Raw genomic sequence first — 142307 nt, forward strand, 5'->3', positions numbered from 1 at the left:
ACTGTTTCTGGCCCGTGGTATACCTACCTATTTCAGAGCTGCTTTCTGCTTGTAACGCATTTCAAGAAAGCTACTTTGTGCTTGTCACCCATATCCTGGTTTTATGTATCAGCCCCTTGAGTGGAGACTTCCCAGACAGTCTAATCTGAGGAAACCACCTGGAAGCTCTTCCATGTGTCCACCTACCAGCCTGCTTTCTCCCTTTATTTTTTTTTTTAAGTTGGAGGTAGTAGTGCATGCCTTTAATCCCTCAGGAAGCAGAGGCAGGGGGAATCTCTGAGTTCAAGGCCAACCTGGTCTATAGGGTGAGTTCCAGGACAGCCAGGGCTATACAGAGAAACCCTTTCTTGAAAACCCAGAAAAAAATGTTTTCTTAAGTCTATAGGTACTTTGTCTGCATGTCTTTTTACTCTGTGTGTGTGTGTGTTACCCTCAGAAGCCAAAAGAGGGCGCCAGATCCCCTAGAATTGGAGTTACATGTGGTTATGAACTGTAGTGTGGATGTTGAGAATTGAGCCAGGGTCCTCTGGAAAAGCAGCCAGTCTCGTAATCACTGAGCCGTGTCTCCAGCTCCCCCCTTCCTTTTTTATATATATTTCTTCATTTGTTGAAGGTCACCTTCCTGTTTGGATGTGAGCCTTGTAAGAGTAGGGCTTTGTTTGACTTAATCTCCGCTTTGTATTCAGTCCAGAAAATAATAATTGGCAGGCAGTACCCAATAAAAAAATTTTTCAATTAGTGAGTGAAGAAATAAAACAACTTCAAGCTGTTTGTCCTAGAAAACTCAGATGTTCAGTGCAGCTTACTGGACCTGGAGGTGGGGGTGATTAAAGGAAAACCAAAATATTTCCTGCAGAGGTGGCAGCAGTGACTAAGCTGTTGGGAGGGGAAAGATCAAAACAAAACCAAAGGCAGAAGGACTGGGACTTGGCTTGCTCGGATTCATTTGCCTCCGAACTCCTGTTTGAGTTTTTAAGTTGTGGAACGAGCGAGGATCCTCATCCTGCATGCCTCTTCCTCATCAGCATCCACAGGGTTGGTGCTGACAGCAACCAACAGCACCATCTCCACCCTCAGGCGGGGGATTAAAAGGAGAGAGGCCAGCGAGGGAAACTGGTGCTGATGGCCTGAGACAGAAGCCTCCACTGGTAGTAGCAGGAGACCAGTGCTGGTCGAAACCAGCTTAGGATGCTACTGATAGTAGCCCGTGGGAGCTGCCACCGATAATGACCACAATTAGAGAAAAGAAAGAAAGAGAAAAAAAATGATTGCACACACAAACTGGATAAAGCAAAGAGGGTCCAGCAAGCAGGTCCCAACAAACAATTCCCAACAATTTCACACATACATATGTACATACATACATACATACAGTGGACATACATAGGTACATACATACACACGGTGGATGGAAACTCCAACAACTTTATTTTTTCTCTTAGCCTTTTATATTACCTATACTCTACATTAAAAAATAATTAAGCTGAGCATGGTGGCACACGCCTTTAATTCTAGCACTTGGGAGGCAGAGGCAGGCAGATTTCTGAGTTTGAGGCCAGCCTGGTCTACAGAGTGAGTTCCAGGACAGCCATGGCTATACAGAGAAACCCTGTCTTGAAAAACCAAATAATAATAACTATTATTATATTATTATTATTATCTCATTCAAAAGCAAATAAGATGTTACATAAAGGGAGTTACAGCAGGTCCAAAGCAGTAGCTATATGTCTCTTTTATTCCATAAGTTCATTATAAGTTCTAACACACAAACTCTGCGTGCGTGTGCACATATGTACAACGTGCTAATAAGGAGACAGCGGTCTCCGTATCTTGACTCAGTTATCAATATTAATTCTTGAATTCTCAGGTAGCAGACTAAATTCCCATTTGTTTTGAAGGCAGGATGACTCTCTAAATATCTTCTCCCTTCCAAAAAACAATAGATGGGCCTGGGTATGGTAGTGTACACTTTAATCCCAGCACTCAGTGGAGACACGTGGATCTCTTTGGGTTCCTGAGTAGCCAGCCAACCCTGGGGGAGGGGGGAGGAGAAGCAGGTGGACCTCTATGAGTTCAAAGCCCACCTAATCTACATATTTCAGACCAAGCAGAGCTACATAATGAGAACCCGTCTCAAGGAAAAAAAAAAAAAAGTGAAAAGAAACCAAAAAGGCAACAAGTCCTTTTCAAAGAGGTTATGGGATTATGGGAGACGGGTAAAATGTCAGCTAAAGAAGATCACTATTTTTACAGATAGATTTTATAACCTCTGTCTTTTTTTTTTTAATTTATGAGTGCTCTGCTGCATATACATCTGCCTGCCTGAAGAGAGCATCAGATCTCATTACAGATGGTTGTGAGCTACCATGTGGTTGCTGGGAATTGAACTCAGAACCTCTGGAAGAGCAGCCAGTGCTCTTAACCCCTGAGCCATCTCTCCAGCCCTGATAAATCTTTTATTAATTTATTTTATGTATATGAGTACACTGTAGCTGTACTGATGATTGTGAGCCATCCTTTGGTTGCTGGGAATTGAATTCAGGACCTCTGCTCGCTCTGGTTGACCCCGCTTGCTCCGACCCAAAGATTTATTATTATATCGAAATACACTGTAGCTGTCTTCAGACACACCAGAAGAGGGCATCAGATCTTATTACGGATGGAATGGTGGTAAGTCACCATGTGGTTGCTGGGATTTGAACTCAAGACCTTCAGAAGAGCAATCAGTGTTCTTAACCACTGAGCCATCTCTCCAGCCTCAGATAGATTATTTGAAGTCCTGTGCTCTGGAGAAATAGAAGCCCAGCTGACAGTGCCCAGGGAGGGTCTCTGCAGTGCTTCAATCACTGACCTAAGGTGTCACCTTTTGGCTAAGTGCCTTTGATATCCTAAGCTGAAGGTACAGCTTAGGATGCTATGGGCTTGCAGGACAAGAACGTGCTAGCACGACCCGGAAGAGTCTGAGGTCCTGGGCATGGGGAGACAATATGCTTGGCTCCTGCCCAGAACAAGATGGGAAAATACTTAGAAGCATCTGAACTTACTAGGTTTCCAATCTTCAGTCCCCAAACCCCTCCACAAAGCCTGGAAGGAGACCAACCCGGCTTCCGAGTCTCCACTCATCTCTCAGGACCTGACAATTACAGCCCTATGGACAGCTTGACCTTAGGGGAAGTCGTTGGCCTGTAAACGCCTCACATCACCCGGAATGCAGCCAGTGCAGTTTTGATTGAACTAAGAAATCCCTTTTTAGGGATTTGTTCTTCCAGCTTTCGTCTTCCTTTTCTTGTTCTCCCTATTTCTAGATTTCTGAGAACTGTACTGTTCATTGTTTCTACCCATCATTAAGAGAAAAGATATGGAAACATTCCCATGGTAACAGCTTCATCTCAAAATATCTGAATGCTCTCAGCTGCCCTCCTACTCCAGGGAAAAGATGAGCTAGCTGCTCCCTCCCCATCCTCTCAGAGTACAGCCGACTGCTCCATCCCATACTGCAGTGAGGCTGCAGACCAGGAGCAGAGAGAATCCCAGGGAGCTAGATTAGTTTCTTAGCTGGCAGAAGCAGCAAGAACATTTCAAAATTTCAGTATTGCACATCTGACACTGGGCCTGAGAACAGCTGGTGAATAGGCACAGGGAGATCAGATGTACATAATACAGGCAGCACAGACTTGCTTCAAAGACCCACAGGTGCCACACTGAGTAATGGCAGAGAAACGGGTTTGCAAAAGTTCAGAAGTGTGTGCTGACCATCATTAGAGATGGAGAGAGAAAATGGAATGAGACATCATCGATCGCGTTCAATTTTCATGGCTAACTTTATGGCTGGCAAAGAGTCTTCTGTATAAGATTGGATAATGGTGGAGATGAGATATGTCTTTCTTTCTTCTTTTTTTTTTTTTTTTTTTTTTTTTTTCGAGACAGGGTTTCTCTGGCTGTCCTGGAACTTACTTTGTAGACCAGGCTGGCCTCGAACTCAGAAATCCGCCTGCCTCTGCCTCCCAAGTGCTGAGATTAAAGGCGTGCGCCACCACTGCCCAGCTGAGATATGTCTTTCTTAAACTTGTATTAGTTACCCCATTGCATGTATGCTTACCCATCACAAACTACCCCCAAACATAGTAGTTTAAATAATAAATATTTAAGCCTGACATAATGGTGAACACTTAATCTCAGCCTTCAGGAGGCATAGGCGGGTAGACTTCTGAGTTCAAGGCCAGCCTTGTCTACAGAGCAAGTTCCAGGGTTAAAAATTCTGTCTTGGGAATTTTTTTTTAAAGGAAGGTTTGCTGGGAGAAGTGCTGGAGATCAAACCAAGGACTTGGTGTGTGCTAGGCAAACCATTTACCACTGAGCAATACCTCGAACCCTGGCAGCAGTTTAGCTGGTGGCTCTCAGGGTCTCTGATTAGTTTGTCAGCTGTTTTTCTTTTCCATGATGTTCCTTCACTAGTGTTGAAGGAGCCTGTTTCAAAGAGACTCAGTCACATGGTTATTGACAGAAGGCCCCAGATAACAAGCTTTACAAATACAGTCTCCAAATATTTAAGTTGTCAGTGCTCTTAGCCACTAAGCCATCTCTGTAGCTGCATGAGTTGCCTTTTGAACATGTAAGATTTCACAGCCAGGTGTGGTGGTGCACGCCTTTAATCCCAACTGGAAGCAGGTGCATCTCTCCTGAGTTTGAGGCCAGTCTGGTCTACACACTACATAGGGAATCCCAGGACTGCCAGGGCTGTTACACAGAGAAGCCCTGTCTTCACGCGCACACATGCGTGTACACAAGTGCTCTTTCCTGTTCTTTTCTTCCATTCTGATTTTTACTTTTTTTTTTTAAGTTTTTTTTAAAGATTTATTTATTTATTTATTATATTATATGTAAGTACACTGTAGCTGTCTTCAGACGCACCAGAAGGGGGCATCAGATCTCTGTTACAGGTGGTTGTGAGCCACCATGTGGTTGCTGGGATTTGAACTTCGGACCTTTGGAAGAGCAGTCGGGTGCTCTTACCCCCTGAGCCATCTCACCAGCCCCTGTTTTGCTGTTTCTTGATATAGGAATTAGGCTCAGAACCTCCCCCAGGGTGGTCAGTAGACACTACCACTGAGCAGCACTCCCCGCCCTCAGTTATTTTATTTTACTCTGAGGTGTAATGTCAGTGTGTAGGTTGTAGCTCAGGCTGGCCTAGAACTTAGGATCTCCCCCCATCAGCCCCCAAAGTGCTGAAACTTGACAGATCAAAATAGAAAAAATCTTGTGAATTTTGTGTGTGTGTGTATGTGTTGTGTGTGTATGTGTGTGTGTGTATGTGTGTGTATGTTGTGTGTGTGTATGTGTGTGCGTGTGTGTTGTGTGTGTGTTGTGTGTGTGTGTGTATGTGTGTGTGTGTTGTGTGTGTATGTGTGTGTGTATGTGTGTGTATGTTGTGCATGTGTGTATATGTGTGCGTGTGTGTTGTGTGTGTGTTTGTGTGTGTGTGCGCGCGCGCATGTATGGATGTGTATATAGTATAGGTATGTGTATGTGTTTGAGTATATGTTAATGCATGAGTGTGGAAGCCTGAGGGCCATGTGGGCTCTCTTCCTTGACCAGACACTGTCCCTTGATAAGCCTGGAGTTTACTGGCTCCCTAAGCCAGTGAGCGCCAGAGTTCCACCTGTCTCTGCCCCTGACCTTCCTCCCCAGCACTGAAGTTACAGATGTGCATTTCTGTGCCCAGCTTTTTCCTGGGGTGCCAGGAATCTGCACGCAGATGTGTCAAATGCCTTCAAAGCCATCAGGATCTCCTGGTTATTTCCATGTATTATCCTCATTGCTAACACGAAGCAGGCAGGTCATCCTTTAGTTGTATCAGGAGTGGAGTTTTAAGAGTTGAGGTTCTGGGGCTGGAGAGATGGCTTAGTGGATTAAGAGCACTGACTGCTCTTCCAAAGATCCTGAGTTCAAATCCTAGCAACCACATGATGGCTCACAACTAACAAGATCTGAGTTCCTCTTCTGGAGTGTCTGAAGGCAGCTACAGTGTACTTACATATAATATAGTAAATAAATAAATCTTTAAAAAAATAAAATAGAGAGTTGAGGTTCTGGCCAAGTCTGGTGAGAATAATCCCAGCACTTGGGGCAGAGGCAGGTGGATTTCTGAGTCCCGGGACAGCCAGAGATACACAGAGAAACCCTGTCTCAAAAACAAAACAAAAAAGCGGGGCTGGAGAGATGGCTTCGTAGTTAAGAGCACTGACTGCTCTTCTCAGAGGTCCTCACATACATACAATAAAGAAAAAAAAATTTTTTTTTTGGTTTTTCGAGACAGGGTTTCTCTGTGTAGCCCTGGCTGTCCTGGAACTCACTCTGTGGACCAGGTTGGCCTCGAACTCAGAAATCTGCCTGCCTCTGCCTCCCAAGTGCTGGGCTTAAAGGTGAGCACCACCGCTGCTGGCAATGAATAAATAAATAAATCTTTTTTATCTTTTTTATTTTATTAAGATGTATTTATTTATTATATGTGAGTACACTGTAGCTGTCTTCGGACACTCCAGAAAAGGGCATCAGATCTCATTACAGATGGCTGTGAGCCACCATGTGATTGCTGGGATTTGAACTCAGTACTTTTGCAAGAGCAGTCAGTGCTCTTAACAGCTGAACTATCTCACCAGCCCGAAAATAAATCTTTAACGAAAAGAGAAGAGTAAGCCGGATGTGGTGGCGCACGCCTTTAGTCCCAGCACTCGGAAGGCAGAGACAGGTGGATTTCTGAGTTCGAGACCAGCCTGGTCTACAAAGTGAGTTCCAGGACTGCCAGGGCTATACAGAGAAACCCTGTCTCAAAAAGCAAAGCAAAACAAAACAAAACGAGAGAGAGAAGAATAGCATCTTTGGGTATTGGACATTTGGTGTGATCCCCTTGCCTGGGCTGGAATATGGGAGGGGAGTGAGAGCTGAGGGACATGCAGTGACTCAGTCCTCATGTTTCTCTCTCTCTCTCTCTCTCTCTCTCTCTCACACACACACACACACACACACACACACACACACACACACACATGTGTATTGTGCTTTGCTTGCATGTATTTGTGTATAGCATGTGTTTCCTACACCCAGGGAGCTAGGAGTTAAGGATGGTTATAAGGCATGGTGTGAGTGCTGGGAACTGAGCCCAGGTCATCTGAGAGAATTCCAAGGACTCTTAACCACTAATCTCTCAGTCTCTCTCTCTCTGAACACATACACACACACACATACACACACACAGATCTCTCTCTCTCTCTCTCTCTCTCTCTCTCTCTCTCTCTCTCTCTCAAAAAGCATAACCCTATATAACCCCACTCACCTCCACTTTTGAAATTTAGTCTTTTCTAAGTAAGTTAAGAAATCCAGGGCAAGGTTTTATTTTTCAACTTTTAAAGATGTTGTTTATCTATGTTAGGTGGGGTTTTTCTGGGAGGGAGGGTATTTTTTTGGTTTGATTTTGGTTTTTCGAGACAAGGTTTCTTTGTGTATCCTTGGCTTGTCCTGGAACTCACTCTGTAGACCAGGCTGGCCTCGAACTCAGAAATCCACCTGCCTCTGCCTCCCAAGTGCTGGGATTAAAAGTGTGTGTGTGTGTGGGGGGGGCTGGTGAAATGGCTCAGTTGGTAAGAGCACTGACTGCTCTTCCAAAGGTCCTGAGTTCAAATCCCAGCAACCACATGGTGGCTCACAACCATCTGTAATGAGATCTGATGCCCTCTTCTGGAGTGTCTGAATAAATAAATAAATAAATAAATAAATAAATAAATAAATAAATGTGTGTGTGCACCACCAATATCTGGCTGATATTGTTTTTTCCAAGACAGGATCTCACTATGTAGCTATGGCTGTCCTAGAATTTAGACCTAGCTGGTCTTAACCTCACAGAGATCTACTTGCCCCACCTCTGAGATTACAGGTGTGCAGCATTGCACCCAGCTTCTTGGGATCACACCCAGCTTCTCCGCATTACACCCGTTTCTCGGGATTGAGCGCGGTCATCATTAGACTTGGTGGTGAGCACAGATACGGGCTGAGCTACCTCACCTGCCTTGCATTTATACATTTTTAAGAAATATTTATTTATTGTATATAAGTACACTGTAGTTGTCTTCAGACACACCAGAAAAGGGCACCAGATCTTATTACTGATGGTTATGAGCCACCATGTGATTGCTGGGAATCAAACTCAGGACCTCTTAACCTCTGAGCCATCTCTCCAGTCCACATTTATACATATTTTAGGTGTATTTTTCATTTAGGTGTATGAATATTTTGCCTGCATCTGTGTATGTGCACCATTTGTGTGCAGTGACCATGGAGGTCAGAAGAGGGCATCAACTCCCCTTGAACTAGCGTTACACATGGTTGTGAGTCACTGTGTGAGTGCTGGGAACAGAACCCAGATCCTCTGGAAGAGTCGACAGGGCTCTAACTGCTGAGCTGTCCCAGCCCTAACAAGTCATTTATCTTCTTAAATTATGTGTGAGTATGAGCCAGGCACAGAGTCCAGAAGAGGACACTGGCTCTCTCGGAGCTGGAGTCATCTGCCAGAACAGTAGGTCCTCCTAAGCACTGAGCCATCACTCCAGCTGCCCCTCCCCAGGCCACACACAGCTGCTCTGTGTCCCACTGCTGGCTGCTCAGTGATACTCTTATTAGTTTTAATTTTTTTCTCTTTTATTTTACATAGTGTCTGTTACTGTGTCCATGAGCTGACTGACTTTCTCCCACACCCCCACCCCACCATGGTTTCCAGCATCTTTCCCTTTTAGACATTGTGTCTTACATGTTCAAAAATTCAGTTTGGGTTTTGTTTGTTTTTTAACATCTCTGAGCCCCATAATGATACTCTGTTACAAACAAGCAACAACAGATAGACAAGGCAGAGGCACTGATCTTTCAGTGGCTTCTCTCCTTAGATACAAAGTCACTGTTTGATGGCCAGTAAGGCCTCTCAGCACAGCTTTCCCTGACCATCCTGTACTTTCACACACACACACACACACACACACACACACACAGGCACACACACTAACAAAACTCTCTCTGTAAAAGCCAAAGCTGGGTGCTGGCGAGATGGCTGAGTGGGTGGGAGCACTGACTGCTCTTACGAAGGCCATGGATTCTGGTCCCAGCAACCTTGGCTCACAATGAGATCTGACACCCTCTTCTGGTGCATCTGGGGTCAGCTACAGTGTACTTATGTATAATAATAAATAAATCTTTGGGCTGGAGCAAGCAGGGACTGAATGAGCAAGGCTGACCTGAGTGAGCGGGGTTGACTGGAGCTGGCAGAGGTCCTGGGAATTTGATTCCTAGCAACCACATGGTGGCTCACAACCACCAGAGTATCAGATCTGTAACAAGATCTGATACCCTCTTCTGGTGTGTCTGAAGACAGTGACAGTGTACTCACATATATAAGATAAATAAATCTTAATTTAAAAAATAGAAAAATAAATAGCCAGACATGGTGGTATACACCTATAGTCATACAAGTCAAACACTCAGAAGCCAGGAGCAGGAGGATTGCTTGGCCTACATAGCAAGCTCTTGCCTATTGTTACTGAAGTAGACCCAGACTTAAAAAAAAGAAAAAAGAAATTAGCACATTTTATAAAAAGTGATTTCTAAAGTTCTCACATGTCATTTAATTATAGTAACCAGGCATCATAATTAATATCACCCCCACCCCCATTACAAACACGATGATTCGGAAACGGAAGGAGTTTGATTCTCCTGCTATAGATCCAGCCTTGCAGCATAACTGGGCTTAGCCCCCTGCCCTGTGTCTACAGACGCCTCACTGGTCTTTAGAGGCAGCAGAAAAGCTCTTCTCAGAGTTGACTTTCGCTTGTGAGCCTTTCCCAAGGGACCAAGCAGAACTTCCCTTAAGGACGTGATATAAGCAGTCCCACATTTCTGAGTCACACTACCCTGAGAAAAGCCCAGCATAGCAGAGCGCATACCACCTGCAAATGCCCAGGAGAGCCCAGGGCTTATTTTTAGCCAGATAGGGAAAGTGCCGAATATCTTCCAGGAGAGCTGGCACCTGGCAGGCTGCTGATACAGCTGTGCTTTATGTAAGCCAGGGCCAGAAGGGAGGCTGAGGTTACAGAGAGACAGGAGCTTGGCCCACCTCTACTTGCCGAGGCTCTGTCAGCCAGCACATTCTGTCGGGTCATAGGTCAGGAGTTGTTGCTGGAGAGAGGGTGATTTGGAGTATGCGGAGAACACAGGAGCGGCTGGCTCCCAGAACTGAGGAGATGTCAAAGCAGATGTCAGAGCTCTGTCCACCTGCCCTGTTATCCAGGGTAAATAAAAGAACAGAAGTGCTTTCAGACGGCGCAGTTTTAAAGCAGAAAGAACCATTCCGTTCACTTTGACCACACATCTCTGGTGTGCCAGAGGAAAGAGATCTCCAACACCTCGTCCTGGAGCTACCAAGACCCCGCACCGGCTCGATCCTGCAAGCAGCAAGTGCAGACTTTTGCAGGAGCGATCCAAGTGCCTGTTGGTTTTTCTTTTTTCTTTTTTTGGTTTTTCGAGACAGGGTTTCTCTGTATAGCCCAAAGAATTATTTACCTATTTTGAGTATATAAGTATACTGTAGCTGTCTTCAGACACACCAGAAGAGGGCATCTGATCCCATTACATGGTTGTGAGCCACCATGTGGTTGCTGGGAATTGAACTCAGGACCCTGGAAGAGGAGTCAGTGCTCTTAACATCTGAGCCATCTCTCCAGCTCCTATCAACGGTTTCTTAAGATCAAATATTGGTATTCATATTCTTTCAGTTGTGTAAGCAAGATTTCTTTTTATTCCTACCTTGGTCTGTTTAAGCATATTAATTTATGGAATGGCTTGATTTATTGCTGAAGAACCAGGTCATTTGTCCTGTAGAAGCCATGTTATATCCCTATGATGTCATTTACTATATCTCTGTACATTTAAAAAATATACTTATTTATATTTTATGACTATGAGTGTTTGCCTGCTTGTATGTATGTGGACCACAGAGGCCAGAAGAGGGCATCAGATTCCTGGGTTGGGAGTTACAGAGAGTCATGAGCGGGTGCTGGGAACTGAACCCAGGTCCTCCACAGGAGTAGCAGGTGCTCTTAACCGCTGAGCCATCTTTCTAGCTCCTATACATTTATTTAACTTTTATTGCTTTAGTTCTTGTGATTTGATAGTTCCATCTGGATCCAGGCAATTTTGTAGGAAGCATTCCGTAGGTCATGAGCTTCAATCCAAAGCAACACAAGTCTGATTTCTCTTTGTGGAGTCATTATCTAGACCCTCTGTTTGACTCTGCATGACTTGTTTTGGTTTTTTTTGTTGTTGTTGTTCTTATTGTTGTTTGTTTCTTTTTAAAAAAGATTTATTTATTTATTATATATAAGTACACTGTAGATGTCTTCAGACACACCAGAAGAGGGCATCAGATCTCATGTGAGCCACCATGTGGTTGCAGGGATTTGAACTCAGGACCTTTGGAAGAGCAGTCAGTGCCTTAACCACTGAGACATCTCTCCAGCCCCCTGGTTTTCTGTTTCTTTCTTTTTTTTTTCTTCTCTTTCCTTTTTTAAGATTTTATTTATTTATTATATGTAAGTACACTGTAGCTGTCTTCAGACACTCCAGAAGAGGGCTTCCAATCTCATTACAGATGGTTGTGAGCCACCATGTGGTTGCTGGGTATCAAACTCTGGACCTAAGGAAGAACAGTCGGTGCTCTTAACTGCTGAGCCATCTCTCCAGCCCCCGGTTTTCTGTTTCTTGAGACAGGGTTTCTCTGTGTAGCCCTGGCTGCCCTGGAACTCACCACATAGACCAGGCTTGGTCTTAAACTCTGAGATGTGCCTGCACCAGCTTCCCCAGTACTAGGACAAAAAGTGCTCACACAACTACCTGGCAACTCCTAGTGTAATTTACACAACAAATGTGACTGAAATGTCTGTCCCTGATTAATAGACTCAGAAAAGAACTTATCAGAGAGTGTGTTTATTTTTACTCTCTGAAGTAAGCCCCGGTGCCTGCATACTGGCTGGTTTGTGTGTCAACTTGACACAGGCTGGAGTTATCACAGAGAAAGGAGCTTCAGTTGAGAAAATGCCTCCATGAGATCCAGCTGTAAGGCATTTTCTCAATTAGTGATCAAGGAGGGAGGGCCCATTGTGGGTGGTGCCATCCCTGGGCTGGAAGTCCTAGGTGCTACAAGAAAACAAGCTGAACAAGCCAGGGGAAGCAAGCCAGTAAAGAACACCCCTCCATGGCCTCTGAATCAGCTCCTGCTTTCTGACCTGCTTGAGTTTCAGTCCTGACTTCATTTGGTGATGAACGGCAATGTGGAAATGTTAGCTGAATGAATCCTTTCCTCCCCAACTTGCTTCTTGGTCATGATGTTTGTGCAGGAATAGAAACCCTGACTAAGACACTGCACTGTATAGCAGCATTAAGGAATTGCCCAGGCTAGCTCCCAGGTAACTTGTTGGCCCTGAGGGGTGCTAGGGGCTGTTCTTTCCACTAGAGGGCACTGTGGCTCCAGGACTTCACGTGGCTACTAGCCAGCTTTGCAACTCCAAGGCTTCTCAGGAGGCAATATTTAGAGCATATTCGATATTAGGCACCAATTGGTTGCTTCCTGTATCAAGGATGGAGCTAGAAAAGGTCAAACACGATGTCCTGTGGCTCTGTATTGGGAAATGGTTTCTTCGTATTTCCCTTTTAAAACATCAGCTATGTCATCTTGTAGAATCTATTTTAGCCCTCCAACGGGGTGCTGCCTCCTGCTGTAAACTGAAATTTTGGTTACCTGGTTAGATTTTCTAACTGCCATATATGGTCTTTTTTTGGAATGAGAACGTATCCAAGTAAGATGCCAATGTGTGTTCATGTCTGAGGCACTTTATTTTTTGTTTTTGACACCATGTGTTGAATGTGCTGCAGAGAAGGAGGAGTCTGATGCTTACTGAGAGCTGCCTGAGCCATACATACCTCTTTCCCTTTTCTCCTTTCTTATTGGTGTTGCTTTTTTTTTTTTTTTTTTTTTTTTTAAATTCAGGCACGGTCTCTCTGTATGTCCTTGGCTGTCCGTGGAACTCACTCTGTAGATCAGGATGGCCTTGAACTCAGAGACCTGTCTGTCTTTGGCTCCTGAGTGCTGAGATTAGAAGTGTGAACCACCATCACCCAGCTCCCTTTTCTTATTTTATTATTCAGATTTATTTATTTATTTAGTGTACTTGAGTACTCTGTCACTCTCTTCAGACACACCAGAAGAGGGCATCAGATCCCATTACAGATGGTTGTGAGCCACCATGTGGTTGCTGAGAATTGCACTCAGGACCTCTGGAAGAGCAGTCCGTGCTCTTAACCACTGAGCCATCTCTCCAGCCCTCCTTTTTCTCATTTTTATCTGCACCCAGCAAGATGGATGATAATAACCCAATTTAAATCCTGAAGAAGAAAGCCAGGTAGGGGTGGTGCATACTTTCAGTCCCAGCACTTGGGCAGAGGCAGGCAAATACCTGAATTCACGACCTGCCTGGTCCCCAGACTGAGTTCCAGGACACCAGGACACCCAGAACTACACTGAGAAACCCTGTCCTGAAACAAAAACAAAAGCAAAAACAAACAAACGTCCCAAAGAAACTGGAGGCTGGAAGCAGCTCAGCGCAGGGCACCTGCCAGGGTTAACCCTGCATTTGGTCTTCAGCACCACCACAACAAAACCCTACAAACTAAAAAGAAAGGGGCCTGCCAGGTATACTTGTGGTCCCTGTACTTGAAAGGCAGGGTAGGAAGATCACTGCAAGTTCAGGGACAGCCCGGTCTGGTAGTTAGGTCCAGGTCAGCCATAGCCATAGGAAGAGACTCTGTCCCCCCCCCCCCCAAAAAAAAGCACCAAGCTGAATAAATAAATAAAACCAAGGAAATGGTTTCATTGAGCATAAGCTGAAGGTCACGGGAGGACATCTAGATGAATAATTTTTTTTTCCCCCACCAAACCTGTCGTGCCACACTGACTGCCATGGTTCCAGGCTGTAGAAAACAATGGCCGTTGTAATAAAACCTTGACACTCAGGAGGTCTTTTGATAGCACTACAACACAGAAGTGATAGTAAACAGGTATCTGATCATAGGGTCCTAAGAAGTGTTCTCATAGTGGCAGCTTATATGTTGGTCTCCAAAACCCTCTTGGGAGCTACGACGATGGCTTCTGCTGAGGGAAGCACCGTCCTCAGACGCATGACATCATCACTGGGGCTCTGCTCACAGAGATTCCTTTGTGCTGACGGCTACTCACCCCTCCCCATCTCCAGGACCTTTGGGGGTACTGGCATCATGCCCCCGATACCCCGGAAGCAGGTGGCAAAGCCAAGACCCACCAAGTCTCTATTTAAATCCTTTTTTTTTTTTTTTTTTTTGGTTTCTCAAGACAGGGTTTCTCTGTGTAGTCCTGGCTGTCCTGGGACTCACTTTGTAGACCAGGCTGGCCTCGAACTCAGAAATCCGCCTGCCTCTGCCTCCCCAGTGCTGGGATTAAAGGCGTCTGCCACCACGCTCGGTTTAGCAATGAACTCTTGAATGTCCTGCATTAGTGCAGTGAATACATTTGAATACCTTTCCAGATATTTATTTATAAACCCACTTACACACTCCCAGCCTCACCCTTACTGTCTCTTGCCCCCATGACACAACCAAATCGGTCATCAGAGTCCCAGCTGTGCTGGTCCCCTGAACCTCCTCCATTACATTAAGGAGAGGATGCCTGCTGGCGGTAGGGAGCATGGATTTACTGGTTTAAGTTGAGGAAAAAGATACAGGTGGCGGGCGTCAAAAGCAGCAGAACCAGGAGGCATTCAGAGAAACCTAGTCCTGAAATTCTCAGCTTTAGGCAGTCACAGCATTGAGGTTTGGGGAAGCAAGGACAAGCGTGGGTGTGTTCCAAGCCACCAACCTCTCGCTAACAACCCTGGGATAATGAATGAGCCTTCAGCAGACGCCTTTGCTCTCCGGTGAAGGGAGCGCCCACTGCAGACCGTCCCTCTGCAAATACCATTGTGCTCCAAGAACCATCTGGCAAACGTGCTCCATCCTTCATTCCTCCAGTGTTCCTGGTAATTCCCGGACTTGTGCCCCCGCCCCCTTCTTGGATATAAATTGCTGCAGCAAACCAAAGCCAGTTGAATGTTTTCCGGAGCTTCCTAGGCTTCCCCTAGCCTGGTTAACCCCATAGCTCACTGCCTACGGAGCTGCTCACGGCTAATGAGCTCTCGGAAGCGAGCACCTCCCTCCTCTACTGTTCTCGGTGCGGTTTTGGAGTGTGCAGAGCCGGTAGAGGAGATCCAGACAGAACAGAGCGATAGCAACCAGATGGAGAAGCTGGGCAAAGCACATGCGTTCTCACTGTAGGACGTCCTTTATGGAGAAGGGACAGGTTAACTCCAGCTCTGCAGAGGACTTGGACAGCTCCCTGAGGAGGCACAGCCGGCTGCCACAGCTGTAGGGCTGATCACGTGCTCCATGCTTCCTGCTGCACAGGGGCGAAAGCCTAGGAAACTGAACCTGCCCACTGCAGCCTCTGGGTCCTGTCTTACACAAACCCAGTTTCCTCTCCTGACCTAGCTTGGTGGTTTACAAGGCTGGAAAGGCGGAGGTCATCAGGGACCATCAGAGCAAGCTTCCTGCTTCCAGCCTGTCTCACTGATTGCATTCAGAGAACAGACGAAAGCATAGATTTGTTCCTTAGTCCTTAGTTGGTGGCGCCCTTCACAGACAGGATGGACACACTGAATTATCAGCCATAGCTCTTCTCATCCACACCTCCTATGGTCTCTGGATTATCCTAAAGGGATTGGGAGATAAAACCTAGACTCCCAGAGTGTCATGACCACCCTAAGGACACCGAACAGTTCTTATGAAGTCCCACTTTCTGATCTTAGTACATGCAGTTCCTACTGTCTTGGACACCTCAAGAACCACCCACTTGTAGGTGCCTCGCTAACCTCGGTGTCTGGATGCAGCACTAGGAAAGAAGTTTGTCAGTGGTGCTTTGGAAGGAAAGCCATGGATGGGGATGCCTATCCAAAATGCACGAGGCGCAGAACTCCAGCCCCAGCACCACAGAAACCATCCATGTGACTCGTGTTAGCAATCCCAGGAGGGTCAGAAGTTCAAGGTCATTCTCAACTACACAGTGAGCCTAGAGGTGGGGTGGAGAAAGAAAGTCATGAGCAGGTAACAGGATTGAGAGATACAGCCTCCCAGAGCTGCAGAGAAGTGGTTAAGAGCAGTCGCTGCTCTTTTCCAGAGACCTGACATTGTTTCCTAGTGCTCGAGTTGGACAGCTCCCAACCACCTGTAACAACAGCTCTAGGCAATCCAGTGCCCTCTTGTGGCTTCTGTGGGTACCAACACACATCTTGCATATACTTGCACAGCCACAATCACATAAATAAAGATACATATTTTAAACTATTTTAGTACTAGGCAAGGTGACACATACTTTTAATAGCAGCACTTGGAAGGCAAAGGTAGACTGTGAGTTCAAGGCCAGCCTGGTCTACAGCTTTAGGCAGTTCCAGGCTAGTCAGACTTACATGGTGAGACCATGTCTCAAAAAATAAGGCTTAGAGTAATAGCTCAGCAGTTGAAAGCACTGGCTGCTCTTCCAGAAGACCTGAGTTCAATTTCCAGCAACCATATGGTACCTAGCAACTATCTGTAACTGCAGTTCCAGGGGATCCAGTGCCCTCTTTTGATCTCCAAAGGCACTGCAAGCATATATAGAGATTCAGGCAAAACACCCATATATGTGAAATAATTAAATTTGTTTTGTTTTTTCGAGACAGGGTTTCTATGTGTAGCCCTGGCTGTCCTGGAACTCACTCTGTAGACCAGGCTGGCCTCGAACTCAGAAATCTGCCTGCCTCTGCCTCCCGAGTGCTGGGATTAAAGGCGTGAGCCACCACCGCCCGGCGAAATAATTAAATTTAAATTAAATATATAGACACAAAAGTCTGCCTCCCAAGTGCTGGGGTTAACATGTGTGTTTTGGCTTGGCTTTTATCTTTGTAGATAAAATAATTTTGACCTTCGGTAAAATTCTCCAGGTCTTTTCTCTGGTTCCACAAAAGATGAGATAAGGAACCTCGCCTTCCCAGGAGTCCTGGGGCTCAATAATGACAGAGCTTGAACAAGAACCCAGCTCTACTGACCTGTTTTCCTGATATCAGACACTAAGGAATCCTATCCTGAGCTGTAGCTTCTCTGTTCTGCCTGGGAAAGAAGGCTGATGGGTAAAGATTAGGCTTCTGGGCCAGAAGGAGACAGGGGAGGGTCAGAGAGACAGCAAGAACTGGGAGGCAGGCCATAGCTCCCCTAGTCCAACCTCCGCCTTTGCAGAGGAAATGGAGGCTGGTGGGAACGAGGAGATTGTCCAAGGTAATGGAGCAAGCTGAAGATAGAGCCGAGCTGAAGATACAAGCCTCGTGGTCTCTGAGGCCAAATCCTGGCCCAACTGCTATGCTCTCAGGAGTTAAGAGTTAACATCCCATCCCTGGAAGGTGGTGAACCCAACCAGCTGCTCTCCAAGGGGCAGGTCCCCAGAGTCCTGGGCTCTTCTAGGCTTTTTCTTTCCCTCTCTTGGTGACACCAAGTAGGGTGCATACTGCATAAGTAATAATGAACACTCTCCTTTCAGGGAGGAAGGCCACCACATCCAGACAGGCAATGTGACAGATGGTATTTACAACAGGCACTGAGGAGTTCCCCCAGAGCCTCACTTGGGCTGTGTGCGTGAGACAAAGGAAGCAGAGTTAATGCCCACTGCCTCTGCCTATCTCAGGCAGCTGCTGCTGCACTGCACCGCCGTCTGCAGAGCCTCCCCGGGGCTAGCTAGCTCCGATGTGACTGAACATGACGGTTCAGGCTGTTTTTCCTCAGCTGCCACTGCTGCTTTCTGGTCATAAAGCCTGCCTTGTGCACCCCGAGACACTCTTCACAGAAACCTGGACTGGCACTCTCCCTGAAAGGAGGCTGGTGAAATCCTGTTAGGCCATCCATACTGACTCTGAGAGGCTGCCCTAAGGCCTGTGGAGCAAATATCGGTCTACTTGTCTGGAAAATGGGAAACAGATGGACTACTTCACTGAGCATGTACTGTACAGAGGTGTGTGTGTGTGTGTGTGTGTGTGTGTGTGTGTGTGTGTGTTGATGCTATTGTTGGCAATCGAATTCAAGACCTTGTGCATGCTAGGCAAGCACCCTACCACTGAGCTACACCCCTAGTCCAGGATATCACTATAACTTAGAACTGCCTTTGAGCTCACTCTGTAGCCCCAGCTAGCAATGGAGTTGGGGATCATTCTGCCTCCAGACCGTTGGGGTTGCCATTTGTAGACTTTCTATGTGCCAGGAACCAATCAGGGCACTATAAACAGTACCACATCCTTGCCCTTATGAACAATGTTTTCTTATGTAAAACTTGACCGCAGGCCGGGCTTGGTGGCACACGCCTTTAATCCCAGCACTCAGGAGGCAGAGGCAGACAGATTTCTGAGTTCGAGGTCAGCCTGGTCTACAGAATGAGTTCCAGGACAGCCAGAGCTACACAGAGAAACCCTGTCTCAAAAAAAAAAAAAAAAAAAAAAAAATTGACCGCAGACCTTGTAGCTAACTGTCCTTGGCCCTCCAAAGTTTCCTCGGTTCTTTCCCTCTGGACTCCAGAGTCTAGAGTCTGTTGGGCGACTGGTAACTGGATTTGAGCAGTGAATGCTAAATCAAGGCAAACCTCCCCCCCCTCCCCCCGGTCATTCCACACAGAGCATCTAAGAGAAACCAAACAGAGGCTGAGGCAAGAAGAGCATGAGGTCAAGGCTAGCCTAGGCTACACAGAGAGACTTTGCGAGAGATGGTGAGAAAGTACAATCCGATGTAGGGTGGTCTGCACGGATAGTCCCGATCATTACGGACGCTGAAGCAGGAGGGCGTGGAGTTTGAGGCCAGTCTGTACTATGTAGTGAGATGCCACAGCCTTTTCCTTTCTTCCTTTCTCTTCCTTCAAGAAGCAGACAAGTAGACCGATATTTGCTCCACAGGCTGGGGCAGCTCCCTAAGTATCTGACTTCTGCAAGCCTGCACCTAGATCTTCCATCCCTATTGGGTTACTCTGGGCCTTGCTGGGTTGCTCTGGAAGAGCCCTGTAGCTGGTTAAGGCCAAGGGTATTCATGTCATCACGGACAGAAGGTTGTACTGTTTGTTTATTGATTAGGTTGTTTGCTTGTTTTTGTTGTTGTGTTAAGAGTTGAGTCTTCCGTGCTAGGACAGAGCTCGGCCATTGAACCCTATACTTTATCTCTCACGACGAGCAATTGAATGTGCTGACTGGGTATTCAAACCTCCTCCAGGCCTAGGGATCTTAGTGTGCCCTCAAGTAGAGGCCGTTGTATCTGTTCTTTGGGCCTTTCTGAGGATGGCTTGAAATGACAAATGAGGAAATACGTTGAAGTCAAGGCGCACGTGTGCGAGTGTATCAGTATTATTATGCAGAGCCATCTTTTCTCCATAACATAAAACTTGTCTTTTGTTGGAGGCTGAGAGTAATAACTATGTAATTAGACTTTGTGTCACATCAAGCGAGGCAAGCTCTGTTTTTCATTAAGCAGACATTTGTTTGGCTTCTACCGTGTGTAGCCCCGTGTGTTGTGATGGATGAAAATTGAGTAAGCCGTAATTTTCTTCAAAGAATGCACATGCTGGTATCAGGAAGATAAAACTTAGATTAGTGAAATGCAAGGTCAAAGGAAGGAAGGAAGGAAGGAAGCGCTTCAGAGGGGTGAGGAAGGGCCTGGCCTGCCTTGATGGGACGATTGAGGAACAGGGTTTCCACCAGAGAGACAGGCAGCGTGGCAGGACCTTCGTCTAACAGTGTTGCCTAACCACTGTGCAACCAGACGTCCAGGCCCAGAAGTGGGACCTGGGGACCAGCCGAGTCCCAAGGAGATGGCAGGGAAGGGAGGTGAGTTGAGGCAAAGAAGCTGGCAGGGGCTCTGAATGCCTGATTAGATCCATCTTGGGACTGGCAGTTTCCTCTGGGCCTTTTTGAACTAAACCACTGGGTGCCCAAACCTCTCTATGAAAGGCTTTGGTGTCTGCGAACCTAGACATCTTTCAATAATGATTTAAGTTGCTCAAAAAAGTGAGGGCCCTGGGGTGAAGAGACGAAAGGAAAAAAAAAAAAAAAAAAAAACTCCGCTTGGCAGCCTTGTCCTGCTTGATCTCACAGACAGCGGGCAATGAGGAGGAATGCGGGAGCTGGGGATGGAGGAGGTTGGATTCCAAGTGACCGCCTCCTCCTGGAGCTAGGTCTGCTGTTTGGGCTTGCAGACTTCAAACATGACTCGGGGATTCCTGGAAGACAAAAGAATTCAGGGCTGAGCCTTGGATCTCAGTCAAAAATATCTCATGTCTTCATTTCAGGCAGTTGAAGGAGGCAGCAGCCCAGGGCTTGGCTTGCTGGCTTCTCAGAAGACTGGTGCTACAGTTGCGCTGATTGGTCAGTTTAGATTTGCTGAGGGAGGGGCGTGGCTCTGGGTGCAGAAGGTGGGGAAACCCACCTGTAAAATGTTCGGATGACGAAAGGCTGCCCGTTTTACCTTGCTTCTGGGTGCTGCCTGCCATTTGCTTTGAGTGTTAATTATAGCCCTTAATGTTCTTTCCCTGGCTTCTCATTAGCTTTAGGTATCCACAAACAAACAACTTGCTTCCTGCCTTTTCCTGCCCCCCTTCTCTTGGCTCCCCCACGCCTTCCGTTTGGGGGTTGGAGGCCAGGGTCTTATGCATGCATGCTAGGCCTGTACTCAGCTGATGAGCCCCACTCTGAGCCCCGTCTGATTTTTCAGCCAGGTTGTTCTAGCTCTGAGGCCCAGCTTTTCATCCCTTGGAGGGTAGGTTTAAGAGACAGCCCGCTGACACTCTCCCTGCCATATCATGTCACTGGGCTATCATTAGAGGCTTATCTAATATTCTTCCAGGAGGCCGGGCTTGTCTCGTTTTCTAACAGTTTGTAATCTCAGCACCTTGGCCAGGGTCTGGCAAATAACGGACATTCACCACGCGTTAGTTGAAAGGTGCTGTTGAGCGGCTGCCAGCTTAATCCTCCTAAAGTGCTGCTTGGGTTAGAAGCTGACCGCTTCTTCATCCACGGTTGGGCAAGGGCCAGCCTCCCCAGACCGCATTCAAGGACTTTCTCAATGCGGTTCTCCTCGCTGGCTGTATCAACCATACGCTGTGCCCATCCACTAAGCTCTTTTCTGTCAAGGTCTGCCTCTTGCTTTACCACAGCCGTTCCCTCCATGCAGGAACCCTCTACCCTCGATCCCAAAGCTGCCCCGTTCCCAGGTTCATCTCTACAGTACTCCCCGTCAAGTTTGAGCCGTTCTCCCCAGTGCCGTGACTTGGATAATTAAATCCCTCAAAGGTCCATGGATTCAAGGCTTGATCCCAGCTTGGAGCTTCCCTGGAACTTTAGGCAGGTCGGTACGTCCTTGGGGCTTGGTCTCTGATGGCAGGAGCCCATTCTTCCTTTCTTGTTCTTCAGGCATTAGGGATGCAGTTTTATGCCACATACCCTGCAACATCAGGCTGCCTTACCACACAGCCCCAAAGCAATCGATCGGATCAATCATGGGCCTCCACACATGTGGGCCAGCAAACCTTCCCCACCTGCCTGCTTTCGAAGACAGTCACTGTCTCACTAAGCTTTGGCTTGCCTGGAATTTACTACGTAGACCAGGCTGGCCTTAAACTCATAGAGATCTGCCTGCTTCTGACTCTGGGATCAAAGGTATGTGCACCACCACACCAGCTAAACTTTTGTTCTTTATGAGGTATTTGTGTCAGATAATTTGTTACACTGGCAGAAAGTTGATTTTGTTCTTGGTTATTTTATTTTTTTGTTGGGAACTTCAAAGAGGTCATGGAGCTATGGGTACAGCGTAGTAATCAAGGACTTGCCTAGCATGGATAAACTCCAGGGCTTGACCACACACACACACACACACACACACACACACACACACACACACCACACTACACACACATAAACATGCATACACACATACATGTATACACACATATATATTATGTATATATATATACACACACCATACACACATATGTACACATAAATATATACACATACATGCATACACATATACACACACATATACATATACCACACACATACACATGGAGACATATGCATGCACACACATGTGTGTGCACACACACACAAAGATAATAAAGGTCAATGAGACTAGACTCATGCATGATCTCGACTTATGTACAGTATGCTCCCAGGACCTCTGGCATGACTGAAAGTGACCATTCTTTCTGTCTTTATCAGAATGTTTGAGTGCTCTGGGTGCCTTGTGTTGGAATGAGACTAAAGCTACTAAAGCTACCAAATAGTCAGATCTTTTTTGGTCTTGTTTTTTGAGAGAATTTCTCCGTGTAGCCCTGGCTGACCTAGAACTTACTCTGTAGACCAGGCTAGCTTTGGATTCACAGAGATATGCCTGCCTCTGCCTCCAGAAGGCTGGGATTAAAGGCTTGGGCCACCACCACCAGATCATTATCTCTTGAAGGTTCTAGGTTTGGCTGCAGGCTACAGGTCCCATGTGCTGGGGGACATGCTCCGTAGCTGCAGATTCCCCGGGGGTTAAGAGATGAATCAGGTTGTCTGGTGAAGCTGGGCATTCCTGAGGATACGGGACAGAGGGTAGACTCCGGAATGCAGAGATTGGGTGCTACTGATGCTCTTAATGGTTGCCAAGTCTAAGTGGTCACTTCCTGAAGGGCTGACTCCTAGGGAGAGCCCAGGATCCTTTCCCAGTAGGTTTGGGAGAACAGTGATGATGTTGAGCGCCTGTGCCTAGGGCAGGAAACAGCTCTCTGAGGTCCTTCTTCCTTTTGTTCTAACTGCTGATACTCATGCGACCTCTGGACCTCAGTCAGAAGGACTTATTTATTTATTATCGTATGTGTGTGGATGTTTTGCCTGCATGTGTGTCTGTGTATCATGTGTGTGCAGAGCCCATGGAGGCCAGAAGAGGGTGTGAGATCATCTGAGACTGGAGTTGCAGATTTGACTAGGAGTCAAATCTTAGTCCCCTGGGAGCGCAGCCAGTGTTGCAGAACCATCTCTCTCCAGACCTTTTTTATTTAGATATGAATGAGATGAAGTCTTTTTTTTAAGATTTTTTCAAAATTTATTTAATGTGAGTGCTCTGCTGCTTATACATCCGCCTGCTTGAAGGGGGCATCAGATCTCCCTATAGATGGTTGCTGGGAACTGAACTCAGGCCCTCTGGAAGAACAGCCAGTGAGTCAGGCTCTTAACTGCTGAGCCATCTCACCAACCCAGAGATGAAGTCTTACATCCAGGCCTGGTGGGCAAATCTATTATCCCAACTCCTTGGGAGAATGAGATAGGAAGACTCACAAGTTCAAGGCCAACCTTAGCAACTTAATTTGACATACTCTCAAAATAAAAGTGAAGAGAGGGGGGCTGGTGAGATGGCTCAGTGAGTAAGAGCACCCCACCCGACTGCTCTTCTCTTCCGAAGGTCCAGAGTTCAAATCCCAGCAACCACATGGTGGCTCACAACCATCTGTAACAAGACGCCCTCTTCTGGTGTGTCTGAAGACAGCTACAGTGTACTTACATATAATAAATAAATAAATCTTTAAAAAAAAAGTGAAGAGAGAAAAGGAAGAGGAAAGAGAGGGAATATGGGGGTTGTATTGCCCTGGCCTCTAATACAGGACATCATAAGGATTCAAATAATCCCCCTGTTTCAGCCTCCCAAGTGGCTGGGTCTAAAGGCTCCTGCTGCTGCATCAGTCTAGGAGGGATCTTTTCAAGTGTTACTGTCTTCTGTAACAGTATCAGTGTTCTTCTGTGTCTCCTGCTGCCCTTAGGATGGAATCCAAACTCCATTCTCAGGAAACTAGCAGCCCTCTCTCTCACGCCTCCCCTCAGGCTGGACTCTTCTATTGATGCTGGTGTAGTTTGATTTCCAACCATGCCAAATCCCTTGCAGTTCCCCTTCCACTCTGCACGCTGTCCCCTCTGCCTGAATTGCTGTGTCTCCTGCTACAGGGCTATGGAAGTGCTTCCTTTGGGAAGACCTCCTGGATCCACCAGGGCCCCTCCTCTTCCTTTCAGGCTGTAGGACTCCTGAGTTTCTGTGGAACCCAAGATTTGTTGAACATGGCTGTGTGCCCCACCCCACCTCCACACACACACCAAGATAAACCACTTATAGAGGACAGGGCTTGTCTTTCGCTCATCCATGTACCCTCAGAGATCTCCCCTAGTGTTTAATAAGAGCTCAACAAATGTTCAGCAATGGGAAGGTAACTTCCCCATGAGGGGGTGACTGAGTTGGATCTGTTGCTAAGAGCTGTCCCTGGGCTAGAGAAGAGAAAGCTTGTGAGGACTAGCTGGGGGGGAGGGGGGTGTGTCAGTGGATGCTGGACATCTCTGCAGAGTGGCCTTCTCTTCCACGCACCTGTCTCTTTCCAATCCCCCTGTAACCAGGCTTTCAGAACCAGCTCTTTCCCAAAGGTCTGAATGTAACAGAGCCAGCACTGCTCATGTTATGTCCAGCCAACGGTAGCAGGGGAGGTAGAGACAGGGTCCCTGGCCCTCAGGGCCCCAGCAGTTGCTTATCCTAATAGGCTTTTTTATCAGAAAGAATTCAGCCTCTCTTCTGTCCCCTGAAGGCAGTTTTCAAAAAAATCACACCCCCATGCAGACAGTTTTATTTACAAGGAAATCTTGGCAGGATCTTGACTTGTTAGTAGAGTAGAGATGGGGGAGGGGTGGCAAGAAACAAAAATAGTTGGAATGATCACACTTTCTGAAACCGAGATGAAAATTGGTGTCTGTTGCAAACTCACCTAATTAGGATGGAACTGATTTCCTTCTGGGTTTAAGAGGAGTAGTCAGTGCTGGGCGAGATGGTCACAGGTTGGATCCTGGGTTTGCACGATGTGGTTACATTTGCGTTATGAAAATGAAGGTGTTAATTGCAACTTCTGATAATAATAATAATCCTTTGGACGTCGAGAGGGGTAATGATGATGCGGAGAGGTTGAAGGGCTTTGGTTCTGTATGTAGGCTGCCGGAGGAGCGGGGGTGGGGGTGTGTGTGGGTGTGGGGAGTGTGGGAGGGGGAGGGGCGGCTGAACCAGGACTGAGCCCCTGAGCCTCCCTTGAGGAGCATCTACCCCAGCCCGGGCACTGGCACAAATTATAGTTAGGTGGGAAGATCGCTTTTCCCACAGGTACTCTGTCTCCCATTTTTCTTCTTTAAACATCCTTTAGTACTTTGCTAACTTCATTCCTGGTTTTTAGTTTTAGTTTTTTGTTTTTGTTCCCCACCACCCCCACCCCCACCCCCGGCCAGCTCTCCCCCCACCCCGCAATCCCTCCCCGGCACTCCACCCCTCCGCTCCTGTCTGGCAGGGCACTACTTTCCTGGATTTAACATGGTCGAGAAACCTGAAGATAGCATACAGCTCTAGATGGAGAGGTAGGGCAAAGGTTAGGATTTAGGGTCCCAAACCACCTGACCTTTCTCTCATCTCTAGGCTTTCCCAGACCTCCCAGAATCCAAGACCACAGCGAACAGAGAGAGGTCTTAAGGGTGGCTGGTGGAATCCAATTTTCACATCTCACTCTCAATTCAGTCCTATTTAACCCTGACATGGCCAACTTCGTGAGAACCTCGCTTCTGCCTCCGTCACACAATCTGCTGCTTCCAAGTGATGGTTAACCCGGTGCTGAGCTGAGCAGGCTGAGGGCAACGCAGTCCCCATCTCCGGGCGGGAGGAGCGGCGGCTTGTCGCTCGCCTCCCGGCAGCCAGCCCTCCCTCTTTCCCTCCCTCCCTCCCCGCGGGCGGCCTGGGGGGGCGGGGGCCCCGCGAGCAGCCCCGCCCCCGCCGCGCGCCACCCCGGAGGAGTCCGTGGGGAGGAGGAGGCTCGCGCGCAGAGCGGGGGCCGCGCGGAGCGGGAAGGAGCGCGGGGAGCGGTAGGGCCCGGCTGGCCCAAGGGCGCCCTGCCTCGGGCCCGCGACAGAGGCCAAGAAGTTTGGCGGCTAGGGGCCCAGCGCCCCGGGTCGCGGGGGCCGCAGTGAGGGCGGTGGGGAGAGCAGAACCATGGGAGCGAGCGCGGAGGCGGCGAGGGGCGCAGCTAGCTCCTGGAGCAGCACGGCCGCGGCGGCGCAAAGTTAGCCCGGCGCCCCGGGACGAGCGCCGCAGTCTGGGCCATGGGCGAGCACCCCAGCCCCGGCCCCGCAGTGGCCGCCTGCGCGGAGGCTGAGCGCATCGAGGAGCTGGAGCCCGAGGCCGAGGAGCGACTGCCCGCCGCGCCAGAAGACGTGAGTGCCCCCTCCTGTGTCCCTCAAACTTTCTGGGGGGCGCCACGCGGGGAGACGCCACTGCCTCAGCTCCCTACCCCGCAGACAACTTAGAGGCTTCAAGGTTATGTCACCGGAGCGTCCGGGATGAGTCGGGGGTCCCCGAGGGTAGGAGAGATAGGTCTCCCCCAAATGCAAGCGCGCGCTCCCCACCCCGCTCGGGTTCCCGCGGCTTCACTGCGGGACACAGCCCGGGCCACTGCGCCGGGAACCTGTCGGCTGCCGAGCCCCCTCCCCGCGGCTGGTGCAGTGCCCGGGACACGGCGTTTTCCTGCAGAGGCGGCCGCGTCACTGTAGTGACTTCCCCTCCCCTCCCCTCAGCGACCTGCGGACTCTGCAAGCCCGGGGAAGGAACCGGCGCCGCAGATGCCCAGTCTCTGATCAGCGCAGACCGCTCTGGAGACCCCTTCTCGGCTGCCAGATTAGCTCCCGCCGGCGTCAGTCCGGTCGCGACACTGATTGAAATTCAAACTGATCTCAGTCCCTGAACCCAGCCAGAGCTAGCTGGGTCGAAATGCTCCCAGCAGGGGGCTCAGGAGTCCCTGACCACCTCGGTGCCAGGAACGGTCCCCTGGGGCAGGGTAGGGAGGGGTTACTCCAGAGGGCTTTCCTGCCATCTGCCGCTTAGATCTCTTGTCTGCTGTCCTGGGAGGCGAGGCAGGATCTGGAAAGCCCCGGGTGCTTGAGTTGATGAAACTACTCCCTCTCGGCACCCTGCCTCGGACCTGTCCCTCCTTCAGAGTAAAATTAAACCAGAAACCCCAGCCTACGAAACCACAGCCAGCAAATCTGAATGGGCCGGGAGTCTAACATCTCTCGGGTTTGCGTAACTAAACCTGTCACTTTGTCCTGGCCCTAACTCCTGAGAGAGTCTTCTGTATTCAGTACTTGCACTCAGTCTTGGAAGCATATTGGGGAACACACACACACACACACACACACACACACACACACAGAGTGCTCAAGCAGGGGCGAGTCTCCTGAGCAGAGTCCTCCAACAGACAAGGTCTGAAGGTGTACTCCGGGAGTAGATGTGGACGTGACCTTTCCGTAGCAGAAGTTATCAGAAACCCGGAGACACGGTTGGGAATCGTCCTTGTTCTCATTCCAGCATCTGACTGTGTTCCCCCCCCCCAAAAAAAAACACCCCATTCCCACACCGTACTGTGCGAGTTCTGCCTTCGCTCACACGGGGACTTTTCAGGTTTCATCTGGGGGGCCCCTGAACCTGATTCTGACTGCTGGGCAACAGCTGGGAGGTGATGTCAGAAACCTCAGGGGTCTACAGAAACCTTGGTGATAAGTGCCTTTCTTTCTCTTCTTCCTCTCCCGCATGGCCTCCCTCTCTACCAGCACTGGAAAGTCCTGTTTGAAAAGGTATGTGAGCAGTTAAATACCTTTCTTCTTCCCAGCCCTGCCTGAAACCGGTCTCAGTCTTCCTGCTTGACTGCGTGGGCTTTCCTAGCTCAGTGCTCCGGAGATGGTGACGTGCTATGGAGGCGTGGCTTAATACATCTAGGGCGGAGCCACACGGTGCTCTGGGTATCCGGAGACAGCAGTAGGCTCCCTAGAGAGAAATCGTTCATCCCTACAAATTCTTCTTGCACCATGGCTGGGCTTACGCCACCCAGAGATTGGACAACTTGTATTAAAGTTTTCGCTATGCAAGAGGAGAGGATTGCAGTGGGAGGCTGGGGGGAGGTGGGGGAAGGGGCATAAAAGAATCATTTGGCTCCTTTTCTGCTCCTATTATAAAAAATGCTTTGCCCCAGTAACATGAAATCTCTGTCTTCCTTGGGGAGGAGGATCTACTCACAAAATGGGCTCTTCCGAAGGCTGATCTTGTGTCTCGTTCTGCAGTGGGGATGGGCCAGTGCTGGGCAGTTACAAATGAAAAGTAGGATGTGGTCATTTGCAGCGCCTGGAGGAGAGGGGTGAGGAGTTGGTGAGGTTAGAAATGCCAAGTGTTGGGTTCTTTTCAGCTTGGTACTTGGGTTCTGCTAGATTGCCTCTCCATGCTTGAATATAGTCCAGGAGAAGTGACAGGAAGGTGCCAGTGTTGGTGGATTCTGAACACTTAAGTCACAAGCCAGAGTAGCTGTGACATGAAGTTGTGCAACTTTAAGAGATGTTTAAGCCAGGCATGCTGGCACACATCTGCAGTGCCTGCATTTGGGAGCTAAATTAAGCAGGACAGTCAGGAACTCGAGGCCATCCTTGGCTATCCTTGCCTCTGAGGCTTGCCTGGAATAGTGAATGGGGGTGGGGGGGGGTCCACAGTTGAAAAGGCATCTTGATCAAGACCTTTGTTTTAGGTGGGAACATTTTCAAGAGCTTTTGCTTGTGTGTGTGTGTGTGTGTGTGTGTGTGTGTGTGTGTGTGTGTGTGTTGTTGGTTCCCCCCCCCCCTTTGGTTTTCCGAGACAGGGTTTCTCTGTGTAGCCCTGGCTGTCCTGGCACTCACTCTGTAGACCAGGCTGGCCTTGAACGCAGAAATCCACCTGCCTCTGCCTCCCAAGTGCTGGGATTAAAGGCGTATGCCACCACTGCCTGACTTGCTTGTGTTTTAATGTGTATGGGTGTTTTGATTGTCTGTGCACAATATTATCGCAGTGCCTTCAGAGGCCAGAAGAGGGCATCAGATCCCTGAGACTGGAGTTACTGGTGGTTGTGAGCTGCCCTGGGGGTACTGGAAACAGAACCTGGATCCTCTAGAAGAGCAAACATTTCTTTTAATCAGTAAACCATCTCTCCAGCCCCCTCCCATCCTTTAAAGCAAGGTTGTTGTAGGACCCAGGAGATACTTAGATGCTGTAATAGTGGGAGAGGTGATGTGGGATAAGTCAAGCAGCTCCTATGACCAGCTTTCCAGTCAGTATATAGAAAGAAGAGATCTCTTTTGGCTTGTGGTTTTGGATATTCTTAGGGGAGCAGGGTTCGAGACAGGAGACAGGGTTTCTCTGTGTAGCCCTGGCTGTCCTGGAACTCACTTTGTAGACCAGGCTGGCCTCAAACTCAGATCTACCTACCTCTATTTCCCCAGTGCTGGGATTAAAGGCACTCGCCACTGCCCAGATGGTTTTAGATATTCTAACCTATCATTGGATGCCCCTCCCCCAGCAAGGAAGCAAACCAAAGCAGTGAAAGCCGTTAGCCTCATGACTATGGGGCAAAGAGAGGGAAGAGACTGGAACCCCATGGCCCCCTTCCAGACATCCACAGTCACCTAGAGGCTTCTTATCAGACCCAAACTCACATTTCTCCCACTTCCCAATAGCTCCAAGTTAGGGATCAAACCTTTAACAAGTGTCCCTTTGAAGGTGACAATGAGGTTGGAAAGGAGATACAGTTATAGGAAAATAGGAAGATATTAATAGACCCAGTTAGCTGAGGGGAACCACATTCCCAAATGAGATTCTAAACTTGAGGGGAGAAGAAAAGGTTGAGTTGGGGGTTGGCAAAAAAACAGCAGCTTTGGTTACACACAAGTTTAATGTGGGGACCCGGCCAAACGCGCTTGCCCCATGGGACTGAACATGTGGGCTCATGGGGAAAGAGCCTGGGTGAGGATCTTAGGGGATGTCATCCTTGATGCCTGGCTCCCATCCTGAGGGCCACCTACTCTCCGTCTGGTGCTTAGGAATCCCAGCTGCCGGGCTGACACCTCGAAGCAGGAGGGACCCATGGTCTGCCACCGTTACTCTTGTTACCAGGCTGCCAGCCCTTCGCACCTCCTGCCAGATTTAGAATAAGAAGCTAGAACAGCGTGTGCCGTGTTTGTGTTTCCCTTCCTTGGTGCCTGCCTTCACATTTCCTTCGCCGGTTTCTCTGTGTGTTCGTGTGTGTGTGTGTGTGTGTGTGTGTGTGTGTGTGATTACATCTTTAAAAACAAGCCATTTGGGTGAATGGAGGAGGACTTCCAGTGGGAGGCACAAGCGGCTGAAGGGCAGCTCCAAGCAGAGGGTGTGTGCCAGCCGCCAGCCGCAACATCCAACTGGAGGCGAGTCTTGGGCATTCCATGGAGAGGCCCACACAGAGATCATCCCAGGCTGGGGAATGCAGCTCAGTGGGAGAGCGCTCGCCGAGCAAGTGCGCACAAGGCCCTGGGCTAAGTTCTCAGCATTGAAGAAATAGAAATAAATAAAAAAATAAAAGAGAAACCCATCAATCACTCCGACAGGCAAAATGAGTTCTAGGAAAGCAGCCACCAGGTCGCACTCTGGGCCATTTTTTTTTCCTCTTAAAGTAAGTTCTGTCTGATTTGTTTCTTTACTTAAGATTTATTTTATTTTAATACACATGGTTGCTTTGCATGCATGTCTGTGTGCAGTGCCCATAGAGTCCAGAAGAGGGTATTGGATCCCCTGGAACTGGAGTTACAGACAATTTGAGCTGCTGTGTGGGTGCTGGGAGTTGGACCCAGGTCCTCTATAAGAGCAGCCAGTTCTCTTAACAGCTGGTGAATCATGGGAAAGGAAGCTTGGCTGGAAATGGCAGGTAGGCTTATCAGGTGGACAACCCTGATAGGCTAAACTAGATAGTAAGTTAGTGAGATGTGACGCCTGTCACAGCCCGTGTGATCCATGAATTCATCTTCCAAGGGCTGTCAGTGGAGATGCTAGGGTCAGAGCCTGGACCATGACAACCCTAGCAAGCTAGACTTGACCATGCATCCTCTTTAGGTCAATTAAGCAGACACAATACAAAAGCAGAGAAGGGGATTTATTCAATGTGGCCACCGTGGGAAGAGCAGTAAAGAGATCTAGTGACCCCCCCAGAGTCCATCTTCTGTGCAGACATGGCATTTGGGTTTCAGAGTTAACAGCACAAGAACTACTCACAGCTAAGCCATCGTGGTTGAGATGTGTGTGGCCCCTGCTTCTGCACCATCTTTGTCCCACTGTAGTCTCCCCAACAAGTGTTCTGACTAGCTGTGAGAACTGTCTTCCTCACTGTTCTATTGCTGTGAAGAGACACCATGGCCACAGCAACTCTTATGAAGGAAAGCATTTAACTGGGGCTGGCTCACAGTTTCAGAGGGTCTGTCCATTAGTTGTCATGTGAGAAGCATGTGCCACATGCTGGCAGACTTGATGCTGGAGCGGTAGCTGAGAGTTCCAGATGTGGATCCACAGGCAGGAGGAAGAGAGACGCTAGGCCTGGCTTGAGCATTTGAAACCCTAAAGCCCATCCCCCAGTTACACACTTCCTCCAGTAAGGTCACATCTCCTAATAGTGCCACTCCCTGGTGACCAAGCATTCAAATCTATGAGCCTATAGGGTCATTTTCATTCAAACCACTATTTAGTAAGTTCCCTATCTCGCTGGCACCGGGCTTCAGCCTTTTCCTTCTCCCAGTGAGACTCCTGGGGAAAACTGACCTAGTTAGAGTTACTATTGCTGTGATGAAACACCATGACCCAACATAACTTGGGGAGGAAAGGGTTTATTTGGCTTGCACATCCATATCGCTGTTCATCATTGTAGGAAGTCAGGACAGGTGGAAACCTGGAGGCAGGAGCTGATGTAGAGGCCGTGGAGGGGTGCAGGCTTGCTCTCTCTAGCTTGCTCAGCCTGCTTTCTTATAGAACCCAGGACCACATGCCCATAGGTGGCCCCACCTGCAATGGGCTGGGCCCTCCCCCGTCAATCATGAATTAAGAAAGTCCCCTATAGGCTTGCCCACAGCCCAGTCTTATGGAGGCATTTTCTCAATTGAGGCTCCCTCCTCTCTGATGACTCTAGCTTGTGTCAAGTTGACATCAGACCAGCCAGCACAGGAACGATTGTTTCGGTAGATATTCAAAGGGAAGGGTACAGAGTTCTTTTTAGAAGAGCTTCGTGCCTGCTAGGATAGTTACAGAGGCATTGGAACCTGGAGCCACCGGGGCAGGGCGTGCCTTCTTTCCCATTCCTGGGTCAGGGGGACACCAGTGGTCCTCTGTCTCCAGGGTGTTGGAGGTGGAATTAGCTCTGCTCTTCATGCCCTGCCGTTCTTTAATATACAGGGAAGCCTTGACCAGTGTGAAGCTAACTGACCCCCAAGGGTGAGAAGTCACCATGTTAGCCTTGGCAGTTAGTGGCTACCCTTCAAGTAAATGACCAGATGTCTTCTGGGATTGGTGGTGAGGAGATCAGGTGACCCTGGTCTTTTGGAAGCTTCTCTGTCCCCACTGTCCTGGCTTTTGTCTGGTGTGCTCACAGTGATATAGCAGATTCATTCTGCCACTCCTGCCTCACACAAAAATCACCACAGGGAGGAAGCTGGCAGGCTGTTAGCTTGTGTTCCGCACGTCCTGGTTCATTTTCTACTTGGACTTCCCTGTAAGGGAATTGTCTTTTTATTTTAGAGGCCGATCTTGATGTTTTTTCCTAAATATTTAAATAGGTTTTTAAGTTATCGGGCCAGTGAGATGGCTCAGCTGGAAAAGGCACTGGTGTTCAAGACTAAGGTCCTGAGTTCAAATCTTAGGACCCATGTTGTAAAAAGGAGTGAAGTGACTGCCAACACTGTCCTCTGACGCCACGTGTGCACTGTGTGCGCATGCCCTCTCACAAAGGATAAATGTAATCTAGTTAGCATAGGTCTAGGGGTATAGTTAGAGGCCAAGTGTGACATGACCTGTGTGAAACCTTGAGGTCAATCCCTTGTGTTGCAAACAAACAATATGTCAGTAATAGTAATAACTGTAAGAACTAGGTATTGTTATGATGCAAATTCATGGCAAAAATACGGTACTGTTTATTGCTAAATCCTTTAATCTTTTCTGTCATGATTCCCTCTAGAGTTCTGATCTGAGGCAGTTTCTGTCTCTTTCCAGGCCTCTTAATCCACTCTTCCATTTTCTACTGGTGTTACAGAGAGATGCTTGTACGATGCCGTGTGGGTACTGAGACTTGAACTTGGGTCCTCTAGAAGAACGGCGAGCACTTTCAACCGCTGACTCATCTCTCCAGCCCCCAAAGCCACTTTATTTTTAAAAGTTGAATTTAAAACTTATAGATTTATATATTTATTTATCTGTGGATGGCACACACATACCACGCTATACTGGTGGAGGTCAGAGGACATCGTGTAGGAATTGCTTTTCTGTTCTGTGGGTCCTATGGACTGAACTCAGCTCTCGGGAGTGGCAGCAAGTGCCTTTACCTACTGAGTGAACTACTTCCTAGGTCCCCCAAAACCACTCTGAGCCCAGAGGAACTTTCTGCTTTCTCTTCTGCTGTTTTGTGAGCCTGTGGGTCTTCTCTAGCCCTGACTCAATCCCTTGCCTCATTTGTAGTTTCCCTGCAAACTGGCTGGCGGTGTGGGGGTGGTCATGGTGTATCTGTGGCTGAAAGGAAGCTCTGAGGAGATGATACTGCTGAGTGGATTATGGGTGAGCCACAGAGAAAAATGCCTTCCCGGGAGACAGCCACATTGGCCATGGCCCCGGAACACACGATTAACTAACAGAGCAGGGCTCCCAGAGAACAACAAAGCTGTGGTTTAACTGGGTCCCACCCTGGGCTCTGTGTCTCAGCCCCTTATCAAGTCGCCTCCAGGACCACATGCCTACCGGTGCTCCTACTCAGGTGACCTGGGAGATCACAAGTCTATTAACTCTTTGATCCCTGACCATTCACAAAAATGCACTATGATAGAAGTTGAGCAAAGGAACCAAGAGCGCCTAGCTCACACACTGTCTGGTGTTTAATAGGCCCTTAGAAGTTTTTGTTTGTTTGCTTAAATATTTGTTTGTTTGTTTGTTTCATGTATGTGAGAACACTGTCACTGTCTTCAGACACACCAGAAGAGGGCATTGGATCCGCATTACAGATGGCTATGAGCCACCATGTGGTTGCTGGGAATTGAACTCAGTACCTCTGAAAGAGCAGTCAGTGTTCTTACCAACTGAGTGAACTACTGAGCCATCTCTCCAGCCCTAGAAGTTTGAATGAATGACAGCTCAACCTAGTGTTCCACAGGCTAGATAGATGGCTCATTTGTTATAAATCTTTTTGTTTGTTTGTTTGTTTATGTTTTGTTTTGTTTTGTTTTGAGACAGGGTTTCTCTGTGTAGCCCTGGCTATCCTGGAACTCACTTTGTAGACCAGGCTGGCCTCGAACTCAGAAATCTGCCTGCCTCTGCCTCCCATGTGCTAGGATTAAAGGCGTGTGCCACCACCGCCAGTCTATTTGTTATAAATCTTAAACACAAACAGAACTATAGCTCTGTGTGCATCGTTTGGGGCTAAGGTATTCTCTCCAGGAGCCCCTGACCATGGGGCTCCATAACCACGGCTCACTCTCATTGTGCAGCTCCTGCCCCAGCAGGGCCATAGGTTACTGGATAGTCGATGGAAGTGTCTGGTCCAGTCTTCTCATTCTGCAAGTGAGGAAAGGAGGTCACGTGATGTGATGGCCCCCAAGCTCCTGTGTGCTTACCAGCACACTCCTTTGCTAACTTGGTACCCTGCATGATGGTGGAGACAGGTGGGGAAAGGACACCCCACCAGCCTGGCAGCAGTGGGAAGGGCAGGCATCCTCCCCAAGCCATAGAATTTCCATGGAAACCATAGCTGACCCAGCTTTGTTGGGAGGAAGGGTGAGTGTGCATAGCTCTCAGCATAGATGGTAGAAGCGCCAGGTAAATACTGTATGTTGCTGGCATGTAAGGAAGCGAGTCCTGCTTCCCAGATGGGCATGGACATGTAATGGGTCTGGGACTTGAAGCTAAGTGTCCAGAGTCCTAGTCCAGCCAGGCTGCTGCTTTCCTACACTCCTTACTGAACTTTCCAGAAAGAGTCTTTGGACAGGGCTGTCTGGTGCATGTCAATGCCCAAGCACTCTCTGCTCACCTGGCTTGTCTGCTCAGGGTGAAAAGTGACGGGCCAGGACAAGGTGTCCAGCCACCAGGGGGTGGGCCAAGCCTCCTCTCTTCCCTTTTCTTGCTGGACCTTCCATTGGTGCCTTAGTGACACCGGGCCCAGGGTACTGTCTCACATTGCAGGAATGGAGTCAGTGTGCCTTGAACTGTAAATAGACAGAACCCCAAACCCCTTTAGGGGATTCTATTTTAAAAGTGTGTCTTTACATGCCCTATCCCCACTCCCTTTGAGATAAGATCTTTCTCTATCACCCCTGCTAGGTCTCAAACTTAATCCTGCTTCAACCTCCTGACTGCCCAGAGTACAGGAATGTACCAGGCCCCTCCCCACCTCCAGACTTTTCTGAGGCAAGCTGAGGTCTATGTTGGTAAAATTCCTTTGATGGAGCACACACAATGTCTGGTGTGTGCATGTCTGTCATCTCTTCTCTTCTCAGTAAATACATGAGGGAGGCTGTGGTGTTCTTTTTTTGTGGTGGTGGTGGTGGCTTTTCATAGCCCTGGCTGTCCTGGACTTGCTTTGCAGACCAGGCTGGCCTCAAACTCACAGGTCCACCTGCCTCTGCCTCCCAAGTGCTGGGACTAAAAATGTGCGCCACCACACCTGGCTCCATGTCCTCTTTATAGAGGAGGAAACTAAGAATGGAGGAGACGGGCTTTCCCAGAGATACGGGAAAAAATTGGGAGCTCTGCAGTGGGTCTGCTTGTCTGCAGGGCTCTGGGTGGCTTCCACAGTAGGACACGAGGTAGAGCGACTGTTCAGGGCTTCTTCATTCCTTCTGCCTGTGCCTGCCCTGCCTCCATCTTCCATCCTTCTCCTGGACTGCTCAGCTTTCTCTGTTTTGGGGACTAGATGGATTCTAAGAAAGGTATCAGGGAGCAAGGATTAAAAAGAGGAGACACAGACAGGTGTCAGATCCATTCCTGACCTCACCTCCGACACCCTGACTGCTGCTCCCTGGACAGTTCTGGGTTATGGCTATGACTCGAGCTTTGGTTCCTGGGCAGTCCTGATAAGCTGAGCCAGATGAGTCAGTCCAGGTACTACATCTATTCCTCATTCCCAAGGCACAGCTGCCATTGCCCCCTCAGAGCCTGGGACATGGCCAAGCAAGAGGAGGGAGGGCTGTCCGTGGGGTCTTCTGGGGCAGGCGCTCAAGTGGAGAGGGCTGGCGTCTGGTAGAAGGAGGCTGCTCTCATCCACCAATGCTCACCAGACAGTTTCCCACATTCTGGGACAGGCCAGTCTTTTCCCTTTTCCAGCTGCTGCTGGCAGAACAGATGGTTTTCTGGAGATGCTGTTTGTCCAGCCACTCAGCCAGCCTGGATTCAGGCCAGGGTGCCTGTTCTGCCTCCCTGACCAGCCTGCTACCCGCAGCTATGGAGCTTTGGCTCTGAGACCCCATGAAGGGAGCAGAAGGGTGTTCAGGAGCCTGGCATCAGGACTGGTGCCTGGTGAGGCCTGAGCTGTCTCCCCTGGCTACCTGCAGTGGCAACGGAAAGAGGGGTGCACACTGGGACCTCCCTCATGGCTCCAGATGGGGAGGCTGGAGGGCAAGAAGGGGTCAGAACTTGTTGTCAGCACCAGTTCTCATCCTCTGTGACTGAAGCTTGAGGTCTGGGGAAACCTATTTCCTTGCTTATCTTGGGGCAGGTCTGAAGATGCCTGGACTCACATGGAGAGCCTCGGTCAGGTGGCACATATCTGAGGGCTTGCTTCAGTTTCTCTATCTGTTAAATGGGACTAGTCACACTTAAATTGTGTTCTGAAAGTTGGTGTTTTGAAGAATTAGAGGGGAAAGGTCATGGGAAGGACAAGGGGTGGGCTCTCTCTCTCTCTCTCTCTCTCTCTCTCTGTGTGTGTGTGTGTGTGTGTGTGTGTGTGTGTGGTTAGATTAGCATCCTCATTTGCAAGGAAAAAGTGGAAAAGAAAGCCCCCACTCTCCCATCACTGGCCTACTGACCTCACCAGCTGCAGCCTGGACTTTTTAACTTATGGGGCTGTAAATATCCATGAATGGGCCAGAGTTCCCCAGTGGGCTGTGGCATGCTGGGTAGGGACAGCTCGGCTGAGCCAGAAGCTCCAGGAAAGTCTCATTAATTTGCTCTGTTTAGAGGCTTGGGAATGAAATAAGGAGCTGACAGATGGGGCTACCCCACCCATAAGAGGGCAGCTGCCTGCACCTTACCCTGTCCCAGCACACATGCCATGTGGTCATTTCCTTTTGGACAGACGGGAGACAGTTGCAGATAAAAATGAGAACTTACCCAGATTCCAGGTTCTGGACCTGAGCGGTCTTAATGGGATGGCAGCTAGGCTTGTCAGCTCCACATGCTGCCTTTGGGATCATTTTGTGTACTTGAACCTTTTGTTCATGAGCTTCTATAGATGTAAGAGGAAAGGTCTTCCCAGGAGTGAGAATTCCAGGCCTGGGAGCAGGAACCCAGACTGGAGGTTGTATGGAAATGCAGCCTGTGCAAGTCACAAATGCATAAGAGATAGAAACTAGATGTGTTCCCACCTCCTGTCGCGCTTTGAGAACGCAGGGGGCATTCTGAAGCCTGGGGCAGCTTTCCGGCTCACAGGGAAAGCTAGGCCGCTGTCCTGGGTGCTGAGCAGGCAAACCCCTTGCTCTGGCGTGGTTTGTTCCCAGAGAGCTCAGCTCTGTGGCCCCATTAGGCCAATCACTGATTTCTCAGCCTCTCTTGGGACCTGGTATCCCCAGTTAACCTTCTGTGGGACTGGATTCCACAGAATTCTAGTTTTGCTGCTTCTGGTATCAGCTGCCTGATACCAGACGCCTGCAATGCTTAAGAGCTGGAGGCAGAGGGCTGGGTGCTCAGCCCTGACAAAGGGGCCTGGGTTTCATGAAGAGGAACATGACTGTACTGTGGAGTTGTGATTGTTCCTAAAGGTCCTACACAGTGTTATGGTCAAAAAAAAAAAAATGCTCTGGTCAAATAAGGCCAAGTTAGACAAATGGAAAGCTGAACCCAATCAGATTTCTCCCCTGCTGGGCCTGGAGAGCCCTTTTTGTGGGCATTTGCTTCATGCTTTCCACGAGGACTTGCTAACTGGGGGAAAGAGGGTGTTTTTGTGGTGTTTGTTTGTTTGTTTGTTTAATGCCAGATTTCCACCTGCACTTCCGTCTACCACAGCCTTCCACAGCCTTCCAGGAAGTCCCACCAAACTCTCACAGACTGCCTTGGGTCCAGAGTTTCATGAAACACACATTGGGAAGATCCAATATCATGACTCATATTCTGTACAATGGAGGAAAGCAAGGGAGGGCAAGGCTGGGGTCAGTGAGCCCCATGGAGGAACCTGAAATTATTTCTATCTAGACCATTTGCTCACTCTTTAACTGTGAGATAGTCTCTCTTAGTATTTTTACTCTCTTCTTGTTTCCCCAACCATGTAATAGGGGTGATGCCTCAGCCACAGTAGATCCTTAGCAAGCATGTGAGATGTATTATATGTATGTATGTATGTATGAATGGTTAGGGGGGACTGGCCAATTTTTTAGAACTCTTTAGCCACATTATCCTAGTGATTGAAGGGAGCCCAAGCTCTTTGTTCTGCCTGGGTAGGAATATATCTAAGCAAATTACCATCTGTTCAAACTTGAGTAGCTTGGCCCCTGGTGCCCTGGTTTCCCACCCCACCCCCGCCCTGAGAAGGGGCTTTTATAATAGTAAGTACCTTGCAGATGCTTGTGAGGTCTAAATGGACGGAGGGGAAGACCATGGAATTTTCCAGCCAAGTTGGGACACTGTAGAGTAAAAGAGGAGGAGTCGTGTTTGGAGAATAGGTGTGAAGCAGTGTGGCCCAAAGAGCGACCATTGTGGATGGAGACCTGAGGGTTCTGTGAAGTTGGTACCTGGTACATAGCAAAGGCCTCCCCACACATCAGCTTGGTGGATCGTGTTGTTTGACTGAGAAGGAGACAGGAGGTCAGCACATTAAACAGGTTCAGAGTGGAGCTGTGTGGCCCAAGGAGGGGGCTTCCATTGTCCCCTCCCTACTGCCTCAGAGGCCTCAGCCTCAAAGCATTCTGCAGTGCCTTTGCCCTTCAGCCTCTGAGACACTTTCCAGACACTTGGGGGTTTAGTTCTTGTTTTGACTTGTGCGTGCTTGTGTTCAAAAGTGTGTGTGTGAGTGTGTGTGTGTGTGTGTGTGAGAGAGAGAGAGAGAGAGAGAGAGAGAGAGAGAGAGAGAGACAGAGACAGAGAGAGACAGAGAGAGAAAGAGAGAGAGAGAGACAGAGTTTGATTGGTTGGTTTGGTTTGCTTTTTGAGGCAGTAGTCTCCTATAACAGTGGCTGGCTTCAGTTTGATATATAGCAGAGAATGACATTGAACTCATGAACTGCCTGTCTTCTAAGTTCCACTATTACAGGCCTGCACCATTTTACCTGGCTCCCCGTCCAGCTATTTGGACCCAGAGTTATGAGTTCCTAACCTTCTAACTTGCTAAATGGCACCAGTACCACCTCACTTCCCATTTATTCTTTGAAGGGTCTGTGACTCAGATCAGCTGTTTTCTCTACCCTATTCTTGTTTCTATGTAGCCCCATCTATCCCCACAAGAAGCCAGAACTCCTACCTATTCTTTCATGGAGAAACTGAGGCACTGTAGTTGATGAATTACCCTTAGCACAGCAGCTGTGGGTGGACTCCTACCTAACTACATGGAAGATTTGGTGAGTCATTTTCATAGACCCAGTGGCCCAGGAATCAGCACAGGGTAGGAGGAGAGAGATGGGTGTGTGTGTGTGTGTGTGTGTGTGTGTGTGTGTGTGTGGCCTCAGGCTGGGAAGAACAGCAGCCACCTAGGGGATTAGCAGCTGTGAGCAGGTCACTGGTGGGATTAAAAGTCCCTTTGGAGCCTCTTGAAGCTCTTTTCAAGGCTGAGGCAAGAGGACTGTGTGTGGGCTGTGTGGTCTCCTCTGTGCTCAGTCTCCTATGCTTGGGTTGAATGTGAGTTTCTCCCAACAGTGCATCCTTGTCCAACCCTGGGCCATCTCCTGCAGCTCGAGACCCACTCTGGCTATTGCCTTCTTGCCAGGCTCCTGCCCCACTCCCTGATATAATCATCCCTCCTGAAGCACTGGCAATCCACTCTAGACTAGCCCTGTCAGGCTGTCTCCAACCCATGCCATCCCCAGGTCATCCTGCAAGCAGCCTGCTGCCCCAAAAAGTGATTCCAGGGCAAGGACCTTGGAAGGGCTGCTTCAGGGGCTCTAGCATGTCCTTAACAAGGAAGTTGCATTTAAAGGATTTGCTCTGCCCCTCTCCCACTAAGTAGCACTGCACTCCCAGTGTGACCTTACTTCTTATAGGCCTGAGGGTATTTAGCAGGTAGGCAGACCAAGGACACAGAGCCCATTTGAATAAAGTGATGAGAAGAGCCCCTGGCTAGTTGCTGCCTTAGGTTGGCATCAACCCACTCAACAGATGGGCCAATTGAGGCTGAGCTTTATAAAGTCAGGAGTGTGATTTTTGCCTTGCTTCATGTCATCTTGCTTGAGAGACACAGACTCAGTTAGAAATCCTCAGCTTCCTTGTGTATGGAGGGACCTTCTTCTTATTTCTGAGCATGTTGTTTCCTGTCCCAACCCCTCCACGCCTCTCCCTCCCCAATTCTTTTTGTCCTCTCCTGTCTCCTCTAACCAACACCCCACTGGGTGCCCCATGCCCACTGCCAGCTCTGCCCTTGCTCTCATTGTCTGAGGCATTAGAACCCCAGCAGCCAGCCTGGCCCTGTCTCTCCCCCATCTCCAGTCATCCTCCAGTCCCTAAGGCCTCATTATTAGGGTAGTGGTGACCCCCCATTGTCTGGCCTGTCTGGCCCTGGCATGAAAGGTAGAGTTTTGGCAGAGAATAGAGGCTCGGCCTGATTCCAGCATGTTTTCTGCAGTGTAGACAGAGCCTGTAATATGCTTGGGGGAGGGGGAGGACTGGGGAGCCACAGGGCAACCCTTGTCACTAGGACAACAGCAGGGAGCCCTGGAGGGGGAAGGGGAGAAGGAGAGCAGGTGGCTCTTTGTCTGGTGCCCTATTCCAGCCCCCTGCCTCGTCTTCCTCTGTAGGCAGCCCTGAGAAGGCCCCTGGGAAGAGATCGTAGTCTGTGCTCCCAGCACATGCCAAACCACTAGGCTTCCCCCTCTAGAGAGGGAGAGGAGGTTCCCTGATGTGAAGGGGACCTTTGACCCCCCGCAGGACCCAACAGTCATGTTCCCAGGACCTATAACACAGCCCTGAGGTAACACGGACCGGTCGGTGCCAGGCTAAAGGGTCCCGTATGGTAGAGTCAGGGTTGGTCCCTGTAGCTTAGGATAGTGGTCTCCTATAACAAAACTCTGTCAACTGCTGGCATTTTTAACTATCAACCATCTTTCTCTCTATTCCCCTCCCCTTCTCTCTGCTTTCCACGTCTGAGCAGCTAGATCTGTTTGGGCCTCTTTCCTACTGCAGGAAGCCTGTTTAGGGGAACAGTGGGTCCTGGAGCCCTGCCCCTCCCGAGCCCAGCACCATGCTCAGCTCTTTAGTCCTCGGGTTTTAACGCTGGCCTATGGTGTCCAGCTGTGCCGAACTGAGCTGGCCGGATGCTGAATCTGCTGCTTGCAGACAGGCTGCTCTGCTAGCCCGTCTTGGCTAGTGTTTTCTCACCTCTGTGCCCCCTTCTGTAGCATGGGGATCATAATGTGTTCTCTTCCGTCTGTTATAAGAGGAGTCAGATAAATTCTGTACAAAGGGGCTGGAGAGATGGCTCAGCGGTAAAGAGCACTTGATGCTCTTCCAAGGGACCCAGGTTCAATTCCCAGCACCCATATGGCAGCTCACAATCACCCGTAACTCAAGTTTCAGAGGATCCAACTCCCTCTTCTGGCCTCCATAGAGACCAGGCACACACGTAGTACATAGATGAACATGCAGGCAGAAACCCATCCATATAAAACAAAAGATAAATAAATCTTTACGAAAGAAAAAATTTTGTCCATTAAAGTACACAAAACGATGTTTGGCCCCATAAAACCAAGGCAGACATTAGGAGATATCACTCTTTTTTTTTTTTTTTCAAAATTACATTTAGAGTGTGAGTTTAATGTCTGTCCGTCTGTCTGTCCGTCCGTCTGTCGGCCTGCCTGTCACAGTCCAGGAGTTGTGAAGGTCAAGGATAACTTGTGGGAGTCAGTTCTCGCCTTCCACTATGTTGATGTTGGGGCTGAACTCAGGTCATCAGGCCTGCAAGGGCCTTTACCTGCTGAGCTTGTCAGGTGTGGTGTCACACTCCTTTAGTCCCAGTACTTGGGAAGCAGAGACAGGCAACTCTCTGGGAGCTTCAATGCCAACCTGGTCTACACAGTGAGTTCCAGAGCAGCCAGGGCTATAGAGAGCTTGTCTCAAAACAAACAAACAAACAAACAAACAAACAAAGAATCTATTATTATGGGCCGGGCGTGGTGGTGCACGCCTTTTATCCCAGCACTTGGGAGGCAGGTGGATGTCTGAGTTCGAGGCCAGCCTGATCTACAAAGTGAGTTCCAGGACAGCCAGGGCTATACAGAGAAACCCTGTCTCAAAAAACAAAAAAACCCAAACAACAAAAAAAGAACCTATTATTACTGTTGTTGTTGTTATTAGTGGGGGGGCAGCTATCAGAGGATGGTTTTGGGGGTCAGCTCATTCCTTCTTCCCCTTCATGAGTTTCAGGGATGGAACTCAAGTTGTCAGGCTTGCTTAGCAAAGGGCTTTTATCTACTGAGCCATTTCGTCAGCCCTACCTAACATTTTTAGTCTTGCAGATCCTTTTGAGTTTCCTGACATACTTGATAGTAATAAGCAGATAAATGCCATGCCTGATGCCTGGTGCTGGGTGGAGGGTGTGATCGGAACATGGTCTCCTTGGAGTTATCCCTTCCTAAAGAGTTCTGGGGGACAGATGAAGGTCCCTGACCATGACTTCTGGCTATCAGGCTTAGATTGTCTAGACACATTGTACACAGAACCTGCATTCCCAAAGCAACCTCTCTTAACTATATCCAGGGAAGGAACAACATGGCTTTGACTTCCAGCTTCACCCCGCCCTGCCCCTATCCTTTCCCAAGGTCCGTGGCGACTCAGTGCCTCCCATTCCTGTATCAGACCCAGGCACTCTTCTGTGCTAGCAAGCACTCTGCCTCTGAGCTGTATCCCCTGCCTTCCATTGCCTTTAAAAACCCAAGCTACCCACTGCATTTAAAAACCCAAGCAACCCACTGCAGCTTTTCCAGGTACACACTGAAGTCCTGTGTGTGATGGAGTGTCATTCTCTGGCAGGGTATAGAGGGCAGGCTCTGTGAACTCTGTGGGGAAGGAACAAAAAGGGATAAAGGCTTTTTCTAACTGAACCAAAGAGGCTTCTCGTGGAAAATTAGCACCTGTCTGTCCATTGAACCTCCCATTTATTCATCAACAAAACTTGATTGATGTAAGGCAGATGCCATGACAGGAGGCCCTGGCCTGGGAGGAACTGCGGCCCAGTGATGAGGCACATGTAGCTTGTGATGGGTTCCCTGGGAAGCCCGGCCCCTGACCAGCGTGCAGGGGAGTTTCAGGAAGTTAGAATAGTGTAAATGAACAAGTGCAGCAGGAGCAGACGGTGGTGGCGCACGCCTTTAATCCCAGCACTAAGGAGACAGAGGCAGACAGAGCTCTGTGAGTTCAAGGCCAGCCTGGTCTATAGAGTTCCAGGACAGCCAGGGCTACAAAGATACCCTGTCCCAAAAAAACAAAAAGCACTGTGCTCATGGGAATGCAGAGCCCCCCCCCCCCGAAAAAACAAACAAACAAACAAACAACAACAACAAAAACCACACCAGAACAAGAGAGAGCTTGTCTTCGGTGAGTCTGCCAGCAGTCATGTGTGAGTCAGACGGTGGGACCGGCCATGGGGAAGCTGGTGTACCTTCTGTGTGGGGGAGACTCAGCTCCTTCTTTCCCTATCCCGGAAGCCTTTTGTCTCCTCTACTTACTGAACTCCATTCTTGCTTTCCTTTCTGCAGTTAGAGTAAGTGGAGGGAGGGGTCTGGGGGGAGCTGTAGCTGGGTAGTAGAGGGCCAGTTCCACTGAAGAGAAAATCAACCTGGCACTCTGCAGGCAGAGACAGGTAGATCTCTGTGAGTTCAAGGCCAGCCTGGTCTACAGAGTGAGGTCCAGGACAACTAGGGCTGCACAAAGGAAAAAAAAAATTAAACTAAACTAAACTAAACTAAATTAAAAAGAAAGAAAAAAAAAGGGAAAGGGAAATGACTTTCAAGTGAGGGGGATCTGGGTCCCCCAGGAGCACTGGGAGGGGTGGTGCTCCACTGACTCAGCTCTCTGCTTCACCCTCAGTTTGACCCTGGAAGCACCGGCTACATCAGCACAGGAAAGTTCCGGAGCCTCCTGGAGAGCCACAGCTCTAAGCTGGACCCACACAAAAAGGAGGTGCTCCTGGCTCTCGCAGACAGCCATGCAGATGGGCAGATCTGCTACCAGGACTTTGTCAACCTGGTGAGCATTCTGGGAAGGGGGCGGACTTAGAGACACAGGAAGTAGTGTTAGACAAATGGGTTGTTTTTGTTTTTGTTTTTTTTTTTGTTTTTTGTTTTTGTTCTTGTTTTTGTTTTTTACTGACTGTGTTTGAATGGCCTCAGCTTCAACAGGTGAGAAGATACCACCATCACTGAAAGAAACAGCTCCCAGCTAGATAGAGTAAGACTGGTTGGCCTGGGAACATATGCTTAGGTCTCCTCAGATATGCATCTGCAAGGACACTGTTTCATGAAGTTTTTTATAGTAATAGAATAAAGAAAGTTATAAATCAAGGCATTTTAGAAACACATCGGTGAAAACATCAGAGAGACAGGTTAAGCAAAGATGGGTGCCTTAGTTCGGGTTTCGTCGCTGTGTAGAGGCACCATGACCAAGGCCACTCCTATAAAGGGTAACATTTCACTGGGGCTGGCTTACAGTTTCAGAGGTTCATCCATCATCGTCATGGCAGAAAGCATGGCCGAAAAAGGCAGGCATAGTGGGCGAGGAGCTGAGAGTTACGTGCTCATTCAGAAACAGCAGAAGGAGACTAAGACACCCTAGCCAGACTAGACTTGAGCTTCTTAGACCTCAAAGCCTGCCTCCACAGTGACACACTTCCTCCAGCAAGGTCACACCTACTCCAACAACACACCTCCTAATAGTGTCATTCCCTATAGCCCAGCATTCAAACCCAGGTCTATGGAAGCCATGCCTGTTCAAACCACCACACAGGGGGAGTCTTTCCCATAGGCCTCAGAGACTGACTGACAAACAAAAAAACAAACAACAGTAAGACACTCAGATGTTGTCTGGTGACATTCTTAGCCTTTGGATTGATGGGATCTAGTGGTCAGTTAAGTTAATAAATTCCAAAAGGGCTGGGTGTGGTGGTACATGACAGACAGAGGCAGAAAGATCTCCGTGAGTTTGAAGCCAGCCTTGTCTGCATATCACGAGTTCCAGGTCAGCCAGGGAATTTATGGTGAGATCCAGTCTCAAAACAAAAACAAAAACAAACAACTAAAAAGAAATTCCAGAAAGGTTTTTACTTGCTACTCATAGGACGTCGGGTCTGGTGCAGAGGTGGGCAAGGAATGGTAATTTAGGAAGCTGAAGACAACCAAGGATCATTACGCTCTGAACCTCCAACATCACTGCCATGCAAAGACAGACTCAGTCTGTCTTTACAGACACAGCTCATTTCCTGGAACTCCCCTTCGCACCACTAAGGTCTTGACATCCCTGAAAACTCCTGGCAATTTGAGTCCTTCCCATTGGGATAACGAGGTGGCTACACTACCCCAGCCCTTTCATCCTTGGTCCCCAACATTTTTGTACAGAGTCTCTTTTTGCGTCAGGTCCTCGATAAGGCCTCAGAGTTCTTTCTGTGCACTGGCCTGGATTGGGTTGGTGGGATGTATTCGTGAGCTCAGCTAGTGTTCTTCCCAGGAGCTGGGAGTGGGGAAGTTCTGGCAGGAGAAAAGGTAGATCAAGCCAGACTTCCTAGGAATGCAGCATAACTCGAGGCTTAGATCTGTGGGCGACTTCTGGAGGGGCCTTGGCTCATGAGTCCTGCCCATCGTCTGTTATCTTTGGTGGAGAAGCACCCACTTCCTGGGGATTGATGCTATGTTCTTTCAGAGGCTTCTGTGGCAGGGTTACAATGGGCTTCAGGTGTCTTAGGCAAGCTGCGTTCCCCACCTTGGATGGGCGGGACATCAGTAGACGCTCTATGAACTAGCAAGGTGAATACAAGGCTGGATTCTTGTTTTTCTATCGATGAGATGGTCTGCTCTCTTCGTGTCGCCCATGGAGAAGAAAACTCTGTGAAGTTCCCTGTATTCTTGGACATCAAAGCCTCGATCAGGGCAGCCTGCTGTCACTGTCCCACCTTAGCTCTCTATGACGTGACTGCCCAGACAATGGCAGGCAGCTTCAATAGCTTTCAGTTGCTGCCTTCTGTGGATGTAATGGCCTGGAGGGAACTGCTGTAGACATTGGAGATCGAAGAGAACCCACTCTTCTGAATAGACTCGGCCCAAGCTGAGCTCAGTCAAAGGCTCTCAGACTGGGCCACAAGGGTGTCGTCAACATAGAAGCAGACTACAAGCCTGGCTCTGGCTTGTGCCTAGCGCAGCCCATAGGCGACAGGTGCCTACCCAATCTCAAGGCCCAGGCAAGGCGATTCTCTCCAGGCTGGCTCCATTCCAGGGGAGCCCTCTGTGGGAGCTCATGGTGAGAAGTGACGTGATATTGTCACATTTTTCTGTTCAGACTCTGAGCTGGAGCAGCCAATCCCAGCCTGCACCCTGGAGCCTTCCTTGGCCCTTGCTCTGCCCACTCTTTGCCTCTCTTTCCCCATTTTCTGTTGGCTGTCAACGTTCTTCTGCCAGGAAACCTCCCTGCGTGATATCCGTGGCCCTTCCTGCACCAACCCAGACAAAACTAACCACTCTTATCCAGAGGGGTGGGAGTGGCTAGAAAGGCTCACTGAGGACAGCTAGCCAGAGGAGGCTGACTTGAAACTACACAGGGACCAGTGAGAAGCAGGACTCAGGGGTGAAGAGAGGACTCTGCACTACCACCTGGTCCAGTCTGAGCCTCTATTCTTTCAGGTGCCCTCCAGAAGGAGCTGTGGACTCCCATGCCTTGGTGGTCCCATTCATCTTGCTAGCCTTGCCTACATCTTGCCTTCAGGTCTGGTTAGATTATCTCTTGCTGGGCCTATGGTCCAAAGAGTACATCAGTAACTATGTGCCAGTGGCTATGAAGCGGCTGGGCCCGTGGGCCAGCAGATCTGGGTGATTTGGGCTTCTCCACCTTGGGAATACTTCACAGTATGATCCTGGAGAGAAAGTCAAGGATAGCACACGTTTCTAAAAGCGGGAAGTTAGGCTAACTGCTGGGTGAAGCAGATAGAGTTCCATGGGGGCTAGGCCAGGGCTGCTGGGAGCAGGACCTGGTTTTGGTGAGGCCGGAGGCTTGTCATACGTCCTGGGAGACACTAAGGTGTCACAGTTTCTGTGGCAGGGTATTGAGTTCTGATTCTGGCAGATTCTAACCGTAGGTACAGACCTATTGTATCTTCCCAAGCTGGTATATCTGAGGATGCTTACCCTTCCTCAGCTCTGGCCCTCGCCTGAGCGTCTCCTCCTCCAGGAAAGCCCTTGCTGGCCACCTTGGCACACACTGGCCTGGATCCTGTGTATTCTCTCAGCAGCTGTCACTCTGAACTGTGACTGCTGGTTACTTCTCTGTTCTGAGCACCACCGACTCCCCTGTATCTGGTGCTGGCTCTAACACTTGGATGGGACAATGAGGAATGAGTGGATTGGAGGAATGTATGAGTGTGGGGCTGGGTTTGAACCTGTGTCACCTTAGGACTCTCTGAACCTCGGTTTCCTATTAGACGGAGGGGCTATTCGGAGTCCTCATCTAATGGAGACACTTTGTGGGTATCAGAGGGCAACACTGTGGTATTGGGGGTGGGGGGTTGCTGCTTAGAGCTCAGAGAAGAGGAGTTTGGCTTGCTCTACAGAACATGCAGGCTGAGGTGTGGGTGCAGGGTTTCCCTGAGGCCCCGGCTCTGACCCTCTCCCCACTCCATTTCCTGCGCAGATGAGCAACAAACGTTCCAACAGCTTCCGCCAGGCCATCCTTCAGGGAAACCGCAGGCTGAGCAGCAAGGCCCTGCTGGAGGAGAAGGGGCTGAGCCTCTCTCAGCGGCTCATCCGCCACGTGGCCTACGAGACTCTGCCCCGGGAGATTGACCGCAAGTGGTACTATGACAGCTACACCTGCTGCCCTCCGCCCTGGTTCATGATCACAATCACGCTGCTGGAGGCAAGGACCAGGGTGAAAGCAGGGGCTTTCTAGACTTGGGGTTGTGTGGGGAGATGAGTTTCTGAGGGGAGGGGGAAGGGTGCAGATTCTGCTTGGTGTAGTGCTTGTCCTGCATGGAGGAGCGTTGCTAGGGAACCCATGGGTTATTGTAACCCTAGGCTGCAAAGAGAGTCCTAAGTTTTGGAGAGTTGATTTTTTTTTATATTTTATTATTTTTGTGTCTGTGTGTATACAAATAAACATGGGAGTGTCCACTGAGGCCAGAAAGAGTGTCAGGTTCTCTTGGATGTGTCAGGGTTACCTCCTGTGGAGACTAGCAACCCAACTCCTGTTCTCTGGAAGAGCAGCAATCACCCTTAACTGATAGCTATTTCTCCAACCTCTTACTTTGCTTTCTGGTTTTTGAGACAAGGTCTCACTATTCCCTGGTTGGCTGGGACTCACTGTGTATCCCAAGCAGGCCTCCAATCTTTGATTGCTTGGCCTTGACCTTCAGCTCCCAAGCTGGGCTATGTCAGTTGCCTAGGCTAAGCGATTTTAGTGAGCACTCCTGGCAAAGGTTAGTGAAGTTTTTTTTTTTTCCCCTGCAGCGAAGTCCCATATTTCTATACTTTTCTACACAGCAAAACAATATGACAAGCTCACAGATTTGGGGACGTAGCCAGACAAACTCAATAAAGCCAATTTATGTAATTCCTCCCCTGGAGGACTGGCCCCTTGGGACTTCATTTCCAAACTGTAATGCAGGAGTCACAAGAGCTTCCCCATGCTGTCCCTGGAAGGACAGATGCCTCCATAGACTGAGAGGATGGACACAGAAGGAGCACGCACTGACCTCTGAAAGGAAGTGTTTGTGAACAAGGAAATGAAGTTTTTAAAGAACATCTCTCTTTAGGGGAATCTGCCATACCTCTCCAAAACCAATCATTTCAACCCAAAACCATTTCTTCCTTGTGTTTGTTTGTTGTATTGTTTGTGTGTGTGTGTGTGTGCACACACACACACAGCTTGTCAGTGGAAAGAAAGCCTCAGATCTCCTGGAGCTGGGGATTGAACTGGGGTCCTCTGAAAGAGCAGCCCCAAGCCATATTTACTATCCTGCAAAAATGAGCCCTGCACACACAAGGGACTCCCCAGGTACTCCTGTCTGTGACTTGTCCCTGTGTGATGAAACTCAGTTCTCAGCTTGACACAGGAACTCCAGTAGCCCAGCCCACTTCTGGCTCCTGCAGTGATGTCTGGCTTCCGTTTGCCATTTTCATGTCTCTGGCCATTTCTCCTCTAACGCCATGGACTTGATTACCACCTCTACAGGAGGTCTCAAGGTGCCCCTCCTTTTTATTTAATCTGGCTGGGCTTGGAGACTCATATTTGCAATCACATGAACGGTCGCCAAGAATTCAAGGACATAGTGGGTGTGGCACCGCACGCCTTTAATCCCAGCACTTGGGAGGCAGAGGCAGGCGGATTTCTGAGTTCGAGGCCAGCCTGGTCTACAAAGTGAGCTCCAGGACAGCCAGGGCTATACAGAGAAACCCTGTCTCGAAAAACCAAAAAAAAAAAAAAAAAAAAGGACAGGCTGGGCTGTCCAACACCCCAGAAGAGGCATCAGATTACATTGTAGATGGTTGTGAGCCACCATGTGGTTGCTGGGAATTGAACTCTGTAAGTGCAGTCAGTGCTCTTAACCACTGAGCCATCTCTCCAGCCCTAGAGAATGAGATCTTGTCTCCATAAACGAAAACAGGAATGGGCCGGAGCAGTGCCTTAGTAGTTTAGAGCAATGGCTGCGCCTTCAGAGACCTGAGTTTGAGTCCCAAGAGTCCACATGGCAGCTCACAGCCATCTGTGGCTCCAGTTCCAAGCATCCAGTTCCAACATCCTCTTTGGACCTCTGATGGCACCAGGCATGAGTGTGCTGCACTGATATATATGCAGGCAAAATATCCACAGAAATAAAAAAGAAAAATAGTTTGAAGGAACTATAAGGCAAAGGCAGGTGGATCCCTGAGTTTGAGGCCAGCATGGTCTACAAATGGAGTTCCAGGACAGCCAGAGCTATACAGAAAATCCTGACTTGAAAGAAAAGAAAACATCTAAAACAAACTAACAAAACAAACAAAAAGCTCTCCCTCTGCTCTGTAGAAAGAGAGCTGTGTGTTGTTATGGTTTCATCCAAGCAAATGTTGCAGTGGTGTTTTTCTGAGATTTTCTTAGCCGCGTTCTTCCAACGCTTACTGTGTGGGGCTGTTTATTAACGTCTATTTGAGGACCAACAATAACGAGATACCTTGGAAGCTTTGCTTGTTGCCAGGACACCTGAATGACATTAGGTGGAGAGAACAGCTTTGCGCGTGCGCATGCACATCAAACCTAGGCTGCAGACAAGCACATTATTACCACTGGCCTCTCTTCCCAGCTGCCTGAGCCCCATCTTGGAGAACAGGGCATATGGTCTCCCTTGGTCTAAGCTATGCCCAGGCTTAGTCCAGAAAGTCCAGTGTGGCCTGAATTATAGCTTCCTCCCCTAAGTGTGTCCTGGGCCTTGAGCTGCCTCTTTGTGTTAAACTTGATGTTTGCTATTGTTGTTGTTTTGTCGATTTTAAAATTTAAAAGACATTTATTTCTTCATTGACTTGCTTTGCGTGTGGGGAGAGTGGGTGCATGGTGCCCGTGTCTAGGGGGGAGGGCGGCTTGTCCATTCTCTCCTTCTCAGATTCCAGCCCTGAGCTTAGGTTACCAGGCTCGGGGGCTCGTGCCTTTACCCACTGCGCCATCTGGTGCCCTCAACCCCAATTTTAAAAACATCTTTTTGAATTAAAAAAAATGTTTGTTAGATGTATTTGCTTCGCGTGAATGAATATGCGTGTGTGCACCACGTGCATGCAGTATCCGCAGAGGTCAGAAGAGGGTGTTAGAGCCCCTGGAACTGTAGTTGCAGATAATCATGAGCTGCTGTGTTGGTGTTAGGGACCAAACCCAAGTCCCTTGCAAGAGCAACAAGTGCTCTCAACTGCTGGGTCATCTCTCCAGCCCCTTGCTTTGTTTAACTTATTTATTTTATTAGTTCTGTGAGTGTGTGTGCCTGAGAGTATATATGTGCTTTTGGCTCATTTTGTTGTTCTGTTAAGAAAGGCTGTCTTCCTTACAGTGGTTAGGAGTGCATGCTTTTAATCCTAGCACCAGGGAGGCAGAGACAGGTATATCTCTATGAATTTGAGGCCAGCCTGGCCTCACATACACACATGATCATTCAGCCAGAGTGAGTTTCAGGACAGCCAGGGCTACATAGAGAAGCCCTGTCTCGAAAATCCAAAAAGTAAAATGAAATATTAAAAAAAAAAAAAAACAGTAAAAAAAAAAGAAAAGAAAGGGTCTTACTCTTTCTCTAGCTGCCCTCAGACTAGCAATCCTCCTGTCTCTGTCTCCGGAGTGCTTGAAGTAGAGATGAACGCTGTCACCATCAGCAGCCATACCACCATTAAACTTGTGACCACAAGGCAGGGCAGTCTAATTATTAGTACCCATTTTCAAATATGGAAAGTAGCCGGGCGTGGTGGCGCACGCCTTTAATCCCAGCACTCGGGAGGCAGAGGCAGGCGGATTTCTGAGTTCGAGGCCAGCCTGGTCTACAAAGTGAGCTCCAGGACAGCCAGGGCTATACAGAAAAACCCTGTCTCGAAAAAAACAAAAAAACAGAAACAAATATGGAAAGTAAGGTCCAAATAACTCAGACAATTTGCCTAAAGGTTTGTCCAAAGGAACCAATGTTTGTGTTCAGATTGGTTCATATTTTAAAACTCTTCAGCTGTATGGATTTTGAATCCTCAATATGGAAAAAAGGAAGCTACTTAAATAGCTGCTTTAACTCTCTCAGAGCCCAAGGCTTCTGTTTCCACAGAACTGTAGTAACCCGAGTCTCTGGTTTCATAACAGAAAATGAGGGAACACGAAACTGCCGGCTGAGTCCAACACCAGCAATACAATGGAATGATGGTACCCACAGCTGACATTGAGAGAGGAAACACAAAAGAGTTTACAGTTCTCCTGTCTTAAAGAAATTAAGGGCAGGCTGGAGAGATGACTCAGGGGTTAAGAGTACTGACTGCTCTTCCAGAGGTCCTGAGTTCAATTCCCAGCAACCACATGGTGGTTTGGATCGCAGCCATCTCTAATGGGATTCAACGCCCCCTTCTAGTGTGTCTGAAGACACCAACAGTATACATATACATAAGATAAATAAATCTTTTTTAAGAAAAGATTTACTTATTTATTTATTATATGTAAATACATTGTAGCTGTCTTCAGATACTCCAGAAGAGGGCATCAGATCTTGTTATAGGTGGTTGTGAGCCACCATGTGATTGCTAGGATTTGAACTCAAGACCTTCAGAAGAGCAGTCAGTGCTCTTAACCACTGAGTCATCTCTCTAGCCGTAAATAAATCTTTAAAAAAAAAGAAAGAAAGGAAGGAAGGAAGGAAGGAAGGAAGGAAGAGAGAGAGAGAGAGAGAGAGAGAGAGAGAGAGAGAGAGAGAGAGAGAGAGAAAGAAAGAAAGAAAGAAAGAAAGAAAGAAAGAAAGAAAGAAAGAAAGAAAGAAAGAAAGAAAGAAGGAAATTCAGGGCCATTGTCTCTGGGAGGGAAAACCCCCACCCTTCTAGATTTCTGTGCTGTGGTAGCCCAGCTTGGAACCCAAAACATCCTTAAATGGCTCTGCACATGCTCTAATTATGAACCCAGGGACACAGTGATACATTTTACAGTGAGCTCCAGAGAAATCACCAAAGGAAATACCCTTCTGGGGCCTAAATGAATATACTCAGTCAACTGAAAAACCAATATGTGTGGTACATCCATGAAGACAAGGAGAAAACAGAGACCTCGTATGCTGTTGGGGATGCCAAGTGGAGCAGCCATCAGGGAAACTGGGATTTCTTCAGAAAATGAGGCACGGAGCTGGAGAGACAGCTGAGAAAGGGCACTGGAACCTGGCTTTGATTCCCATACCTATGACATGATGGCTCACAACCATCTGTAACTCCAGTTCTAAAGGATCTGGGCACCAGACATACATGTGTACACAGACACCAATGCAGACAATACACTGATACATATAAAATAATAAAAACTTGTTTTGTTTTTGAGACAGGGTTCCTTTATGTAGCCCTGGCTGTCCTGAAACTCGCTCTGTAGACCAGGCTGTCCCCAAAAAGAGATCTGCTTGCCTCTGCCTCCTGAGTGCCAGAACTAAAGGTGTGCATCACATTGCCCGGCTTCAAATAAAAACCTTTAAAAAAAATGAAACTTAAGACTACCATCTATGTAGCAATTCCACTTCAGAGTTAAAAGCAGTGACTGGAGAAGCTACCTGTCCACGTGTCCACAGAGACATTCACAATAGACAACAGGTGGCAGAGCGCAAGTTCCCACTGACCAATGGATGAGTTACCAAAGTGCAGCAGATACATACAACAGAATATTATTCAACCTTTAAGGCAACTGCCTGATTCTGCTCAGCATGGTAGGGTATTCCTGTGTTTCCAGCACTTGCGATGCTGAGGCAGGAGGATCATGAATTAAGCCAGGCTGTTAAGCCAGACTGGGCTGTAGAGTAAGTCTAGGCTAACCTGAGCTATCTAGCAAGACTCTGTCATAAAAAGAAAAGAAAGTGAGGAAAATGACATGTGGCAGTGTGCAGGTCAGCCTGGAAAATAGACACCGTAACATAAGCTTGTCCCAGAGGGAGGGATGCTGTGCAATCCTGCCTGTGTGTGCTGCAACCCCGGCTGCACGGAGCACCAGGATGGGCAAGCTGTTGGTAGAGGTGTGTGTGGGGATGCAGGGAGGGACAGCAGGGAGTTCTTGATCGTAGGTACAGAGTTTCAGTTCTGAAAGATGAAATGAGTTTTGTGCACACACAGGGAATAGTGAGGGTAGCTTAGTGAGAATGTACTTGGTGCTGTTCAACCGTACGGTGAAAACTGGCTACGATACTAGGTAGGCTGGCAAGATGACACACAGATGTAGGGACACACACACACACACACACACACACACACACTTATACTAAAAAAGTATAAATAATTTATAGATTCTAAATTTATGTCTATTTTACCACCATGTTTTTATTTTTATCTTTTTTAAAGATCTTTATTTATTTTATGTATATGGTGCTCTATCTGCTTGTACACCTGCATGCTAGAAGAGGGCATCAGACCCCATTTTAGATGGTTGTGAGCCACCATGTGGTTTCTGGGAATCGAACTTAGGACTTTTGGAAGAGCAGCCAGTGCTCTTAACCACTGAGCCATCTCTCCAGCCCTTATTTTTATCTTTATTTTGTCTAGTTTAGTTTTACTTTTAAGAAGCCAACCTTTGCCAGGCAGTGATGGCACACCTTTAATCCCAGCACTCTGGAGGCAGAGGCAGGGGTGCTCTCTGGGAGTTAGAGGCCAGCTTTTTCTGCAAAGTGAGATCTAGGATGGCTAGGGCTACATAGAGAAACCCTGTCTTGGAAAAGAAAAGAAGAAAAAAAGAAACCAACCTATACAAAATGAGAGAATGAGCTTTTACTGGAGTTAAGACTTAAACCCTCAGCCAGGCAGTGGGAGAGGGGGGGGCACACCTTTAATCCCAGCACTTGGGAGGCAGAGGCAGGTGGATTTCTGAGTTTGAGGCCAGCCTGGTCTACAGAGTGAGTTCCAGGACAGCCAGGGCTACACAAAGAAACCCTGTCTTGAAAAACCACACCCACCAAGGAAGCATAGACAGGGAGATCCAGGAACCCCATTACATTCAGACAGAAGTACAGTGAGAGACGTTCTCTGATAAGGGTATGCTGGCTGTGGGCTCCTTTCATTCTCTGGGAGGGTGAGGTGACAGCCTCCTGTCATGACCTCAGTGCCATCAGCACAAGGGACATCCTGGGCTGTCATGTGTCTAGTGACTGGCCTCTCCACTGCTCTTCTTCCAGGTTGCCCTTTTCCTGTACAACGGGGTCCTACTAGATCAGTTTGTGCTGCAGGTGACGCACCCTCGATACCTGAAGAACTCTCTGGTTTACCACCCGCAGCTCCGTGCGCAGGCTTGGCGCTATGTGACGTACATCTTCATGCATGCAGGGTGAGTATCTCTCCGTAGTCCCTGCAGAAGAGTGAGTGGAGCCGAAATATATCTCAACATATTATATACACATTTACACACTCGTGCTTTAAAATTAATTTTTTACAGTGTTGAGGATTGGACCTAGGGTCTCTGCAGTGCTAGGCAAGGACCCTCTCACTCTGGAATTAGGTTATCAATTTATTTTAATGACTTGGATGCAGATCTGAGATAGCTTCTTGCAGCACCTCCAATACCAAACACACCAGTTGTTAAGTGTGTGTGGAAAAGGAGACAGAGAGAGAATGCTGAGAGCCAGCAATGGGATTGCTACACACATGTAATGGTGCGGCTCTGTGCACTTGGCAAAGGTAGGCTGAAATGTTCTGTGCCTTCCTAGTGGCCAAAGCAAAGAGGGTCATGTGACCAGCTGCCAGCATTGTTCATCAGTGTGTGTGACGAGCAAAGAAAAGGACTAATTTCTTGCAACAACCTATTCCCCATCATAGTTTGTCCAGGGAAAGAAAGCCTGGGGCCCCTCTCCCAGACCTGAGTTTGGAGCCAGTCAAGAAGGCCCCTTCTCATGCCAGGAAAGAGAACCTCCCTTTGTAAGACTTTAAGAGAAAATGATGCATTGCTAAGTTCCAAGAGGTCGCTAATGCGTTGAGATGTTTTGAGACCATCTCTGTTCTTGGGCTCAGTAGTGCTTGTAGATACGGTTAAAAAAAAAAAAAAAAAAAGCCAGAGTGAGCCCAGAGCTAGGGAATGAGGCAGGTCAAACTGACCAGACACCTGGGCTGTGACTAAGCCACTCACTGTCACTCTCTGAGTCTTGGCTTCTTGCAAGTTAACCCCTGGAGCAGCTAGGTCCTGGGCATGGCTAGTCCCTGTCACAGCCGCATATACAGACTACCTGCCTGTCACTACCAGGTCCCTTACGTGTATTCTGTCCCAGCAGAGAAGAATTTTTTTCCCCATGAGAGTCAAGTCCCCTCCACAGCCCATGAGCTGCTCAAAGGCAAAGAATGGGGCCTCGCACCAACCTGCTGGCTCCCAGTATCTCGGCACAGAGCATTTGCCAGGTGAATTAATGACCGTGGTCTGTCACAGGGTGGAACAGCTGGGACTCAATGTGGCACTGCAGCTGCTGGTAGGGGTACCCCTGGAGATGGTGCATGGAGCCACCCGAATTGGGCTTGTCTACGTGGCCGGTGTTGTGGCAGGTAGGCAGGTGGGCCCTGCGGTGCTCCTCCCCAGGGAATGTCAGAGGAGATCCCATGGGTGGTACAAGCCCAGGCTTCCTGGGCACACACAGATCCTCATCTCCAGGGTCCCTGACTCAGAATTGTCTGCTAGGCATATTTCCCACAGCTACCCAGACAGGGAGGTATGTTCTGGAAAGAGGGCAGAGCATATGATTGGAACAGGCCTACTGACAGAGTTCCTGCCACCAGACTCCCATGTTCCAGCTGTGTAAGCCTGGGGAAATTCCTTGGTCCCTTTTGGTCCCATCAAGCTTGTAGGCAGAGCTAATGAGAGCTGCCTGCTGTTGTTGGGAGACTCCCCACGTAACGAGAGGCTCCTCTCACTGTGCAGTGTGCACAACACCCAGGGCATCAGTGGTGTGAATGAAGCCAGGCAGCTTTCTGGCCAAGGCACATCTAAACCCATAGGAAGCTTTTTCTTCTACCCAGACCTGCCATGGATCCCTCGATTGACCCTCCGAGGATAAGACAGTCTGGCCTAGGAGGTAGTGGATACCCCTGTCTGAAGAAGTCTGTGTGTCTGACCTGGGGGTGGGGTGTGAGTGAATTCTCCAGAGAGCTTTTCAGACCACTGAGTCTCCACTGTGATACCTCCAACTGAAGATGTAAAAGCCCCCCTCAATATCTCTCTCTCTCTCTCTCTTTCGCACTCTCTCTCTCTCTCTCTCTCTCTGTGTGTGTGTGTGTGTGTGTGTGTGTGTGTGTGTGTAAGATCTTAATCCTTTCTGAGTGGTATTAGTGTTGTCCTCAAGAGAGCTCGGCAGCCTTGGCCTTGTAAACAAGAGACAGTTGGTGATGAAAGTAAGAGACTTCAGAGCAGGAAGACTCCCACTCTACCTCCAACACTAGTTTGTAGACCCTGTGCAGGAGTCAGGGGTGGGAGTGGGGAGGGAGGGGACAGGACAGGACACAACACCCTCCCAGCACTGTCCCTGGCATCTGTACCCAGCTCCTTGCACCATGGACAGCGCCCTCAAAACTTTTCCCTGAATGCAGCACTTTCTATGTCCTTAACAGAGGTCGAGTGAGCACCTCCAGGTTCCAGACTTCTCTCTCAGCCACCTACACACCTTCTAGTCACGCCACCTGGGGATTTATGGCTGCTGTGCACTCCCTACCTAATTTCTCAGAGTCCCAGATGTTAAATGGCAAGGAACGGGAGAGGCACTCGTAACACTTGCAGTTAGTAGTCAATTAGACTCGGGGTGCCAATAACTTGGGAGACAGAAGTGAGATTCAAAAATGACTCAGCCCTCACCCGGAACAGATGACACGGTGGGGAGACAGCACAAACATCCCTCCGCAGTGATGTCACTGCAGACTGGGAAGGTGCAGACAAAAGTAAGGCACGTCACCAAGATAGGAGGCTGTGGGGGCTGCAGCGTGGAGCCAGGGGCACACAGTGCTCTGGCGGAGCCATTGATTCAGGCCACTACAAATCATGTTATTGACCCCCAACGAGATTGTGGGTTGATCTTCCTACACTGCTCCCCCTCTGTATCCCCAAAAAGAAACCCTTAGAGACAGATAGACCTTGACTAGAGAGTTAATTCTTACCCATGGTCCACATGCACAGAGTCCTCACCACCACCCCATGTGGCCACCCCGTTCTACCTGCTGTGGGTCCAGAGCCCAAGGCTGGGGTTTGGTGTGGCACATTCCTGTAATACCAGTGTGTCCGAGACTAAACCAAAAGGATCCGAAGTTCAAGGACAGCTTGGGTTACACAGTGAGAGAGAGAAAAACAATAACACAAACAAAAACAAAAAAACTGAAGCCAGGGTTTAGAGGAACAAGTGACTTGCCCAGGAAGACACGGCTTCTGTGTAAGTGGTGAAGCTGGTCACCCACATGGGCTCTGTGACCCCAAAGATTGCCCTGTAGATACAACCTCAGTATGATGAAAGCCGGAAGGCAGGCCTTTGCTTTTGTGCAGATAATCAGAAACCAAGGGAGCGTCTTGACCGGTATCTGACCCGGCTTTACTCCCTGCCAGTGAAGCTATTTCAAACCCAAAGCCATCCTATTTATCATTGATGGCTGACCCACAGGACATCTACAGTACTCAGGTGTGTGAGTCAGGTCTTGTGAGTCATCACCAGTATACGTCACAATTTTGTAAGGTTCACAAGGTGGCCATGGTCACGTCCATGAATAGGTTATTCAGAAAGGTGAGATAAACTCTTCTAAGTAAACAAGTTAGAGTAGAGCCCTGTGCACTGTATCCTGTCCTGTGAACGACACTAAAGATGAACAGTTACATCACTAACAATCTTTTAGAGCCCATATCTTAGCAGGGCATGCGGGAGCCCTGCTAAGATACACCTTAGCGCACAGCTGCAATCCCAACACGTGGGAGGTAGAAGTAGGAAGACCCAGAGCTCAGGGTCATCCTTGGCTACATAATGATTTTGAGACCAGCTTGAGCTATGTGAGTTACTGTGTCAAATGCAAACAAACAGGGCACCAAAGTGTATCAGCAACATTTCGTTACAGAGTTTGTGGAAACCAGTATGCATCCCTAGAGCTCAGCACCTGTTAGGTAATAAATATTTGTAGAGTAGATGAAAGAATACATGAATAAATAAAGTAACATTGCTAAGAGGTAAATGTTCTGCCAGTGTTAATTTGAGTTTTTCCTAGTGGCCAAGGGAGATGTGGGAGAACACCTGCCTTCAAACTTTGCAGGGTAAAACCACTGCAGCTGTGCCTTAATGGCAAGGCCACCAACTCACCTGCATGATGGCACGGACCCAGAAAATGTTTTGGAGACCAGCCCCTTCGTTTGTGCTGTGCAGAGGTGAGGCGTGGCACTCCATCTTGCCCCACCTCCATGGGATTTGTCCTGACCTTAAAGGTCCTGTTAGCCGTGAGTTTCCTAACAAGTTAGGAAGGGATCCTGCCTGGTCCACAGTCTCCCTGGGTGTCTTTTACTACTCTGTATGCGTAGATCCGTCCAGCCCCAACTGATGCAGAGACCTTAGAAAAGTCTTGGAAAATGCCGGGCGTGGTGGCACACGCCTTTGATCCCAGCACTCGGGAGGCAGAGGCAGGCGGATTTCTGAGTTCGAGGCCAGCCTGGTCTACAAAGTGAGTTCCAGGACAGCCAAGGCTACACAAAGAAATCCTGTCTAGAAAAAAAACAAAACAAAACAAAAGAAAGAAAGAAAGAAAGAAAGAAAGAAAGAAAAGTCTTGGAAGGTAATAAATATTATAAAATGAGACATTTGTGCAAGTTCGTTATCTCAGCACTCAGGAGGCAATGCAGGAGGGTCTCGGCAAGTTCAAGGCCAGCATAGTCTACATAAAACCTTTAAATATGTCTTTAAAAGATACATGTATTTCAGTTCAAAATCAAAGCCCAAAGCCTCTGGATCTTCAACCAAATTCAATGATGTGGGGCCCTTGAATTCCTGATCTGGGAAGGACTGAGGAGCCCCCTCCCCTTGTGTGGACAGACAGCCTTGCTCCTAAGGCCCCACCCAGTAAATTAGGAAACCCAGGAATCCTTGAAAACTAGGTTTCACTGTTCAGGATGTAAAAAGCTTTATACCTTCACATCTCATACATGTGAATACTAAAGCCAAAAGAATTTAGGAGCAATGCCTACGGTCGCACAACTGGTCAGTTTCATCCCCATTCCACACTCCCGCCATGATTCCTAGCTGGTCCCTGGCCCAAGGGTCAAGACTCTAAACACAGGGAAGGGTGAGGGACAGGTCAATGCTGTGTTTGCTTGGCCCTGGCAGGGCACTTCTGTCCCTGGAGGCTGCGGTGATGCATCTCTGACCCTGACTGCTCTGGGGCACAGAGAAGGAGCCAATTTGCATGCATCCATCAGAGAGGAAAGAGAGCAGCTGGGTGAAGCCGGGCTTGCTTGCTGCAAACAGTAATTAATGAGGAGCTGGCTTAGGCAGCTGGCCCCGCGCTGTCCTGCAATGCAGCCCTCACACAGTAGCCAGGAGAGTGTGGGAATCTTTTGTCATGCAGATCATGCTGCCCGTTTGTTTGCTACCCTGGGATTCCCCCTACCCAACCCCCCTGCTTTGGGATATTTATGGCTGAACCCCGTGGCTAGGCCAATAAAAGGGAGAAGTAGTCTGACAACAGTTAGATACCAAATTAAAGCCCAAAGAAAGATAGGACAGAGGTAAAGATCTCTAGCTGCCTCGGGCTGAGAGAAGGATTTGGGAGTCCTTGAGTCATGATAGCTTGGGGTTTGCCTGCTTAATTTTTCCAGAGAAATGACATCTCCTTTGCTAGCAAGAATTGGTCATAGGGACTTGGAAAGCAGGTGTCTAGAGACAGGTGGTCTGGGTGCTCCCATGGGGATCTCTTTCCACATATCCATGTAGATGGTCTTAGGTCCTGGTTCAGGAAGCCCCTCCACCTTAGGAGGGGCTTCCTGAACCAGGACCCGTGTGAAACTTGCAACTTTGGGCTCTAGGCCTGCTCCTCCTCTCCTGTGGCTAATTGACTCCTGAGCCTGCGGGCACTTTCCAACCGTGGTTTTCTGCTTGCTCACCCAGGCCAGCCGCCACTCACCCTCTGTGCCCTGGGCTCTGCCTCCTAGTTATTTTTAGTCTCCTGTGTCCTTCCCTGGAAGCCAAAGCATTGATCACACTTAAATGCGACCAGAACAATAAATTTCCCATCTCCTCTCTGCCCAGCTTCACTCCAAGGAGCAAAGTTTATCATCCCGCACACCCAACAGCCACAGAACTGCCCTCTCCCCAGGGTGTGATGTCATCACTCTCCCCAGAGTGTGATGTCACCCTTCTCTGGACTTTCAAGGACATTCTCCCTACAGAGAAGCCCCACTTGGGAGATTCTCTTGTGCTTTCGCTTGGCTGGCAGGAGGTGGGAGGTGATGCTAAGCGAGTTTCTAGATTCCGCTGAGCAAAGAGACAGTGGAAAGAGCAGAAGCCACCTCGGAGCTAGTGTGATGAGGCTGCCACTCCAGGGCTGAGAGCACAGGTCTGATCCACATGGCTTTCAGGCTGGGGAACTGCTCTGTGGCTGAGGGCTTACCCAGCCTTTTGTAAGGCACAAGGTTCAATTCCTGGCCTTAGGAGGAAGGAAAAGGATTTCTGTGTCAGGCAGAGCAGCAGACTCTTAGCACTTCTTCAAAGGCTTTCAGGGTGGAAATGAGCCTTGGGTAGGAGGGACAGATATATGTACCCTGCCTGCCCGTGTGGGACACCTTCTGTTCTCTGGGGCAGCTTTGTGACACCACCAGATGAGGCTGAAGCAGGTGACTTGGTTTGGGATCAGTCCCAGTTGGAGCCAGTCAGGCTTGTCCTTTGAATCTTGGTTTCCCATCATTAAAATGAGAAACTTGAACACGGGTTTGTCCCACCATACACAGATCTTCTGAACAGTCCAGAGGAAGCCGCAAGGCAGCATGGTATCGAAAGGGGAGGAGATGGAGCCTGCTGCTGCGGAGTTGCTCTGCTCCCGTGGCGGAAGGCGAGGGTCAGGGCTGGGCTGCACAGCGAGTCCAACACTCTTGATGGTTTTCACTCTCTCTGTCCCAGGCTCCTTGGCGGTGTCTGTGGCTGACATGACTGCACCTGTTGTGGGCTCTTCCGGAGGGGTGTATGCGCTCGTCTCTGCCCACCTAGCCAACATTGTCATGGTGAGCAGCCCCTGTTCCCTGTGGGTCTTCCTATCTCTCCTCTGTCATCACTGGGCTTGGACATCCATCCACCCTCTATAGTTCTCTCAGCCCAGGCCTGCCGCGTGCCAGGCTAGCCTGCTGTAGCATGGCTCATAATTTGCATCTCCCTCTGCAGACCCATTTCACCTGAGTCCTTCCCAGATGAGGTCATATTTTCTCAGGCCAGGCTTGGCCTGCAAATATGCCTGTCTCCCTAGTCCACCTGTTTCCTCAAAATTTGTTTTAAAGTCTGGCTACTAGTGTTTTAGTTAGGGTCACCATTGCTGTGATGAAACCCCATGACTGGGCTGGAGAGATGGCTCAGCGATTATGAGCACTGACTGCTCTTCCAGAGGTCCTGAGTTCAGTTCCCAGCACCCACATGGTGACTCACAACCATCTGTAATGGGATCCGATGTCTTCTTCTGGTGTGTCAGAAGACAGCTACAGTGCGCTCATATAAAACAAACAAACAAATAAACAAACAAATAAATAAGAGAGCCTTAATGATCATGTCAGCAGGCTTCTTGTATAGAAAAGCAGACCTTATAAGAGCAAGTAACCTAGCCGGGAGTGGTGGCGCACGCCTTTGATCCCAGCACTTGGGAGGCAGAGGCAGGCAGATTTCTGAGTTCGAGGCTAGCCTGGTTTACAAAGTGAGTTCCAGGACAGCCAGGGCTATCCAGAGAAACCCTGTCTCGAAAAACCGAAAAAAAAAAAAAAAGAAAGAAAGAAAGAAAAAAAGAGTAAGTAACCTGCTGAGCGGTGGTGGCGCTCACCTTTGATCCCAGCACTTGGGAGGCCAAGGCAGGTGGATTTCTGAGTTCGAGGCCAGCCTGGTCTTCAGAGTGAGTTCCAGGACAGCCGGAGCTACACAGATAAACCCTGTATCAAAACAAAACAAAACAAAATACAAACAAACAAAAAAGAATAAGCAACCTGCCCAAGGTCATGACCCACGCCACACTTCCTGACAGCAGCCCCTCACACAGTCAGATCCCGTTCTTTTTCCCTCTTTGTTATACAATTTTAGGGAGACAGGCACCTAGGCCTGAATCCCTGATGCCCACTCCTAAAAGGTGACCTGGTGATCACTCACTCACTCACTCATTCACTTCACGGCTTTGTCCCTTGGGTTCTCACCTCTGAAATGAGGTGATGTGTAATGGTTGAGAAAGAAAATGAAAGTAAACACTTGAATATTAACTTAACTCCTCATTCTTTACAAAAGAACCCAGGCAGACTCAGACTAAGCAGAGCCTTCAAATTGGTATGTTGAAGACCCTGTGGTGGGGAGCTTGTCTAGTTTAGAGGCAGTGGAGGCCTCTTGAATGGGACTCGGCTGTCCTCACACCCATATTAGCCTAAGGAGCCTCTCTTCTTTATACACTTATTCCCCTGTGCCTGACTTACTCACCCTGCCTACAAGATTTGGGAGGGCGGGGGGAGGGGGGGCGACGGGGGGGGGAGAGTCCAGGGAGGTAACAGATTCCTGGGAGCCCCTCCTGTTCCTGGCCCTGTTGTCACTTTTTTCCCCCACAAGGCACTTGTGATGCTTGGGTGTCACAGTTTTTTGGAATCTCTACGTTCTCCCATGGTTTCATCTGGGTTTTTGTTTTTTGGGTGAGCAAGCCATCGCCACATTATCTAGGATGTCCTGGAACTCATAATCCTAACTCAGCCTTCCAAGTGTGGCGTCTGACTTCCCTCCCTCTTTCTTTCCCTCCTTCTCTCCTTCCCTTCTCTTCCTCTTCTCCCTCCTTCATCTCCTCCTCTCCCTCCTCCTTCTCCTCCTCTCCCTCCTGCTCTTGTTTTCTTTTCCGTGGTGGCTAGGGTTATCCCACGCCAGCCTGGGACTCACTGTGTAGTCCAAGCTGACCTCAAACTTGTGGCAATCCTCCTGCTTCAGCCTCAAGTGCTGGCAGCCCAGCACAGCCTCCTGGACTCCCTGCTTTCCAGGTCCATGCTCACTGTGCTCACTGCCTCGCTCTGTGCCTTCTTCTCCTCCCCTCTGCACCTTTGTGAGCTGAGAGGGAGAGCAGGAGAGGGAGAGAGAGACGCTGGGTGACTACATTTGCTACTGGACTAAATTCTGGCAACTTCCAGTGTGTGCTAGCAGAGAGACTGTGGGTGGGTGTGGGAGAGCAGGCCTGAGTGTGAGACTAGGGTGGGTGTGGGAGAGCAGGCCTGAGTGTGAGACTAGGGTGGGTGTGGGAGAACAGGCCTGAGTGTGAGGGTTTGGGGTGTGTTCCCCTTTACACACACAGCTCAGTCTGCTGGGGGCTGGAGTGCTGGGGGCTGCCTCACATGGCCCTTCTAAGTGGGTCATCCTCTATCAATTCTGTCTTTCCTCAGACACAGCTATTCCTCTGAAATCTGCCTCCTCCCCCTCCTCCCCCTGCCCCAATTCCTCTCAGCTGGAGAAGGAAATACTGACCTTCTCCCTCCCATTCCTGCAAGAAAGGGATGGGGACAGGGGTGGTGGGGGGTGGTGAGCGAGCACAGTAGAAAAAGAAGAAGGCAGGAGTTTATGATGGTCTGCCCACTCCTGCCTCGTGGGAAGCAGCTGTGGTACCCCAGAAGGTCTGGTGATGAGGACAGTCCACTCAGCACTGAAGGGTAGGCCACAGGCACCCAAGGACCTGAGAAACAGTTCTGGTCAGTTTACACTTCTGTCTGGTGAGCAGCCCCTGGACATGGAGATAGCAGTTCCATTGGAGACCTTCATGCCTTTCCAGAAGAAAGCAGCTCCCTGCCTGCCTCCTGGGAGCTGATAGTCCTTGGAGCTTAATATAATGTACTTCCAAATCCCCCTAATAATCTAGGGACTGCTTTTACCTTTAGCTCAATGTTGAGAAATGGCACACAAGGCCAGACTGGTCTATACATTGAGTTCTAGGACAGCCAGGGCTACATAGAGAGACCCTGTTTTTAAAAAGTACCATATCTGTGACTGAGGAGTGGTTAAATATTAGCAATTTCATATCCCTTAACCTAATAGATACACTGTTGATTTACTTTCAAAATGAGGGTGGAGTGTTCATTCACTAGACAGTATCTCATCAGAGTAAACGGTAGAAAAACTATGGATTTGACAGTCAGGAAGTCTGGATCTGAGAGCCATTTGATGGCTGGGCCTGTCACTCTGAGCTCCTGGGGCTCCCATTGCTGTCATAAGGTAGTTGTTAGATAGATGTGAACAAACAAGCCAGAGCGTGCTTTCCATGGCGGTGAGAACCTGCGTGCACATATGCATGCATACTGTACATGGAACTTATCACACTTATGTTTTATTTTGTGGGGAAAGACGAGGGTGCATATGCGCCCTGGTGCAATGTGAATATCAAAGGACGACTTTTGAGAGACAACTCCTTCTTCCTCATGCTTCCCCAGGATTGAGCTCAGGCTTGCTGACAGATGCCATTTCCTACTGAGCCATCTTGCCAGCGTTGTATGTGATTATTTAACGTATGAATTACACTTCATATCTACAGACAGAGATCAAAAAAATGTGTGATTAAAGCTTCTGCTATATCCCAGAAAAATGTGTAGCCCTTCTGTTCTCAGGACTAGCTGTTAAATTTGAGATATTTTTTTGCCCTACATAAAAGTATGTCTTATGGTTGTGGTAGTACACACCTGTAATCCTCCCATTTGGAAGGCTTAGGCAGGAGGATCAAGAGTTCAAGGCCAGCCTGGGCTACATAGAAAAAACATGTCTCAAAAGCAAAACCAGGATCTGAGAAGGTGGCTCGGTAGGTAAGGGGTTGACTGCACCAGCCTGAGAATCTGAATCCAGGCGCTAGGACCACGCAGAGCTGGGTGTGGTAGCGTACCCAGCATCCCTTTAAGGAGATGGACTATGAGACAAGTCAATCGCCAGAAGCTCATGAACCAGCTAGTCTGGAAAATGCAGTAGCAAACAGTAAAGACCCTGTCTAAGCAATGTGGAAGAGGTTGTCCTTGACCGTCACATCTGCACCTTGGCACACCTGTCTTCACTCACACTCAGACATACAGAATCACACACATAGATACACACATACACATGGGCACACAAACAATTAGTTTAATAGACCCTGAATGTGTGTGTGTGTGTGTGTGTGTGTGTGTGTGTGTGTGTGTGTGTGTGAGAGAGAGAGAGAGAGAGAGAGAGAGATTTTTAAAAACTTCCAATTGACACCAAAGAATTAAAGTCAGAAACCATTCCAGCCAAAGATGTGGCTCACAAAAAGGCTTTCAATCAAGACTTCTTATTTTAAACACTGAAAATAGAAAGATCCACCTGATGGAATAATTTATTAATTGCCTGCTGGGCCCATAACCCACAGTTCCATTTCTAAATATGCAAGCTATTTACTTATACGTTGCTGTGTGTTCCATGTTTTCCAAAAATATTTGAGAAGCAAATCTTTGCAAACTGAATTTCATTGTCAAAGCTCAAGAAAGATAGCTGCTAAAACAAAGAAAAAACCTCTGCCCTAAGGTTTATGTAATTAAGTGAATAGCCTCTTGTAGGAGAGATAAACCATGCCTGGTTTATGTGCCATGCTTTCATGGTGTGTGTGATTGTGTATGTGTGTATTTGTGTGTGTGTGTGTGTGTGTGTGTGTGTGTGTGATTATGTGTGTATGATTGTGTTTGTGTGTGTGATTGTCTGAGTGTGTGATATTGTATGTGTGTGATTGTGTGTGATAGTGTGTGTGTGATTGTGTTTGTGTGTATGTGATTATGTGTGTATATGTATGATTTTGTGTGTTTATGTGCGAGTAATTTTGTGTGTGTGTGTGTGTGTGTGTGTGTGTGTGTGTGTGCGTTGTACTGAGCATTGAACCCAGGGCCTCACACACGCTAGGCAAGTGCTTTTAATTGGGTGAACATGATATGAGGGAGACTGGTACCCTACTTGTTCTGTGGCTGTGAGAGAGACTGGAATTGGAGGGCCTGTGAGAGGTCTGGTTTCCCAGGGGCCTGAGCTCTTCCACACTTAGAGCAGAGGCAGCGCCTGCTGTGTGAGACTCCTCTCCTGGTGTTCCAAGGCACTCATTTCCTGGAGGGAATAATGGGTCTGTAAAAATAAGAAGCTGAAGGGCAGCGAAGACTGTAATTTAACCCCTTCACTGCTGGGAGATTGGAATTCCCTCAGCTCCCTGAGCAGCTGGGTAGAGAAGAAAGGCAGACAAAATGTTTCACAATCTCTTAGAGAGTGGCTGTGAACTGGGAGAGGGAGGGAGTAACATATGGAATTGATATGGAAGGGTGAACTCATCATGTTTTTCCAGGGTCTGGATTAGACTGAGATTTTACATTATACTAAGATTAGACTTTGATAGGATGCCCATAACATATAATTACTATTTTATGCTTGTTAATTCATTTCATTCTTTACAATCATCTGATAAAGTTGGTGATTGACATAGGGACTGTTTGTGTCAAATTCACAAACAAGGACACTGGAGAAAAGGGAGTTAAGAGCTGGCAAGATGGCTCAGCGGGTAAGAGCACCAACTGTGCTTTTGAAGGTCTTGAGTTCAAGTCCCAGCAACCACATGGTGGTTCACAATCACCCATAATAATGAGATCTGACGCCCTCTTTTGGTGTGCCTGAAGACAGTTACAGTGTACTTATATATAATAATAAATAAATCTTTGGGCAGAGCAAGCAGGGACTGACCGAGCAGAGTTGACTGGAGTTAGCAGAGGTCCTAAAAATTCAATCCCCAACAACTACATGACGGCTCACAACCATCTGTACAGCTACAGTGTGCTCACATACATAAAATAAATAAATAAATCTTTAAAAAATGGGGGGGAGTTAGGAGCCTCCCCAGTGATGTCTATTCTTGATCTGACACAGCCATTATTACTTTCTGTGTGCCTCCACCTCTGCTTTATGTAGTGCCCAGGGCTTTGTGCATGCGAGGGAAGCACTCTACAACTGAGCTATATGCTCAGCCCCGAATAGTGTTCTTTAAGGCTGATCCCAGATGAAGAACAGAAGGAGCATAGAGGCAGAAGACCTCCGCAAGGGAAGACAGCTGAGATATTCTAACTCACTCTACCTGACTATGTCTCAAGACCCAGTGGAAGAGACCACGTCTTCATATGCAACATTGAGACCATGCACATACCTGAAATCCAAGCAGTTGCAGGGCCAAAGCACGAGAATCACAGTTAGAAGCCAGCCTGGCTATATAGCAAGAACGTATCTCAGCCTGGGCTGTCCTGGGACTTACTCTGTAGACCAAGCTGGCCTCAAACTCACAGAAATCCGCCTACTTCTTCCTCATGAGTGCTGGGATTAAAGACATGTGCCAGCCGGGCATGGTGGCGCACACCTTTAATCCCAGCACTCGGGAGGCAGAGGCAGGTGGATTTCTGAGTTTGAGGCCAGCCTGGTCTACAAAGTGAGCTCCAGGACAGCCAGGGCTATACAGAGAAACCCTGTCTCGAAAAACCAAAAAAAAAAAAAAAAAAAAAGACATGTGCCACCACTACCCAGTCAGAATTTACTTTTTAATAAATCATTTTCCTTTCTTCCATCCCTGCCTCCTTCTTTCTTCTTTTTCCTGGGACTAGAACTCAGGGTCTTATACTTGCTAAGGAAGCTCTCCTGCCATTCCACCTCCTTCCCACCCCATGTAACCTTTACATGTACAGTCCGGCCATCACATGTGGTCACACTCCTGGGCAGCAGACAACACCATGCCATCTACAAAGCTTTTTTTTTTATATATCTGAAACTGAAGCATGAGCCTGTGATCATAGCATCTGAAGGTCACGTGGCCTACCACCTTCTGGCTGCAGGAGGAACGAGGTCCACCTCAGGGATTGGGTTCCTGGGTCCATGAGAAGCACTGACCCCTGTTTTGTTCCCTGTCTCTGTGGTAAGATGCTTTGATAGGGGCTGGAGAGATGGCTCAGCAGGTAAGAGCACTGACTGCTCTTCCAAAGGTCCTGAGTTCAAATCCCATCAACCACAAGATGGATCACAACCATCTGTAATGAGATCTGACTCCCTCTTCTGGTGTGTCTGAAGTCAGCTACAGTGTACTTATCTATAATAATAAATACATCTTTAAAAAAAAAGATGCTTTGATAGACACTAGAAGTCCCAGTTTTACCCTGCCATTTGCTTCTAAAGAGACTCCAACAAGCAGATGTTAGACTTTGTCGTTTAAGAGGGCTGTGTGCCGCCCACCTCCATAGTGAAGGGGGCTGGTTGTGGACTGGGTCTCAATGTGCTTCGTGTTGCGGGTCTGGGACTTGGTATCTTCCAGCCTTCCAAACTGATCCTCCTCCTCCTCCTCCTCCTCCTCCTCCCCCCTCTCTTTTTCCTCTTCCTTCTCCCCTACCTCCTAGTCTTCTTTAACTCTGAAAGATTTTAAGTTTATTGAATACAGAACACTTGTTATTTACAAAGCAATTAGCAAAATAACTTACTAGACAGTACATTTTAAAATCCTTTAGAGATGTTTTATCTTATTCACTTCTGTGTCTGGGGCTGAGCAATGTGTGTACCATGCTGCATGTGCAGCGGTTAAGGGGCAGCTTGCAGGAATCACTTCTCTTCCCTCTGTAGGTCCCGGGGAACAGATTTAGCTTATACTTGGCAGCAAGCCATCTAGCCAGCCAAGTAATATATTTTTTAAAAATAACTATAATTGTGCATTTGATTTTTTGTTTTGTTTTGTTTTGTTTTTTCAAGACAGGGCTTCTCTATGTACCCCTGTCCTGTCCTGGAACTCACTCTGTAAACCAGGCTGACCTTGAACTCGGAGATCCACCTGCCTCTGCCTCCTGAGTGCTGGGGTTAACAGCTTGCTTTTCTACCTCTGCTTTTCTGTCCTCCCTCCCTCCCTTCCTTCTTTCCTTCCTTCCCTCCTCTTCCTTCTCCTCCTCCTCCTCTTCCTCCTCCTTTCTTCCTCTCCTCCTCTCCTCCTCCTCCTTCTTTTGGTTAGGAACCCTTTCTTTATCTTAAGAAAATGAAACTCAGGGGCTGGTGAGATTGCTCAGCGGTTAAGAGCGCCGGCTGCTCTCCCAGAGGTCCCGAGTTCAAGTCCCAGCAACTACACAGTGGCTCACAACCATCTGTAATGGGATCCAATGCCCTCTTCTGGTGTGTCTGAAGACAGTGACAGTGTACCCACATACATGAAATAAATAAATCTTTTTAAAAAAAGAAACTGAAACTCTTAGAAGTTATGGCTTGTTCACAGCATTAAGACAGAATACTTCCAGCAAGTTCTGATTAAGAAAAAGGAAATTTTCTCTGCAGTTTTTCCAAGGCTTGCTTCTTCCACTTCCCTACTACTTGGGGCCCCTGTGAAGTTTACAATGTCCTGGAGCAGGGCCTGGGACAGCCAATGGGGCAGACTGAATGGATGGGAGGGAACCAAAGTCCCTGGCTATGCCTAGTTTCCTCTTTAGCCAGGCAGAGCCCAGGCTCACCTCCACTGTGTGTGCATGCGTCTGTGTAAGTGGAATTGTGCTTTGAGTGCTCCGCAGAGGAGCCCCTCAGAAGAACCCCACGGAGGAGTCTTTTGTACAAAGAAAAATCCTTTTGTAAGGTGAATAATTGTATTCTGTTTATTTGCTCTGGAGGCTTAGGGTTTTTTGAGATTTTCTGGGGAGAGAGAGGCCTGTTTGAAGGCCATCTGGCCACTCCTCTGCTCGAGCTCACGCCTCAGGTGCTGAAGCCTCATTTGGTACCTCAGTGACAAGAAACCCATGATCCACACAGCAGGCCCTTAGGTTTGTGCATGTTAGAGATGGACTTGTCTGGAACACAAGCAGTGTTTGCACATTGTCGTGGCTCAGCTTGAGACTCGACCACAGTGAACGTGACCCCTCCTGGGTTGGAGGGTTGGAGGCTCCTGTGGTCCTCACTCATTCTTCACGGGCATGATTCTTACCCTGATGGTTCCAGGTTGACCCTGCTAGGTGTCCTGTTCCACATTTCTTGTCTCCCAGGGGCCACAGCAAAGAGTCCAGATCTCAAGGAGTTCACTGTCGGAGGTGGATCTACATGCTGTGTAGACCTGGGATAATCTCACCATTGTCGGAAATCTTAAAGCCATGCTGGAATGGTCTATCCCTAAGCCCTAGCCCTCACTCAGCACTTCCTGGAGTGGCTTCTTTTCAAGTCTTTTCAAGTCTCTTACCTAAGGGGTGGGGTCTGATCCCAAACTGACAGAACTCTCTCCCTTTCCTCTAGAACTGGTCAGGCATGAAGTGCCAGTTCAAGCTGCTGCGGATGGCTGTGGCCTTGATCTGTAGTGAGTATGGCTGAGCCTTCAGGGACGGGTGAGGGGGATGTGTGTGGAGGGGAGAGGGGGATGTGTGTGGAGGAGTGAGGGGGATGTGTGTGGAGGGGTGAGGGGGACTGTGTGGAGGAGTGAGGGGGATGTGTGTGGAGGGGTGAGGGGGACTGTGTGGAGGGGTGAGGGGGATGTGTGTGGAGGAGTGAGGGGGATGTGTGTGGAGGGGTGAGGGGGACTGTGTGGAGGAGTGAGGGGGATGTGTGTGGAGGGGTGAGGGGGACTGTGTGGAGGGGTGAGGGGGATGTGTGTGTACAGGCTCTGTCCTTACCCTTCAAGAGCCGGTAGTAAAGTGAGGCCTATCAGTAATGTGGCCACAGCAGGGACGTTCTGAGAAAACCTTTCTCTTCATATTGCTTGATACTTCTTAACCTTTTTTTGTTTTGTTTTTTGAGAGAGGGCCTTATGTAGTCCATGTTGGCCTTGAACTCACTAAATAGCCAAGGATGGCCTTGAACTTTTGATCCGTCTTTCTTCACTTCTCACATGCTGGGATTTAGGCTTCTGTCACCGCACTGGTTTTTCTATGGAGCTAGGATTTGTGTGTCCTGGGCAAGCACTCTACCAACTGAACCACATCACCCAGACCCTTCCTAAATTTTAAAAAATGGTTTTTATTTCATGTATATGTATGTGTTGTCTGTCTGTATGTCTGTGAACCACATCTATGTCTTGTGCCCAAGGAGGTCAGAATAGGACATCAAATCCCCTAGAACTGGAGTAATAGAAAGTTAGGAGCCGTCATGTAGGTGCTGGGAATTGAACCTGGGTCCTCTGCAATAGCAACAGATACTCTTCACCACTGAGCCGTCTCTCACAGCCTCACTTCTTAAACTTTTTTTATAGACATGCCTTTAACCCCAGTCCCTGGGAGGCAGAGACAGACAGACAGATCTACAGAGCTAGTTCCAGAATAGCTAGGGCTACAGAGAGAAACCTTCTCTCCAAATCCAAACCAAACCAAAAACCAAACAACAACAACATCAAGAGCAGCATACTTGTAACGGCTAAGCTATCTCTCCAGCTCCAAGAGGATTGAGTTTTGAGGCCAACTTGGACTACTAAAATATTATCTTCAGGCTGCTCTCCAGCCCCCCCCCCCCACTTCTGCCAAAAACAAAACAAAAAGAAATGCTTTCCATTTTAGTAGAGTCACAGACCGTAGTGACACCTATGTGCAGCTTGTGCTGGGACCTTAGTCAGGACAGGTCATTTGTACTGGCTGAGAAGCCTAAACATAAAGACTAGCTGTATTCAGCAACTGACCAAGTGTAAGAGGATATGTAAGCTTTGTGGTTCACACCTTTAATCCCAGCACATGATAGGCTAAGGGAAGTGGAACTCTGTAAATACAAGGCTACTGTGGTCCACATAACCAATTCCAGGTCAGTCATATATAGTGAGGCTCTGTAGAGCTGGTCTTTACTACTTTGTGGGTTCTTTTTCCCACGCTCCCTGGTTTCCTCCTGTCCCCTATTGTTTTTTTAAACAAAATAAATTATTTTAATCAAATATTGCAGAATATTTGATCATACTGTGAACCCAGAGATTGTGTTATTTACTAGAAAAACCTGTTTCTAGTGGTGTGGCTCAGCCTTTAGCATACTCCTTTAATCCCAAACAATGAAGGTAAAGTTAGTTTGTAGAAGGAAGCACCTATGTTTAAAAGCGATGTCTAATTGAGCATCAGACAAAGTGATGAATCAGAGAAAGATTTGACAGAAGAGGATCTGCCCAACTCCCCTGAGAAGAGAAGAAAGAGAGGCTACTTAAGGGAGAGCATCACTGAGAAAAAGAGAGAGGAGACAGTTTAACCAGGGACAGCTGTTCTGAGACAGGTTGCAGAGAAACAAGCTAGACACAGGTGAAGACATAATGAGCTAGAGAATGAAAAGGTGCCAGAAGATTAGAACAGGTTGCTAGGGGCTGGAGAGATGGCTCAGCGGTTAAGAGCACTGGCTGCTTTTTCCAGAGGTCCTGAGTTCAATTCCCAGCAACCACATGGTGGCTCACAACCATCTGTAATGGGATCTGACGCCTTCTTCCAGTGTGTCTGAAGACAGCTACAGTGAACTCATATAATTAAATTTAAAATAAATAAATCCTAAAAGAAATAAAAAAGAGCAGATTGCTAGAGGGCTGGAGAGATGGCTCAGCGGTTAAGAGCACTGGCTGCTTTTTTCCAGAGGTCCTGAGTTCAATTCCCAGCAACCACATGGTGGCTCACAACCATCTGTAATGGGATCTGACTCCTTCTTCTAGTGTGTCTGAAGACAGCTACAGTGAACTCATATAATTAAATTTAAAATAAATAAATCCTAAAAAAATAAAAAAGAGCAGATTGCTAGAGGGCTGGAGAGATGGCTTAGTGGTTAAAAGCCCTGACTGCTCTTCTGAAGGTCCTGAGTTCAAATCTCAGCAACCACATGGTGGCTCACAACCATCTGTAATGAGATCTGATACCCTCTTCTGGGGTGTCTGAAGACAGCTACAGTGTACTTACATATAATAATAAATAAATCTTTGGGCCAGAGATTAGCAGAGGTCCTGAGTTCAATTCCCAGCAACCACATGATGGCTCACAACCATCTGTACATCTACAGTGTACTGCATAAAATAAATAATAATAAAAAGGAACAGATTGCTAGAGCAGAGCAAAGAGTCTGTCTCGAGAGAGAGAGAGAGAGAGAGAGAGAGAGAGAGAGAAAGAGAGAGAGAGAGCAATTAATCAGCTTGGAGAGGAGTTTGAGCCAGGACAGCTGAGTTGAACTGGCCAGAGTTCAGAAAGAAGTAGAAAGAAAGTTTATTTGACAGTAAATCTCAGAGGCTGAAAACACTCTAAGCCTAGATAAGATTGTGTGGAGGCTAAAGTTTCCAGATTAGCAGATGGAGGTAGCCTTGGAGATGACAGGTGAATGAAAGATACTTTTGCATCCTATCTCTAGATAGGAGAAAAAGATGGATGGAGAGAGAGAGAGAGAGAGAGAGAGAGTGAGAGAGAGAGAACCCTGAATTTGAATCTAATTTTGTCTTGTTTCTTCTTTGAGCATGACTACAACAAACCACAACCAACCCTCCTCTCAGGGCTATATCAGGAATATATCATTTATATACCCTCGGAAACATTCCCAGAATTCCAAATGCCATACAACCGCAGAAACTATCTGCAGCGGTCAAAACCACACCTCTGCTAGAGCGTGAGGCAAATTATAGTCAGCTGCTGTGAACAGTCCAAAGCAACCCCCATTCCTACACCTGAGAATAAAACAGAAACACTTTCTAATATCAGTATTGTGTGTTTTATATGTAGTTTATTTTTATTGTATGTGCATTGGTGTTCTGCCTGCTTGTGTGTCTGTGTGAGGCATTAGATCCCTGGAACAGGAGTTACAGACAGAGGTGAGCTGCCATGTAGGTGCTGGGAATTAAACCTGGGTCCTCTGGAAGAACAGCCAGTGCTTTTTAACCACTGAACCATCTCTCCGGCCTTTCTTGTTTTGTTTGTTTGTTTGTTTGTTGTTTAAGAAACCAAAATTACAACTCTGTCTAAAAAGGTGGGGAGGGTGACAGTATGCCTGGCAGAGGTGACACAAGAATAGGCCTTAGTAGGCAAATGATCATGGCAGGAAAAACTGGGGCTTGGGACTGTGTGTACTTGTGAGAAGAAATAAAGCCAACGAGATCATAGGAGTTAGGTGATGGTGATCTTAAAGGCAAAGGCAGAAACCTCCATCCTGATACATACACTGAGAGGCCACGGAAGGCTTACCACAGGAGAGAGGCTGAAGGATATGACAGAGAGACATAGCTGCATTATGATGTCAAAAAATGGATTGAGGGGTTAGAGAGATGGCGTGGTGGTTAAGAGCACTTGCTTTGAAAGTAGGTGGATCTGAGTTCAAATCCCTACCACCCATGTAAGAAAAGCCAAGCATAGTAAGTATACTTGCCTGTAATCCTAGCATAGGGGCTGGCCAGCCAGCTTATTCTAAACAGTGAGCTGCAAGATTCAGGTTCAATTAGAGACCCCATTTTTAAAAACAAAAAGGGGGTGGGGTAGAGGGGCTAGAGAGATGGCTCAAGGGTTAAGAGCATTTGCTATTCTTGCAGAGGACCTGGGTTCAGTTCCAAGCACGCACACAACAGCTCACAACTATCTGTAACTCCATTTCCAGGGTATATGACACCCTCTTCTGGCATCTGTCTTAGGGTTTCATTGCTGTGTAGAGACACCATGACCAAGGCAACTCTTATAAAGGCCAACATTTAATTTGGGCTGGCTTACACTTTCAGAGGTTTAGTCCATTATCATTATGGCAGGAAGCATGGCAGCATCCAGGCAGGTGTAGTGTTGGAGGAGCTGAGAGCTCTACATCTTGATCAGAAGGAAACTATCTTCTGAAGGCAGGCAGAAGGAGGGTCTCTTCTTCCTTGGGTGGAGTTTGAACATTAGGTGCCCTCAAAGCCCGCCTACACAGTGACACACTTCTTCCAATAAGGCCACACCTCCTGAGCCAGGCAGTGGTGGCACACGCCTTTAATCCCAGCACTTGGGAGGCAGAGGCAGGCAGATTTCTGAGTTCGAGGCCAGCCTGGTCTACAGAGTGAGTTCCAGGACAGCCAGGGCTATACAGGGAAACCCTGTCTCAAAAAAAAAAAAAAACAAAACAAAACAAAAAAAAACAAAAAAAAACAAAAACAAAAAAACAAAAACAAAAAAAAACAAAATAAAAAACCAACTTTTTCTGGGGCTGGAGAGATGGCTCAGTGGTTAAGAGCACTCACTGCTCTTCCAGAACGTCCCAAGTTCAATTCCCAGCACCCACATATAAGCCCACACCTGTCTGTCTGATGTCCTCTGGTGTGCAGATATACAGACATGCAAAGTACCCAAATACATACATACATACATACACCTTTTTTTCCAATGATAAAAGCTGACACAGTGATGGAGGGGTGGAATCCATCATCTTTCACACTGTTTTTCTTAACTGGCTCCAGGAATAAGCTCAGCAGGAAAATGCCACCAGGTTGGCATGGCTGAGCCAGGCCCCACTGCTCCTTTTCCCCCCTCTGCTGGCTGTCCTTGGAATTGCAGCTCTTTCTGAAGACACCTAGCAATCTATGGTTTAAGGTGGAAAGAGGCACTCTGGTACAAGAAGTGGTACAACATTGCCGTCAAAGGGCTGTCTTTTAATCTGCCAGACTTGCCTTGGTTTGCCAGTCTGTAAAATAAGGATAATACCTTCTCTCTCAGGGACCAAAGAGATGGCTCAGTGGTTAAGAGTGCTGGCTGTTCTCCCAGAGCACCGAAGTTCAGGTTTCAGAATCCACACTGGGCAGCTCCCACAGACCTGTAATTCCAGCTCCAGCTCCAGGAGTTATGATGTGCTATTCTGACCTTAGCAACACACACACATACACACACACACACACTACACACGCATACACACAACGCACACGTGATGAAAACTTAAAAAGCAAAAAAAAAAAAAAAAAAAAAAATGTACTCTCAGCCTGACTTTATGGTCCATGTCTTTAATCCCAGGACCGGGGAGACAGATCTCTGTGAATTCAAGGACAGCCTTGACTACATTGAGTTTTAAGATATCTAGAACTCCATAGTAAGGCCCCATGTTGGAAAGAGGAAGGAAGGAAGGAAGGAAGGAAGGAAGGAAGGAAGGAAGGAAGGAAGCCAGGCAGGCAGGCAGGCAGTCTGTCCTTTTACCATGACTTGAGTACTGGGACACAGGATGGCACTATTGCCCAGCCCTGAAGTTCACAAAGGGAAGCACTGGTCCGTAGTGAAAGTGGAGCCTAGACTTAGCGCTCTTCCTTCTTTATCCTCATTCCCTCTCCATCCCTTTCTCCTGAGCACAAAGGTACTGGCTCTCAGGATTTTCTGGAGGTTTCTAAGTAACACGTGGAAACAATCTACAGAGTGTCATGTTCGGCGCACACAGAAGTTGTTGGCCATGTTCTACCTGTGCAGCCAGGCTCACCAATGCTGAGCCATTATACCAGTGGACAGATGAAAAAAAAATGTCCCGGCAATGTAGCATGACCACAGAGATACCAGGGCCTTCGGACAGAGCTGTGCCTTTCTTAGGGTCTCCTAGCAGAACTCCTCTCAACATTCAGGTGACAGGCCAAACATCTTCTCTTGAGACGCCCTGTCTGACATTTCCTCAAGAGGCCCTCTTGGGGATGCCCTGCCTTGTGCCCAGCTTGGATTTTTCTATTGTTTTTTTTTTGCCTCATTCCTGAAACTCTCAATGAAATGGCCTTGTGAGTGTAATTAATTGATGATTTATCGCCAAGCCCCATAGACTCTTGAGATAGTTTTGTCTCCCTGATTGCTGCCCTTGGCCTCATGACAGTGAATGAGTTAATGGACGCTGGGTGGCCAACCTGTGTGCCGGATCTCTCCCCAGCCCCTGCCGGGACCATGCTATGATGTGTCTCTGTCTCCTCCCTTTGCAGTGAGTATGGAGTTCGGAAGGGCTGTATGGCTCCGTTTCCACCCATCGGCTTATCCCCCGTGCCCCCACCCAAGCTTTGTGGCACACTTGGGTGGCGTGGCCGTGGGCATCACCCTGGGCGTGGTGGTTCTCAGAAATTACGAGCAGAGGCTGCAGGACCAGTCGCTGTGGTGGATCTTTGTGACCATGTACACCATCTTCGTGCTGTTTGCTGTCTTCTGGAACATCTTTGCCTACACACTGCTGGACTTGAAGCTGCCACCCGCCCCCTAAGGGACCAGAGGTCCAAGGCAGGGCGGGGAAACAGAAGCATCCCGAGAAAGTACCTGCATCTGCTTCTCATCTCCAATTCAGTGAAAGCAGGGAGAACCGGAGACTGTTGGAGCTGGGGGGTGCGTGTTGCTTTGAAAGGATGGTGGGGAGATGGATGTGGCTGCTGTCATCTTTCTAGGCTGGTCTGATGATATGGAGTCATGGGTAAGGTCTGAGGCAGGGTAAGAGTGGCTGTCCCTGTGGCTTGGGCTTGTCCCATGCATTCCCTCTCACTGCCACAGAGTGAGCAAATAGCCCTCTTCCCTAGTCTCCACCTGGAGAGACACAGAGAAGTTCTGAGGATAGCCACAGCCAGGCTTGCCACGGCCCAGAGGTGACTGTAGGCTAGGCCACATTCTCTTTGCAGCTCAAGGTCTGGTGCTCTGGCAATGGATGTGATGGCTTTGATCCGGGGGAGCCCAGAGCAAGCCAGGCTCCAGTCCTGTCAGTGGTGCTATGGCATTGCTCCTAGGGCTGGGCAGGGAGATGCTATAAGCTCCAGGCCTTTTTCTTGCCCTAGGGGAGGGCCCTGTGCTGAGGTAATGACTTTCTTCATCCCAGGTTCCCCCAAGAGAGTTCCAGGACGGTTTCTTCTTCCTGCCTGTAGTCACGAGTCAGCATTCCAGACCATCGCTCTGCATCCATGCCCTATCTGGACTGTGGGGTCTCTTCTTTCCTTTCTACTGCCCTGACCCTACTTTGTGCCTCTCTCTTTGGGTGTGGAGACAGGGTTTTGTGTGTGTGTGTGTGTGTGTGTGTGTGTGTGTGTGTGTGTGTGCAATGTCAGGCAAGTCAGAAGCTGCAGAGGGAAGAAGTGGGAGACAATGTACACAAGAGGATATCTACAGGGGATTTCTGGAATGGGTAGCAGCAGTGTGCTCTCCAGTGCTCGCTCAGTGGCCTTGCCTTTAGCATCATGCACCCCCTTTCCCATCTTGCCCTCCCAAACACCTGCTGAGCACCACTGACTGGTGGAAAAACTGTCGAGCTAGAGGGAAGACCAAAGCACTACCAGACATTTGAGAGAAAACTCTCAGCTGTATTCTTCTGGTTCTCTTGGGGGTAGCTTTTGTGTCTGTACTGCCGCCTGTAGAAGGAAGTCTTTGGGATGAAAGAAAGCCCAGGACAGTGATACTGTGGCCATCTCTCCATGTGAATTAGTGGGACAAGAAGCTGTAGTAAAATATATTTTGGTGGAAAACGTAGCCTCTGAGAAGAATTGGGGAAGCTTGGGTGAGGGAATGTCCCCAGTGAGAGCAGCTGAGGGTTAGATGGCTCCATCTACAGGGACTTGGAAGTACTCTTACAGGGAAGTGAGATTGGGGGGCGTGGCCTTGTGCTGTCCATACCCCAGCAGCCTGGGATGCCACATCAGGTGTTTGGCAAGGTAACTGTAGACTCAGAGCCCAGTGCCTCTGCTCCTCTGAGACAGTCTACTCAGGCTGGCACGAGACGCTTCTGGGGACCCTAAGTGGAGGCTGTGAGGCAGGTGACCTTTATAGGGACTTTCAGCCCCTGGGATAAGGAACCACAGGTCTGAGATTGGAGGGAGGCAGGAGGATGAGAACTGCTCCTGGTCCTCTCACCATCCCAGCAATACCTCCCAGCTCATCTCCATTCTCCTGAGTCCCTCAGCCCTTCCTCTCTCCAATGTGGCCACCCATCAGGGCTGGGAGTCACTCCTCATGCTGGAGGCTGTAGGTTGGCCTCAAAGGCTGGGGAATCCCCAAACAGCAGCTATGTAGACTAGCTTGCATTTAAAGGGGAGAAGACTCATGGAAACCAGACAAGGGAAAACGGGCTTTCAAAAAAAGAGGAATTTCTCTTTAATGATACCATTCATCACTTGATTTTTTTTTTTTTAATTAGGAGAAGCTCCCTAACCGGGCTCTTTAAATTCTGCATTTCCATGTGAACCATTCTTGCCTAGAGCATTAGTGGAGGCATCGCTCACCGAACCCAGATCTTCCTCTAGTGTCCAATTCAGTTTGCAGATAATGAGGTTTACCCAGTGCTGTGTGCTTCCCAGGGCTGGCTGCAAATCGTTGACTCTCCTCTGCCTTAAAAACAGTGCCCGTCAGTGAGCTGCCCTCCCAGGACTAAGTGAAAATCAAAACACTAGCCGCGACGTTGGTTTCTAGATATTTTTGTATTGTGTACATTCTGTATATTTTTGTTGTAACATATTATTTGAGCACAGATTCCATTAAAGATTTTTTTAAGCTGTTGGTTATTCAGGGAGTGACCTCAAGGGCTGCCATGCTACCTGCTTTGCCTGTGTCTGGTTCATGGTGGGTGGGGAGAGTGAAAACGGGCAGTGGTGGGTGGGTGGCTCTGGCACTGGTGGTTGGCACTGTCTTCCTTAACCTTCTCAGAGTGGTTGGTGAACACTGAAGGTTCTTTCCATGAAAACACACCCACTGGGCTGGAGAGATGGCTCAGCGGTTAAGAGAACCGACTGCTCTTCCTGAGTTCAAATCCCAGCAACCACATGGTGCCTCACAACCATCTGTAATGTGATCTGATGTCCTCTTCTAGTGTGTCTGAAGACAGCTACAATGTACTTACATATAATAAATAAATAAATCTTAAAAAAAAAAAAAAAAGAAAGAAAAGAAAAAAAGAAAACACCCACATAGGTCGCTTCCCGGACAGTTTTCGAGGTGGGTGCCAGCAGATAGAGAGGAGTCTCAGCCCCCTGTCCCCTCAGGCCTATTTTTCCCTTCCATTCATCTAGTTCTAAGTACCTCCCTCCAAGTCGCTCTAGGGATGGACAGTTGGCCACAGAATGAAGAAATGACAAATACGTGGATTCAAGAATGGAAAATCTGGGATTGAGTGGATGTGGATGGAGAAGCCCCAGCCCTGCCCCACGAGCTCAAAGTGTTTATATATACTGTTGGACAGGCAACTCAGGTTGTGGTATCCAGATGAACAGGAAGGCAAGTGTAGCTAACCTCGTAGACACAGTCTCTGTAGGGACGCAGTCTTCAGGCCATAAACATGTGGAGGGGCAAAATTACGGTAGACATTCTCTGCACACTATCTATATTCACACACAGACCAGAGGAAACCTTTCCCATCTCTCCAAGTCTCTTCCAGGGAAGGCATTGCTGCTCCTGTGGGGATGACACACTGGGGTCTTTGACATGGCCTTGTCTTTGTCAACAACACATCTACTCAGGAATATATATATATATATATATATGTATATATATATATATATATATATATATATATACACATACACATATATACATACATGTGTGTATATATATGTGTGCATGTATATATGGTATGTGTATATATCTTAATATACTATACATAATATTATTTATTATGTAAAATATATATTATGTATTATATATACCATACATTTTTAAGATTTATTTTATTTATATGAGTGCACTGTAGCTGTCTTCAGACACACCAGAAGAGGGCTTCAGATCCCTTTTATAGATGGTTGGAAGCCACCATGTGGTTGCTGGGAATTGAATTCAGGACCTCTGGAAGAGGAGTCAGTGCTCTTAACTGCTGAGCCATCTCTCCAGTTCTATTTATTATACTTTTATACATGATTAATACATGTAGATATGTTCATATATTAATCATATATATATATATACATATATATATATATATATATATATATATATATATATCTCAACCACACATATGTGGTTAATATGATTGTATTATGATAGAAATCTCTGAGATGTCCTAGAGACCTCTTTCTCTCCCTCAGTAAGCCCAGTGCTTCCAGGTTCCATCAACATCAACATCGTAATCTTGAGAACGGTGCCTGGTCGAGTTCACCTCCAGGAGGGGGAATGGAAGCTCCATATATGCTCAAGGCGAAGCCTGGGACTCTGGGAGTTTAACAGCTGAGCTGGCTTTGCATGGATGAGGCTTGGAGAAGCCAACTCGGTGTCAGGTCAGCAGCAGCCTGTGTATCTTTCCAGCTAACTGCTATTGAGTGCTGGAGGATTAAATTGCCCTGTTAAGTACAGAGTGGGGGTTACTTCCCTTCACATCAATTTCCTGTGTATTATTGGAGAATGTTTCAAAACACCGCAGGAGCCATCCCTGAACTAAGATCAGGAGTGCAGTTGGTTCAGGCTGACTGATCGCCCACTTGTACCATGCGCAGAGCTGAGTCCCCTGCAGAGGTTTTCCACTGAAGTCTCCCAGGCTCCAGGTACCTGAACTGTGGCTTCAAGGCAGCTCCTTGAAGACCCAAAAGCTGCTTCCTTCCTTACATTGCCTTTGACATCCTCCCATTTCTCTTTCCTTTCCTTTCCTTTCCTTTCCTTTCCTTTCCTTTCCTTTCCTTTCCTTTCCTTTCCTTTCCTGTCTCTTCCCTCCTGTCAGACTCTCATTCATCAAGTAACTTGCTAAGATGTTTACCAGTGATAATTTAAGAAATGAAAACAAACTGAGCGTGGTAGCATACACCTTCAGTTCCAGCCTCAGAGGCAGAGAACAGGCAGATCTCTGAGTCAGGACAGCCAGGGCTAATCGGAGAAATCCTGCCTTGGGGAAGAAAGAAAGGGGGGAAAAAAAGAAAGAATTTACTAAGTTCCTACTTATGCTAGACATGATGGTTTGAATATGCTCGGCCCAGAGAGTGGCACTATTAGGAGGTGTGGCCTTGTTGGAGTAGGTATGTACTGTGGGTGTGGGCTTTAAGACCCTCACCCTAGCCAGGCAGTGGTGGCGCACCCCTTTAATCCCAACACTTGGGAGGCAGAGGCAGGCAGATTTCTGAGTTTGAGGCCATCCTGCTCTATAGAGTGAGTTCCAGGACAGCCAGGGCTACACAGAGAAACCCTGTCTGAGGGTAAGGGGGAGACCTTCACCCTAGCTGCCTGGATGCTGCTATGCTCCCACTTTGATGATAATAGACTGAACCTCTGAACCTGTAAGCCAGCCCCAATTAAATGTTGTCCTTATAAGCATTGCCTTGGGGGCTGGAGAGATGGCTCAGCGGTTAGGAGAACTGACTGTTCTTCCAAAGGTCCTGAGTTCAAATCCCAGCAACCACATGGTGGCTCACAACCATCTGTAATGAGATCTGATGCCCTCTTATGGTGTGTCTGAAGACAACTACAGTGTACTTATTTATAATAAAGAAATAAATCTTAAAAAAAAAAAAAAAAGAGTTGCCTTGGTCATGGTGTCTGTTCATAGCAGTAAAACCCTAAGACAATGAGGTAGGTATTTTTCTAGCTAATGTTTTGCTTTTTGAGACAGGGTCTCACTATGTAACCCTGGCTTCCCTAGCTAATTTTAAACAGACATTCACCTGCCTCTAACTCCTGAGTGCTTCGACTAAAGGAGTGTGCCACTATACTCAGCCATTTTCATAGCTGTTTCATTTATTTATTTATTTATGGTTTTTTGAGACAGGGTTTCTCTGTATAGCCCTAGCTGTCCTGGAACTCACTCTGTAGACCAGGCTGGCCTCGAACTCAGAAACCTGCCTGCCTCAGCCTCCCAAGTGCTGGGATTAAAGGCATGCACCACCACTTTCATAGCTTTCATTTCACATTTTTATGTAAAATGCTTATGAACAATCCCATATTTGTACAACAGAGGAGGACTCATAGTCACATGCTGATAGTAACTAGTATGCTGGATCCATACCTAAGGCACACACCCCCACACCCCCGGTCCTGTTCTTGGCCCCTGAATGTTGCATGGGACTTCAAGGGCATTAAACCATGCAATGATAGAGTGTGAGAAGCCATTCCTGGCTGGCCATGGTGCTGCATGATTTTAGTCTCAACACTTGGGAACGGAGGCAGGCAGATCTCTGAGTTTAAGGCTAGCCTGGCCTACAGATGGAGTTCCGGGACTGCCAGAGCTCCATAATAGAGACCCTGTCAACAAAGGGCCAGTTTCTGGCTAGGGAGAGAGCTCAATAACATGGCTGTGCAGCCATTGGGCCTTGAGTTAAGTTCCTCATACCCACGTGTGGTATACACTTGCCATTCCAGCATAGGGAAGGCAAATCCCTGGGACTTGGCCAGCCTAGTCTACTTGGCAAGCCCCAGGCCACACATACAAGGTCCTCTGGTCTCCACATATCCGTGCAAACACACACATGAACATGCACAATGAAGAGCCTGTCTCACTGCATCAGCCCAAGGCTATGAGGAACAGTTGGTAACTTTGAAATGTTTGCTCAGACTTCTCTTGTCAGCCCTGTCACTACTCCCTGTCACCAGAATTTCCAGCATCAAGTCCTGTCTCTCACTTTTGTTTTGCTTTGTTTGTTTGAGACAGGGTTTCTCTGTGTAGCCCTGGCTGTCCTGGAACTCACTCTGTAGACCAGGCTGGCCTGTGACTCAGAGATCCGCCTGCCTCCATTTAAAGGCCTGCACCACCACCTAGAGTCCTATCACTCTGAACAATGAGCAAGACAGGAAAGGACCTGAGCTACTGCGTCCTACAGGTGAAACTGTTTTTTACACAACAAATGAACCATTGTGAGAAACCTGTTTACCTCTTCTGTGTGCATTCCAACAGGTAATCTGAGTTTTTTTCACACATCTTTGTGTGTGTGTGAAGTATAATTTCCATGTAAAATTACTGGAAATAATTAAAGGTAAGAATTAAGCTCAGTTAGGTAAAACTACCTGCCTTGACCTGGAGTTTTATCACTGTTACACAGAGGCATTTTTACACAAGGCCAACATATTTCCTGCGTACTGCACATAAGCACTCGTTTACTTCGCATCTGAACAAACACTATTTAAGCCTTTAATATTTTAAAATTAATTATTTATTTACATTTCAAATGTTGCCCCCCTCCCAGCACCCCCTCTTAGAATTCTTCATCCTATTCCCCCTCCCCTTTGTTCTGAGAGGGTGTTCCTCCATCCCCCAAGCCTTTAAAATTTAATACATTCACATTAAAATTTGAATATGACAATAGGCTTATGGTTATGAGCTGTTTTTCATATCAACAAGATAATTAATTCCATGACATCTTTTTTCAGTGGTACAGAATTTTGCAGATTCTTTGTTTTTTTGTTTTGGTTTTTTTGAGACAGGGTTTCTCTGTATAGCCCTGGCTGTCCTGGAACTCACTCTGTAGACCAGGCTGACCTCGAACTCAGAAATCCGCCTGTCTCTGCCTATGCAGATTCTTTTTAAATATAAGACTACTATATACAATTGTGTAGTGTAGTGGGCTTACATTACAAAGAAGTACCTATAAATAAGCAAAGAATATAGAGTTATGTTTTTCCTATATCCACACGTGACTTAATGCATCTCCTTTATTATTGTTTTGGTTTTCTTTTTACCAAGACAGGGTTTCTCTGTGTAACTGGCTATTCTGTAACTCATTCTGTAGACCAGGCTGACTTTGAACTCAGAGATCCATCTGCCTCTGCCTCCTGAGGGCTGGGGTTAAAGGTGTGCACCACCATTGCCTGGCTGCATTTGCGTTTATTTTTATTATTTTTTGGTAGAGCATTTGCTTTTATTTATTATTGGTATATATATTATTATTTGTGTGCACAAACATTTGGAGGTCAGAGGACAATCCTCAGGAGCCATCTACCCTTCTGTTTTCTTGTTTGTTAATAGTTAGCTCTGAAGGATGCATAGACAGAGTGAGAGAGAGAGCAGCTTGCAGGAGTGAGCTCTCCCTCCACCTTCACATGGGCTCTAGACTTGCCAGCCAGGGCCTTTATCCATTGAGCTATCTTTTTTTTTTTTCCATTTGTTTTCAGATAAGGTCTCTGCTGGCCTGAAGCTTACCAAGTCAGCTGGGCTGGCAGTAAGAACTGAGTCTCCTCCCCAGTGCTGGGACTACAAGCACATGCTAGCACTCCTGCTTCTGTATTTAAGTCCCGAGGATCAAACTGAGGTCCTTACGTTTGCATAGCGAGTACTTTACACTGAGCTGTTTCCCTAACCCCTACACTTACTTTTAGAATTCTATTTGCTCCTGATTGTGAATTTAAAAATAAAGATTACTATTTTAGAGACTCAAAATCTCGATGTCCTAATGTCGCTCATTTTTAATGATTTCCAAGTGGGCACCAAGTGCATTGGGAAAAGATTCAAGAAAAGTACCACAGAGCTGCTGACTATCCAGCCGTCAGATAGCTATAAAAATGCTACTTACATTCTTTTCTATACTGCCTATAATCCAAGCTATTAAACTTTAAAGCCATATGAAAGCATTTATGAAGATACTGAATTGTATTTCTCATTAAAGGGAAAGGAAGGGCGTGGTGACTCCTATCCCTAGACTGACTTATGGAGAAGCAAAGGCAGAAAGCCATATCATTAGTCTCTTTGAAAGTTAGAACTCAGCTCCTAGCAGGGTTTACAAGCAGTTAAGAATGCCTCCGTTTCACAGACTCATGCTCCTCTGAGCATCCCAAAGGCAGTGAGAACATAAGCCTTCTGATTTTCTAAACCAAATTCATTACCAAATGGATTTATTAAAGAGCTATGCAGAACAGCTACGCGTGTGGCTGCAGCTGGCACCCATGGGATGAGAAATGACGACTCAAGGGCTCTTGCAATTGACTCAGGGCAAAACGATCTGAGGCTTATGACAGACAGAAAGATCTAAAATCAATGAGCAATTGTGTTGAGAGGAATTTGTTTACATTTTTTAATTTTTAAAATATTGTTTATTTTCTTATTTATTGAGACAGGGACTCACTCTGTAATTCTGGCTGGCCTGAAGCTTACTATATAACTCAGTAAATCAGACTGGCCCTGAACTCAGGGAGTTCCAACTGCCTACGTCTTGTGGAAGGTTACATTCAAAGACATGAATCACCACATGTGCATTCTTATATTTGCTTGTAAAGGATATTTCCTATATTAACTGTTTTATTTCCCTTTTTCTTAATACTGCTTAAGAATTCCAGCATTTTTATCTAGAAATAAGGAAGAAAAAAATACAGGCTCCTGGCAAATAAATACCTATTGTGTAAATTGCCACAAGAGCTTTTTAGTCAGAGAGAATGTTTCATCTTGAAGCTAGTATACCCTTTCTTCTCTCTCTTCCTCTTTCTTTTCTTTCTTACTGGTTTTAGATTATTTTATGTGTATGTTTTGTCTGCATGTATATCTATACACTACATGTGTGCCTGACGCTTGAGGAGGTCAGAACAGGGTGTCAAATCCCCTGAAATTGAGCCACCAGGTAGGTGCCGGCTCCTCTCCAAGAGCAACAATGCTCTTAACTGCTGAGCTGCCTCTCCAGCCCACCATATCTTCATGTATTTATTTATTGAGTATGTAGCTCTGTATGGGTCAGAGGCAACTTGTGGAGTTGGTTCTCTCCTACCAAGTGAGTTTGGGGATTGAACATAGGTTGTCAGACTTGGTGGCAGGTTTCTTTACCTTCTGAGCCACCTTGCCAGCCCACAAGTTTCTATACATAAAGCTCATTTTTAAGTGCTTATACACTCATAATTCGTGTGTATATTCGCTTCAAAAGGTGGCTTCGTCATTCCTGCCCATTGGTTTGTATCAGGCACTCAGAGGATGAACAGGCTGTCAATGAAGCGAGCTGATGGTGCAGTAAGACCAGGAAGGTGATGACTGCCCTGTAGTCCAAGCTGGACATAAACTTACTCAGTAGCTCAGGCTGGCCTGGAACCTCACAACCTCCTGCCTCAACCTCCTGAGTAGCTGGGATTATAGGCATGTGTCATCACATCTTGCTAGGATCATGTACTTTACAAACTTCTACATTGTACTGAGAAAGGCATACTATGTTTCTTTTGGAGGAGGAAATCCTGCTAAACACTACGGTAAACTCCCAAGAAGCCAAAACTCATCTCCAGAGCTCTTTAGGCAGCACGTGCTTAGGATTTATGAGACAGCAAAATTCCCCAGCTGTAACACAGCGTCTGCCTAGGACCTGGTGAAGACATTCCTCTGATTGTTGTGTTTAATTAAATTAAACAAAAAAAGCACAAAAGGAAGAAGCTGGGGTGTTTCCAGTCATCTTAGGGCAGTGCAATCCTATAAACAATGGTAATTACAGCCCCCACATGCAGCCTCAATACACTCCATGAAACAGATCCTCAACACGGGACTGGAACTTCAGACAAGCGCTTCTCTCATGAATTCTTCAAGGACAGCCACCACACTTTTGGCCTCGGGCATTTCTTCATGTTCCACTTTAACAATCTTCAAAAGGATATCTCCACTGCCACAGTTCTTAAGGAACATGTAACATTTAAACAGAGCGTAATGATTCATCTCTGCCTGTCGGATAAATCTCTTCAAATTGTTTGTGTCTTGTATAGCCTAGAAAAAGATTGCCCTGTAAGTATGTTCAGTGACATGATGATGATGCTTGAAAAATACCCCGTCTCTAGCTGAACACTCATCGGACACTGATAATGTCGGCTTTTGTTTTGTCTCTTGACACAGGGTCTCACTATGTAGCTCTGGCTGGTCTTGAACTCTGTCTCCTGAGTGCTGGGATTAAAGTTATGTACTACCCACCCTGCTAATGTTGAACTTTAAAAAAAATACCCATTATTCCTATTGCTAAAATGCTTGCCTTTAGTGTAAAAGAATCTCACTTTAAAAAGACTTTTAAAAAAAAAAATAGCTCCTGGTACTGGAGAGATGGCTCAGCAGTTAAGAACACTGACTGCTCTTCCAGAGGTCCTGAGTCCAGTCCAATTCCCAGCAACCACATGGGGGCTCATAACCATCTGTAATGGGATCTGATGCCCTCTTCTGGTATGTCTGAAGACAGCTACAGTGTACTCATATACATTAAATAAATAAATAAATAATACAAAAAAAGCTCTTAAGGTACCAGCCCTCACTTGCAAGAATTTGAAATAATTTATTTCTGTGTTTTTCAACTGAGATGTGTCAGTTTGATGCACCCTAAATATAAGCAAGCAATTCACCCCAAAGTGGTGGAAATGAAATCACACGCATGCAGTGCCGCTGGAGAGCAGACACCTCCTGTGTTCTGAGCTCAGAGGATGCCCCATTTAAAGAACACTGTAACTGCACAAGCCCATCATTGATGCTACCACCTGCAGTAATTAAATGCAGAACAAAAACAATGTAACTGACCCATAGCCCACAGCCACCTCATTACCTTTAGTTTAAAGTTTTCCAGGACTTGTCTGAAAAGAAAAGGGTTACCGGCTTCAGCACCGTGTAAGAAAGCTTGCATCCAGTCCTCACAAAAACGGTTGCTTCCTAAACAACAGGAAATACACAAAATTAAATACCTCAGAGCACATATATGTCAGTTTTTAAAGACTTGACTTTTGTTACTCTTCCTTCTGTATATATGCTGTATGTGTACATGAGTACAGGGGCCCTGGGAGAGCAGATGTGTATTGGATATGCCGAACCCAACTCTGGGTTTCTGAAAGAAAGAGCAGCACATGCTATTAACCATCTGTCCAGTCCCAGCACATGAATTTCTTTATAAAAACTTTTTTTTTTTTTTTTTTTTTTTTTGGTATTTCAAGACAGGGTTTCTCTGTATAGCCCTGGCTGTCCTGGAGCTCACTTTGTAGACCAGGCTGTCCTCGAACTCAGAAATCCGCCTGCCTCTGCCTCCCAAGTGCTGGGATCAAAGGTGTGCGCCACCACCAGGCGGTCATAAAAACATTTTTAAATAATTATTTAAAACTCCCAGCACTCGGGACAGCAGCAGATGGATTCTATGAGTTCAAGGCCAGCCTGGTCTACAAAGCAAGTCCAAGAGAGCCAGGGCTACAACAGTTAAGTGCCATAATCACATTCCCTCTCCCCATCAGAAAGGACTGTCATTTCTATCCATACTTCAAGCTTTGGCTACGACCTTGACCTTATGTATGTGTTGTTCTGTACATGTTAGTGCTTTGTGTGGTTTTCTTAGTGGCGGTTTCACTAAACAGTGTGTCTCAGAGCCATCCTAACATGTATGTCTAGCTGACTTTTAGCTGCTCTCCATTCCGTTGTGTATTATTGATTTCCTGTTGGTAAATATTTAGGTTGCTTCCAATCTGTTATATCAAGGAATGCGTTAGAAGCTGGGTGTGCTGGTGCATGCCTTTAAATCCAGCACTTGGGAGGCAGAGGTAGAGGATGGCTGAGTCCCAGAACAGCCAGGGTTATGTAGAGATCCTCTTGCCGCAGTCAAAACAACCAAAAGGACCTTTAGAGCTGTTTGCGTGCATCTTCCTGGTCTCCCCAACTTGGGATGCAGCCTAGTTTATGTAGGAAGTTCCAGGTTTTCCAAACATTGTCTCAAAAAATAAAATAAAAAAGGCTGCCATGTGTAGCCTAACACCTTTAATCCTAGCAATCCAAGGCAGAGTGAGATCCTGTCTCAAAGAGGTCTTGGGTGGGTGAGAGAGAAGACTAGGAAAGAAAAAGTACTTGCCTCACAGAATGAGGACCTGAATTAGAGTCCCCGGACCCTGTAAAGGCTGATACACACAGTGCAAGCAGCATATGGGGAGCTAGAAGGAAGGACGGGAGAAACCCCAGAAGCTCATGAGCAAGCTCGGCCCCAAAACACTGCAGGCAACAACAAAACAGAGGCCCTGACTTAAACTTGGTGGAAAGTGAAGTTGTCCTCTGACCTGCACTTGCACACTGTAGCACTTACACTTGTTAAACTCACAAAAACGTGTGTACACACACACACATACAAAGCCTTTATATGGGGCCAGCAAGGTGACTCGGTGGGCCCAGGTATTTGCCACCAACCCTGAGTTTGATCCTGATGATGGAGAAAACCCTTTCCCACAAGTTATCCTCTGATCTTCAGATGTGTTCATATATATATGGACTAAACAGAAACATTGGAAACATTGGAAATGCCTTTAGGCTTGGGGCAGTGGCTCAGTGTATAAAATTCTTTGCCATGTGAGCATGAGGTCCTGAGGTCAGACCTCCAGCACCCACATAAAGCCAGATGCAGAAGAACGTATCCCTCTGTTCCTATACTGAGATGGAAGGTGTAGACAGGGAAAACATCCCCAAAACCTTGAGCCCAGCTAGACTGTCATACACAGCAGCCAAGGAAAAATTTTCTCGAACAAGGTAGAAATGAGGACTGACACCCAATGTTGCCATCTGACCCCCATGTGTGCTAGAATACATACACATGGATCTGCACTCACACAGACACACACTCAAAAGAACACATGGGCTGGGCGTGGTGGTGCACGTCTTTAATCCCAGCACTCGGGAGGCAGAGGCAGGCGGATTTCTGAGTTCGAGGCCAGCCTGGTCTACAAAGTGAGTGCCAGGACAGCCAGGGCTACACAGAGAAACCCTGTCTCGAAAAACAAAAACAAACAAAAAAAAAAAAAACAAAAAACAGAACAAAAGAACACATGGTGTTCTTTTGAACATGGTGGCTCACAACCATCTGTAATGAGATCTGACTCCCTCTTCTGGTGTGTCTGAAGACAGCTACAGTGTACTTACATATAATAAATAAATGAATCTTAAAAAAAAAAAAACTTTCCTAAAACAATGCCTTTAATGCCAGGTGGTGGTTGAGGTACTCTCAGAAGGCAGAGGCAGGTGAATAACTGAGTTTGAGACCAGCATAGCAAACATAATGAGTCCCAGCGTAGCTAAGGTTACACAGAGAAATTCTGTCTTGAAATACAACAACAAACAAAACAAAACAAAACAAAACAAAATACCCCAAAAAAAAACAAAATAAGAAAATGCCTTTAAGCAAGGCATGGTGATGACTGTCTATATCTTAGCACTTAGAAAGTAGAGGCAGGAGAGTTAGAAGTTCAAGGCCAACATAGCCTATATGAAACCATTTCTCAAAAGTAATAAACCGCTGGGTGTGGTGGCGCATGCCTTTAATCCCAGCACTTGGGAGGCAGAGGCAGGCAGATTTCTGAGTTCAAGGCCAGCCTGGTCTACAGAGTGAGTTCCAGGACAGCCAGGGCTACACAGAGAAACCCTGTCTCGAAAAACCAAAAAAAAAAAAAAAAAAAAAAACCAAAAAAACCCCAAAGTAACCAACCAACCAATGAAAAATAAGCCTTTATATGATGCATACTTGTAATCCTAGGAGGGCTAAGGTAGGGGGATTGCCAGCTCAAAGCCAACCTAGACTACACACTGAGAACCTGTCTTAAAATAATAAAATTTAAAAATGTCTTTATGAGTGCTTTCTGTGTTTGTTCCTGTGTACACACGAGGCTTTTCTTACACACAAGCGTGACTTGACCCCCTGTTTCTAGGACCATTAAGGTCTCAGCAAGCTTGGTACTGCACAAGAAGGACACGTCTGTATCTTGTGCTTTCTGTGCAAGAGGTCCACAAACACTGCCTCCTGGTTTCTGACTCACCTGCATTGTGGAACTGAGGCTGGGGGCCGCTACAGTCGATGATCACAGACTTATGCTGTTCCTCTGTCATGGCCATGCATAACGAGGTCATGGTGCCTTCATGAATAAGTCCCTGGAGACTGGCCACACTCAGAAACCTGTGACATATACAAGTCCTTTCCACAATCAGCACTGCAGAACCGAAGAAAACAAATGCATCCTCTACTGGGAGGGGATGGTAACATGTGGCTGGTGAGCTGGCCCAGGAAAGGGGAGGCTTTCTTCAGAAATTATATTCTTTTTTTTTTTTTTTTTTTTTTTTTTTTAATTTTTCGAGACAGGGTTTCTCTGTGTTCTCCTGGCTGTCCTGGAACTCACTCTGTAGACCAGGCTGGCCTCAAACTCAGAAATCCGCCTGCCTCTGCCTCCTAAGTGCTGGGATTAAAGGCGTGCGCCACCACACCCGGCCAGAAATTATATTCTTTACCTGTTGATGTCTCTCTTTGTTTTTTCATCCGACTCTTTAAATTCAACAGGAGTGTAACTTAGAGCCTATGAGAGAGAAAGAGAAGGGACAGTTTAACACTTGCCTCCTCTGTCCCTCACTGGCCTGACACTCCCATCCAAACGCACCGTCTCCCAGGCACTAAGGGCTACCACTGCATCTTCTGCAAGTGCTCTCAGCTAAAACCTGCTCAGTGACGGGTTTTTATTTTATTTATTAAAATATAGTTATTTTCAGACAGTCTTGCTATGCAGCATAAGTTAGCCTGGAACTTCTCATTTTCTAGCCTCAGTTTCCCCAATGCTAGGATTATAAGCATGTGTCATTACTTTTAACATTTTTTTCAGCATTTCTTTACTTATTTATTTTAATGGGAGCCGCATGCATTTGTGTGGAGGTCAGAGGTCAACTTGCAGAAGCTGAGGCTCTCCTTCCAGCATGAGGGTTCCAGGGTTTGAACTCAGGTGGTCAAGTGTGGCAGCAAATACACTGGCCCCCAAATCTATCTAATAATTTAGTGTGTGTGTGTGTGTGTGTAAACATCTCAAAGAGTATATATGTGGAAGTCAGGACAATTCTGGGATTTGCTTCTCTCCTGCCACCTGGTGGAATCTGGAGATTGAACTAAGGCCATCAGGCTTGTATGGGCCCTAAACCGTTTCATATAGTTAAAATTACCTTGTTTTTTGTTTGTTTGGTTGGTTTTCATTTTCAAATATTCTGGAAATTGCACCTATTTCCCTTTATTTCAGACAAGTGTGGTTGGACAGGCTACAGTCTTGGCACTCAAGAAGCTGAGGAAGGTAGGACTGAAAGTTTGGGATCAGGGATAGGAAAAAGACTCAGTGGGTGCGAGTGCTCACTCTTCAAGCCAGATAACCGGAGTGTGATCCCACAACCCACATAGGAAGCCAGACAGCCTGAGTGCGATCCTAGAACCCATGTAACAAGTCAGAGTTGGGGGTATGCACTATTACCCCTGCACTCCTACAGTGACATGGGAAATAGAGATGACAATCAGCAGAAAGCTCCAGGGCCACCAGCCTGTAGTACCCTACACAGAACAAGGTCTCCGTCTCTCTCTCTCTCTCTCTCTCTCTCTCACACACACAAGTAATTTAAGTCTTAAGTCTTTTCTTTAAAAAAAAGTTAAGCAATTCTAGACTATATAGTGAGGTCCTATCTTCTCCCCCCACCCTTTTTTTTTCTCATGGTTTTTTGAGACAGGGTTTCTGTGTAGCCCTGGATGTCCTGGAACTCACTCTGTAGACCAGGCTGGCCTCAAACTCAGAGATCTGCCTGCCTCTGTCTCTCAAGTGCTGGATCAAAGATGTGCACCTCCACTGCCTGGTGAAGACCTATTTTTAAAAGTGGCTAGAAAGAAGAGATTATTATTTTTTTAATGTGACCCAGCTGACATGAAATGGGACAGGTTCTTACATAAATCAGGTAGGTGCCAAATGCTCTGTGTAGCTGAGGCTGGTCCTAACCTCCTGACTCTGCTTCTACCTCCCCAGTGCTGGGAGTGCGGACATGCACCAGCACAACTGGCTTGAAAGCCCATGTTTTAGTGGAAAGATCCTGCTGAGATTTACAATTGAACCCTACCTTAATAATAAGACTTTCAGATGAGAGTCAGTAAGATGTGGGCTAAACAGCAAGCATAGTCTGGAGAAATATACAGGAAGGGAAAACTAATGTTTAGAGAAAATGAGTGTGTTTCTAATCACCAAGGTCTGCTGAGGAGATTCTAACTGGGAATACTCGTTCATGAGCAATACTTACAGCATGGAGCAGAAAGGTCAGTTTCTCCTGAAAGAGGAGAACCACCCTTTGGATGGGACACACCACATCCTCATACCAGCTATTCAGATAGGACTTTACATCATTCCCCAGACTCCTTTCCTGCATCAAGAGAGAATATCATCTGTTTTAGTATCATAGAAGCCTTTAACTTACTAGACTTTTTTCTTCAGTAGACTTTCTTTGTGTGTATGGTGTCTGTGTAAGCTAATGGTTGACATCAGGTGTCTTCCTCAATTGCTCTCTACCTTATTTTTAAATTACATTTTTGGAGTGGTGGTGGACAAGTTTGCGTCATGATGTCTGTGTTTAGAACAAAGGGCAACTTGCAGAAGTCAATTCTGGCCTTCAACCATGTGGTGCGGGAGATTGAATTTAGGTCCTCAGTCCTGGTGGTAGGCACCATCTCTCCAACTTCTCCATCTTACTTTCTTGAGTAAGGGTGTCTCACTGAGCCTGGAGCTCCACCACTTCAACTCTAGTATAACAGATGCGTGTCACCACACCCAGATTTTTTTTTAAAGATTTATTTATTTATTATATGTAAGTACACTGTAGCTATCCTCAGATACTCCAGAAGAGGGCATCAGATTTAGTTACGGATGGTTGTGAGCCACCATGTGGTTGCTGGGATTTGAACTCTGGACCTTCGAAGAGCAGTTGGCGCTCTTAACCGAGCCATCTCGCCAGCCCCACACCCAGATTTTTACGTGGATGATGGGAGTTCAAACTCAGGCTCTCATGCTTGCATTGTAAGCCCTTTACATACTAAGCCTCCCTCCTCCTTAGGCCCCTCTTCAAAACAATTTAAAATTTTTATTTTTATTTGTATGTACATAATTGTATTCCTGTGGATGCCTCCTGGAGTCTAGTATGAGGTGTTGAGTTCTCTGGAACTGAAGTTATTGGTGATTATGAACCACTAGACATGAAAGCTGGCCCTCTGGAAAAGCAGTAAGTGTTCGTAACTGATGAGCCAAGTCTCCGTTCCTTTCAATATACTCCTAATAATTAGAAAACAAAAAGTAGGAGGCTGGTGAAATGGCTCAGCCGTTAAGAACACTGACTGCTCTTCCAGAGGTCCTAAGTTCAATTCCAGTAACCACATGGTGGCTCACATATCTGATGTCCTCTTCTGGTGTGTCTGAAGACAGCTACAGTGTACTTACATATAATAAATAAATCTTTTTTAAAAAACAAAAACAAAGCCAGGCAGTGGTGGCGCACGCCTTTAATCTCAGCACTTGGGAGGCAGAGGCAGGTGGATTTCTGAGTTCAAGGCCAGCCTGGTCTACAGACTGAGTTCCAGGACAGCCAGGACTGCACAGAGAAACCCTGACTCGAAAAACCAAAAAAAAAAAAAAAAAACAAAACAAAAAAAAAAAACAAAAAACAACAACAACAAAAAAAGCACTGTCTGCCTGTCTGCTCTTCTGAAGTTCCTGAGTTAAATCCCAGCAACCACATGGTGGCTCACAACCATCTGTAATGGGATCCCATGCCGATGCTCTCTCTTGACCTTAAAATCCTAAACCTCCTAGATACTAAGATTATAGGTATGTGCCAATGTGCCAGGCCATACTGCTTTCTTTTGGGGGTGGGGATGTGGAAGTGGGGGAGGGTTGACATTTTTGTTTTGTTTTGTTTTTTCAAGACAGGATTTCTCTGTGTAGCCTTGGATGCCCTGAAACTCACTCTGCAGATCAGGCTGGCCTAGAACTCAGAGATTTGACTGCTATGCTGGAATTAAATGCTGTGCTCCCACCGTCTAACAAAAGTAGCTTTTTCAGACAGCATCTTACAGAAATCAGGTGGGTGTCAAATTCTCTGTAGCTGAGGCTAACCGTAGCCTCCAGATTTTCCTGTTTTCCACCCTTCCCAGTACTGGGAGTGTAGACATGCAGCAGCAAACTTGGCTTGGAAACATAATTTTGACAGGCTTAGATAAATTACTCAATATAGACATAACCAATTCATAAAATAATGAAATGAAATATTTCTAAAACTTGAGATCTATAGACTATGGCATAGCATATCTCCAATGGACCACTAGTGCTAACCAAAATATGAATCCTATGTGCCTAGAAACCAGATAAAGATAACAGATACCTTCCCCACCAGGTATGTTACTAACCGCCACTGAATTTTACATAGATTTGTCTTTCTTCTTTCATTTTATTTCTCTGTGAGTGTGCATGCATCTGCCCTAGATGTCAGAGAACAACCCACGTGTACTGGCTGGTTTTGTGTATCAACTTGACACAGGCTGGAGTTATCACAGAGAAAGGAGCTTCAGTTGAGAAAATGCTTCTATGAGATCCAGCTGTAAGGCATTTTCTCAATTAGTGATCAAGCGGGAGGGCCCATTGTGGATGGTGCTATCCCTGGGCTGGTAGTCTTGGGTTCTATAAGAAAGCAAGCTGGGAAAGCCAGGGGAAGCAAGCCAGTAAGGAACATCCCTCCATGGCCCCTGCATCAGCTCCTGCTTCCTGACCTGCCTGAGTTCCAGTCCTGACTTCCTTTAGTGATGAACAGAGGTGTGGGATGTATATGCTAAATAAACCCTTTCCTCCCCAACTTGCTTCTTGGTCATGATGTTTGTGCAGGAATAGAAACCTTGACTAAGACACCATGTAAGTCAGTTCTCTCTTTCCACAATGTGAGTCCTGGGTGTCAAACTCAAGCCAGTCAGACTTGGTGGCAGGCACATTTACTTTTGAGCCATCTCACCAGCTGTCTTTTTTTTATTTTATTTTAATTTTAATTTTATGGGTATTTTGCCTCCATGTCTGTCTACCACTTGTATATCTGGTACTCAAAGAGGTAAGAAGATGTCAGATGCCCTGGAACTGGAGTTATAGATGGTTGTAAGCTGCCATGTAAGTGCTGGGAATTGAACCTGAGTCCTCTGGAAGAACAGTCAATGCTCTGACCACTGAGCCATCTCCCCAGCTTCTTGTTTTGCTTTTGAGATGGGGTCCACTATGTAGCTCTGGTAGGCTTGGAATTAGCTATGTAAACTAGGCTAGCCTCAAACTCTGCCTCCCAAGCACAGGGATGTCAGGTGTGGATTTCCTCAATTGGATTTAATAAGTTTTCATTGGTGCAACATCCAAAGTAGAATCATGAAACCTTCATTGCCTCCCTGCCTGTGTCACACAGCACTGATCTACTGCCCACAAGGTGAGGAATTTAGAAGTGTTGGTGGCTACCAAGCGACCAGACTAGTACAGTCATGACACGTTCATGTTCATCACTCCAGTCTTACAAAGCTCAAGTCAGACACCTTACCTCACAATTCATGTTATTCTTCAGCCCTTGAATATACTTGTCCAGTTCAAGCCTGAAAGTATGTTCTTAAGGAAGAGACACAGGATGATCCATCAATATTTTACCTCCCATCCAGAAACACAACATTTCACCTGAGTGTAGTGCCATGTGTCCTTAATTCTAGCACTCAGCGTCAGAGGTGGTGGATCACTGTAAGTTTGAGGCTAGCCTGGTCTACATAATAAGTTCCATGCCAGGACTGCAAAGTGAGACCCTGTCTATCTGTCTGTCTGTCCCTCTCTTTTACAAACACACACACACACACACACACACACACACACACACACAGCCTATGCAAATGGCCACAAATGACATTTCAATATGCCCTGAAGGGTAACTTGCTACTTGCCCAGGTGCTCTCCCTCCTGATACCTTGAATACCACAGAAAGGATATAGCTCCAGTCCTTTTTCAGAGCCTCCTAAGAAGCAGACCACATATTCAGAAGGGTTATGTTCAGATTCCATTGCTGCTATTTCAGGAAGCAGTTTTTCCTGTTGGAAAAGGCAGTAATAACAACCAACTCGGTAACCTGGAATTCTAGAAAAGAAAGGAAAAAGTAAAGTGGAGTAGCTGGGTACTCACGCTCCTCACTCTGCAGACCTAACCTCTGAAGCAGGTCTTGATCTGGAAACACTTTCAGATCACCCCTCATTCAGAGCTCCCCAACCCTCTCCTCGTACTCATATCAGCAGAAGGAGCATGACCCAGGTGAGGTTTAATTAAGCAGCCCACAGATCAGGCGTGGTGAGCGCACCAACCCTAGTCCTAAGAGGTAGACACAGGTAGATCTCTGTGAGTTCAAGAACAGCCTGGTCTACATGGTGAGTTCCAGACCAGTCAGGGTTACATGGTGAGACATTGCCTCATAAAAACAAACCAGCCAGCCTCTAACAAGAGGTTCACTGCATTCCACTGTCTTATGTGATAAATCCAGGGGCCTGGGAGATGGCGTGGTAGTTAAAAGAGCACTAGGTACTCTTCTAAAAGACCCAGGTTTGGGTTCCAGCACGTGGTGGCTCACAACCATCAGTATCTCCAATTCCTGGGGATCCTGACACCCTCTTCTGGTCTCTGCAGGCAATAGGCACACACCTTGTGCATAGACATTCATGCAGGCAAAACACCCATATACATAAAATATTTTTTAATTGTTTAAAGAAAAATCTACACAAATTTCAACTTTGTTCATAGAATATCCATGTTTACATGGAAATAAGCATGTTCCCCCTCTTTTAACCTTCATGTGTCTTGGATGTTCCAGGTTTACCCAGCAGCTTTCTCCTCGGGTCAGAGGTATATACCCCCAAGGGAACCTATACTTAAACAAATGCTGTGTCTGAAGGAGTATAATGGCAAGACTAAGCCTGACTTCCCTGTGACCTTGGGCTTCCAAGTTCACTTCTCGGTGTTTACTTCTGCACTAGAAATTAAGATAACTGCCCATCTCCCTTTGTAAGAAGAACTACATCAGCATTTGTGAAAGCACATTATAAATCATGGGCATACGCTTTCCACTTTGGTAAGAACAGAGGGCTTTGCACCCACCAGGAGATGCGCTCTATCAAGGCTACCTCTCCAGCTCGAGCTCCTTCTGTGTAAGTATAAAGTAGACTAAAGTACACTAGGGGGCCAGAATCTCAATCAGTCTAACTTCGTAACACTTATGTGTGAGATTCAGTGCTCTGGCTGGGAGTGGAAGGGCAGGAGGTGCCAGAGAACAGAAAACAAAGACGTTTTCTGCAGGTCTAGATCTCTTCCAGTTTCTCCACACCTCTCAGGTTTAGCTCAGACATAAGAACACAGGAGACAGCATATTTTATTCTTACCTCAGCTCTACAGATGCAACATTACCCAGCCCTTCAAAGACCGCTCCCTTGGAAAGACGCTTAGCAATGAAACTGCGAAGTTCCGGCTCCACTTCAGATGGTAGATTAGTATCCACCAAGGAGAGGCTTGACAGATGAGAAACACACATTTCTTACCAGGGATACACTCAAACCCATAAGGCAGATATAATGAATCAATGCCAGGGCCCCTAAGTAGCCCAGGCTGGTCTTGAACTAGTTACATAGTTTAGGTTAACCTTAAACTTGCCCCAGGCTAGCATTGCTGTACCAATTTCAGAGTCTCTCTTAAGGATGCTATCAACTAGTCAGCTAGTTAATTTCACCAATCGAAGCAGGCTTATCTCTGTGAATTCCAGGGAAGCCTGGTCTACAAAGCAAGTTCTAGAACAGCCAGGCTTACACAGAGAAACCCTGGCTCAAAAAATAAAAAAATAAATAAAAGAAAGAAAGGAGGAAGGAAGGAAGGAAAAAAGAAAAAAAGAAAGCTGTCTTCTTGATGCCCCTGTTGGAGAGGGTCATTGTTCACACTTGGAATGTCCCCCAAAGGCAGGTTTGGCTCCCACACCACAGTGCTATTGAAACTATTAGAACCTGTATTTGTTGGACACAAGGTAAGTCTCTGGAAATATGACCCTAACAACATATCAGAACCCTGACTGGTTGGGCAGCTGGCTGGGAGCTGCCTGCTTCTCTCCCTCTTTGCATCTTTCCCCTAGCCACCTTGAAGTTAACAGGCTCTTCTGCTGTTTGTTCTGCTATGAATTCCTGTTGCCACAGGCTCACCAGAAACAGGGCTAAGAAACTACGTGGACTGAAACTGAGCCAAATTAACCTTACCTCCTTAAAGATCATTATCTTGCCATAGGTAGCAGCGCACACCTTTAGAATCAGGGACTGAGAGGCAGAGGGATTGGGAGGCAGAGGCAGGCAGATCCCTGTGAGTTCAAGACCTGGTCTACTTAGTAAGTTCCAGGACAGCTAGAGCTATGTCGAGAGAAATCCTATCTCAAAAACAACAATCACAAAAAGATGATTATCTCAGATAAAGTTCACTGTCTGGGCTTGGCTAGAGTTTACAAAGCATTATCAGTATTTGCATCTGCTCTTGCCTTGAATAAAAGAAAGAGCCAAGGAGGAGGTCAGGAGAGGTTCCTATAGGACAGGAGGAGCTGAAGGTTTGACTCAGAGAAAGTGCAGTGACAACAAGACACCCCACTGACACCTACAGATAGATATGCACAGCCCAGGAAAGCAATGAGTTATGCCTGTTTTTACCTGAAATCATCACCAGAGGGGGTTTCTGCATTTATGCCACCTGAACGTCCATCATCACTATCCCCTCGATTCTGTGTCAATCTGCAAATACAACAGTGCTATCAGTTATAGGCTATCAATCAAGCCTTCGCAAGCTGGGTAAAAGCAAGGGTTCAGCAAAAAAACGCTGCAAGCCCACACTGCCTAATCTCATGACAGAAACCCCATAAGAGAGGGCTGACAAGAGGCCCCTTTCTCTTCAGGGTATTTAATAAATAGAGAAAAGACCTAATATCCCGAAAGTTTGAAGAAATTCATCTTTAAAGATAAGGGATAGAAAGATGGCTCAATAGTTTAGAGCATCGCTGCTCTTCCAGAGGACTCAAGTTCAATTCCCAGCACCTGTGTGGCAGCTCACAACTGTCTCTATCTTCTGTTCCAGGGAACCAGACAGCCTCACAGAGACATGCAGGCAGGCAAAACACCAATGCAAATATTTTTATTCAGAAAATATAAATTAACTAAAATAAAAAATAATAAGCAGGGCCCGGAGAAATATCTCAGAGATTAAACAGCGCTTACTGTTCTTGGGGAATGATCCTAGTTTGGTTCCAAGCACCCACTTAGGGCACCTCACAACTACCTGTAACTCAAGTTCCAGATGTATCTGACACCTCTGGCCTCAGTGGGCATCAGTATGCATGTGCGAATACCCACACACAAACACATAATTAAAAAAATTAAAAATACACCTTAAAGAATAAGTTCCAGGGCCAAAAGGGCTCCTGGAAAGTCAGTCGGGGTTTTCCGGGGATACCGAGGGGAAAAAGAGGCAAACTCCGATGAACAGATGTCAGGGGCTACGATGACAGGGGCTGCAAGAGGACAGTGGCTTGGGAGTGCTGGGCATAAAAGCCCAGAAGAGCCGGGAAGAACCGACTGAGGCCAGGAAGGCCCATCGGGCCAGAGACCTTGGCTGGGAGAGGAGATGGTGAGTGGGGGCCGCGGGGTGCAAGGCCGGGCGGCGGGGCCGCGGGCGCAGCGGGCAGGGCGCGGGCACCTGCTTCCGCGGAAGCTGTACAGGCAGTAGTGGCTGCTGGGAGGCGGCTCGAGTCTCCGCTCCTCCGCGGAGCCACCCTCTTCGCTGCTCTCCAGCTCCTTTTCATCCCCATCCAGCGATTCCTGCAAAGACGGGAGCATCGCGGCAACCTCCTCGGGGCCCTGTGTCCCCGTCAAACAGTTCCCCCGCGGCCGGGCTGTCCTTTGTGCGCCGGCTCGACTTCCTCCCCGCCCTCGCACATCTGAGTTCCGCCGCCTCCCGAATCCTGGACTTGGAAACTGGGTTGGAGAAACCTGTTCTTCTGGGGGGGGGGGGGGGAGGACTCTCTGAGAACCCCTTAGCATTTCCTTTTATTTCCTTTTAACTGACTTTGTCTCCACCAGTTAACGCATCAAGGAGCCAGTATGTGTTAAAGGTGGTGCGATCCTGACGTGCATGTAACGGTTTGCTCAAAGACAAGAATTTAGCCTGCCCTAAAGGAGCGCTCTTTTAATTCTAGCACTCTGGAGGCAGAGGCTGGAGAACTTCAGTGAGCTCCAGGCCTCCCTAGGTTACAAACCCTGTTCCAGGCCAGCCAGGACTACAGAGACCCTGCCTCAAAAATAAAATTAAATAAAAATTAAATAGGGCTGGAGAGATGGCTCAGTGGTTAAGAGCACTGACTGCTCTTTCAGAGGTCCTGAGTTCAATTCCCAGCAACCACATGGTGGCTCACAACCATCAATATCGGGATCTGATGCCCTCTTTTGGTGTGTGTGAAGATAGCTACTACTGTGTACTGCTGGAGAAATGGCTCAGTGGGTAAGAATACCCAACTGCTCTTCCGAAGGTCCTGAGTTCAAATCCCAGCAACCACATGGTGGCTCACAACCATCCTTAATGAGATCTGACTCCCTCTTCTGGAGTGTCTGAAGACAGCTACAGTGTACTTACATATAATAAAAATAAAATAAACTTTAAAAAAAGGAAGGAAAGAAGGAAGAAACCTGTTGAGAAGGGATTATGGAAGTGTTATATGTGTTGATCTACATGGGGGTTCCATAGGCATGTGTAAAGGACAAAGTATACAATAAAGATGCTTACATTAAAAAAATGGAAGATCCTGGAGACCATATCTGTTTTGATCCCTCTGTCCCTTCTTGGCATACCCTGCCCCCTCCCCCTGCTTGCTTGCTCTTTCATTTGTTTTCTTTTTCTTTTATTTCTTTTTTTCTTTCTTTCTTTCTTTCTTTTTTTTTTTTTTTTTTTCTTTTTGATACAGGGTTTTTCTGTGTGGCCTCTGTGGACTGCAAAGTGTGGCCTACCTGAGACTTCACTAGATGGATTTTTTTTTTTTATTTATTATATATAAGTACACTGTAGCTGTTTTCAGACACACCAGAAGAGGGAGTCAGATCTTGTTACGGATGGTTGTGAGCCACCATGTAGTTGCTGGGATTTGAACTCTGGACCTTCGGAAGAGCAGTCGGGTGCTCTTACCCACTGAGCCATCTCACCAGTCCCCTAGATGGATTTTAATATAAGTAACTTGTAACAAATCTGTTAGAACTGATGAAAGTCAACAGGAAAAACCAGCAATCATAGGGAAGTGCTCTTACTGAGAGAGACAGGAACAGTACAGAAGAAAGTGAAGGGACAAGAGTCCAGGGTCTGGAAAACGCTCATTCATAAACACTCAGAACCACGATGGATGGTGCGCCATCCAAAGAGGTCCATAGCGGAAACAAACCCAGCTAAATACCGTTCTGTTTCAGACTGGTCGGCTTTTTATGAGAAAGTACCATAAACTGGGCCATTTATAAAAACAGAAATGATGGTGCATACCTTTAGTCCTAGCACTCAAAGGCAGATCTCTGAGTCCAAGGCCAAGCTGGCATATACAGTGAGTTTCAAGCCAGCCAAGGATACACAAGTGAGACTTTATCTCAACAAACAAGCAAATCCAAGAACAAATAAAAATGGAAATGTATTTCTCCCAGTCTGGAAGAAGGGAAGTTACAGATGGAGGAGGGCCTGGCAGGTGTGGTGTCAGGAAAGGACCCTCTCTCTTCTTGTTCTTGGAATGATGACCTCTTGCTCTGTCCTCACAGGCTAGGAAGGTTGGCTCTTTTTTTTTTTTTTTTTTTTTTTTTTTTTGAGACAGGGTTTCTCTGTGTAGCCCTGGCTGTCCTGGAACTCACTCTGTAGACCAGGCTGTCCTGGAACTCAGAAATCCGCCTGCCTCTGCCTCCTGAGTGCTGGGATTAAAGGCGTGCTCCACCATGCCCGGCGATGGCTCGTATTTTTATCACTGAGTTGTTGTGTGCATGTTCTAGACCTAAGCCCCTTCACAGATATATGGTTTACAATATTTTCCCCCATCCTGTGGGGAGAGTCTTTTGTTCTGCAAAGGATACTTATAAAAAAGCATTTTGGGGGTTGGAGAGATGGATGGCTCATGGGGTAAGAGCACTGACTACCCTTCCAAAGGTCCTGAGTTCAATTCCCAGCAACCACATGGTGGCTCACAACTATCTGTAATGAGGTCTGATGCCCTCTTCTGATGTGTCTGAAGATAGCTACAGTGTACTCATATAAATAAAATAAATCTTAAAAAAAAAGCATTTTGAGACGCTAGACAAGGATGTTGGCTCTCAGAGGCAGAGGCAGGAGGATATCTGAGTTTGAGGCCACCTTGGTCTACAGAGAAAGTTCTAGAACATCCAGGGGTACACAGAAAAACTCTGTCTCAAAAAGACTTTTATTTTTAATTTTTGGGATTGGAAGGCTCAGTAGTTAGGAGCACGTACTACTCTTGCCAAAGACTTGAGTTTAATTTCCAAAATCCAGGTCATGAGATTTACAGCTCCCTGTTAACTCCAGTTCCAGAGAGATCAGAGGTTCATGGTCTCCTTGGACATCTATACCAAGAAGACTGCTCAGACGTGGGTTTAGGCCAAGAGAAAGTCTTGGTTAGCTAGTCAGAAAGTACTGTGCACATTCAGGATCCTAGTGTAGTTCTGAGCACTTCCCAAGGTGAGCTTTTAGCCCAATAATCTTGTCCTGCTTTGACGTACTCTAGTTAACAAGAGCAGTTAGCCAGAAACAGAACTATAAGAGAGAAAAAAAGCAACGTTAGTCCATTTAGAGAATTTCCCATATCTATGAACTTTGATGAATCAGGCCATTTTGGCAGTGCTGTCTAAGTGCTGAGTGCTATCCTAAATGGTAGTTCCATCATGGAGGCAGTTGTGTTAAGGTTTGGGGCCCTGTTATACACACCCAACGCACAGAGACACACACATACACCTATAACTACTAATAATAAATCTTTAAATTTCACATTATTGTGTAGGGTCTAAGCATGGAATGTACACACTAAATGACACAGAGGTCAGACATCACCTTTTGGAGCCTACTTCTCTGAGTTCTGGGATTATAGGCTGTGCTTCCATGGAATGCCTAGGGTTGACCCAAAGCTTTGTGCATGCTGGGCAAACATTCTACCTACTAAGCTCCAGACCCATACAGATCCAGCCCCTTAACTATCTGATCTATATTAACAGGTTAAAAATGACCCCAATATCCTGGGTTTGTTGAGAAAATATAAAAACACAACTCATGAAATGTTTCATGGATATATTCCCTGATTTTACTTCTTTTTTTTTTCTTTCTTTCTCTCTTTTACTGATTTGTTTATTGTTTGTTTGTTTGATAAGACAGGGTTTCTCTGTGTAGCCTTAGCTGTCCTGGAACCCTCTGTAGGCCAGGCTGGAGATCTGCCAGCCTCTGCCTCCCAGTGTTGGGATTAAAGGCAAGGCTGTGACTCTACATTTTTAAAGCACAAGCTTGTAGAGTCCTATTGATTCCACTTATGGGGTTCATCTCATGAAAACAGGGTAGTGTCCTAGCAACCGTATGAACTCAGAAACATCAGATTCTCATAGATCTGTGCAAACACAGTATAGGTTGTCCCGAAGACAGAATTCAGACAGAATTGAAAGGCAACCTAAGACTTTGGGCGGCAGTATTAGAAAATTGTAAAAGTTAAAAAAAGGAGTAATTAAGCCAGGCAGTGGTGGTCCATGACTTTAATCCTAGCACTTGGGAGGCAGAGGCAGGCGGATTTCTGCTTTTGAGGCTAGCCTGGTCTACAGAGTGAGTTTCAGTGCTCTTAACAGCTGAGCCATCTCTCCAGGCCCCTCAATCTTACTTTTAAATGAAGTTTCATGTATCCCAGGCATTATTTAATTCACTATGTAACTGAGGTTAGACCTTTAACTCCAGCCTCAGCCTCCTGGAATTCCCTGATTGCAGGCATGTTCCACCAACATTTTTTGTTTGCGAACCTTTCTGTGGTTTCAAGAGACTTCAGCATATACAATATCCAATTCTCTTACACTCTTCCTTGCCACATTTTCCAGGATTATCTTTTGCCAGCAACACTTTTCCTGTCTTGTTACTTTTAAGTTCAAATCCTCAAACACTGCATTTTATCAGTAATTAAAACTTCGATACAAGGTTTCTCTACATAACCCTGAATGTTCTATGTAGGCAGGAACCTGGCTATACATTCAGATCCACCAGCCTCAGCCTTTTGAGTGCTGGGATTAAAGGCATGCACCATCCATGCTTGGCTCACTGCATTTTAAAAAAAAAATTTTTTTTTTTTTATTCAAAGACAAGATCAGGCTTTGTTCTCCAGGCTAGCCTCTAAGTCTTAGCCTCATAGCATTTTCTGTCTTGGCCTTCTGAGTGCTGGGACAACAGACACAAGACCCAGGTAATAAGATAACTTAAGCTTTCTCCCACTGCATCTTCTTTCATCTTTCTAAACATTCCTATGTTCTCCGAAGCCGCTTAAGGATTGCCTTTTTGCGATTCTGAAGCACTTCACATTTCCCTTATCGCTACTGCTGATCTCACCCATACTGCTTCCTAGACTGTGGTTCACTGAAAAAAAAAACGGTAACTCTTCCTTGACCATATACGCCCCACTCCCGAAAGGCAACTGAAACAAGATTTAAAAATTGACCAGGTCGCAATCCGGGCGTGTGCCTTTAATCCCAAACAGTCGCTGGCAGGCAGAAGCAGGCGCATCTTTGAGTTTGAGGCCAGCTTGGTCATTTCCTCTATCAGCAGGGCTATGAAGAGACCCATCTCAAAAAATAAAAGCAAAACACACAACAGCAAAAAACAAAACAAAACAAAACCCAAATTGACCATGTCCCAATTATCTTTATTTATTTGTAATCTATCCTTAATTATACTCCTAATCTTTTCCTCCCTTCAATTTGCATACGGGATAGCCGACGTACTGGATGACCCAAGCTCTAAAGGATCAGCGTCCTCAGCCCGGGAGCGCCACCACCACTTAACCCCATTAAGATGGCGGCAGCGCCCGCTCAGCCACTCAGGGCCGAAGCCTGCGTCACGTGACCCGCACAGCTCTCACCGCGGTGGCTGATGGGAGGTGGAGATAGAACGAGGGTGTCGGCCATTTTGTGTCTGTTTCCTGCGGGACGCGCTGGTGGCGGTTGGTGTGGAGAACTCTGCGAGTCTCTTGGGTTTTTTGTTTTTTGTTTTTTCCAGCTTCTTTCCGCCTCTATTCTGCCTGTTCTGTAGGGCGCAGTTATGGGTCGCAAGAAGAAGAAGCAGCTCAAGCCGTGGTGCTGGTATCCTTTGTGGGGTTGACGTGGAGGCCGAGCGTGGGTGTCGCTTCTTGAGAACACAAGTCTGATAGGTTTGGGTTAAGCCTGTTTGGTAGGGCCCGGCCGGGCCCAGCCGAGCCTTTGTGCTGTGGCTGGGTTAGGATTTGGGGTGGTTTCTTGTAAAATGGGGTTCTTCGGGCGAGAGGGCTCCGGAGTTTGGTGGCGCTGAACTCGGTGACTCAGGCGCTTGTTTGTCGCGATCATTGGGCCTGGAGACGTTCCCCAAGTGCAGTCGTCCCTAAGAACTCCTGTCTCCGTTGTTTCGTTGAAGACCCCACAAAGGGACTTGAGTTTGGGGTAAATGTCCTGACTCCCTGGATAATTGAACTGTGACTAGCCCCCCCCCCCTCGCGGTGAAGAATCGGCTTCCGCCTCTCTTTCGGGCGCCTTAATCTTGGGGAAGCGGTTGCTTAACTGGGTGGAGTTTCTATTATCGTTACCCAATTTTGTAGGACTGGTTAAACTGTTAAGAAGGAAAACAATTTTCTCTCTTTTTTTTTTTTTTTTTTTTTTGTGGATAACGTATTACGCTAAACTGATTTTTTTTAATCTATTACAAGAAAACTATTTGTCTCAAGACAAATTTGTTTTTAAAATAGTTAAGTAGCTAAAAATCCGTCACGAATTATTTAATGCACTCACAGAAAAAGTCTTGCGAGGTCAGAACTCTTAGTATATGCGAATTTACATTTCCTGAATGCATAGATTAATAATGAAACTGGAAGAAATTTTATGGATTCTTAGTTGAATGTGCCCTTTGTCATGAGTTGTATAATGGATTATGAATTCCCAGTTTCAACTCTATTGTATATTTAATGAATTGTGAAATTGCCTCCCCCCCCCCTCTGTCTTTTTATTTGGGATTGGGGGTCTGGTTGTCTGGAAATTGCTCTGTCCACCAGGCTGGCCTCCGCCTGTCTCTGCTTCCCCAGTGCTGGGATTGAAGGCATGGATCACCACTGCCCAGTTTGAAGTTGCCTTTTCTTTTGAAAAGAAATATTTTGAGTTAGTCTTGCTGTCTGACCTGGCACTCAGAATAAATATCTGCCTTTGCATGTGGAGTGTTGAAATCAAAGGCATGGGGTATGCCAGGCTAAAAGATTTTTATTTGGGCTTATGATCTTAGACTGCATACCAAGTTTATCTAGTTCAGATGTAGTCATTCCTGCCACAGATTGCCTGCAGTGTGCCACTGGTCCTGGCTCACTTGATTTTGGTTAACCCTTTCTCCTTCATGGAACTCCTTTTATTTGTTTTTGTTCTTTAAGACAGGTTTTCTCAGTGTGTCTCAGTCTGTCCTGGAACTTGCTCTGTAGGCTAGCCTGGCCTGAAATTTAAGAGTTCCACTTGTTTCTGGCTCCCAAGTGCTGCGATTAAAGGCACTACTGTCTAGCTGACACTCTTAGCATGTACATTTGTAAATGTTGAAATAATTTAAAGGTCAAAATTTGGGGTGTGTGTGTGTTCTTTGTGGCAGGGCTTCATGCTATGCTGGATCACAAAACTTGAACTCTTGGTTCATCCATGTAGCCTGACTGCCCTGGAACTTACTCTGTAGATCAAGGTGGCCTCATTCATATTTGCCTGGTTTTGCCTCCTGAGTGCTGGGATTAAAGGCATGCACTACCATAGCCCCGAAAATCTGTAAATGCATGTTTCTCCTGCCTCCACTTGTGCTGGGGCTTTGTAGGTGTGCCCTACACCCAGCATCCAAACTGCTGGAAGTTGACCAGCCCATTGCATGCTAGACAAGTACCCTAACAATGGAGCTACGTTCTCAGACCGGGAGGTACATGATTAATGTAATTTCCAAATATAAATACTAAAACTGAATTGTTTTTTGTTTTTTTGATTTTTCGAGACAGGGTTTCTCTGTAACCCTGGCTGTCCTGGAACTCACTCTGTAGACCAGGCTGGCCTTGAACTCAGAAATCCACCTGCCTCTGCCTCTCAAGTGCTGGGATTAAAGGCATGCGCCACAATTGCCCAGCTTTAAAACTGAATTTATATTAAGTTCCCTCCTTTTTTATTAGAAGTGTGTGTGTGTGTGTGTGTGTGTGTGTGGTGTTTTGCCTACATAGGTATGCTGTATACCTAGTGCTCTAGGAGGACAGAAGAGCATTAGAATCACCGGGAACTGTCATTCTGGTTGTGAGCTGCCTTATAGATGTGGGAAAAGAATCTGGGTATTCTGAAAGAGCAGCAAATGCTCTTAACCTTGGAGTCATTTTAACATTTCCTGTTAGATGAGATGAAAGGCATTTGTTATATTATTTATATTGAGGCAGAATCTCACTATGTAATTACTTTTGTTTCCTTTAGTTGGCAGGAGGGCAATTTTGTGCAGTTTTTTAACCTTAATGATGACCAGGTATTGTAACAGAGATTTTGATGATGAGAAGATCCTTATACAGCACCAAAAAGCAAAGCATTTTAAATGCCATATTTGTCATAAGAAATTATACACAGGACCTGGTTTAGCAATTCATTGCATGCAGGTAAGAATTTCTCTTCTGTTTTGACCTTGTCCCATTGTGATTTGTAACCACATGAATAATATTGAATTTGTCTTTGGTTGTTTATATATTGGGTAAATAGCCAAATCTACTTAAAACTCAGGTATGTGTTCTATTCTCTTTTTTTGGTAGGTGGTAGGGATAGAACCCAATTGATAAGCACAAGCTTTGGCACAGGAGTACCTACCTAGAATTCACGTCTGTTCTGTGGCCATTAAGAAGATAAGTGGACTTGACTGTTAATTTTGAGACAGTTCTTACTTAGTATTTATTCTAGCTGACTGACCTAGAATGTTGTTATGTAGATTCGGCTACCCTCAAATTCACAAAGATACTCTTTCCTCTGCCTCATAAGTGTATTCAGTTTTTTGTGTGATGAGTATACAAGAACACACCCTATTTGGAAGTATTGTTGTGTTCAATGTCCAAATTGCTTGCTTGCTGGTGCCCCCGTTTTTTTTTTTTTTTTTTTTGTGTGTGTGGATTTGGACGCATAGTTTGAGTACATGAGGCTGGGAGGTGTTCTTTGGAGCTGAATTTTCAGGCAGCTGTGAGCTCTTATTTGGGTGGCAGAAATTAAACTCAAGTCATCTGGAAGATCAGGAGTGCCTCTAACTTCTGAGTTCTTCAGCTTCTCTTGAGTTTTTTCATAATGAAATAATGAAAACTTCAAAATTTGTATTTTTGCATCCTGATGTCATAGTTTATATAAAGGCTGGACTTTGTAGTTTAATGGTAGATCTTTTGCCTAGCATCTTTAAGGCCCTGAATTTGATCTTTAGTACTACCCCTTTTCTCCTTTGTATTATTGTAGTAGCCATTTAGATGCATCTTTTTATGTTAACTTACAATTAATTGTTATGTGCTCATTAGTACACAGTTGGCTTTAGAAGGCAGAAGAGGGTGTCGTCCCCCTTGACCTGGAGTTACAGATAGTGGTGAGCTATCAGTTGTGGGTGCTGCAAGCCAAAGCCTGTTCGTCCTTAATCTCTGAACTATCTCCAGCCTCATTAGTTTATTGTTTGTGCATGTTCACTTGGAGTTTGTGGGAGGACTAGGAATCTGACTTTGTTTTTTTGAGACAGGGTTTCTCTCTGTAGCCCTGGATGTCCTGCAACTCATTTTGTATACTAAACTGACCTTGAACTCACAGATTTATATTGTGAAAGAAAATAACAAAGTGGTCTGTCTCATCATAAATGATAGAGAAAATGAAAACAAGACAACTAATAAGACTAGGAAGCTGTCAGATGAGAAGAGATCTGAAAAGGAAGTAAATAATTTCCAAGGAATAGCAAAATTCAATGATCTTTGTTTTTTGTGATTTTTTTTTCCTATACTAAATGAAAGAAATGGCAGTAGTAAGTTAGTTAATCTGAATGAATGAAAGGAATGTAGGAAGTAAATATAGTACACTTTGATGTTTCTATGCACCTGTAGCACTATGCTGACAGTCTAACCCTGGGCCTTCAGAATTCTAGGTTTCTTTTCACTTGTTCTGTTGCTACAAAGCAAGAGCTTTGGCCCAGTTTTCGCTGTTTTGAGACAGGATTTCTCTGTAGTCCTCACTCCTCTGGAACTCACTGTTGATACCAGGCTGGCCTTAGATTCAGAGATCTGCCTGTTTCTGCCTCCGAGTGCTGAGATTAAAGTCAAGTGCAAACACTGCCTAGAAGAAAGTTTCTGACCCATCAGTCACCATGAGTAGTCTGCTGAGTAGTTTCTAGTTTAAAAAAAAAAATTTTTTTTTAAAGGTCCATAAAGAAACCATAGATGCAGTACCAAATGCAATACCTGGGAGAACAGACATAGAGTTGGAAATATATGGCATGGAAGGTATTCCAGAGAAAGATATGGATGAAAGACGGCGACTTCTTGAACAGAAAACACAAGGTAAGATTTACATGTGTATTAAAATACATTTTCACCTTGAGAGTATTGCCATTTTGAGACTTAAATGAACATAGGTTGTCTGGCTTGCACCTTTATACCTGCTGAGTCCTCTTCCTGTCTGAGTAGATGTGATAACAGCTTTGTATCACTGCACTGAGCTCCCAAATTGTAATACTGCTTAAGGTTTTTTTTTAAGATTTATTTATTATATCTAAATACACTGTAGCTGTCTTCAGACACTCCAGAAGAGGGAGTCAGATCTTGTTACGGATGGTTGTGAGCCACCATGTGGTTGCTGGGACTTGAACTCAGGAACTTCGGAAGAGCAGTCGGGTGCTCTTACCTACTGAGCCATCTCACCAGCCCTATTATTTTTTAAGTTTTACTTAAATCTCTTTGGGTGCTTGGCCTGTATCTAAGTCTGGATTCCACTGTGTCTGGTGCCCACAAAGGCCAAAAGATGTTGTCTTTTTCCCAAAAACTCGGATTACATCTGGCTATTAGCTGCTTTATGTGTACTAAAGTTAAAGGTTTTTTTTTGTTTGTTTGTTTTCTTTTTCGAGACAGGGTTTCTCTGTGTAGCCCTGGCTGTCCTGGAACTCACTTTATAGACTAGGCTGGCCTCAAACTCAGAAATCCTCCTGCCTCTGCCTCCCGAGTGCTGGGATTAAAGGCGTGCGCCACCACGCCCGGCTCATGTTCAATCTTTATTAGTGTCATTTGTTTTGGGATGTCAAGCTATGTACTGTGAAGATGGCAGAAAGTGTTAATCTCCTATACTTTTTTTTTTTTTTTTTTGACTTTTAAAAGTTACCTCTATGAATGTTTTGTCTGAATGTATGTCTGTTTCGCTTGGGAGCCAGCGCCTAAGAGGGTCAGAAGAGGATGTTGGATCCCCTTGAACTGGAGTAATTCATAGAGAGTCACCTGCCTGTAAAATGATGGGATTAAAGTCGTGGGCAAAATTACTTAATTTTTTTTTTTAAGTTATTTTCCTCCCTGGTGTGTGAAAATTAATTAAAACCTTTTCTTGGCAGAGAGTCAGAAAAAGAAACAACAAGATGATTCTGATGAATATGATGATGATGAATCTGCAGCCTCAACTTCCTTTCAGCCACAGCCTGTTCAACCTCAGCAAGGTTATATCCCACCAATGGCTCAGCCAGGACTGCCTCCAGTTCCAGGGGCACCAGGAATGCCTCCAGGTAACATGAGACTTATTAAAAATGTATCCTGAGGACTTCATTGATATGATGTCAGGGCTACTTCTTGTTTAATTTCCAGTGCTAACCTTGTTGCTGAAACAATTTGTAGGCATACCTCCATTGATGCCAGGTGTTCCTCCCCTGATGCCAGGCATGCCTCCAGTGATGCCAGGAATGCCGCCTGGGTAAGCAAACTGCCAGTTGGGTTGTGGGCTTGGGCCTTTCTTAACTTGGGTGATATGATTTAAATCTTTTTTTTTTTTTTTTTTTTTGCTTCTCAAAGATATGGGCTCTATAAATCTTAAACTTTTATTTCTAATAAGGGGTCAGTAAATATAAGACATATTTTCCTCTAAGGAAAATAGATTTTTGGGTAGTAGAATGAATGTAGGAAACCGTCTATTTCAGTTGCATTTGCTGTAATTAAAGTATTGATTATAGATTTGAGTTTCTTAGTTATGGAAAAGGGAATTGTAATGATTTACCAAAGCATCAGAAACTAAAATGAAATTGAGGTGCGTATTGCCCATCACTTTTACTTAGTTGGATATGAAAGGTGTACAGTACACTTTCCCGCTGTATTCTGAAAATCACAGTTAGATTTTGATTTTGTCATACATTTTCACAGATTGCATCATCAGAGAAAATACACCCAGTCATTTTGCGGTGAAAACATGTAAGCATCTCATTCATAATGTAATTCAGGAGGTATAATAATAATCATAATGTCATTTGTGTGTGTGTTTAATGATATTTATTCAGTTGACTTATAAGAAATTTTCTAATCTTCCTCACAAAAACTTGTTAGCTCATTGACACATCTTTTTAATGTAGAAAATTAAAGCATTTCTGAGGAGGTTGGAGAGATGTCTCAGTGGTTAAAAGAACCAACTGTTCTTCCAGAGATCCTGAGTTAAATTCCCAGCAACCACATGGTGGCTCATAACCATCTGTAATGGAATCTGATGCCTTCTTCTGGTGTGACTGAAGATAGAAACAGTGTACTCATGTACATAAAATAAATTTTAAAAATTGTGAACAAATAGACAAGTTAAAATAATTTTCCTCTCAGACGTGGTAGCCCTGATTTTAATCTTACAACTTGGGAGGCAGAGGCAGGCATATCCCATTGAATATGAGGCAGACTATTTTACACATAGGTTTAAGACAGCCTCTGGACTACATAGATTCCATCACAAAAGGGAAAATTTTTTCTAAGTGTGCAAATGCTTTCTTGAGCTATCATTATATAGTGAGACCCAATAATAAGAGAAAATATCTATAATCTATTCCTAATAGCTATAGATGTAAAAATAAATATCTGTATTCTACATAGAATATCTATACTCTGCCTTCATGCTTTTTATTATAGAAGGTAATAACATTTTCATCTAATTAGGATATATGTGTGTGTGTATGTGTGTGTATATGCTAAATTCTGATAAATATACCTCAGTGGTAGATTTCATGAATAACGTGCATCAGGCACTGTTATATACCCAACACCAAAAAAAAAAAGCCACCAAAGCACAAATTAAGTTCACATACTTGTAATCTAATCTAATATATTGAAGTAAATTGGACACTGAATGATCTTTGAAGGTGAGCCTTTTTTTTTTTAAAAAGGGGAAACTATGAAGGGTTATGTTTTTAAGTCATGGTTTATTGTTAGGAAGTAAAAGTTTATGTATTCTGAGCTTATATTCACTAATATTGGTGATGTTTTTTCCTTGTTCATCCCAGACTGAAAGTTTTACTCCATAGTGGACAACTCAAATAGAAATGTTTCTATTTATGTTCCATGTGCATATTTTTCAAGTGGAGCAAAAACTTTCCAGTTAACATACTTATTAGATGGGGCCTCCTTTGTATATTCCCAAGAATACTGTTGGATCTCAGTGACCTTGGTTTGTCATTGGGGTTCCCCCCCCCCCCCCCCCAGGGTTCCCCTCTATCCATCCCACTCTGCCTCTTTTAATGGTAAACTGAAGAGTTTATAGATGTTTGTTATGGTAGAATTGTATTTTTGTGGCTTGATTGATTGATTTGATTTTAGTATTTAAGATAGTCAAGTTTTTTATTTAGTGTTTTGTAATTGCCAATAATATTTTGTGTGTGTGTGTGATTAATGCTGCTAGTTAATATTTTTTGTTTTTATTTTTTCCTTAAATTTTGCTTTTAATAGAATGATGCCAATGGGTGGAATGATGCCACCTGGACCTGGAATACCACCTCTGATGCCAGGTATGCCACCAGGTATGTATGAAGTGTTAAACAATTGCTTTTGTAATGTGTCTGATAGCATTCCTAAGTTTAAAATTCTATTACATGTTGAAAGAAGATTGGTGAATGGGTGGGGTGTGATGCCATGTAGCATCAATACCTTCACTTTAATTCTAGCAGAGAGACAGGCTGGTATCTAGAGCTCCAGATAGACTATTCACAGTTGGCTCCAAGCCAGCTAGGGCTATGTGATGAGATCCTACCTCAAAAACCAAAGTTGGACAAACCAGTGATAATCAGTAAGATTATAGGTGGAGTCTAGGGACACTGGTTTGCACTTAAGATTCTAAAGTTGTAAAATGAAGAGACAGTTTGAAGAACTATAGTGAGGAACAAATATAATAAAGAATTGATTTCATGTGAACGAGATTTTTTTTTATATTCTTGGGAATCATTTTTGCTGCAGGTATGCCCCCACCTGTTCCACGTCCTGGAATTCCTCCAATGACTCAAGCACAGGCTGTTTCAGCACCAGGTATTCTTAATAGACCACCTGCACCAACAGCAGCAGTACCTGCTCCACAGCCTCCAGTTACTAAGCCTCTTTTCCCCAGTGCTGGACAGGTAAGGTGAAATTCTTGAAAAGGAGTATATTGTATGTTTAAGGTAAAATGGCTTGTTCACAGATAACCTTGAAATTGTTAGATTATGTGATCTATTAAAATAGAGCCTATCATTTGCTATATTTATACTTTGATTTCCTCTGTTCACAGCAGGTAGAAAGGAATCAGATATTTTTCCAAAGATGTGGATTCTTTAGCTGTCGCTAGATGTGAGAGTCGAATTTCTGAGGACTTATGTAACTGATGTTTCCAGGTCCTCCTCTCTTGTTGAAGGGAGTGGAATTAGGTTGGAGCCAACAATAAGACCTTAGGCATGGTGGTAGTGGCACATGGCCTTTTAACACAGCTTTCAAGAGCAGAGTCAGGTGAATCTTTTGAATTAAAGGCTTTTGGGAAGTCAGTGGCTACATAGAACTCCCGTGAAAATCAAAAAAGAATACAGCAAGACATTTGGCGGGTGTTTGTTCTCATTTACAACCGCAGTAAATTGCAGTGCTACACTTGAGTTGGAAGTCATTATTTAATGACTTTTAATATTGCTATTTGCTTCCATCAATTTCTAGAAGATGAGTGGGCTAGATATATGATGGCCAAATTTTCTTACATGTCATTTAGAATTAAGTATATGTATTTAAAAAAGGATCAAGGTTTGTTTGTTTTTTAAATGCTTAACCCTTAGATTTTTCACTTGTTTCTGGGTGCTTAATTTTAGTTGCCTAAATTCTTGTGTTAATGGAAGTTTTATTTATGGATATGTTAAACTTTTATCAGAATCTGTAGGCTCATTGTATAGGGCATTTGCATAGAGAACTGTCATTTGGAGTTTATGTTAAGATTCTTGAACTAATGCAATCTCCAACATTAAGTCTAGAAACTTATGTTTAACTAGTTGTATTGGTGTAGAGATACTTTTTTGAGGCATATACTTTTTTCTGTCAATTGAAAAGTACATTAACTGCCTCTTTAAATGACATTTGATTGCATTACAATCTGCATTTATAAACAATGCAATCTATACTAAAAAGTGCCACATGGCATGTTTTACCCATTTGTTCGGAGACGGTTCATTGTTTCCTTTCTTTTATGCTACAGATGGGGACACCTGTAACAAGCTCAAGTACAGCTTCATCCAATTCAGAAAGTCTGTCTGCATCTTCTAAAGCTCTGTTTCCTAGCACAGCACAAGTACGCAGGAAGTTGCAGTTTAAAATTGTTAAAATGGCTTTACAACTTAACCCTTTGGACCCTTTATGAAAGCTAATCTTACCAATATATTTAGGTTTTTTTTTTTAGAAGTAAAACAAATACTACAACTCATCCTGTTTGCAAATTTGAATTCATATTAATGATTCCAACAAAGTAACTCTAAACTTCTGTGGCTCTAAAGGGTTAAAAGCATGTGAGCAGTAATGAACTATAGTGGCCAATGGTTAGCCTTGATGCATGGTTAAGCTACTTTTGATTAATGCTGTTTAATGCGTCACATCTTTATGTAAGAAAGTTAGCACTCTGCATTTGTTTCTAAGGTTGATCTAGTTAACATTTTAAACACTTGTATCATGAAAGTAATATGTGCTACTGTTAACTTTATTTAGAACCTGTGCCATTAACCCTTTTGTCTATACTGTGTTCTAGTCCTTACTAATTGGAGGGTAGTGTGCTGCTCTCTGTAGAACACTTGCGTAGTTGGTGACAATGATGAGTCACTATTACCGGGAGGTTTTTAATGCTTACAAAGGGGTTTATTATCCCAGCCTATAGCTTCAATTTTTTGAGCTGCTTAAAAGATGAATTATTAGCCAGGTGTGGTGGCGCACGCCTTTGATCCCAGCACTTGGGAGGCAGAGGCAGCTGGATTTCTGAGTTTGAGGCCAGCCTGGTCTACAAAGTTCCAGGACAGCCAGGGCTACAGAGAAACCCTGTCTCCAAAACCCCCCCCCCCCCCCAAAAAAAAAAGATGAATTACTTTAAACAAAGAATTTAGGAGACTAAAAGCAGTTGCATTAAATACTATTTTGTAATTCTATAGCAAATGAAAAAAAGAATACAAGGCATTGTAAATTAAGGGTTTTTTTTGGAGAGTTAGGCATCTGAGAAGTATAGTAATTACAGCCCAGTATTTTTGGATATTGAATTGATTTGGATTAAATTTTGCAAAACATTTATCAGACATTTTACTTGGTTTTGGTTTTGTTTGAAGTTTGACCTATTTAATGTTGGTGTCATATATTTATTTTTGTTATACTCAACTTTGGATATTGACATTTTACTAATAAAGGATCGTTACTTTATAGGCTCAGGCAGCTGTCCAAGGACCTGTTGGTACAGATTTTAAGCCCTTAAATAGTACTCCTGCAGCAACAACTACAGAACCCCCAAAGCCTACATTCCCTGCTTATACACAGTCTACAGCGTCAACCACTAGTACAACAAACAGTACTGCAGCAAAGCCAGCAGCTTCAATAACAAGTAAGCCTGCTACACTCACAACCACCAGTGCAACCAGTAAGTTGATCCATCCAGATGAGGATATATCACTGGTAAGTTGTCTATAGATTTTTATTAGTATTGATCTTTACTAGTATTGTTTGATCAAAAATCATAGCAACCTGCCCATTGGAGAAGTTATTATTTGTATTTACATGGTCTTCCCAAATGGTTTTCATTATTTTTTTTTAAGAAGTCATAAATACTACGCAAAGAAGGGACTATTCATGTTTAGGCCTCATATTCCTAACCTCTTATTTCTAAAAGAAAAGACAGTAAGCTTGGTTCTTTCTCTTTTTAAAACAATGTTTAGACAAGAATTTGCTTGTACTGATTGACTAAACAGTTGAATGTTAGAGTCTACAAAATCTTTCAAGTCTCTACAAATGAATTTCATTTGATAGAAAGTTAATACTTAGTTAATACATTTTGTGAACTCAGCTAGCCATGTTCTAATGTAAAAATAGGTAAGATCATACGGCATGAAGATTTTAAGTAGTAGCACTGATTTATGTGAGCAAAGTAATTATTGAAGAGTAATTGTATACTTAAAATTATTAGGGTTTCAATATTTGTCCCCCTGTGACTTTATATTAGACATTGTATATTATTTTTATTCTCAGGAAGAAAGAAGGGCACAGTTACCTAAATATCAGAGAAATCTTCCTCGACCAGGACAAACTCCAATTGGTAATCCACCAGTTGGACCAATTGGGGGTATGATGCCACCACAGCCAGGCCTGCCACAGCAGCAGGCAATGCGACCTCCAATGCCACCTCATGGTACTTTTTTTCCCCTTCCTTTCTTTTAGTGACTTAAAAGTGGTATGTGTGTGTGTGTGTGTGTGTGTGTGTATAAAATGTTTAAAAGCGAAAGACAGACTAACTTTATATATTGTGGTGTTTTTTAGGTCAGTATGGTGGTCATCATCAAGGCATGCCAGGTTATCTTCCTGGCGCTATGCCACCGTATGGACAGGGACCACCAATGGTGCCCCCTTACCAAGGTGGGCCTCCTCGACCTCCAATGGGAATGAGACCTCCTGTAATGTCGCAAGGTGGCCGTTACTGATCTTACTTCATCAAGTCTAATAGGTTTGGAGATTAAACCTTTTCTCAACTTGTGCTGTTTATATAGACAAGCTTCCGTCATTAAGGCTTCATTGTGACTTTTAACAAACATAATCTTCCCACATACCAGGAACTATTGGACATTTATTTGACATGGGAGAAATTATTTGGAATAATAAAACAGGAACTTTTCCTGAAGTTGCAATTTATACTGTATGGCTTCTTTTTCATGTTTCATCTAGGTTTTTAGAAGTGAAGTATAGTAAATTTGGTTCGTTAAATTGTGAAGGCGCTGGAATTACATGAACATACCACCTTAAATAAAGGCAAGTTCTGTAAGATTACATTGCTATTTGTAAAGTTATGCCTTCGCAGCATTTCCAATGCTGTTGGACTTCATGTCCCCAACCTAGCTTGGTGAGGGTTGTAACTGTTTCCAAGTACTTGTACATTGGAAGTTTGAATGTGTAACAATATTTAATGTAATTAGAGAGAGTTCCTCCTGTTGCAGGGTTTAAGAAAACGGGCCCATTATTATGGTCATGTGACTTTTCTGTACTGTTAAACTTCATTGTAATAAAATGAGACAAAAATTTATGCCTTTTTATTCATAACCCAGCTGTGGACCACTGCCTGAAAGGTTTGTATGGATGCATGCCACGGTAGATGTCCACGTAATAAAACTCAGTTACCAATACAGTTTTGATACATGATTGAATTCTTTAAGCTGTAGATTTTAGCTGCATGTTTTAGTATATTACAGAATATATAAAGTTCTTGTTAATGTATCTGTTGACAGAAACAACACATGAATCATTACATACGTGTAGGAAGGCTTTGTGTATGTTTTACTTCTTTGGGTTTCATGTTACAGAAGTTCACAATGTAAACTTCACATTTTCATGCTAAGATTGTTTAGAGCCTAGTGCCAGATGCATTCATTTTCTTGGGATTAATTTAGAGACTTCAGGTGCCAGTTGAATAATTTATGAACCTCAGAAGCTATCCAGGTGCTTCTAGAAGCTTAGGTGCTGCATGCTTCTTGTGTTAATGTAGGTTCACTTGTTGTACTGTGCTTCTAGTACAGTGTTGGAAAGTTTTTATTACACTCCTTGGAAGTTATTTGAGATTAGCTAGGTAACCTGTGTAAAGTCAGATAGCTTGACTGGAAATTAGGATCCTGGGAGGTTTAGGATATTGCTGTGTCCTGTAGGAAATTTTACTGTAGGGGTGATTACCTACCATTGGGGAATTTGTGTTGGATGTCTCACCGTAGTCGTTCTTACAGCGTTTGTGGACATCTTTTCTGGGTTGGGGGCACATGAGGCTTGGGTAGGTTTATGGTCAGTTAAGTATCAGGTGATCTGTACAAAGTAATTACCCATAGAACGAATATGGGTTGATTTGATTTAACAATTCTGAGCAAATGCTGTCTTTAATAGTTCTAGGAAGGGTATTAGATAAATGATGTGACAATATAAGTTACCTTAATTTTGTAGGAATTTATATTGAAAATATTTTTGGCTTGTTAACAGAGGAAAGTTAGAACAAGTAAAGTTCATTCTGAAATATGACAATTTAAATCTGAATGTCATTTTTTAGTCTGATATTTACTGCACTGATTGTGTGCCGCCTCTGCTGTAGTTACTGGTACACAGAAAGTTCCAGTTTGTAATGAAAATATTCATATATACCAGAAATGAGTTCCTGCCAGCTGCTAAATTAGCCTTCACTTCTTCATCCTGATTACCTCTCTAGTTAATTAAAGTTTCTTAGACTAGCAGCACTGCCAAAGAAAACCCTTTATTGAAAATATTAAAGTTTAGTTTGTCAGTGGTGATGCATACAGAGACAAGTGCATTTCTCCTTGAATTGTAGGAAGGCCATCCAGTGCTACAGAGTAAGTTCCAGAGCAGTGAGGGCTACCCAAAGAAATCCTGTCCAAAAAAAAACAAGCAAAAAACCTTTTAAAAAGATGGCAAGATTACATTTAGAAATGCTTTCTTTTAAAACAGAACATTTCAGAATTTCATGAATTTGATTATCAGACAACTGAAGTATTGATAGAACTTTTAAGAATTATGCAAAGCTTACATTTATATTTTGTTCAAAGCACAAGATAGCAGGCCTTATTCTTTGAAGTCTACAACTTAAAAGTAAAAGAATCCTAATATTCTAAAAGTTTGTAACATAAGGTACTCTAATGAAATATAATTTGTGCCTCAGGAGTGGGGTCCATTTACTATGTTGTTGAAAGTATAATTTTTGCATGCATCAAGAATAATTAAACTTCTAGAAAGTACTGCTTACCTAATTGCTTCTGGGGTCCATAGTGCGGTTAAATCACAAGTGTAACAAATTTGGTTTATACTTGAATTCAGATGGTGTTACAAAGTCTGCTTTCAGTTATTTGCTATGTCCCTGTACAACATTGAATGAAGCTTTAAGATAAATAAGCCTGTCGGCTTCCATCTACTTGTGGGTCAGGTTTTTAAAAGAAAAGTCTGGCACTAGTTTCTACTCTATTTAGCTATTGATAGAAAAAAAGACTAGCAGATGAGGATCCACTTCTGAGTGACTTCTGAAGTTATCACTTAATTTGACGCCTTAGTATTATAGTAATCTCATGCCACTTGTTAGGGGGAGAACACCTATTCAGATTACACATTGAGCTTAAACTGAGTTTAATGAATCACTTCTGGGAATCTCCAAGAAATAAGTTTGGACTCAGTGCAGCTGTAGACAAAAAGACCTGCTCTTTTTCTATTGCTTGCTTGATCATTGGGACTTAAAAAAAATTGATGCATGTCTTTTTTAATTAATTGGGTGATGTTTTTCTAAAATTAAAATTTTCTTCTTCCTATAGCCCTGCCATAGGACAGGCTGAGGCTGAGTCTCAGTGTTGCCCTGTTCAGTCTGAGGCAAGTGGGATTTATTTTATTACTTATGGGGGCTTTCACAGCTTTATGGCTGTTGGATATTTATGTCCCCAAACTTGCAGCAAGTTTGGTGAAGGCCCCTAAATTTAATTAAACTTAGGATTTTTATATTCCTTTGGCAGAGAAGGCTCTATATTAATATTCACGTTTGACTGTGGTGTTAATAAGTATAAATAAGTATTGTTTTATTATATAATATTTAATGCTTTGTGAACCTTAGTAAATTCACCATTTTATATTCTTGATTTGGAGGCCTGATGTGTTTCATTCAAATTTTTACTTAGACCTCTAGGAAAAAATCATTGGTTGTTTTTTTTGCTCAAACTTAAATTTAACCTCAAGGATAAGTTATTTGAATTGCCACAGGATACTGAAGTTTGTTCTAAATCTCAAGCTTATATTGAACATCGAGGTGGTAAGGTCATCCGGAAAGGCTTATGCTCTTTAATGTTCTCAAATCTCACCACACTAGAGCAAATGTTAATGTAGAGCCCTGTAATGAGTGGGGAGGTCATTTGTCTGTGCGTGTGTGGTGTATTATAGATGGGTGTAGACTACAGGTGTGGTATTAAAGGGCTTTGGGTATTACATGGCTCAATGGAAAGAGAACTAATTTTCAGGTAGCCAAACTGAAATTGGGTCATATAATAAATATGAAACTAGTTCAGAATGATTTTGGAAGTTAAATTTTCAGATTTTACTGAGCAGTGCTTCATGTAATGCACACACCAGTAGTATATCCACATTTGTTTTCAAGTAGAATTTGCTTTGATTTTGGTGTTCAGAACTAGTGTGTTGGGAAATGGGGTGATGACAGAAAGTAGGTTCCAACTTGTTTATTCCTTACATCAGACTGGAAACAGATTTTAATCCTTGGGGGGGAGTTGTGGTTATTTTAATTTTAGATTTTTTCAAATGGGTTTTCTCTGTATAACCCTAGCTGTCAGTCTGGAACTCTTGTTTACAAGACCTCGAACTCAGGTATCTGCCTGCCTCTCTGCTTCCCCAGTGTTGTGATTAAAGGCCTGGGCCCCGACACCTGACAAGATATTAATACTTTCAGGAACTACTGTTTCCGTGACAATGTTCCACTGGATTGCTGATAACATTTAGTAAATTACAGTTTTGGGTTTTTTTTTTTTAGACTTGTTAAATGGACTTTACTTCAATCATAGGGTGCTTATCTAATGCTATGTCCAAGACCTTGAATTTCATTCCCACCACCATTTAACAACTGTGACTGCAGGTGTATTTTTATCTTGTGTCCACCCTACTCTAGTATATGTAAATCTCTTAAAATTGCCTGAGCCGATTTTAAGTTAAAATAGGTTCTTATTTTCTTGAATATAGGGGTGGGGAAGCGATTTACTAATCATGATACATTTGCTTAATGAATACCAAATCATTCTTTGCACTTGGCTGTATTCCTCACAGTTGGGAATTTGAGTTAGGAAGATTGCTGTGAGTTTGGAGATCAGCCTGGGCTACAGAGTATAAGACCCTGTCAGGGTGGAGATGATGGCTTTGTAGTTCAGTGATCCAGAGAACCAGTTGAGAATTATGCAGTTTTCAGGTTTCTGTAAAAGCACACTGATAACATTTGATAAACAATACTGACTTCGCTTTGTTGAGATACAGTAAGCAAATGAATGTGGGATTTGTACATTTTTATTGGCTAGAATTTACTAAGCATATACCCTAAATTTTTTAATAAATCTGATACGTATTTTTAAAGGTAGTATCTACCTATGTAACACTAGTGGTGTCTTCTTCAAAAGTGAAACTAATTTTCTTGGTAGCTTCTGGAAAATTCACTCCAAAAGGATAGTCAGTGAAGTGACTGGGGTGTACAAGTAATGACACTGAGTAAAATATTCCCTTCTCTGTCCTGGCTTCCTCATGAATGGAACTGAGGGCTTCTCCTTTCTCTTTATTTTACCTTTGTCAATATTTTGGTCTTTTATCATCCAGGTAATTTTAATAATCTTATTTATAGTCATTTTTTTTGTGATAATTCTTTGTAAAATAAGCATTTTAGCAATATAGTAGAGAGCCATGTGTAATCTCTGAATTTTCATAATACTGAATTTTCAAAACCAGTAGCTTAAACTCTTAGACATCCTCAATAGAACACTGTTAAATTATTCAGATAAATTCATAGGAAGTCAGATTTAGTTTAAACTGCCAAGAACCTGAGCTGTTTATTCCAAGTGGTTTCCTATGCAGAACACTGGGGTTTATTTTAGTTTTACCATTACCTGGCGGTTTTGTTACAAAATAAAGGACTTTTTATTTAAGGCCAGGTATGGAGGCATATGGTATAGTTCCAACTCTCTGGAGGATGAGATAAGAGACCAGGGTTATTCTGCAAGTTGAAGTGCAGCCAGGGTTAGAATAAGGGTTACAACTTTTTCTTCTGAATGTGGCCATGTGCACCTTAATTCTAATACGTAGGGGAGAAATTGGTGGAGTCAGCCTGATCTGTCAATGTATGAGTTCGCACCATCTAGTTCTACATGAGACTGTATCCTTAAAATTTTTTAATTTAAAAAATACTTGTTTGTTTTTCGAGACAGGGCTTCTCTGTGTAGCCCTGGCTGTCCTGTAACTCACTCTGTAGACCAGGCTGGCCTCGAACTCAGAAATCCACCTGCCTCTGCCTCCCGAGTGCTGGGATTAAAGGCATGCGCCACTACTGCCTGGATCAAAAACTTTAAAAATGTTTTTAGTAAGCACTGTTTTTACTTCTAAGTGCTGTACATTCTTTAATATTTTGTTCCTCCAAAGGAGATCATCACCTCCAGCACTAGATGACAATTTAAAATTCAGGTAGTCTGAAAGAATTGAATTTAAAAAAATTTTTTTTTCAGGAATGGTTTTAGTAAGAAAAATATAGACTCCCAAAGTAATGGTATACAGCCTAAAATAGAGTGTTCATTAAACCTAATTTCATTTTTGTTTAAGTAAGTTAGATGTATTGAGCACTGTGTAACTAAAACTGGCACAGTGGATAGTAACTTTGATGGATTAGGGTCTTCAGGATGAATATGACATTTATTGTCATTTGAAAAACTCATTGCCAAGGGGATAAATGTGTGTACATTGTTTTAAAGGATTTGCTAGACTCCTGCCAACACTAATCATTTCTGTGATTTGTAAGGTTATAGGCAGTTTGAGTAACTGAATGAATGTGTTGCATTCCCTAAGCCCTCTGACATTGTTACACTATCTGGGAACTTCGTGTGTGTTTCTATTGGGCCTTTATTATGGTTAAAGGATCTGTTTTTACCTTTGAAATTCATTGATTGTCCTACTTGAAATGAAGAATGAAGCTGGCTGGAGGTAACCCAGCGGCACAGTGCATGTTAAGCATGCATGAACCCCCTGGATTCAATCCCCAGCACCAAAAACAGAAAAGAAAAAGAAGAATGAAGACTTTCGTTTCCCCAATACATTATATAGTAATTGATAGCTGATTATGTGGGAAAGAAACTATTGTGTGTTAGTTTTAGAGTTTAGAACCTTAAATGCTATGAAAATAAGAATATTTCTTTGAGGCCTTACCCTTTTATTTTAGTAATGGTATTTTCTTTTTTAGATAGTTTACTAATCCTATGTGGAAATATCATTTCACTATCTTTTCAAGGGCTATTTACTTGTCCAAGTTGGCCAAGAAAATTATTATTATAGTACTCACAATTTGAATCAGAAACAGGGCATCTATTTAGAGTTAATTCCCCTTTACCAGCTAGCTGGTTAATATACTTCAAGTAACAGAATTCATAGACTTTTTTTTAAGGTTGAGATTAATAAAATTTCATGACATTGTAAAGTTAAAATTGGCTGTAAGGTTTATCTAATTGAAATTAGAAGGTAATTGCCCTTGTCTTTTTCTGCAACCAAGATTTCCAGTACACTACCCATGTTGAAGACATTATTGATTAAAATAGAAGCATGTCCAAGAGATACTTCAGTGTTGCTATCTCATTTTCAAGTTCACTCAGTTTCAGTAGCCAATGTAAAATCATCTTTCTTAAACTTAGGCAACCTTTTAAAATGTACTGCTAACAGGCTCTGAGGAAATTAAATGCACATTGACTTTTTTAAGTATGGGTTGAACTCCTCAGTTTAATACAATTTGTGTTTTTGTTAACTAGCAGCAGAATTTCAGCATTTGCTACTTACTGGTAGAGAAGAAAAACCCCACAGCCCTGCCAGTACAGGTTAGTTTAATCTGTAAGTACCTGATGTTCCTTTTTTTTTCTCCCCCACCCCACAAACATAACCATTTAAGGCACTTAGGAAGGAAGCTGCTGTGCAGTGACTTAAGTGTGAGTATGAGTAACAGGTCCATTGGATGTTCTCAGACACTCAGGTCTTGGACCAAAGTCAGCTCTAGGTTGGTGACCTTGGTTGTAATAAAGGTGTAATGCTGCTCCTTTACTGGTTGGTGGTTCTTGACCTGTGTAGACAGACACCTCCGAGTTAAAAGAGAGAGAAGAAATATTTTGATTAGCTCAGTTCTTGGTGGTAATGCAAGGCTTCAGATCCACTGCTGTAATTACTCCATGGTAGTTTTTACTTATCACCCATTACTTTCTACAGTATGAGTCAACCTATAATGCTTTAAATATTGTAGTAATACTTGTAAAGAATCTGTGTGTCTTTGTAAGCTATAAATGGCATTGGTGTGCCTCTTCATCACTGGCATGGAAGCTCACTGCATATTCAAAACCCTGCACAGTTGTGCACATCTTTAATCCCAGAACTCTGTAGGCAGAGGTAGAAGTATAAATTGAGGCAAGGCTAGGCTGTGTAATGATTCCCTGTCTTCTTTTTTTTTTTTTTTTTTTTTTTTAAACGTAATTCTTGGAAGACGAGGAAGTCATGCACATCTTGCTTGAAATTTAACCAGTAAAAGTAAGTTGGATGGTGATTAGCCAGTCTTCGATTGGATCATTATTATTTTATTTGGGAATATTAAGATTTGTTTAAATTTTTAATGATCTACATCTAGCAGCCAGTAGTAGAAATGTATTTTGTGAGTTTTCCCCCACTTTGTTTTTTTGATTGTAAATTGCCTGAGGGCTTAAGTTTTATTGCCTTTCACAGAATGGCGTAGATACAGTGGAAATGGTTTTCCTTAAAACCATCTCTTTAGAGCTGCCTTTCTGGTGAGTACTGCTTTATAATTTTTGTATCACAGTTTTATTTTTTTAAGCTAGCTGGAAGGTGACAGTGATTGAAATGAGCAGTTTTCAAAGCTTGGATCAGAACCTTAAGATGACAGTTACTGCCTGATAATTCCCTATGTTTCCTATTTAGATTCTTTTTTTTTCCCCTTACTTTCCTAAAGTACCGTATGCACATAAACATTGAACACAGATTATTTCCTTTGGTGAGGAAAAATAATTGTTAATAATTATTAAAATTATAAAAATTGTTAGAAACGGGAGAGATGGCTTCATAGTTAAGACCATGTCATATTCCAGGTGTGGTAGCACACACTCTGGAGACAGAGGCAAGTGGATCTCTTAGTTCCCAGTACAACCAGGGTTGCGTGAAGGAGTCGTGTCCCCCCCCTACCCCCAGCAAAAAAGGAAAAAAAAGATATGTCATACATTTGTTCATACATTTGTTGTCATCTGAGTTGAGGTTCCCAATCTCCATGTCATGTGGCTCACAGCCACCTAGCTGCTTCAGGATCTGACACCCTGGGCTTTGTGCTCATAAAACATGTAATTGAGAAATACATATTTTTTTTAAAACCAAAGATTCTTCCCCCCCCCCCCCCCCCCCCCGTACTCATTTCCCATTGTGTAGGTTAATGAAATAATATATTGGTATACTCTTCTGGAGTACTGAGCAGTATAAATGGAAAACTTAGGTTACAAATACAGGTTTCTAGCATTTGTTTACCTGTGAAAAATTGGCTTACAAATAGTATTTATTACTGTCTTTTTAGTGATTAGCCTGTAACATAAGGATTTCTTTCTCTGTGGTTTTTAGCTAGATTCTAAATAATACAGTTTTATTTGTATATACATTGTGTTTCTGCTGTAACCTTTGTGAATAAGTCTACCTTTTCCCTCCTTAGTATAGACAATATTTGTTTTTCTAAAATCTGAAATGTGTAATCTGAGTGTGTTTGGTAATGTATTCTAGATGAGCTCTCAACAAAGTTTTGAGCCTAAATTTGTGTCTTTAGATTTAAAGTGAAATAAATTTCTAAGGAACTCTGTCCTTTCCTAGCATGGATAAGCAGACAGTGACAGTTGGTAAGTATATAACTTCAAATGCATGTAGTAGTGGTAAAGGTGAGCTCCCAAATTTTGTTCCAAGATCAGAAGTGAGGCTTTCTAGGATTTTATATGTATATCTAACGTTTTCTCCAAATCTAAGTACTCATTGATTAAACTGAAATGCACCTTACTTGTCTGATTTGGTTTTTGTTTGTTTTGTTTTTAGGAGATTTTTTTGTATGGTAGTTTAAAATCTAATTTTATATTTTAAACTTTCTTTGGTGTATATCAATAAGTGGCTCTTCTTTTGACAACCCAATATTGACCTGGAGTTTACTTAACACTTCTGTTTTTCATTTCAATTTATGACTAAGCAAAATATGGTGGCAATGGGAGAGAACCACTCTTAATTTCTGTAATGGAGGTCAGTGCATAATTTAAGGTTTATATATATGTCTGTGGTGCACCCACATGCAGTTTTTTCTTGAGGCCAGAAGAATATTGTCTGATTCTTAGAGTGAAGTGGAGCTTCAGACACTTGTGACCTACCATTGAACAGTCAGTGTTCATCCCTGAGCCAGTGCTGGTTGGTGTTATATAGAGAGAGTTTGGTGCTGGGAAGGGAGCTTTTCTTGTATTTTATGATTATGCCCCCGGGGTATGTAGGTAGTTTATGTTTGTATGTGGTTTCTAGGGAGCCAACTCAACCTTCTGGGATTCTGTTGGTAACAAAAGTATGATAGGTAAGGTGAAAAGGGTCTAATTTTATTTCTGAGATATGAGTCATTTTTTTACAGCATTGTTTTCTGAAAAGTTAAAGAAGTGGGTATGCTTGTCTTTAATTTAGTCTCCAGGTTTACCCCTGACAAGTGTCAGTTGGATTTGGAGAAAATGAAGAGCAAAGTCATGTGGGGGATGTGATTGATTGTATGGAGGATCTGAGCATAGCGTCAGAAGGAAGAATAAATTTGCTAGCCTGTGTATGATTAAATGGTACATGAGCAGAAATTGTTATAAATGTCGTTTTTTATATAACTAAGTCTTCTAAAGGTAATTATATGCTAGCCTTTAATTCATTAACATTGGAACCTTGTGATACATGAATTTGGTCGAGTTTATTAAAAATAAAAATTTCCCACACAAATAATAGTGTATGTGATACTTTGATGTGTCTCTCTCCTGGCTCAGGAACATTAAAGTGTGTTCTTCTCCAACCCAAATACACACACACACACACACACACACACACACACACACACACACACACACACAAAGATTTGCACTTAGCAAGATAGATCTCTCTTTATCCCTGGTGTTAATGGAATTTGATATGTGTGTTCTGCTGACCTGGAACTCTAGAAATCCTCCTGCCTTTTGTCTCTCCAGTGGTGGGATTAAAGGTATATACCACCAAGCTGAGCATAGATTTGACTCTTCATCATCTCTAGTTCCTGTACTTATATGCCCATACCTTAGCAATGATCTAAGTAATTTAATTGCAGTGTGTACTTAATGTTTTCTGTTTTTCCATAACCTTTACATGGAATGCCATCCTTCTACCACTGTGCAAGCAACCTCCAGCTCTCTTTTCCCTTACAGTGAGGCTGCATAGCCTTAGCTGTCCTAGAAAAGTCTGTAGAATAGGTTGTCCATGAGCTCCCCTTTCCTTTGCCTCATAAGAGTGCCACCATGCATACATATAAATTATATCCATGAATGTGCAGTTGTCTGCAGCGGCCAAAAGAGGTGGTGGATCAGCCACCTCTGATATTGATGCAAGGAATTAGAATCACTTCATTTGTAAGAACATCTAGTTACCTTAACCACTCAGCCATCTCTCCAGCTTAATAAAGGAACGACTGTTTAAAGAGAAAGAAACAGGTCCAGAGGTGGTACACATAATCTCCACCTCATAAGAAGCAGAGGCAGGCCATCCGAGTCTAGGCACAGAAGCCCTTTCTCAAAATCTAAGTGAATTTAAATAACGTTCTATTATATGCCTGTATGAATGGGCATTTTGAATGTATGCATGTGTACTGTAGGCATGTGTGGTTTCCACAGAGGTCAGAAAAAGATGTCAGATCTCCTGGGCTGCAGTCACACATGGTTGTGAGTTGCTATGTGGGTGCTGAGAACTGAACATCAGTCCTGCAAGAGCAAGCAGTATTCTTACTGTCTTTTCAGCCCTGAGACCAAGTTTTATTAAAAGGTCTAGGCTGTCTGTTCTAAACTTAAGATTATATTTCAGCCTCTAAAATAGTGTTTCACAGACCTCTACTACCAGAACTTTATTCATAATGTATTGAAACATTTTTGTGTAAAGCAATTGAGTAGCTCATTAAGAGTAGGTTTCATTTTCACTTCAGATAATGAAAGTGAGTTTATCTGTAAGATTTGAAATCTGAATGAATCATGGTGTTCTGTTTAAGATACCTTTAAGATATAATGATTATAACTTTTAAATACCAAAGATCTTTTGGACAACAATTTTGCAGGCGAAATGTAGTTAGTAAATATTTAATGAAAATTGGGACTTGGGGGGGGGTTCTTTGTGTGGCTGAGGAGTTGGACTGAGTTGGTAAGATCCCGTGTTACTCAGCCACATCCATGGCTCAGTGCTGTTTTAAGTAACTCATTTTTGACTGAATCATGTGCTTGGATTGTAGGGTGTTTAGTATGCCTTGTCAAGTTTTATGACCCCTTTAAACAAGAGTCAATGATAAGTTCAAGGCCTTGTTATAGGTTTTACTTTTGTAAAAATTTCAAACAGTTAGATAAACATATTGTGAGCCAAACTCTTGCTATAGGTAGGAAGTAATTACACGTTCAAGGTCATTCTCTACTGCATGTGGTTTTGAGACAGTCTTAGCTCCCCATTACAATAAAGTACCAGGACTAGAGAGAGATGGATGGCTCAGCAGTTAAACTGACTGCTCTTCCCAAGGTCCTGAGTTCAAATCCCAGCAGCCACCTGGTGGCTCACAACCATCTGTAATGAGATCTGATGCCCTCTTCTGGGGTGTCTGAACATAGCTACAGTGTACTTATAATAATTAATAAATCTTTTTAAAAAATAAAGTTCCAATATCAGGAGTCATATTATGTCAGCATAAAGGAGTTCTTTTGAGGATGGATCCTCTAAATGCTGTGATATAAACTGTGATAGTAAATAATGGGATTTTTCAGGGTTTTAATTTTTGGTTCTTTAGAATAATCCCAGAGGGTTAGGATCACACTTTGGAATTTGTTTTGTTTGTTTCTCGACAGCCCTGGCTGTCCTGGAACTCACTTTGTAGACCAGGCTGGCCTTGAACTCAGAAATCCGCCTGCCTCCCAAGTGCTGGGATTAAAGGCCATCACTACGCCCGTACACTTTCAGAATTTTTTTTTTTTTTTTTTTTTTTTATGATTTTGTTTTTGTTTTTCGAGACAGGGTTTCTCTGTTTAGCCCTGGCTGTCCTGGAACTCACTCTGTAGACCAGGCTCGCCTTGAACTCAGAAATCTGCCTGCCTCTGCCTCCCTGGATCTCTGCTGGGATTAAAGGGTGACTCACCATTACCTGAGCCACTTTGGAATTTTACTGACATTAAGAAAAGGAAGCATTCCATGCCCAGCCACAGACCCCAAGAGCAGCTTTCAACTGTTGAGTTTTCTTCTACTTAAGTAGTACTACATTATTGATTCACAAATATTAACTATTGGTTTCTGTCCTTGGTAAAGATTTAGCTCACTCCATCTCTACCATACTTTACCTCTGTGACTATAGCATGCTCTTTCATTGTTGCTTTTGTAAATTGTTTAATTAATAAAAGATGTCTCAACCAAATGCATAAGGGCTGGAGTGCTCATTGAATAGATAGATATCACCCTTACATTTCACTTCTGGGGCCATAATTTATTGGATGTCAACATGATTGTGCTTGTACAGTCAAAATTTTTGTTTGCTTGTAGTGTAGTGCAGGCTGGCCTGGAACTCAGGTAGCTTACTCTTTGCAGATTGTTCTTCTAAGAGAAAAATGTTTTTATGACCCATAGACTAGGTTGGCCTTGAGATCTTAGTCATTCTGCCTCAGTCAACAGCTAGGATGGGGGATTTGTGCCATGTGAACTAATATGTTCTGGTTTTTTGTTTTGTTTTTTTTTTCTTTTTTTAAAGATTTATTTTATGTGAAGAGGGCATTGGATCTAATTACAGATGGTTGTGAGCTACTAATTGGTTACTAGGACTTGAACTCATGACTTCTGGAAGGAGAAGCCAGTGCTCTTAACCACTGAGCCATCTCTCCAGCCCCAGGTTCATTTTTTTAGCAATTGATAATTGTGTTGTTTAGAAAATATTTTTTCAAAATATGGTCTCAATTACACCAGTCCTCAATCCAACCCTCTGTAGTTAATGATCTCCTGAACCTCTCTTAAGTTCATTGTTATACTTGGTGTGTCTTTGTTACTTAATATACCACATGTCTAGGTGTCTGCTGAGGATAGGTTATCAGAGCTCTGTGAACCATATTTTGATCCAGTGCAAGAGAGCAAGTTCTTCAGGTCATAGTGCAGCAGCTCTGGGCACCAGGGTTACAGGTGTGTACCTCTATACCAGCTCATGACTTCCTCTTAACCATTGTAAGCTAATCTGAATTGATATAATTTTGAGTTGTGTCAACTTCAAATTCTGTCAATTCATGTGGCTCTCAATCCTTGATGCCTGGAGTTTGAGCCTTGGGATTCTCATGGTGCCCATAGTAAAGAAATGACTCCCCCAGGTTGTCTCATGACCTTCATTCTTTTGCTATGTCATATGCATGCACTTACATAGATATTAAGACATTCCAGTGTTAAAAAGTAAATTGGGCATTGTGTATAGCTTTTAATTCCATCACTGGAGAGCAGAAGCAAGTAGAACTCTGAATTAGACTGGTTTACATAGAAAGTTTTAAACTAGCAAGGGGTAGATCATGAGACCCTGTTGTGGAGGGTGGGGTGATGGTGATAACCTCTAATCCTAGCACTAGGGAAGCAGAGGCAGGAGGATCTTGGGGTTTAAGGACAGCCTGGTCTACAGAGGGAGTTCAGGATAGCCTGGGATACACAGAAATGCTCTCATAAAAAACTAGGAAAGTTGCTCAGAGGTTAGGAATACTTCAAGAGGACAGAAACTTTGTCCAGCAATCACAACTGCCTGTGATTCTAGCTCCAGGGATCTAACTTGTAGCATTAACCTGTTGGCATAACCCATAAACGTGGGTAAAGATTTTAAAATGTCTAAAATAGAATGTGGGTGGTGGAAAAAAATGAAGAGCAATTGAGGAAAGTATCTGCCCTCTATTTGAATGTAAACACATAGAAACAAGTACATATACAGTTTTTAAAACGATGTGTTTATTTCTCCCAAGCCAGAGTATCAGGGTAGCCCTGGTCATCCTGGAACAAGCTCTGTAGACTATGCTAAGCTTGAACTCATAGAGATCTGTCTGCCTCTGCACCAGAGTACTGCTGTTAAACGTGCACACCACTACTACCCAGCTGAAGTTTTATGTATTATATAGCCTAATGTAGAAGAAAGTTGTAAATGTACAAAGTGGTTTGTTGGGTCAGACATGCCGGCTTTAGAGACAAAGTGGAAGGATCAACCTTCAGCTTCGTGGCAAGTACAAGACCAATCTCAACCCAACTGAGACCATTTCCACCCTTTCCTAAGAGAAAGTTATGCTAGGAAACACGAAATAATATATGAACATAGATACAGAAAAAGTAAAGTTGTGTGTGGAAGTATAGACACCAAACTGTTCATTGTGGTCTGAGCCTTTAATACCAGCACCCAAGAGGCAGAGACAGTGTGCTCTACATAGATAACAGGTATATACATAGATAACATGCTCTACATAGATAACAGGCCAGGCTGTGGTATATTATGAGATCTTTTGTCAAATGGCAAATATGACAAAAAGAAAGCAGTTGGGGAAGACAAGGATCAACCTTTGGCCTTCAAGGCCGTGCAAACACAAGTGCATGCACATAGACACAAGGATGGACAAGGGAAGCTTGGTAAGATTTATAGTGATGGCAGTCTGCTTACAAGTTAGTAATGTGCTAAAATTATAAGAATTCTGGAGACATAATTTTAAAACATTTTCCTCAGAATTCTCAGTGGCAAAATACAGAGCGAGCCCTTGCTTCATAGTTCACATGTATAATCTAAGCACCCAAGAGGCTGAGCCACTAGGATTGCCATGAGCTTAAAACTAGCCAGGACTACATGGAGAAATGTCCTCAAAATAAAACCCAACCACACAACAAAAAAAGTAACAAAAGTTTTGCTCTTTGGGCCTTTGTACCTGCAGGCTTTTCAATTTAGCCTGGCTTTTCTTTATGTCTGGTATGTTATTTCAATAAGACATCTCTGTCCGCTCCTCCTCCCCCCAGACAACGTCTCGCTGTAGCTCTGGTTTGGTCTGGAACTCACTATGTAGACCAGGCTGCCTCCAGCTCACAGAGACCTCCTACCTTTGCCTCCTGAGTTTTGGGGAAAACTGCATGAGCTTCAACAACCAGCCGTCCCACCTTCCCAATGCCCATATTCTGCTTTCCTCCCAGAGCACTTTAAGTGACCTGTCTTACTCTGTTTTTTTTTTTTTTTGTTTTGTTTTTTTGTTTTTTGTTTTTTTTTTTTGTTGTTGTTGTTGTTATTGTTTGGTTTGGGTTTTTGTTTTTGTTTTTCTTGAGAAAGGGTTTCTCTGTATAGCCCTGGCTGTCCTGGAACTCTGTAGAACAGGCCGGCCTCGAACTCAGAAATCCTCCTGCTTCTGCCTCCCGAGTGCTGGGATTAAAGGTGTGCGCCACCACCGCCTGCCGTCTTACTGTTTTTTATTGTGCTTCCCTAGCTAGAAACTTTTTAAAATTTACTGATTGTATGAGTGTTTTCTCTTCATGCGTGCACGTTTGTGTGTTCATGTGTGTGTGCTGCTGCCAATGGAGGTCAGAGGGTGATGGTATTAAATCCTATGAAAATGGAATTATAAGTGGTTACAAGCCATCGCCATCGTGTAGGTGATTAGAATTAAATCTAAGTCCCTTGGAAGAGTAGCCAGTGCTCTTACCCACTGAGCCATCTCTCCAGCCTGCCTTCCTCTGGCTAGAGTTTAAGTTTGTAGAAGGTGGCAGATTTTATTTTCCCACAGCCTACCTAGCAGTGTCTAGCACATCCACAAGCAGTCAGTACAAAATTTAGTAAATGATTGGCTCAGTGTCAAAAAATACTTGAGTAGTTGTAGCTAAACTCCTCTAATCCCAGCATTTTGAGAAACTGCAGGAGCATCCTGAGTTTAGGGCCATCCTAAGTAAAGGTGCTGGTGATGGTGGAGATAAGAGAAGGGAATGTTAATCTCATTTGAAATGACTTGAGTTGATAGTGTGCTTAAGCATATATGCTGCTCTTGCCAAGGACCTGGGTTCATCCACTTGGTGGCTTCTGAAAATGGTAACCCCATCTTCAGGAGATCTGCCTCCATGAACAGCGGGCTTACACATGGTTCACAGAGGTTGGTGAAGGCCAACACTCTTGCTTAGATGAGTGAAACCAGGGCTAGATGAGTCAAATGGTTAAGGTCACAGACTGAAGTGGGGCGTGGTGGCTCATGACTTTAATCCCAGCACTCAGGAGGTAGAGGCAGGCAGATTTCTGAGTTAGAGGCCAGCCTGGTCTACACAGAGAAACCCTGTCTTGAAGAAAAAAAAAAAAAAAAAAAAAGCACTGACTGTTCTTCCAGAGGTCCTGAGTTCAATTCCCAGCAACCACATAGTGGCTCACAACCATCTGTAATGGGATCTCTGATTCCCTCTGGGTGCATGTGAAGACGGATCACTCATATATTACATATATGTGTGTATTTAAAAAGTGAGACCAGGGGGCTGGAGAGGTGGCTCAGTGGGTAAGAGCACTGACTGTTCTTCCAGAGGTCCTGAGTTCAATTCCCAGCAACCACATGGTGGCTCACAACCATCTGTAAAGAGATCTGATGTCCTCTTCTAGTGTGTCTGAAGACATTGACAGTGTACTCACATATATAAAATAAATAAATCTTTAAAAAAAAAAATGTGAGACCAGACATAGTGGTTCATGCATTCAATCCAAGAACTCTTGAGTCTGAGGCCAGCTTGTTTTACATAGTGAGGTTGTGTGTGTGTTTGTTTGTTTGTTTTAAGATTAATTTAAATTTATACCAGTACACGATAGCTGTCTTCAGACACATCAGATGAGGGCATTAGATCCCATTAGAAATGGTTGTGAGCCACCATGTGCTTGCTAGGAAATGACCTGAAGACCTCTGGAAGAACAGTTCAGTGCTTTTAACCTCTGAGCCATCTCTCCAGCCCCACATAGTGAGTTTCAATCCAGCCATGGCTATACAGTACGGCCCTGTCTCAAAAAATAAAAAGGAAAGAAAAGAAAGATGAAATAGTGGTAGACACTCAGTATCCAGACTAGATGCATAAAATGAACTTGTACACATGAATCTCACATCACACATGAATAGTATTTGGCCATATGTGCCATATGTGATGTGCCTTAATGATACTTGGGTTTGTAGATGACTATAACAGAGGAGTCAGGAAAATATAAGGTGCTTTGCTCTGTTCCCATTCTCATATTCCTGTCTTGTATGCTTACTTAGGGATTCCAAATGAAAAAATACCCAGGTTATGAAAACCAGTGCTTTGTGTTTTTTTAATGCCTCCCAAGTGCTGTGAGTCATGTGCCAGCCACCACTCCTTGCAGTGAACATTTGCAAAGCAGATTTTATACTTGGTTTGGGAAATGAAAAGTCAAGAAAGGTTCTTAACATAGGCAGTGTTAGGCTATGCAGCCAGGAGTATAAGCATGAAAACTTTCCGTAAGAGGAAGACACAGGGCTGGGATGAGCAGTGATGGATAGTGTTCATCGTCTTTGTTCCATCATGAGAGTGTGAAGAGCTATTGGTTGATTCTCCTTTTGGGGATTACATTACACAATTTATGTAGATGTTGTGATAACACCTTGAAAATCATGTCATATCTACAGTTAGAACTTCCTGTGACAAGTCTCAGTCATGTATTAGCACCTAGCTTCAACCTTGACGACCTTTTGTGAAGGATTGGTTACTTTATATGCATGATTTGGCCCTTCACATTCAAAATGCAATTGTTTGTTAAAAGTAATTAGCTTTGTAGGCTTTTTGTGCCCATTCATCCATCCATCCATCCATCCATCCATCCATCCATCCATCCATCTATCCATCTATCTATCTATCTTGAAACACGATTTCTCTAGTAGTCCAAACATTCCTGGAATGCTGCCTTCTTAGTGCTAGGATTAAAGGCATGCTCCAACATGCTTGGCTGGGTTTATAGGGTTTTATGGTTTTTTAGATCTGAAAAGATGAAGGAGGCGAAGTGTAGAGGGAGATCATGTTCGAAATACGTGGAACAAACCACGCATGGGGAAAACAGAAGCCCTTGAAATAAAGGACAGAAAATATGCCATTATTGTTAGTTCTTCTTGGGCACTGAAGCAGTTTGGGTATTACTGTGGGGCTCTGCTCTCCTAGAGCTTACTGGGTAGAGCTGGCTGATCTTGAACTTCAGTTGCCTTCTGTGATGATTCTTTTTTTTTTTTTAAGATTTATTATTATACATAAGTACACTGTATCTGTCTTCAGATGCACCAGAAGAGGGAATCAGCTCTCATTACTATGGGTGGTTGTGAGCCACCATGTGGTTGCTGGGATTTGAACTCAGGACCTTTGGTAGAACAGTGTTCCTACCCACTGAGCCATCTCACCAGCCCCTGTGATGATTCTTTTTGTTTTGTTTTGTTTTTGTTCCCTGGCTGTCCTGGAACTCACTCTGAAGACTAGGCTGGCCTTGAACACAGAAATCTGCCTGCCTCTGCCTCCCAAGTGCTGGGATTAAAGGCTGTGTCACCACCGCCCGGCCCCTGTGATGATTCTTAACAAAGTACATTTTATTGATGGTGAAATAGGCATGCCCTGAAGTTCCTCTCCTTGACCCAAGCTCTAGAAATGTCAGGAAAGTTGTTTTCAGTGTTTTAAGTTTTCTTAAAAACAAACAAAACAAGAACATGAGACAAAACAGAAGTAATTAATCTCTGGAAATTGTAATAGAGATCTGATGTAAATATCAGCTGAGGTTAGCTGGTCAGTAGTTGCACACACATTTAATCCCAACACTCAGGAGCCACAGGGAGGCAGTTGGATCTCTGTGAGTTTGAGGCTAGCCTGGTCTATAGAGAAATCTTGTCTCGATAACAACAAAAACAATAACAAATCAGCTGTGGTAGTATTGGAGAGGCAGTCTGATGTACACATGGGAATCCATTGTATACTCTGCCTTCAGGAATATGAGCTCTCTCTCTCCAAATCCCAGGTGACCGAAGCTTTGTAAGATACAAAGATCTTACAAAGATCTAAAGATGGAACCAATTTAAGCAAATATTTTCCCACTCATTCATGTATTTGTGGCTACTTCCTCTATGAAGGTACAGTGCCTCAGAGGTTAGGCCTTGTCCTTTACTGGCTTGCTATTTCAGAGGAAAGAAGGGCACAGAATCCTGGGACACTCACTGCAGAGGCGTTGTTCATTGCTCCACTCCCAGTATCACTGGCAACAAATGGAGCATATAAGCCAATTAACTACCCAAGTCCGGGAACTTTCAATCTAATATGAATCTCAGTGTGGAAAATTGGATGTGGATAAGACTCTATAGTTATTTGAGAATCTTCTGAAGGATTAAAAGAAGAATGGGCATTGTACTGCACACTTGTCATCCCTGTCCTCGGAAGATGGAGGCAGTAGGATCAGGAGGTCAAAGATAGGCTGAGGGGTTGGAAAGATGGCTCAGAGGTTAAAAGCACAGACTGCTCTTCCAGGGGTCCTGAGTTCAATTCCCAACAACCACATGGTGCCTCACAACCATCTGTAATGGGATCTGATGTCCTCTTCTGGTGTGTCTGATGACCGCAGTAGTAGTACTCACAGGTAAATATAAGATAAAGTCTTTTAAAAAACAAAACAAAACAAAACAAAAAAAAGATAGGCTGTGAATTACCACTTGGTTACTTTATTTGAAAACAGTGAATAGAATTAGGATAATCCTCTAGAATATCCATAGTTAACATTGTTCAAGTATTGTTCAAGAGACATGGAATGTTGTACACACAAAGCCAGAAGAGGCATGAAAAGGAACCAAGATAATAGAAACTGGGGTAGCCACTATAAAAATTAGTATGAAAGTGTAACAAAAAAAAAACAAACAAATGACAAAAACAATAAAAATAGTGTATTCTATGATCTAGCATATAGCAAAAGTAAGTGAAGTCATCATAGAGGAGATATACTTGAGGCTGGGATGTGGCTCAATTGGTAGAATTCTTAATATTATATCTAAGATTTTGTTTTGATCCCCAGCATGTTAACTTGTGAGGTTTTTTAAAAATTATATTTATATGTGTGGGTGTTTTGCCTGCAATTATGTCTGTGAACCATGTTTGTACATGTGTCCTCAGAAGGACAGTGTCAGATTCTCTGGAACTGGAGTTACAGATGGTTATGAGGTGCCATATAGGTCCTAGGAATTGAATTTGGATCCTTTTGAACAGTTAATGCTCATAAACACCTTTCCACCCCATAACCTGTGCTGCTTATCCCAGCAGTAGTGAGGTAGGAGCCAGAATTAGGCAAATTTCTGAAAACTTGTTGGCCAGTTCCTGGAGAAGTTCCAGGTCAATGAGAGAACCTGTTTCAAAAAGTGGACAGTGGCAAGACATTTGTGGGTATCTTCTGACCACTACACACACATACACACACATACACACACACACACACACACACACACACACACACACACACACAGTCCTACATGCACATGTGTATCCATATACATGCACACAACCACACATTCACAAAAGCTCAGCAAGGCCATCCGTGGCTATATATGTGATACAAAGCCAACCTGAGGTAGGTATGTCACGAGACCAGGTAATCCTGCCTTAAAACAATGAACAAGCAACAAAACCACAACTTGAAAGAAGGACTAAGGACTATTAGGGAAGAGAACAAGGGGCATAGATAGGGTAAGAAAAAGGTGAGAACAGGGAAGTGTATAGGCATAATCAATGCATGATGTATACTTATATTGAAATAAAGCAGTTGATTCTGTTTGTACAATGAGTATTTGTTGATATAATAAAAAGACTTCATCTTGAAAATATGAAAATCTTTTTTTTTTTTTTTTTTGAGATCAACACCTTACAAGAATTTTAATCCTGCATCATGGCTGCCCTGCCTCGGGATCACATCCAAAAAACTTCTAGGTCTGTGTGA

General features: G+C 45.1%; 3 protein-coding genes across 58 annotated transcripts; 2 read left to right on the forward strand and 1 right to left on the reverse strand.

Annotated features, from left to right (window-relative positions):
• The first annotated feature begins 25670 nt into the window (after positions 1-25670).
• On the forward strand, positions 25671-81186 carry Rhbdl3 (rhomboid like 3). 9 transcript variants are annotated; one of them, XM_006533329.3, is made up of 9 exons: positions 25706-26471; positions 27864-27887; positions 44758-44916; positions 48559-48783; positions 55757-55905; positions 56995-57107; positions 62687-62787; positions 72026-72083; positions 78612-81167. In XM_006533329.3, exons 1-9 carry the CDS (start codon positions 26361-26363, stop codon positions 78881-78883), a joined length of 1212 nt encoding a protein of 403 aa, XP_006533392.1. In that variant the 5' UTR covers positions 25706-26360; the 3' UTR covers positions 78884-81167. The 9 variants fall into 9 exon arrangements, with proteins under 9 accessions (XP_006533389.1, XP_006533390.1, XP_006533394.1 ...); NM_139228.3 differs by having other exon boundaries at positions 26112-26471; positions 72026-72086; positions 78612-81186; XM_006533326.4 differs by lacking the exon at positions 62687-62787 and having other exon boundaries at positions 25671-26471; positions 72026-72086.
• Positions 81187-85691: 4505 nt separating this feature from the next.
• Positions 85692-103248, reverse strand: 5730455P16Rik (RIKEN cDNA 5730455P16 gene). Of its 4 annotated transcripts, none has more exons than NM_027472.3 (10): positions 103042-103215; positions 102003-102083; positions 100707-100832; positions 99274-99417; positions 98840-98897; positions 95531-95650; positions 93728-93792; positions 93262-93398; positions 90036-90139; positions 85692-89218 (listed from the first exon to the last, which is right to left on the reverse strand). In NM_027472.3, the coding sequence occupies exons 1-10, from the start codon at positions 103179-103181 to the stop codon at positions 89012-89014; spliced, it is 1182 nt and encodes a 393-aa protein (NP_081748.1). In that variant the 5' UTR covers positions 103182-103215; the 3' UTR covers positions 85692-89011. The 4 variants fall into 4 exon arrangements, with proteins under 4 accessions (NP_081748.1, XP_006534261.1, XP_006534262.1 ...); XM_006534198.3 differs by having other exon boundaries at positions 86638-89218; positions 102953-103231; XM_006534199.4 differs by having other exon boundaries at positions 86638-89218; positions 99274-99371; positions 103042-103227.
• A 5230-nt stretch (positions 103249-108478) lies between these two features.
• Zfp207 (zinc finger protein 207) lies at positions 108479-133761 on the forward strand. 45 transcript variants are annotated; one of them, XR_003949425.1, is made up of 19 exons: positions 108484-108695; positions 111103-111229; positions 113002-113140; positions 114178-114345; positions 114455-114530; positions 114974-115021; positions 116531-116601; positions 117035-117192; positions 118284-118376; positions 119486-119731; positions 120302-120461; positions 120590-120773; positions 120992-121075; positions 123616-123670; positions 124629-124669; positions 127846-127924; positions 128565-128608; positions 128801-128862; positions 129941-130938. XR_003949425.1 is itself a non-coding variant. In XM_006533189.3 (13 exons), exons 1-12 carry the CDS (start codon positions 108655-108657, stop codon positions 120748-120750), a joined length of 1488 nt encoding a protein of 495 aa, XP_006533252.1. In that variant the 5' UTR covers positions 108484-108654; the 3' UTR covers positions 120751-120773; positions 120992-121448. The 45 variants fall into 45 exon arrangements, 6 of the variants coding, with proteins under 6 accessions (NP_001123641.1, NP_001123643.1, NP_035881.1 ...); XR_003949423.1 differs by lacking the exon at positions 124629-124669 and having other exon boundaries at positions 129941-133761; XR_001779986.2 differs by lacking the exon at positions 124629-124669 and having other exon boundaries at positions 127846-127911; positions 129941-133761.
• The last annotated feature ends 8546 nt before the right edge of the window (positions 133762-142307 follow it).

This window comes from Mus musculus, chromosome 11, assembly GCF_000001635.26.
Source record: "Mus musculus strain C57BL/6J chromosome 11, GRCm38.p6 C57BL/6J".
In the NCBI taxonomy this organism is placed as follows: domain Eukaryota; kingdom Metazoa; phylum Chordata; class Mammalia; order Rodentia; family Muridae; genus Mus; species Mus musculus.

What these genes read in the sequence shown, in the direction of transcription:
- 5730455P16Rik (NM_027472.3), bottom strand. Translation starts at nt 103,181, where the DNA reads ATGCTCCCGTCTTTGCAGGAATCGCTGGATGGGGATGAAAAGGAGCTG. An exon ending in TACAGCTTCCGCGGAAGCAG is followed by an intron (nt 102,084 to 103,041) that starts GTGCCCGCGCCC and finishes TTGTATTTGCAG; the next exon opens with ATTGACACAGAATCGAGGGG. An exon ending in GCCTCAGTTCCACAATGCAG is followed by an intron (nt 90,140 to 93,261) that starts GTGAGTCAGAAA and finishes CCTGTTGTTTAG; the next exon opens with GAAGCAACCGTTTTTGTGAG.
- Zfp207 (NM_001130169.1), top strand. Translation starts at nt 108,655, where the DNA reads ATGGGTCGCAAGAAGAAGAAGCAGCTCAAGCCGTGGTGCTG. An exon ending in CAGCTCAAGCCGTGGTGCTG is followed by an intron (nt 108,696 to 111,102) that starts GTATCCTTTGTG and finishes AATGATGACCAG; the next exon opens with GTATTGTAACAGAGATTTTG. An exon ending in TGTTTCCTAGCACAGCACAA is followed by an intron (nt 118,377 to 119,485) that starts GTACGCAGGAAG and finishes GTTACTTTATAG; the next exon opens with GCTCAGGCAGCTGTCCAAGG.
- Rhbdl3 (XM_006533326.4), top strand. Translation starts at nt 26,361, where the DNA reads ATGGGCGAGCACCCCAGCCCCGGCCCCGCAGTGGCCGCCTGCGCGGAG. An exon ending in TGCCCGCCGCGCCAGAAGAC is followed by an intron (nt 26,472 to 27,863) that starts GTGAGTGCCCCC and finishes CCTCTCTACCAG; the next exon opens with CACTGGAAAGTCCTGTTTGA. An exon ending in TCACAATCACGCTGCTGGAG is followed by an intron (nt 48,784 to 55,756) that starts GCAAGGACCAGG and finishes CTCTTCTTCCAG; the next exon opens with GTTGCCCTTTTCCTGTACAA.